The sequence below is a fragment of the Stylophora pistillata genome, chromosome 14, assembly GCF_964205215.1.
Source record: "Stylophora pistillata chromosome 14, jaStyPist1.2, whole genome shotgun sequence".
NCBI lineage: Eukaryota > Metazoa > Cnidaria > Anthozoa > Scleractinia > Pocilloporidae > Stylophora > Stylophora pistillata.
In genome coordinates, this window is record NC_142532.1 from 14,231,317 (window position 1) to 14,373,206 (window position 141,890).

At 38.6% G+C, this 141,890-nt stretch overlaps 9 protein-coding genes, 1 long non-coding RNA gene and 1 pseudogene across 27 annotated transcripts in view; 5 read left to right on the forward strand and 6 right to left on the reverse strand.

Annotated features, from left to right (window-relative positions):
* Window positions 1–4,007: 4,007 nt before the first annotated feature.
* On the reverse strand, window positions 4,008–8,408 carry LOC148716684 (uncharacterized). Of its 8 annotated transcripts, XR_015995167.1 has the most exons (9): window positions 8,016–8,408; window positions 7,757–7,837; window positions 6,784–7,152; window positions 6,410–6,520; window positions 5,875–6,113; window positions 5,281–5,459; window positions 4,838–4,935; window positions 4,241–4,332; window positions 4,010–4,150 (listed from the first exon to the last, which is right to left on the reverse strand). XR_015995167.1 is itself a non-coding variant. In XM_088744549.1 (8 exons), exons 3-7 carry the CDS (start codon window positions 6,935–6,937, stop codon window positions 4,839–4,841), a joined length of 780 nt encoding a protein of 259 aa, XP_088600675.1. In that variant the 5' UTR covers window positions 6,938–7,149; window positions 7,757–7,837; window positions 8,016–8,408; the 3' UTR covers window positions 4,008–4,332; window position 4,838. The 8 variants fall into 8 exon arrangements, 7 of the variants coding, with proteins under 7 accessions (XP_088600675.1, XP_088600673.1, XP_088600679.1 ...); XM_088744549.1 differs by having other exon boundaries at window positions 4,008–4,332; window positions 6,784–7,149; XM_088744547.1 differs by having other exon boundaries at window positions 4,008–4,332.
* A 26-nt stretch (window positions 8,409–8,434) lies between these two features.
* LOC148716685 (uncharacterized) lies at window positions 8,435–14,221 on the forward strand. Its single transcript, XM_088744554.1, has 3 exons — window positions 8,435–8,571; window positions 8,725–8,813; window positions 12,506–14,221. Exons 1-3 carry the CDS (start codon window positions 8,506–8,508, stop codon window positions 12,729–12,731), a joined length of 381 nt encoding a protein of 126 aa, XP_088600680.1. The 5' UTR covers window positions 8,435–8,505; the 3' UTR covers window positions 12,732–14,221.
* Window positions 13,009–56,294, reverse strand: LOC111334195 (uncharacterized). 6 transcript variants are annotated; one of them, XM_088744543.1, is made up of 21 exons: window positions 56,219–56,294; window positions 50,345–50,401; window positions 46,594–46,802; window positions 39,271–39,307; window positions 27,787–30,243; window positions 27,183–27,292; window positions 26,765–26,820; window positions 26,333–26,478; window positions 25,487–25,804; window positions 24,373–24,684; window positions 23,745–24,050; window positions 22,742–23,044; window positions 21,830–22,132; window positions 20,777–21,088; window positions 19,993–20,456; window positions 19,682–19,776; window positions 18,624–18,780; window positions 17,552–17,621; window positions 16,435–16,706; window positions 15,946–16,117; window positions 13,009–15,499 (listed from the first exon to the last, which is right to left on the reverse strand). In XM_088744543.1, exons 3-21 carry the CDS (start codon window positions 46,723–46,725, stop codon window positions 15,156–15,158), a joined length of 6,366 nt encoding a protein of 2,121 aa, XP_088600669.1. In that variant the 5' UTR covers window positions 46,726–46,802; window positions 50,345–50,401; window positions 56,219–56,294; the 3' UTR covers window positions 13,009–15,155. The 6 variants fall into 6 exon arrangements, with proteins under 6 accessions (XP_088600669.1, XP_088600670.1, XP_088600671.1 ...); XM_088744544.1 differs by lacking the exon at window positions 56,219–56,294 and adding an exon at window positions 55,425–55,714; XM_088744545.1 differs by lacking the exons at window positions 46,594–46,802; window positions 50,345–50,401; window positions 56,219–56,294 and adding an exon at window positions 42,514–42,804.
* Window positions 56,295–61,210: 4,916 nt separating this feature from the next.
* LOC148716686 (uncharacterized) lies at window positions 61,211–63,509 on the forward strand. The gene is made up of 3 exons (XR_015995168.1): window positions 61,211–61,421; window positions 62,306–62,477; window positions 63,376–63,509. It is a non-coding gene; the product is annotated as an uncharacterized LOC148716686 (long non-coding RNA).
* Window positions 63,390–74,976, forward strand: LOC111334205 (prolyl 4-hydroxylase subunit alpha-1). Of its 2 annotated transcripts, none has more exons than XM_022939899.2 (12): window positions 63,390–63,940; window positions 66,250–66,590; window positions 67,212–67,263; window positions 68,888–69,099; window positions 70,249–70,419; window positions 70,880–70,950; window positions 71,516–71,615; window positions 71,944–71,997; window positions 72,100–72,165; window positions 73,444–73,512; window positions 74,032–74,128; window positions 74,411–74,976. In XM_022939899.2, exons 1-12 carry the CDS (start codon window positions 63,601–63,603, stop codon window positions 74,479–74,481), a joined length of 1,644 nt encoding a protein of 547 aa, XP_022795634.2. In that variant the 5' UTR covers window positions 63,390–63,600; the 3' UTR covers window positions 74,482–74,976. The 2 variants fall into 2 exon arrangements, with proteins under 2 accessions (XP_022795634.2, XP_088600681.1); XM_088744555.1 differs by having other exon boundaries at window positions 63,405–63,940; window positions 70,369–70,419.
* A 4,872-nt stretch (window positions 74,977–79,848) lies between these two features.
* LOC111334203 (uncharacterized) lies at window positions 79,849–99,613 on the forward strand. The gene is made up of 20 exons (XM_022939898.2): window positions 79,849–80,536; window positions 80,620–80,653; window positions 82,904–83,545; window positions 84,524–85,579; window positions 86,002–86,111; window positions 86,595–86,677; window positions 87,622–87,761; window positions 88,202–88,504; window positions 89,024–89,320; window positions 90,191–90,496; window positions 91,925–92,233; window positions 92,859–93,161; window positions 93,651–93,956; window positions 94,204–94,670; window positions 95,389–95,483; window positions 95,833–95,989; window positions 96,253–96,319; window positions 96,609–96,871; window positions 97,672–97,846; window positions 98,361–99,613. Exons 1-20 carry the CDS (start codon window positions 80,480–80,482, stop codon window positions 98,651–98,653), a joined length of 5,463 nt encoding a protein of 1,820 aa, XP_022795633.2. The 5' UTR covers window positions 79,849–80,479; the 3' UTR covers window positions 98,654–99,613.
* Window positions 99,614–100,403: 790 nt separating this feature from the next.
* On the reverse strand, window positions 100,404–117,712 carry LOC111334199 (uncharacterized). Its single transcript, XM_088744992.1, has 12 exons — window positions 117,509–117,712; window positions 117,333–117,399; window positions 115,243–115,339; window positions 114,193–114,476; window positions 113,535–113,855; window positions 110,912–111,369; window positions 110,112–110,206; window positions 105,174–105,330; window positions 104,772–104,835; window positions 103,790–104,067; window positions 103,303–103,474; window positions 100,404–102,895 (listed from the first exon to the last, which is right to left on the reverse strand). The coding sequence occupies exons 1-12, from the start codon at window positions 117,548–117,550 to the stop codon at window positions 102,720–102,722; spliced, it is 2,211 nt and encodes a 736-aa protein (XP_088601118.1). The 5' UTR covers window positions 117,551–117,712; the 3' UTR covers window positions 100,404–102,719.
* On the forward strand, window positions 108,276–109,354 carry LOC148716687 (uncharacterized; annotated as a pseudogene).
* A 1,506-nt stretch (window positions 117,713–119,218) lies between the features above and the next one.
* On the reverse strand, window positions 119,219–121,370 carry LOC111334170 (uncharacterized). The gene is made up of 2 exons (XM_022939863.2): window positions 120,299–121,370; window positions 119,219–120,153 (listed from the first exon to the last, which is right to left on the reverse strand). The coding sequence occupies exons 1-2, from the start codon at window positions 121,368–121,370 to the stop codon at window positions 119,219–119,221; spliced, it is 2,007 nt and encodes a 668-aa protein (XP_022795598.2).
* A 4,563-nt stretch (window positions 121,371–125,933) lies between these two features.
* On the reverse strand, window positions 125,934–136,998 carry LOC111334188 (uncharacterized). Of its 3 annotated transcripts, none has more exons than XM_022939880.2 (12): window positions 136,691–136,998; window positions 135,975–136,035; window positions 134,853–134,943; window positions 134,062–134,357; window positions 132,999–133,307; window positions 132,311–132,771; window positions 132,123–132,217; window positions 131,588–131,744; window positions 131,062–131,125; window positions 129,462–129,739; window positions 128,525–128,696; window positions 125,934–127,809 (listed from the first exon to the last, which is right to left on the reverse strand). In XM_022939880.2, the coding sequence occupies exons 1-12, from the start codon at window positions 136,691–136,693 to the stop codon at window positions 127,577–127,579; spliced, it is 2,220 nt and encodes a 739-aa protein (XP_022795615.2). In that variant the 5' UTR covers window positions 136,694–136,998; the 3' UTR covers window positions 125,934–127,576. The 3 variants fall into 3 exon arrangements, with proteins under 3 accessions (XP_022795615.2, XP_022795614.2, XP_088600929.1); XM_022939879.2 differs by lacking the exon at window positions 136,691–136,998 and adding an exon at window positions 136,149–136,536; XM_088744803.1 differs by lacking the exons at window positions 125,934–127,809; window positions 136,691–136,998 and adding an exon at window positions 136,149–136,608 and having other exon boundaries at window positions 128,682–128,797.
* Window positions 136,999–137,130: 132 nt separating this feature from the next.
* Window positions 137,131–141,890, reverse strand: part of LOC111334171 (vacuolar protein sorting-associated protein 8 homolog) — a 54,353-nt gene continuing 49,593 nt past the window's right edge. Inside the window, exons 50-54 of one of the 3 annotated variants that reach the window (XR_015995242.1) lie at window positions 140,484–140,649; window positions 139,861–139,911; window positions 139,498–139,581; window positions 138,497–138,630; window positions 138,202–138,340 (exon numbers count right to left, since the gene is read on the reverse strand). Coding sequence is in view for 2 of the 3 variants with exons in the window: in XM_088744800.1 (XP_088600926.1) it covers window positions 138,209–138,340; window positions 139,498–139,581; window positions 139,861–139,911; window positions 140,484–140,649 (433 nt within the window). In the remaining variant the exon portion in view is untranslated. Of the gene's footprint in view, window positions 138,631–139,497; window positions 139,582–139,860; window positions 139,912–140,483; window positions 140,650–141,890 lie in introns of all 3 variants that reach the window. The other 2 variants (XM_088744800.1, XM_088744801.1) reach the window with 2 other exon arrangements.

Sequence of the window (141,890 nt, forward strand, 5' to 3'; positions counted from 1 at the left end):
GGGCCCGTAATTGTTTGGTTCAGTTTCATATCCTTAAATATGGGCGATTTTTCACATCTAATTTTGGCTATATATGTTCCAAGTGATATATACAAATTAAAGATTTCTGCTACGACACGACGTAGAACGTCACTTGCACACTTTAATATCCGAGTAGGGAAGGAGTAGAGGCTGTGTCACTTATTGTTGGGTAATATTTCCAGTCCAATTTCAACCGGAGTGATAGGTTGAAAAAATTAGTACGAGACGCGTGATTTACATTTTCCTAAGAAATCAGTTAAACATTTTGGAGTTGGAGGTAACTGATGAGCTAATTTTTGTCCAACCGTTGCGAAATGCTCATTGAGTATATTAGGCAATATTAGGCTAAAAAATTGTAATATGCAGACCTCTTCTCCCAACCGAATTCTAACAGAGAAATCGAAAACGGTTCTTTATCATCGACCTATCAACAGATCTGCAAGAGTCTTTAGAAATTTTGTCAGTTCACGTTGTAACTTAACCGCTTACAAAGGAAAACGCCAGCTTCCCTTTGGTATAATAACGGCTACACGATGAAAAGAAATGAGAGTTTACGGGGTAGATTTTTACAAAAACTAGGCTTTCCAGCATGTAGTGCCTCGGGTCACGGGCCCCTTTCTCGAAGGCCCCGAACAGTTTTCTCGTTCGGGAAAGCTGTGGCAAAATCCTAAACCTTATTATTACAAGGCTGTTTTATTCACATATTGTTAATATGAACAGAACTTGTCTTGATAAGAGGAGTTTCAGGCGTATTCCCCAGATTGCCTTAAAAACGGCTTTGCGGAACCAAAAATTATCCAGGGCCTCAGTGATCAGTATCAGGGTTCCAAAGAAAATAAAAACCTCAACATTTCGATGGTATATTACAAGGGATAACCACGAGAAACGTTCGTCGGAGACAATATCAGGCTTTGAAACACGAGTTCAATAACGGTTGAAATCTGTTGTAAAGTGCGACCAACACTTCAAGTGGCTCTCACTGTTCTTGTCAACCCCAAAGGGTTTGTCCATCTTGTTACAACAAAATAAAAGGAACGTTTTTGAAGTGGAATAGACGATTTTAATAATGCTGATATTAAAGTGAACGTGAAATTTACAGTCTACTTGGAAATTGTAGTGAGCCGGGAGGCAGATGCACTGAACAAAATATTGCAAATGTTGCTTGTTTTCCTCCTCGCTGCACCATGTCACCGTTACAGTTAGAAACATTAAAGAAAATGGGAATCAATAAAAGCATTCCGAGACAAAACTAAAAAAAAAAATAGAATTATGGTTAATAAATACAACATATACTTTATTTTCAATATTCAAGACCGATGATCAACCCAGGGAATAGATCGCCCTCAAAACAAAAGTAGGGGAGAAAACTTTCCTCAGTATTTGATACAAAATGCCAATAATTGTTGCCGCAACCCTCTCTGCATTGTTTATTATTAATAATTATATTATAATACTTAAAATGTATATAATGCGACTTTCAAACACGCTGAAATAAATAAAAATTCAATACAAGTTCCATACAGCGTACTAGGCTTGTAAATGGAGATATGATCAAGTCTGACTTCTCCTGGCCTAAAAATAAATAAACGATAGATTGCAGTAAGTATCATCATTTAAATCGAGCACTTTCTGGCACGCAACTACAAATCGCTCTAAACGACTTTGATAACCAAGTAATATTTCGGCACCAAGGTCACCATGACGATGACTGTCCACCAAGGCAATAGATTGACCAGCTAGTGGTAAGAAAAGAACGGTCTTTTCGTTGGCTATAAGTATAGCTGCATTTCCGTGGAAGCCATCACACAGTGCTGATAACTGGTGCACTGGAGTTGTGGGAGCATGGTCATCACAAACTCGTCTAGCCAAGGGCGAATGCACGGACACACTCACACATTGTTCTGCGACAGTGGCTGCCTCTGAGGGTGAAAAAAAATGCTGAGGTAGGCTGTGTCGACAGCGGTCATAAAGGCGGTTTCCCACCCTGATTGATGCACAGAGTAACATAACCCACAGAGGAGATAGTTCAAGCGTAGGTTGGAGATCGAGCCGCTCATGCCACACTCCATGAGCAAAGATCAAAGCTATTACACTACAAGCCGAACTGCCGTTTCTGCCGTCGAGCGTTGACTGGCTAATTTCGACAGGAAATTTCCATGAAAATGTATCGCAATGGGGAATTCCTTCACCAAGTACCACAACGTTAATTCCCGCACCTGGTACGTTTTTGTAACTAAAGGTGATTTCATCTTCAGAACAATCGCCAGTGCTGTCGTACGTGCCGTCGTCAACGTCATCATCATTTTCTGCACCCTCTTCCAAAGGCAGATATTCCTCGTAGTCACTACCACTTAGTGCAGCTTTGACCTTGGTAGCTGCAGAACAAATCTGACTCTTGCAAAAGGCAATTCCCTTTTAGGTACAACTCAACTTTCCTTCAGGAACCACCACACTCATTGAACTACTTCTGTACTTCATCTCCTAGACACACGAAAAGAAAGAGGGTGTCGCAGAGAGAAATATTGATGCTACGTTACTTTTACATAGTGTGTCTGAATGTTGGTATGGTATGCCATGGACGCAGAGTAGTGTAAAGCAAAGTGTAAGCACATTATTGTAAAAGAGTGCACAATGTATTGCAAAAGAGTACGAAATGTACTGCAATTGTGAAGCAAAGGATAGTGTGAAAACTAAATAAATAAATAAGTACGTACGTAGATAAATAAATAAATAAGTATATAAGTAAACACAAAGATAAAGGTAATTGCATTTTCTTCCATCTCGGGTTGCAAAGATGCTTCGTTGTTGTCGCGTGGTACGTTTGAACTGCTTTTAGGAACTTGACAGGGAAAAAGAACAAGAACGCTTTATCAAGATTATTTTCTATTAACAGCAAACTGTTAATGTTAAGAACAGGAAAGACTAATGGTTATGACATGCTCACGTGCCAACTTATCCTGTAACTCCACAACAATCCTTTCAAGCCGAGGAATAGTAACATCCATGTAGAACGCTACAATGTTTGCCATCTCATTTTTTACGAGAGTAATTTCTTCATCCCATCTCGTGATCACTTCATGTTTTTCAACGATGACTTTCTTGATTCTCATTGGTGTACCTATATGGACGAATGAAAACTGACTTGAATTACAAAAACACAATGCATTCTCAATAACTGGTACCAGTTGTTGGAATGAGATACCACGCAATCTAAGAGAGCTACTCAAAAAGTCTTTCAAAGCTAGAATTAAAAATGAATAACCAAGAATGCTGGACAAAGAAAATTCCTTTCTTATTAAATACGAGATTATTCAAGAACAGGAAACTTTAAGTAATTAAAATCAGTGTCTTCTCTCATTATTCTCCTCTCATTACTCTCCTCTCATTACTCTCCCCTCATTTTGTTTTAGCAATCTTAATATGCAGAAACTATTATAATATTACACGTAACTAAATCTTAATTGTTATTAATGTTATTTAATTGATCTAGTTTTATGCATAAGCAATCAATGGCCCGCCTAGATTAGCATTTACTATTTGCAAAATAACGTTTTAAAAGCAAAGAAAATAAGCGGCTTGTTGTTGTTGCTGTTGTTGTTGTTGTTGTTCTTGATTTTAATGTCCTGCGTGCTCAGGTTAGACAGAAGTAGGAAAAAATGCAACACCTCGGAAGAGACCTGATCTATTAGAAGTTGTGAACAGTTTACTGGTACAATTTTCTTGAGAGGGGCAGTGCTGGAGCATAGTGTCTTTCTTAAGACACCAACACAATGACCGTAGCTACTAAGCTACCCCCTATCACAAGTGTGTCATGTTGTATAAAATTAGTAAGTTGTACAATGTACAAGAAAATACTTTATCAATGATAGAATGAAAATATACTTAGAACAAAAATGACAGCTACAAGCTGAAATACTCAACAAAAGAGACAAGTTGAATTGAGTAATAAGATTCACAAAGTTTACCTGTTGTGTTTCCCCATGGGAAATTCCCCTTCATAACTTCAGAGACAGTAGCTTGCAAAGCTTCATTGCCTTCGTTCTCTTGATTGTACTTATCTATTAGGGAAGACTGCTTATTCTTGTTTGAAGAAATCTTTTGATGAGGTGTGCACGCTGTTTGAACGAGTCTAAATAAGATAAAGCGTGAGTAGAAATGGTAACATAATTTTGTCTGTTTAATAGCTATTTAGCAATAGTAATATTGCATAAATACTGACTTGTGTGTATCGTCTTGACAGACTCTGTGCCATGCCATTGATTTTTCTTTGATTCCAAGCAATAGCATGCTCAGTAATGAGCTCCTCACGATCTAAAAGATATGAATAACTTACCTTTCAGTTGAATGTCTATAACTTCAATTAACTAAAATGAAGTAACTGACTAATTAAGGTCTAGTTACAAGTCTGAATTTGATTGATTCCAATTTGTCAGTCCTCATTGTTTTGTAATTGCCTTAAGTTGAATGCCAATGGACCTCCATTGTTCATACTGTACCCCTGGATAGGAAAAAATCTACAAAATGTTTTACACCATGTTCACTGCCCACTGTGCCAAACCATGCCGGCAGTCTGCGATCTCAAGTCCTGTCTCATCTAGTTCGGCTGTCTTCCTACCCTTATTAGAAGCAGCCCACCAATGTGATACCTCCCACATATATTGTCTTGTTCCTAGTTGCAGCATTTAATAACTATTAATACTGTAACAGAAAAGTCAAAATTTCATGCAATCCTACCAATATAGAAACTTGTCACAGCTTGCTAAGAGGCTATAAACTTAGTATAAAATGATCAGAATAAAACTGCATATATACACACCTTAGATTTGGACTGCTTTGCATACTTTGTTCATGTGACTATCAACATCCCCCTTGTTGGCAATAAAAAGATCTTCATAATATGATTGCCTCCTTTGTCTGTAGAAGAAAACAATTATAACTGGCTAAAATGTATCATTTTTTTCATGATATAACTGCATATTATTAAAGACAATGGATGATAACAGTTACTATTGTGCCTAACCTAATGATTAAACCTCAACTTTATATATCTTTGCAATATAAATAAACTCAACAAAACACACCAAATTAAAATATAAGTAATGCAATAACCAACAGCCACTTGTATTCAGGCCACTAATAAAAGTAAAATTTACAAATTTGCTCCCTTCATTCTATTGTACAAGTTTTATGAGCATTGATAAAATGTTGGGTGTTTTTGACATTGTTCTGTGTAGACCTTTCCTCTAGAATAAAACCTACCCTCCAGATGAACTGTAACGATACAGTTTCATATTTCTATCAACATGGCAGGAGTGCTGAAAGATGGAACATGTAGGGCAAATAATCCAGTTGTGACCTTGCAGATGACCCAATTCAAACTGGCAGAATTTCCACCCTTTAAAAGATCTACTAAATGTGCTGTGATTGATGGTTGGTGCCTAAAAAAAAATAGAAATATCAATTTAGGTAGGTCAGTAATAGTAAATACTAGATAAAGTACAGCAGACAGCACAAAAGTAAGATTTCCACCATATTATGTACACAAAAATCTCAAAAAAACAAAAACAAACAAGGTATAAAACCTGAAAATTATATTGAAATGTTCTAGCACCAAACTTAAAAGTATGTGAAAAATCTATAGACAATCAGATTATTATGTCAGAGCCAAGAGCAAGTCTTGTAACCCCATACATTTGCTACATTGTCTCTAAAATATTACAATTCAAAGATAGGTGTTAAGCAAGAATGTGTCAGAATACAATTTTGACCATTCAATAGACTACTGTACAAAAAATTATGCAGAAACATAAGTGGAAAATTAAATAAAATTAATTCAACTAAAGAAAAGCATACCCTTCCTTTCATAACTGATACATCCTCAAGTCCATGAATAGAGGAGCTTTCTGATGTCCCAGGCATTCTTTTTTGGATTGAATCCCATAACCTGAATAATTGTTGGTCAAACACATAACTGGTGTCACTGGGACTCCCACACCAAAACCCTGCTTCTACAACATCAATCAGAGACCAGGATAGAATGATACTGTTGCAATTGGAACACTGGATTATGACTTTGTTCAAATCATATCGTCCTGAAAAAGAAATTATTCACTTCATGAATAATGATAACATTAAAGTGCAGTAAAATGGCTTCAACTAGGAATTCCCATAACTATAGGTAATAAATTAAGGTGAAATTAATTAAAATTTTAATAAAATGAGTCTCTTCTTATGATGCATTACAATCTAATTGATTACCAAAAAAGGACATATCAAAAAGTAATTTGAGATAAAGAGCAAGCCATATTACTTTTATTAATTTACTTAATAATTAGATACAGGAAATAAGTAAAAATCCAGGACAGTTTAAGCAAACAGACACTATTACCTTTTTCATTAACGCTTATTAAGAAACCACAAGATGGAACTTGTTGTATGACTCCAGCCTCTTTGCAACTTGAACATTGATCTGGTATATTAGGGACTGGAAAAGACTTATCTAAGGAAAAGAGAGAAGCACAGCTACATTAAAAATGTTGTTTTGCATTGTGATATAACATAGTCATCATCATCATAAATTTCTCTAAGAAACCACTTATGACTTTAAAGCTAATTAATACCTGTTGAATGAGTCTCCATCCACCTTTACTTGCTTATGCTAAGTTCAATTTGAATATGCTGGTTTAAAAAAAAATGTATAATTAAGCATATGAAGTGAAAATAATAATTTAAAAAAATGGACACTGTATATTGTGAGATTACCTATTATTTGGTGATAACCTTTTCCATCAACTCCAACAGTTGGTGGAATAGCATGAAAGTACCCATTTACATATGTATCTCTGTCATGAAAAGGCAAAGACTTGTGAACCTTTTCACCGCATGAATGGCACATAAACTGTCTTGGGCACGCCATAAATCGTATACAGACTTTGCCTTCCAAACAAATGCTGTAAATGTCTGGAGAGGGGAAGCCCTCACAGCTAAGGACTGCCTCTATTAGCTACTTCCTGATGTTGTCCCAACTAGAGGTCAAATTAGACATCCGTGTTTCCCAAGTTTTGGAAGATGCAATTTGAAATGTGGAAAGAACCTCTTCACATTTCACAAGTGCAGCTTAGAGGTCATCTTCTATGAAACAAAAATAATATTTAGTCACAATGTGCATCAATAGATACTGGCACATTCCAACTCTTCTATTCATGACCATAATTTTTTAAAATAATTTAGCACCCCTTCTTTTAAATGCCAGTTAGTCTGTGATTTCACCAACTTTCTTTCTAACAAAGATTGAGACCTGGCAACATGGAAAATGAAATGTACAACCCTATAAAAAATAAACTCTCTTTCTTTACACTCCCCACTTACTTCATTAAATCAAGTTGTCCCAAGAATGCCTTATTAAATAAGCTTAAGGTGATTCCTCACATTTTGTGCAACCCTTACTGCGGATAGTTGATAGCATCATTTGCGCATGCTCGTGCACGTACACATTGAAAATATAGTAGATTTGCCTTGATATTGAGATCTATAGATGGATAAAAGGCTACAGCTCACTAATGAGCACAGGGACCCCAATTTTTTCCAGCCATTATTAGCAATTTATCATTACCTTTGCATGAGAAACGATTGATTTCATTAAAGTGATTGATCTACATTAAAGTGGGATGTTGTGAAAAACAGTTGTATTGCAGGTGTTTGGATAAAAGAACATTCTTTCCCCAAAAAAACTTACGCTTGACAATTGATGGTGGTGACATCTCATGACATGTAGGTTATACATCATCATCTCCCAAATCTAAACTCGGATCGCAATCTATAAGGTTTGAGTGAATTAAAACTTGCATGAGCTTTGTTAAGACAACATGGCCAGCAGCTTGTTTGGAACATTGGATTAATCATTCTAGTAAATTTAAGGCGTTTTGACAATTAACTGTATTCGTTAATTTTAGGGGGATATCGCGTTGAAAAAGATAAAAATATTGTAAATTCACCTTCTTCTGTTGCACTGCAGAGCGACGTATTCGTCACCTTTTTTTCGCGAGGCCGATACTTGTGCTTGTATTTCCTCAAACCAGTGGTGTAGTCCCTATCAAATTCCAAATCACTCCGACCTTTTTTCCCTCTTCCGTGATATTTCTTTTTCTCCAAGCAAACTTGTTACCTCGTGTAGCTGAGCATCGAGATCATCTTTGTTCTTGGACGCCTTCTTCGCCGCCATTTTTTACTTTGTGACTTCCGCTACCTTAGTATCTCCAGTCTACCGTTGGACTCACGGTCATCTCGATGTTGAATGATTATACTTCATTTTGTCACATTTGAGAAGTTATGATAATCCTTCATTCGGGGACGAGATCGTGTTGAGTTGGCGGCGATAGTGTTCACGGGCGGAGCTTGGACAGCGCCAAGCCGAGAACACGTCATGTAAGAGCGTTGGAGGTGTCATTACTTAGCAGCCGTTCCCAAAACAAAGCAGTTGAAAACATGGCCGATGATCAAGACAGTTTAAGGCAGTTTGTTGCCGATGAATGTAAAGCTCAAGCCACAGAAGTAAGTGCATAAAATATGATCTCATGTCAGACTTAAGAGCACAAAAAGGGTGATTTTTTTCTAATCGATGAGAAGCTTACAAATAACCCATATACTGTTGTATCGTCTTTCCTATTGAATTCTTTGTGGTATTTTTCTCTTTATTTCTCTCAGCGATCTGATGCTGAAAACCCTGAGAATGTTACTTTAGATGCCGAGAGAATGAATAACTTTTATCAGCGTGCCTTGAGGGAAAGTGAGCGGTGAGTTGTTTGACAGTTAGGTAAACGATGTGACAGTTGTGGACGAACAGAAGTTAACTTAGTACAGTTTTTTCTCTTTCATTCTCGAGCTATAGTCCAAACTGAGCATGACCTCAGGTTGTTTTCTTTTGTCTGGTTTACTTTAAAACGTACTTAAAAATGAAATTAAGGTTAACAAGATGACTTTTCTTACCAAACAGCATTTGTTGTTTGGTGCCCGCCCCCGAAAGTGTAACGAGCGCTATGACAACGGACAACTACATTTTATCAAGCAGAAACCAAAGAACTAATTTAATGCCAAGATCATCAACCTATATACACAGTTATAATTATTCTATCACATATGTGATAGAAGTATTTGATAATGCACGATCATATGCACGATCATTCGCCACACCTTTCCTCTTACAAAAAAGAAACTAAGTGTCACACAAAAAAGAAATAAAACGCAGAACGTTATTATTATTATTATTATTATTATTATTAAGTTTAATTTTAAGTTTATTAGCTTTCCCAACTAAAATTACATCAATACAAAGTAACGATACGAAAACAGACAATAAACTTACTTACAACAAACATATGAAATACATATATATGAACTACCATTATGAAACGTATTTGTGCACGATCCTTCGCAGTAAAGCACTATTTAAGCAATAGTGAAAATCAGACCTGAAAAAACTTCAGGCCTGTACGGGATTCGAACCATTCAACATTATGATTACGACATTTTATGATTCGAGATTTTAAATTCGACATTTATGTCGAATTAATTTGATGGCCTGCTCCCAGTTGGCTTGTTAGCTCAATTGGTAGAGCGCTGTACTAGTATCGCAGAGGTCAGTGGTTCGAAGCCCGTACAGGCCTGAATTTTTTTCAGGTCTGATTTTCACTATTGCTTAAATAGTGCTTTACTGCGAAGGATCGTGCACATAAACTTACTTACAATGGCAGGGATTCCACAACAGCTAGAGCCAATTACTGTGGACCCAGAGCTAAACTATTAAGAACTAGACAAAGCTACATAGATATACATACATCAGTAACAGCATGTAGTTGTGGTAGCCAGGCTTCTGGTTGTGTTACAATTAGGGCAGACAGATTTCCATGTTTTGGGCATCTCTGGATCATAATATGTAGAGAGTGTGGTAAAATAGTAATCAAGTAGAGCGTTTCGAAATGAAATAAGATCAGAGTAGTGAGAACTGACTAGAAAATTTCTTAAAATGTTCCAGATGCGTGTAGATCTAATTATAAGACTTTTGAAAAGTGAATGTTTTACATTTAGGAATTACAAATTGCTCTGAAGTTGAAAAAGTAGTTGATCTGGTGGGCTGGGCTGAGCGAACTTTAGGTAAAATTGTTGGGTTACAATCCACGAGGCCATTAACTAACTTGAAAAAGAATATCATGTCAACATACTCCTACCATGTGAAGGTGTAGTCTGATCGTCTGGGTGAGTGTAGTCCTGAGAAGGACTGTTGTAGGTGGCAGTGACTGACGTTTCGACAACCTGTGCGGAAGTCATCATCAGAGTCAAGTGAATGATTGTCAACAATCAGACTACACCTTCACATGTTACCCCCGGGTTCAAACCATTTACTGCATACTCCTACCAGTATGTTAAGGGAAATAGTTTCAGTTTAATGAGTCTCTCTTTGTATGACTTATCGCAACAGAAGGGTAGTCCTAAAATAAACTTTGTGGCACGTCTCTGAATTTGTTCAACTTGTCTAATGAGTTTCTTCATTGTGGGGCCCACACCTGGGTAGCATAGCCAAGGTGAGACTGGACAAGATTTTTAGTTATTTCTTTAATGCTCTTTTAATTTAATCTTTTTAACACTCTGCAGACAGGATGATTTTTTTTCTGAAATTAAGTGTCGTAGACCAATCGCACGTGACATTCCATCACAGTTTCAATGGCTTTGAATGTTTAAGGGGGTACAGGGCTCAACAGTAACTTTTCAACTTACTGGTCAAGACTGCAAGTAATATCTTAGATGTTACGACAATTTCAGTTTGTTCACTAGCCAAACTGGCTGGTGAAAATTGAAAACCACTAGCCAAAACTGAATTTCTACAATTCTGTGACTAGCGGGTTATCATCAGTGTTGAGCCCTTGGGGCATTGCAGTTAGGGCCTCTGAGGAATGACAGTATTTGCAACAAATCAAAAAGCACAGCTTTTCCACTGGCACCCATTGCATTGGTAATCACTCTTAATTATGGTTAGATAATGTAGAAGATGATGTGGAGGCCATCTGCCAGTTTTTCCTCACAGCTCAATTGATTCTAAGAGAAATGCACAGGTTTTGCTGCAAAATCATTAGTTCAAAACCTGCTTAAACCTGATCTTTTTTTTTAATGCTTTTTTTACTCTGGACTACTGGTTCTGGAATGCCTCAATTTGGATATTTGAAATTGAGAGACTAAGGGCTGATGTCTTTAAGGGTGCAATTATTATTTTTGTAGATATTTATAAATAATGGTATTAAAGTGGCATGAGGAATTTATCCTCAATCGGCAGTATAATGTCACAATTTGATTGGCCAATTTGCCATATTTGTCAATAAGTTGATCTAGTCTTGTCAGTCTTGTTGATCTTGGTTACCTGCTGAAAGAACTGTTTTATTTGACATTGATATTGTGGTAAAAAAAACAGATCAACATTGGTTTAGCATGGTCTGTAGTATTATTTTCAACAATAATTATGTTTGTATTCTAATCACACTGAAATGATTATAAAATATTTTTTAACTAATCTAAATAATCACAAAAAACAGAGTAGGAGCGGGCATCTCACTTATTGATGCAGCAAGCATAAAGCGTTACAAAAACAGCATTACAGTTTTACAAACTCAGAGAAAATTACAACAGTAAATAAGATAAAAAACTAGGGTTGAAAGAGATGCCTTGAATGGCTCTTGCATAACTTAACAAACCTTAAATAGTGTACTAGACCCTGGAGACACCTTACAAGCACACTTAAAATACTTCTGAATCAGCAGTATTGAATTTATGCAACCTAATATACATACTCTTGTCAAACTAACAAAAAGTCACAAAATATGTGTAATCACAGTGGTCAAAATTTATTGTAAACTCACACAGCTGCGCTTTGTGAATCAATTAACAAATGGTAAACACCACAGCATACACTACTGAGTTATGGATGTATGCGTGAGGTTGCTAAGCATGAAAGAAACGTAAGAGTTGCTCTTGGCTATCGCCTCGAGCAACTCTAGCTTCCTGAGTGCTTAGCAAACCTCCTGCATGCATCCATAACTCAATAGTGTACGCTGTGGTGTTTACCATTTGTTTTGTAACATAACATTGATACATTGTAGCTAAAGAGTTCCCTTTTATTTAACAAATCTTACGCGACCAGAAAAGACAAGCGCGCGTGGAAAAATAGTCTTTGCATTTGCTCACGTCAGAAGCGTACATCCATGGGCAAATGGGGACGCTAAATTGACCAATCAGAGTGCGCGCTTTACTTTGGTTATGTTATAACTATACTTTGACCACTTTGATGACAAATATTGTGGATAAGATTACAGACCACACTAAACCACTGTCAATTTGTTAATTTGATAATTATTATTATAATACTATTCAAGATCTAAAAGTACCATTAACAATTCCTGATAGACCCCAACTAATATTTATTCATTTGTTCTTGGTTTAGAATGAGCAATGAAGTTACAAGATCTCACATACAGAGAAGTGAGTTTCATAAAGAACTAGGAGCAGACATGTTTAAGAGCTGGACTCAAGATCATGCTCAAGAGGTCCTCAGTTCTGAGAGATATGAGCTGTGGAGCAAAGAGGAAGAAAAGGCAGAAGAAGCTCTTAAACAGCTGAAGAACACATCAATCTGTGAAGATGAAAGCAGTGATGATGCATCACATTGACAAATATCTTGCTGTTACAGTAGTACCATATACTAATTATGTCTCTTTACAGTTCTTGGCATAAATTAGGAATTTATGAAATTATTGGTATTTTAAATCATGAAGAGATTGCCTATTATATTTATGGTAAATGTATTTTAGGCTCACAGCTAACAATTTAAACTCTAGCAGCGAGTTTTACCAATTTTTGCTACTACCACACCATGTAGATTCTGATAAAATTGGTTCAATCAATGGGGACATTTTCTCCCTACAAACGGAAAAAAACAATTAATCTTTAATTCATCTTCAACCAAACATAACAGTGTAAAAATAAAATAGTCATTGTGGTACTTAACTGGTTAGGAAATATGCCCTTTTTCATTTAAGGCATAAAATCAACTTGTGCATGTAATCTGCTGTGCAGTTTAAGGGCCTGAAATTACAGTTGATTCTTTTATTTTTTTTTATTAATTCTTTTTTTTTAAGCAAGATTATTGTCAAGATCAATTTCAGCTTCTGCCATATGCAATGAAATGGGTTCAGCCTGTCAGTTTGAAAATTAGTTTCAACGATCACTTGGAAACACTGCTAGATGAATGCACATAAATGTATATGAGATAATAACATACATACATACATAGGTTAATATTATAACAGGAGTCAGCTTAGAACAAAGGGACAAGCAGTGAAAGATATTTGTTTTGTTGTACACTTTCATTCTTTTAATCAGTGGACTTTAACTCTAACTCCCATGATCTGATTCTGAACTCTCCCTTCTAGCTGCTACACATTCCCTCATAAATTGGCTACAAGAATTTGGTGCTTGATCAAGGAAACAACTTCTTCGTGATAAGTTTGAGTATTCTCATTACCTGTTTAGTGGATCATGTATGGATATTTTTGGGAGAAGGTACAGGTTAGTCATTTCTGGGAGGTAAAGGGTTATTAAATTCATTTGATATAGCAATATTGTTTAAAGAATCAGTTCCAAAACATCATTTCCCCTCAAAGAAGAAAAACTATATCAAATGGCACTTCCCCGTTTTACTCCATATTTTCATGTTGAATCTTTAATCTTAAAGATCATTTTAATAATCATTCTGGTTCAATGATGGACAGAAGTTAGGAATTTAGGATTTGCCAGACATTGTTATTTGCCCTTGTGGCATTTTCCTGTTAAACAGAAAAAGACTAAAGCGCAAGTTAGTGTAGCAATGCAAAATGAAGTGAGGAAAAAAAAAACATTAGGGTGCAGTGGAGAGAAGGATGCTGGATTAAACAGTAATTCTTTCTCCTCAGAATTGGCTCCTTCAATCCAAAAGTAGAAGAATACAGTCAGCCCAATGATAAGTTGTGAAATAAAAGATAGACGTTCATTGTTTATCCAAATAACTTAATCAGTGTTTTTTTATTTTGTAAAAATATTGTTCAGCTTTAAGATAACTTAAACTTCTTTTTTTAAATTTATGTTACGAACGTGTATAAAATAAATGATTGCATCAACTGCACCTTAGTGGGTTAAACAGACTTCTGTACTATTTTACCTTAAAATTAATTGTGTTTAAAGATATTTGTCTCTTGCTTGGAATTTGCTGCTGGTGATGCAGTCCAGCCAAATTCCCCCAAAAAGTGTTGTGATGCGCATTTAATCATATCCACATGTTAATTTGTGCACTATAAATATTAAATTATTATTATTATTATTATTAGAATTTTTACTATTTCAAATTTTGATTATCTTCTTTCACCAATTCACATCATGGTATTTACACACTGTACATGGTCAGCTACTCGTAGGGAAACTTTTCAAGCTATATTTACCTAAACAAGAGGAAAGTAATTAAGTCATGTCGCATTTAGAAAGAGCAAGCTGGTATTGCTTTACACTACACCTAGAGAAAATATTTTCAATCAAGAAACTTTACATTGAGTAAGTACTATTCCTTCTTCTTTCATTTACCTTCTTCAGAGAAATAAGGTTTCTTTTTTAGATAAACAGTCTCATTTTAAATCTTGAAGTTAAGCTTTTTTTTTTTTTTTTTTTTTGCCAGAAGTAGTTTTGAGTTGAGGTAATCCAATTGAAAAGATGTTCAGGTTGCTGACCTAACTACACGGGAAACTGTTGATTTCAAATGGTATCAGCCTAACTTTTAGGGGAAATGCAAATATTTTCCCTCTTTTTTTATGGGCTTTAGCCTACTACACAGACGTTATTAGGTTCGTCAGGTCACGCAAGCATTCCTCGCCACTAACAGCAGACATCGGTGGGAAGGAACAACTGCTTGACGTGCGAGCCTAACAACGTCTGCGTTGGTTGGTTGTTTTGCTCAGAGGTTCGTTTGAATTTTACTACAATCCATGCTTGAAATTGGACAAAGACCCGACCCCCTCCCCTTCCGGCCCTTTTTCACCCTCTTCTCGGATGATGACAATAACTTCTCCCTATACGAAGGTTTCGATTTCTTCATCGTCTTGTCTCAGTGACGAGTCATATTTGGTTAGACCATTTCTTTCTGAATTATGATTTAACTCGGGCGTTTTTAGTCCAAAGGCGAAGCTAAATATACTATCCTTCCGAAAAGTTCCTTTGTGGATCAACGCAGTGTAAGCTTGTCTCTTGAGCTTAGCTAGAAGAAGCAGTTCTTTTTTGTGGCGTTGTCTCAAGTGCTGTATACGGCGCGAGCAGTTGATTTTGAATATGGCGACTATTCTGGACAAGTCAGCTTTCATTTCTTCCTTATGTCTAGACAACTCCACTCTTCTCGGAAGAGAATGACCCTCTGCACCTACAAGGAAGTAAATCAGTTTAACTCAGGTAAATTCTTCGAACAGGAAAATGATTCGAAAGAACTTTCAGAAGTAGTCTGTGGCTTTTGCCTTTGGATTTTGAGAGCTGTTAAACGTACGTGGATATCATGGACATGCTAGGAAAAACTAAGAAACTGGAGATGATAAAGTGAACTGCGGGGGAATTGTTTTAAGTAATTCATTGAGCATTCATGAGTGAAAAACAGCGCTAACCCTAAGCATCGCATGATTAGGATTACGTCAGGTAGGACTTCATGTTTTTTTCTAGATGACTACGGGAAGCCCCAATTTTTATTTCAAAGTAAAGTGTGCTATAAGGTGAACATAGAGTTTGTAAACCTTGGCAAAGCCTAATTTAGATTATATTTCAGGTGATAAACTGACATCAAATAATGATCATTTTTTTGATCAATGCTGAACATACCTTTTCTTCTGAACTTTACCCATCCCATCTTCTTGGCAAACTCAAACTTAGCACCTACTAGCAACATCACGCCAAGGATAACACCACAGACGATCAGCGCACGCACGTACGTGGGAAACCGCGGGTCAAACAGACTACTGGAGCGCTCAACAGACATGCTTTTTGGCGTTATCTAAGGAAGAAATGAGCAAATGTGTGGTAAGTGTATATACTCACCAGCTTTGTGGTGGACTGGCATCCCTTTCAGGAGGGAGGGGGGTACCTACACCTATTTACTTCATGCATCTGAGAACAGGACAAGGTCCAGCTCAATACATCTTCTGGCTTCTGGGTAATGACATTCACATTACACTGTTCGGCCGGATCCAGGAGTTTTTGATATTTTTGATATAGGGACGATGGATGGGGGGTGGGGAAGGGGGGGGGGAAGATAGCTCAAAGACACTCGATCTTCGTGAGCTAAAATCGAAAAAATGGAAACCGAAGTACCTCAATCGTTTGCACATTATTCCGCACAATCTTAGATATCTGAGAGCGCTGCTCACTGACGTATTTTTGAAGACACTTCTGTATCTTCTTGCCCTCTCCTCCCAGCACCACACCATATGCAGCCGAGTAATCCAGTAGCTTGCTGATGCGCAGATCCCGGCGATCGAAAAGATGTTTCTTACTTCCCACTGTGTATGCATCGATAAGCATACCTTTGACCTCTCGATTGGTTAAAGCTTCGTAAACTTCTTGCAGATTAGTGTACTCCTTGCCTAAGGAAAGAGGCCCCGTTAATTTGAGATATTTCGAAGAAAACTTGAGATGGACTAGAAATGAACGCCCTAGAGTGTTCCACTTGAGGTCGTCGTGATCGTAAACAAGAACCATGGGTTATGTGAAATAAGAACGACTTTTGTTTTTTTTTTCTTCACAAATTTATCGCTAACAGAATTTCAACAGCTTTATAATGATTACAAAACTTAAACGACTCAAGTGCAAAGTATCAAAGGAAGTAGAGACGGATAGTAATATAGTAATATAGTTTATATCTGACCACTTGCAGCCCAGAGGCTGAATTACGGGTGCAGTGTAAGGTTGAGAACAGACGTCAGCATATCAGGCGCCTCTGGCAGCCGCTTCAGTCTATCGATCTCACCTTCCCACCCATCCCACCCCAGGGGAGGACATCCATCACACAGTAATCTCGTGTGTGGGAAATTAACGTCTCCTACCGCAACCCTGCGGGAGACGGGACCTCCATTTATTCGTCCCTATCCGAGAAGACTAGAATATCTAACCATTTCTTGATGTTATAGAAAGGTAGCAAATTCTTCTCAATTATTTTAAGACCTTGAGTGTTGGTCTGGCCGGGGCCCGAACTCTCGACCTCCCGCACAACAGTCGAGCGCTCTATCCATTGAGCTAACCGGGAGGCGGATAGATAGAAAACGAAAACAATACAAAGTAACACGTTATCTTCTAGCCGGACAAACTTCTTGCCCCCATTTCGGGTTAACTGCTGACGGATCAGTGCCTTTTTTCAGCATAAACGTTACTTCAGATCAATACCCATGCATGTGCTTATCACAAATCTATCCATTGCAGAAAGATCCCTTACCACTGGGGTTCACTCGGGCATTTTTCCTGATAGCAATGCGATACCCGGAAGAATTCTGAATTGCAGCAATCTGCAAACAAAAGATATCTCTTATCGTAGGAGATTTCAAGGTAACTTTTAATTTAACACTAGTTGCTATTTCATATTTCATAAGGGTTGTTTGGCTAGCTGTAAACGTATGGTTTCAATGCCAAACTATCTAAACTGGTCGCGAAGTGTGACAATGTTAACTCCATTCTTGATGAATAAAGGCTGATAGTTTCCAAAGAAACTGTTTGGGGCTACGTCGGTGGGGGTAGCGAAATAATTTGGATATATCAACAAAGTTGAAATGGTAAATTGGCCACCGTAACGATTACAAAAGCTGACGTTTCGAGCGTTAGCCCTTCGTCGGAGCGAATAGAGGAATTGTGGGTTGTGTGTGCTTTTAAAGGCAGAAAATGGAGCTATGTTATTGGTGGGAACATGGCAACGAGAAAAACAAGAATAAATTAGTGGAATGAAAAGCATTCGTTGATCCCTGTGGGATTTAGACTGCCGGTTAGAAAGATGAGCTTTTGTTCAAGATTTTTACGGCTTTCCGTGCTACCTAAGTGTAAGGAAAGACCGCAGATTGCCATATTGTGGTCTTTCCTTACACTTAGGTAAAAATCTTGAACAAAAGCTCATCTGTCAAATCGGCAGTCTAAATCCCACAGGGATCAACGAATGCTTTTCATTCCACTAATTTGTTCTTGTTTTTCTCGTTGCCATGTTCCCACCAATAACGTAGCTCCATTTTCTGCCTTTAAAAGCACACACAACCCACAATTCCTCTATTCGCTCCGACGAAGGGCTAACGCTCGAAACGTCAGCTTTTGTAATCGTTACGGTGGCCAATTTACCATTTCAACTTTGTTGATATATCCAAATTAACTCCATTCTTGTTACCAATCTCTTTCGCTGCTCTTAATTTGGCATACCAATTGCGTTATCTGATGTTTTACATTAAGATTGTTCTGAAAAGGATCAGGGGTGTCAACAGTGATAAAGATTTCAAAAATCTGAGAGGAAGTCATCAATTTAGGCAAACCTTCGTTCCATATAAGTTTACTTCTTTGTCCAAAATTCTTGCGGTCAGCAGTGTTGTCATGGTAGAATTAAAGCAAGTCACCATAATAACGCCTAATACAATCCAAGTTAAACACACCAGGCGACCAAATGGAGTCCTTGGAATCCGATCACCGTACCTACAGGAAAGAATGAGAACAGTTGCGAAATTCGACTTGGACAGATCGACCAAATAGTGTAATGTTTTCAACAAACGGTACAACAACTTGTCCATTCGTTGTATATGTTATGTGCATCTGATCTGTTCACGAGTCGATCAGCCTGATCGTTCAGCGACTCTATTGGTTTGACGTTCCATCCGTCAATCGGTCAGATATTAGGGACCATAAGCAACCAAGACGGCGACGGCGACGGCGACGGCAACGAGGACGTGGAAAAACAAGAGATCTAATTGGCAGAACAATAGCTCAGCGCGTGCATTTTGAAACTTTGTACATTTCTTAGCCGTCCTATGCAAAACAACTGCGTGAAATCGCTAAAATTTGTGTCGTCTGCGAACCGAAACCGCGACGGCAAATTATTTCAATTTCTATTTGGAACTCAACGCTGCTTTTATACGTCATGCTGAAGTTGAGCTGTGGCTTCGTATGAGACGGTAAGCTCATGCAGCCATTTTTAAAATTCTAACTACGAGTAGAAATTCATTTTTTAATCGAAGTCTTCCTTGGCGTTGCCGTCCTGACTGCTGAAGGTCCCTATTCTGTTTGTCGGTCCGTCAGTCTTCCTATCAGTTTTTCTGTCCGCTAGCCAGACAGTCAATCAGTCCGTCACGCACGCGGTTGGTTAGTCAGCACGTCAATCCAACAGGCAATCAGTCCGTCACGAACGCGGGTGGTTAGTCAGCACGTCAATCCAACAGGCAATTAGTCCGTCACGCACGCGGTTGGTTAGTCGGCACGCAATTCAACAGGCAATCAGTCATTCCGGCATTCACTTGCTCACTCGTTCGCCCATTTATTGGTTGGTCCTGTCCTCTGTCGTCTATTCATTAATTAAATTCAGCAGTCATAGTCATCTTACCCAAGAGTTGTCATGGAAGCAAACGCCCACCACATTGCTTCCCAACTTCCTTGTAGAATATTGCGAGGAAAGTGGCGCTCATTGGCTGCAGTTTCCTTTGGAAGTAAAATAGAACACATTTTGTCTGGAGAAGTATGGAAAACGGTTCGTGTTGTTTCTTCTACCAAAAAATTCAAAACAAACTTTTTCATCAGGCTTTGATATATTTTATGCTTTATGCCGTTTCTTCTCCCCCAAAAGGGAGAAGAAATGACAAAGTATAAAGTTGCATTTGTACACAAATGGCACACGATGACGAAGAAATTACTCACCACAAACCACAGGGCCAGACTGGACACCCATAACATGGCAATGGACAGAAACAGTATTGGAAAACAAAAGGCAAGTGACTTGAGCAACAGAGTTGCAGCAGTTCCCTTTTCATCCCCGATGATGATTAGTGCCAAGCCTGGCGACTGGACGAAAGGAACAAAGCCGTAATTGTTGGAAAACCGAGTCTGATCCATAAAGCCATAAACTGGAAAATGAAGCTCGGTGTCTTCCTCAAAGCTGTTCTTGAATTGAACAAGCCCTAATTTCCTAGCAGGACGCCGAGAGGCCGCGTGTTCAAAGTCTATTCCTGAGGTTCCATACTCAGAGCAGTTTCCGCAGCAGGATTTCACAGATTCTTTCAGTATAGGTGTGATGATACCGCTCTTGTTGGAATCTGAGCTGTCAACGTAGGGTGGGTTGATCCACCAATTAGAGTAGATAGTGCTGTAACAGTTGCACGTTTCTGGAAGGAAAAAGGAGAGGAAAAAACTGTTTTTGAGTTGATCACCAGGAATTGAATGGGGATCGGATTTACTTCTAAACAGCTTTGAATTTCCTACGCCTCCTGACAGTATGAAAAAAAATCTGCTTTGCGAAACCCTCGAAATTACATTTTTAGAATGTGATAGATAGTATTTGGCCTGCTTATTAAATACAAGTATAGAAATGATAGTCTAAGAGTGAGTTGTAATGACAGAATTTGCGGAAAGCAAGCCTGAAATGACGTATAGATTGCATAGGCACACAGGCCTGCAGAGGAAGAATAAATCAATTGTGAAATACCTGCTCTAATAGGTTCACTCTTCACCCCGTCTCCCTTGATGGTAAATGCCAGAACCTCGATTTCATATCGAGTGTATGCATCCAAATTTTCCAGATCAGCAAACAAGCTTGAACTTGACACTGTCACTACTTTAGTTTCCAACTCCTCCTCGGGCGTCTCGTCCGCAATGGCTACTGCTCTGTACAGTACTCTGTAACCACGTAGTATACCATGGACGTAAAATGTATCCGGGATTGGTTTCCACTGTACTTGGATTTTTGTGGGACTCGTCTTGTTCATCGCTTGAACATTGACAGGAGATTGACTGGGAACTAGTGCAAGAAAGAAAGGCGTGCAATCATCACTTGAGGTGAGAGACTCGCTTAAGAGACTGGTATATCAAAAGATAATGCCAGAGACTGAAATTTTTTTCAATTAAAAGAAAATAAGACTGAAGAGAGAAGCTTCGAGAGAAACTTCGATTGTAGAAGAAAATTGTTCTGTCAAGCGTTTAAGTATCGCTTTTCGAGCGGTCAGCGAGCCAGGAGCGGTTAGCATGTGTCATTATTCATTATGCTCAATAAACTTCTAATATTTTTTCGAACACTGATCATAAATGGCTTCTTCTAAAGGCAAAGAGTAGCTAGGAAAGCAAAAAGAGAAAGAGTAATTTAGGACAGTTTTTCTCCTGTTTTAAAGATGGTTTCTCGCGGCTCTATTTCTTGGAGCCACGGGTCGGTATCAACTTATTAGGAGACTATCACCTTTTTCCATATTGCAACCTTTTGAAGGGACAGAAATCAAATCAAACTAAGTACATCACCGGAAAACCATTTTGCCAAAAGCTGTTCTTTTTTTTTGTTAGAACAAAAATGTGTGATTTTCGCTCGCCTTGGCGGGCTGAAAATCACATTCACATTAGGAGAAACTGATCACTGATACAGAATATATTAGGGGAACATCGATAAATAGACACTCATATAATATCCGTCCGTTTCACCTGTCTATGAAACCCCCAAGAAAAATGCACCTTAAAAAAGTTATGTGGATCTAAATTTGAGACAAAAACTCACTGTGTTCATCAGTTGAGACTTCAATCTCTTCGCTCACGGCGCCTTCACCAGCAGACGTGAAACCAAGAATCTGTATTTTATATTTGGTGTAAATCCACAGATCTTTCAAATAGACGGAATGTTCTTCAGGAAGAAGTTCTCTCTTCTCATACGTGTCACGTGACTCGTTGAATCGCCAGAAGAGTACTCTAAAGCCCAATAGTATACCATGAACGGAGTTAGGTGGTATGTCACTCCATTCCACGAAGAGACTTGTGTGGCTTGTGTTCCGAGCTTTCAAGGTTATTACAGGTTTGCTGGGAACTTAAATAACAAAAATGTCCTACTTTAGCTTTAGTTTATCTCGGCTGGTCAAGAAGTGAAGTAAAAAGTCTCATGCAAACCAGGCTAGATCGTGTTGTGCGCTAATTGCCAATTTCGCGATCACGCGAAATCCTCGGGACACCCGGTTTATTTACATGGAAATAAAAGGCGAATACAAGCATTGTTATAAACAGTTTTCAGAGAATAGTATCCAAACAATACCTTCAATTACTGTTACTAAAACGACAAAAGAATAAGACGAATGAAGGCTTCCAATGCCTGCACGAGTTCAGTTCAGTAAATTAACGTAGACCTACTTATCGATACTTTAATTTGATCATCATCATGTGGTCTTAGTGTTTCCAACTTTTCACTTGCTGGACAAAAAATTACTGCGCCGATGACCTACTTATTTTTATATAAGTGAACGCACGAGATAAACGTCATTGAGCAGGAAGTTCAAATGATACCTGTTAGCCTTCTATATGTTATGCAAGTGTTTTTTCGTTTAATTTGATCAGACTGATTTCTAAACATAGAAAAGAAAACACGAGGAAGAAAGGTACAACTTTGAAAATTAGCTGAGGCAAAACGAATCACGTAACTTACCATCTTCACTTGTCCGTATCACTAAGGGCTGTGGAGGTAAAGGGCCTTGTCCTTTACTGGTATACCCGGCCACTCCTATGTTGTACCACGTAAATTTCTTCAAGTTCTTGAGGGTAGTTGAAGTCCTTGAACTGTGGACTATCTGATGCGAGACTGCCTCATAAATTCCTTTAGGGAAATATGAAATATTGTAACCTAAGAGAATACCATTCCAGTGTTGTGGAGGGATATGTTTCCACTCAACAAAAAGAGAGGTGGAGCTGCTGTTGAAACCAGTGACGTTGCCAGGGAAGGCATTGGGTCCTGCAGAAATAAACATAGATATCAGAAAGTCTGCTGAAAGATTTTCAAATTCTATGATTTGCAGTTACTGTCTTTGGGTGCTTGTCTCTCTGCTGGAAATATAGACTGAGCAAAACTGCACAGAAATCTCTTATGATATTACTGTCCAATAATTGTTGTTGTAGTCAAAAACATTCAAACCCGACATGGTATGAATGAGTTTTACCTACTTGGTTCACAAAGCCATGGTCCCTTTTGGAGAAGGAAACTTGACAAAAAAAAATTTCTGCTGTTTTCCCATCTTTATCTCCGAAGACAACTTACAGACGGAAATTCATCGTGTAAAACTAGGAGCCCTTTATCTGGAACGTTCAACTGCCCTTTGCTTATGTCACGGCGTTTTCACAGACAAGTCTATTTTTAGTTTGAATTCACCGCGAACTGGGATTCCCACGGAAGCCCTTCGACCGATCACGATTAGCGCGTAGTTAATTTATAACTTGACTCGTTATTACAACGAAAGCAAAATGGCAGAGAGATGCGAGGAATCTAGTGACAGTTCCAGTGCAGATTCGTATGAAGATTTTGAAATTACTTCGAGTTCGAGTAGCCTATTTCGCAGGAAAAGATAGTGTAAAAATATACCGTTCTGTGAAAATGACCGTGACATGCCTGGTAAACTTGCTAGGCTGAATGCGGCTTAAAACAGTGATCATCTTACTATCTTCATCTGTGGTCACTGCCATGCATTTGCTCTCAATTCCGCTTCCTTTGCTGGTAAAACCTTCAACAGATACCATATAAACCGTAAACTTGCGTAAATTGGCAATAACCGCTGACGTTGCTGACTGGTTGACAACAGCTTCACTCCATGATCGATTGCTCGAGGCATCTGCTGTTACGTAAGATACTTTATAACCCTGGAGAACACCGTGCACATAGCGACGGGAGATTGGGCTCCATCGGATCACAATGCTTGTGGATGTAAGGTTGTTGCCTGTAACATTTTCTGGAGGCCGGCTGGGTACTGAAAGATAGTGAGCAAGGAACATAAAAAGACTATTGTAGAAAGTTGAAATTATACCAATGAAAACGAGACTTAATTCTCAAGAATTTTGTTCCTAATTTTCCATTTTCTGGGTTGGACCGAGAAAGTTAAAGGCCGCCCTAAGAATGACAAAGGAAGTTGAAATTGAGGAACAGGTCCTTAATTCAGCTTCGAAATGCGCCATTTGAAACACACCCTCCTATCCCGCCCTCTTGAGGAATGGGGGGGGGGGGGGGGGCGTGGTCGTATCTCCAGGATTTTGTATCTTATCTTATTAATTTACATGGTAATTTTTTCTCACCGTCCTCTTGTGTCCGTTCAAAGATTGCATCCGACAATGGCCCGTCACCCTTGATTGTAAAAGCGCTGACTTTAATCTGATATGACGTGAACTTTAGCAGGTTTGTAATCAGAATCCAGGTGCTATTTGGTCCAGTCTGGTAGATACGCGTAACGACGTCTTCGTATCCATTGGGATCCAGGTTAGTGTAATGAACGTGGTAACCCAATAGAATTCCATGGATAAACTGTTTGGGGATCGGAGACCATTCAACGTAAATGGTTGTACTGCTTTTGTTGCTGGCTTTTACATCCGACGGCGATGAACTGGGCTCTATAAAGAACATTAAATGAAGAAGATTTGACGTCGTGAGAGTCACTCGATCTGCGTGGAAAACTTAATTCATGAATATGCTATTTGTTTAGTTAACGTGGATTTTCCCCCACAAGCCATGTTACACAGAATATTCACACAGATTTAAGGTTTTCTATGTAATAATAGTCTTCATCGATCAAGTATAGGATTGCAAATCTTACAATTCGCATTGCTCTACTCACAAACACGTGGTTTTTTCTTTCGTCGTATGACGTCTATCAAATTTCCAGTCCTTTTGCCACGAGAGCGCCTAACACTTAACATAAATTCCTCGCGGAAAAAACGGAATTTCACTTCCTAACACTTTCAGGCAGGATGTGATGAATTTACTGGTAAACACCGCAAAGCACACCGCCATATCAATGGTTACTGACAAGAAGTAAAGTCAACAGCCTACCAAACCCGTCTAACGCGCAATAAAATGAAACGCATTTAACCACACAAGTAATCTGAACAGTGCTATTTAAGAAAAAGAGGAAAATTTACGCTTCATTACTATTTTTTGTCTTCTCTGAAATTTAAAATATAATCTATTTAAGACAAAAAATAGATCTTTAAATGACATAGTTAATACGTTGTTCATAAATTAAGCTGACTATGCAAGAAAGGATGACAACCAAGATAACTGATGAGCGATGGGGAGACCATCCTAGTTACTATAAGTACATGAAATTGTAGACTGTTCAACTTCTCTATAATGTTTTACAGAAATGATTTGACAAGAGGGGCACTCAAATAAGATGTGGTAATCAGTGCTTACTGTCTTGATCTGTTCTTGTTCCAATTGGTGCACTGTCCACTCCAACCCCTCGATGATTGACACCTGCCATTCTAAACTGGTACTTGGTGAACTTCTCCAGGTTAGTCACATGTGATGACAGCTTTTCCCCGCCAATTACCTTCTTCCATAGCATTGCTCCTTGTTTCTCTAACTTATCACTTCCTACCTTCCAGAAAGTAATTCTGTATTCCAGAATAGGCCCATTGGAATACTCATTTGGAATTGGTAGCCATGTTAAAAGAACTGAAGTGGAGCTTGAGTTAGTGGCGGTGATTTTGACTGGAGCAATAATTGGGACTAAAAAGATAGCGGAAACTGTTAAGGTTTATTATAGTGAGCTGATTATTATTTTGAATTCATTCATGGCAAAAATTTAAATAAAACGGCTCCCCAGGAATAGCCCTTATGCGAGCATGATTATATAAATTGCGTTTCATATTTCCCTAAAGGTCATTTTATTCAACTTTTTTTTTAAACTTTCCTCTTTCTTGTTGTTTACACGTGACGTGCTTACTGTTTTTATCTGTGTGGTTCTGTGGCAATAAAATAAGTGTTTTATTTTCGTTTTGCCTCGTTCTTAAGTTGAAGAGAGCACTGAAGCGCGGAATTAAAAGGTCTGAGGCTCGTTTCCTCATGTGGACTCAAAAAATAACAATAAAAGAAAACATCTTTTGATATTTTTCTCCTGATCTCAAACTAACCATCTTTCTTATTCTGTTTTTGGGAATAGCTTTTGAGCAAAGTTCAGCAGTCTGCAATGTGAATATTAGCTGAAGCTGAGAATAAATGTGGGTAACTGCTATTCGGAAAGTCCATAACCCTTACCATCTGGTGAAGTGAGATTTACAGGAGAGACCGTTAGGGTTTCTTCTATTTTTCCTTCAACTTGGATAGCGTCTTGAAGAGCGGCAATTCCTTGGTAGTATTGGTGAAATAAGTTGACAGAGAATTCTACAATGACGCTTCCCTTTCTGAATCAAAAAACAGTAAATGAGAAGAGACGAAGAAATGGATCGAAAGACCAATAAAACGAGGACGAAAAATACGAGAGGACAAGGAAACATATCCACGACTGACTAACCGGAAGAGATTTGAATTTCAACGAAAAGGTCAGAGTGATAAAATTGTTTTTCTGCCATCAGCTTTAACGTCATTAAATTTTGGCTTTCGAGCCTGAACATGTTTAAATGTCAGTTGAGGTATTTTCAATTTCTGGCGTTTCACAAAAGAAAGTTAAAACAACGTTGGGTTTCTTACCTGAAGTTGAAATCTCCAATATTAGATACTGCCTTTTCTCCCATAATCTCTTTAATCTAAAGGAAAGCATCGATGAAGAAGTGTTGTTTTGTTAAATTTACTTTCGTTTTTCCTTTTACCTCTTTGAAGCGTTTTTCTTGCCTTGCATCAGCCAAATGTAAAAGAAGATAAAATATGACTTCAACTAGTATAGGGAATGCGTCTTAACCTCACTCGACAGTGGCAGATCCAGACCTTGAGCGTTTTTGTTTGTGTGTGTTCACCTGCCGGCTTTTCTACCCTCTGCGTTAGTTTTTTTTTTAACCCAGAATAAGGGGGCCCCGAGCCCTCCGGATCCCTCCCCTAGATACGCCACTGCTTGAAGCTAACACAGCCAAAACTATGGAATGGTATAACGATGTGACATTCAGAAACTTACCCCAAACTGGATTTTTAGCGTCAGAAAATCAAACTTCCGGCCCTTCCCAGCAGCTAAACTTGGGTCCCATTTCTCAGACGTCAAGTTTATTGTTATCTTGAAAACAATATCTGAGGAAATAGTTTCTAGTATAATAGGTGTTTTTTTTTATATGAAATAATGGTTCTCAAGCACGAGTTATATCAGAATAAGCGTGGGGTGGATTTTTAGCTATCAACCTAATCACGTATAGGGAAGATAGTTTTCAAAGTCTTGCCACAGTCATGCGTAAAGTTTCAAAGTGAATTTGTTCAACTTTTCTGGGCAGATTGTAACTCTTAAGTGTATGATATAATAACTGAAGGTACTAGCAATCGAACCTTGGTAATGCCGTTACCCCTTGACAATATAAAATGGTCCTGCAGAAGTAACGTAACTGACAAAGTGATACTAAGTTTCCCAAAACAAGAAAGTAAAATCACATCACAGCCTTATTCGCAGTCCTTTTATAGGTAATGTAGAACGCTTTTGGAGTGACACATACTTTAATTTTTGGAATTCATATTTGAATCAGAAGTGACAATTGAGTTTTATCAAATAACACGTAGGAAAAAGGAAAACGTACCTGGACATTTTTGCGTATTACATGACTTGGACTCAATACTTGGACCCTGGCTACTGCAATTTCTTCCTCCGTGAACAGGAGACGGATTGGTGCAGGTGCGTCTCCTTATGAGCTTGCCTCCGCCGCAGGTCCGTGTACACGACTCAAATCCACTCCACTCGCTGTATCCACCATGAACAGGACAAGGGAACGTGTTACATGATTGTACGTCTATCCCAGGACCAAGAATCGAACAATTTTGCCCACCGTGTTTAGGAACAGGATTGTTACACTGCCGAGTGCGACTATGTTTTCCAACGTTACATGATTTGGTACATTTAGTGAAGTTAGACCACTCGCTATATCCGCCATCTATAGGACACGGTATCAAATAACAGCTTTCAACATCGATGTCCAAACCATACTGAGAGCAGTTTCTACCACCAAATTGTGGTGCTGGATTGGAACATTGCCTAGTTCTCCGATGAGTGCCAATGCCACAGCTCGTCGAACATTGGCTAAACGCAGACCATTGCGTGTAGCCGCCGTGTATTGGGCAAGGGTACTCGTTACATGCTCTTATTTCTACAGCTGGTCCAATTTTTGAGCAATTCTCGCCCCGATGTTGAGGTGCAGGACTGGAACAGTTTCTTGTTCTATACATGGTGCCATTACCACACGACAGCGTGCACTGCGTAAAGTTTCCCCACTGTGTGTAACCGCCGCGTACGGGACAAGGAAAAACATTACAAGGTTGAACATCTATTGGGGCCCCTAACGAAGAGCAGTTTTTTCCATTATAGCGGGGCTGCGGATTGGTACAATTTCTAAATCGTGACATTGTCCCATTTCCGCAACTCTTACTACACGCACTGAAATTGGACCACGTCGAGTAACTTCCGTGAACTGGGCAAGGGAATGCATTGCAACTTCGAACCTCTTTCGAGTGTCCTAACAATGAACAATTTTTTCCGCCATGCTTTGGCGTAGGATTTGAACAGTTTCGTGTTCGTACCATTGTTCCATGACCACAACTTTTAGAGCACCTGCTAAAATTTGACCACGAAGAGTAGTTTCCATGAACAGGACAAGGGAAGGTGTTGCAACTGCGCACTTCCTTTAGAGGTCCAAGCGCAGAACAGCTTTTACCGCCATGTTGTGGAACAGGATTTGAACATAATCTAGTTCTTGTCTTTTTCCCATTTCCACAGCTTTTGCTGCAAACGCTAAAAAGTGACCATGAAGAAAAATTGCCATGTATCGGACAAGAAAATGCGTTGCAACTTTTTGTCTCCTTTGGGGGGCCCAAGCGAGAGCAATCCATGCCTCCGTGTTTCGGCTCAGGATTTGAACAATTTCTCGTTCTTTCCACTGTACCATTACCGCAACTTTTACTACACACACTGAAGTTTGACCAAGATGAATAATTACCATCAATCGGACACGGAAAAACGTTGCAGTTTCTAATTTCTATCGCTGGACCATGCAGAGAACAATTCCCTCCATCAGATGAAGGTGGATTGGTGCACTGTCTCGTTCGTTTCATTGTACCATTAGCACAGCTTTTGCTACAAGCACTAAACCTTGACCATGGAGAATAGGGGCACAGATGAATATTACAAACTGTTATGTCGATTGTTTTTCCATCACACTCCTTTCCGCCATGCATAGGAATAGGATTAGTACAGGATCGCGTTCTGTTTTTAATTCCAACTCCGCAAGACTGACTACATTCACCCCATCTCGTCCATTGCGTATAGCCACCATTTATTGGGCAATGTTGGGTATTGCATAGCCTTGTCTCTTCATATGCTCCAAAACTCGAACAATTATGTCCTCCTCGACTCGGCTCGGGATTAGAACATGTTCTAGTTCTCTCCTGAAGGCCTTTTCCGCATGTTCTCGTACATTTACTGAATTTTGTCCACTCGCTAAAGCCCCCGTGGATGGGGCAAAACGTAATGTTGCAAATGGCAATTTCTATATTTGATCCTAAGTGTGAACAGTCCTTCCCACCATATTTAGGTTGTGGACTGGTGCAACTTCGAGTTCTCTGTCTCGTTCCATTTCCGCAAGAAACTGTGCATTGTGAAAATTCCGTCCATTTACCATACCCTCCATTTATGGGACAAGGTTGTGCATTGCACTCTTCAACTTCTATAGCCAATCCTAGACTAGTACAATTTCTACCACCGAGTTCTGGCTCCGGATTTGAACAAGTCCTATTTCGTTTCTTGATCCCGCCACCACAGGTCTTGCTACAATTTCCAAAGACCGACCATTGTGAATAGCCTCCGTTCAGCGGACATTCCTGTAGAAAGCACGACTTTGCTTCCTCAGAGTGTCCAATGGAAGAACAGTTGAGACCGCGGTTTATCGGTGATGGTTGGCTACAGTTCCTTGTCCGTTTCATCGTGCCATTACCACAAGATACTGAACAAGGGCTGAAATCAGACCACTCACTGTAATTTCCATCCACTAAAAGGAAGAGAGAATTTCGTTCATTTTGCACGAGTAAGCTTTTATATGAAGGTGTAGTCTGATCATCCGGGTGAGTGTAGTCCTGAGAAGGACTGTTGTCGGTGGTAGTGACTGACGTTTCGACAACCTGTGCGGAAGTCATCATCAGAGTCAAGTGAATGATTGTTGTCAGTAGAATGTTCTTATTCCAGTTTGTGTGAAATGATTGGTTGGTTTTGCCGTGATGTTATTGGCTGTAAGACTCAAGTGACGTAAGTCGGTCGTGATTGGTCTGTTTCGATCTGTCGGTTTATCATCTGTCGGTTTCATCTATCGGTATCATCTATCGAGCGGTCGGTTTATCAGTTATCTTCTGTTTAGTATTCTACAACCTTTTATAGATAATTTGATTTAATCAAATGGGTTGTTGATGTAAGTTCGCCACAGCTGACGTTTCGAATATTGTCGAAGGTCTAACGCTCGAAAATTTCAGCTTTGGAAACTGCTCACGGTGGCCAATTTGCATTATCAACTCGGATTGTAAAACCAATTTATCTTGCAACGAGCCCTCCACAGAAGCAGCAGCGCAGTTTCTTTAGAAACTGACCCCGTTTAAGAAAAATCTTCTACCCCGTTTGCTTTGCAAAGTGTGTAAAGGTTTTAGAGAATGGATTAATTTTAATGATGTTACTAGTTAAACTGTGTAACTTAATGAGTCTTTAACAGAAACTCAGTGTGAAACAATGTAACCATATCTAAACAATGAAAAAAAAAATCCACCAGCACATAAAAAACTCACAATTATCAGTAAAACGCAAAAACGGTTTTATACGTTTGTTCTGACCGCTCAATTCTGTCCGGTCAATCAATTATCATCTTTTTAGTATTCGTTGACATATTTTCCAACAAAGCAGATAAGAGAGATACGAGGTAGGTAAGCCGTAGTTGACAGGGTTGGTTTAGGCGAGTTTCCCAACCTAAACAAGAGACCTTCCTTACAAAGCTCACAGAACAACAGAGCGACGACAAAACAAAAATCTATAACATATGAATGAATGAAAACACATCAAATAGGTAAGAAAAAGGAACACAGTTGGTTTTATGGCGTCACACCTGTGAATCAAAGAGTAAATTTTCCAGGTTACCATGCTGCTTTTAAAGAAAAATGTACAGAACAAAACTGAGTGGAGTAAACCATTTTTTCCAAGAAATTCCAGATATATTTCTGACGGAATTGAGTTCCAGACCCTCAGTGGGATACTGTTGCGCACGGATGACCCATGAAACATGATGGTGACCAAAGCGCTAGCTCGAGAGACGGGCAAAGCTCACGCGAGTAGTTGCTCCACATTAAATCTTAATACAATATCTTCCCATACAGCAATAGCAATGTTGACCTTGGGAATGATTTCGGAATGAATATTGCACTTGATTTGCCTTCTCCATAATAATGGCTAGGTAAAGCTGTTGGATGTATTTAGGACTTTAGATGTTGATATATGATGTGATGCAACTAATCATGCTCTGAAGTGATCTTCCCCGTAGAGCGGATTACTTTCAGTCACATAATGATCTCGTTGGTGTTTTTGTTTTTTAGTCTAATCAAGGTAACTTTACTTTACTTTACTTTATATTTTTATTTAGATACGGTAAATCTATTAGATAAAATAATAATATTATTACAATCTATTATTACAATTACAATCTACTTTAATCTATATAAACATGATCTAAAATGTAAAAGTGAAATAGAAAAAATAAAGGTGATTTTGCTTGCCGCAATTCAAGGGACAAGCTATTCCAGATAACCGCACCGTTATAGCTAAAGCTATTTTTCAGGAAATTAGTGCGGGGCAATGGAACAGCTAGTTTGTTTTCAGAGTTCCTTAGATTATGAGGAGGATCATATTTAGTGAAAAGAGAACCAAGATAGTCGGCGCAAGACCCTGTATAGATTTATAGACCATGGTGGCCACTTGTATTTGTCGCTGAGTATCTAACCGTCTCCAGTTAAGTTGCCCAAAAAGAGGATCAGCACTTGTGTCATAACTGAAGAAGGTCACAATACGGGCAGCCCGGTTTTGCAACTTTTGGAGCTTATTCGAAAGACCCTTGTTACAATGCCCCCAGACCTCGCTGCAGTAATTAAAGTACGGTTGAACTAATACATTGAAAACAGACTCAAGCGTGATTCGGTTAACAAAAGGCCTACAACGTTTAAATGCTCCAATGCCCGATGCGATTTTCTTGGCTATTTTTTCAATGTGCATATTCCAAGAAAGGTTTTCGTCTATATGCACACCCAGAGATTTAACTGAGCTAACTTGTTTAATTATGTCACCACCTATGATTAGTTTAGGGGAAGTATCGTAGGTACCTATCCTTTGCCGCGATCCAATCAACATGAATTCAGTTTTAGATGAATTTAGAGTCAATTTGTTTGCAGTGAGCCATCTATTAACATTGGATAGGTCGTGATTCATAACATCATGAATCATTTCTATGTTGTTACTGGCAAAGGTCAGGTGAGTATCGTCGGCATACATACGAGCAACTGAGTTAGAAAGGCAATTAGGAAGATCATTTATGATCACGGTTAGATACTCAGCGACAAATACAAGTGGCCACCATGGTCTATAAATCTATACATGAGCAATTAGGAAAATCATTTATGATCATTTATAAAACAAAAAGCAAAGGTCCTAGAATTGTTCCTTGCGGAATTCCACAAGTGAGAACTTGACTAATTGAGAGCGAACCATTTACGAAACATTGTTGATTGCGATTATCTAGGTATGAGCTAAACCATTCATAAGCGATACCGCGGATACCATATTCGAATAATTTAGACATAAGAATTGTATGGTCAAAGGTATCAAAAGCCTTTTTCAGGTAGAGAAAAACAACTGCACTTATACTGCCTTTCTCAATGTTGAAGCCCCATGTTGTTTGTGGCCTCCAACAAGGCAGTAACAGTTGAATGGAGCGAACGAAAACCAGATTGTTGGCTGGAAATCAAATTGTTTTCGGTGAGATAACCGTAAACGTGGTCGTAAATGATACGCTCAAACACCTTAGCTACTATAGGGACGATAGAAATTGGGCGATAATTGTTTAAGTCGGAGTGATCTTCCTCTTTGAAAAGTGGAATAACCTTTGCGCATTTCCATTCCTGAGGGAAAACACCTCATCTGATGGACTGATTAAAAATAGAACACACAGGATAAGTTATCAGATCGGCGCACTCCCTTAGAAGTCGCGAAGATACCTTTCACAAGGTTATCTAAGCCAACGCTCCAGAGAATTAGAATTAAGTGTAAACGAATAAGCACATTGTCTGGCTAAAGTGTCTGAGGTATTAATAATGTATCAAGGGCTTAAGTTGTCCGTGTAAAATGTAGGACATGAAGTTATTGTCAGGTTGACCTTCTCGAAAGAACGAGTTATTTTCACTTATGTTATAGTGTTCTTGGTGTTTTTCAGTACAGTTCAATCAAAGCTTTATGCGCTAACTTTCGTGATTATTACCAACAAAAATAAAAGGGTATCTAGACTGTCTGGCTTAAGTAAATGAGGTGTTAAAAAATTTGAAGTAATATTGAGTCAATAGAGTAATAGCATTAATTTCTAAGGGAAGATGAACCATAACAAGCGCAGCGCTGATTAGAGACAGTTATAATGACCCAAGTTAAAATCAAGTTTATACTTTTTTTTTCTCCCTTTGTTTGCACAGTCTCCCCAGCATTTTCACAAATTTCCTTATTCGAGCTGAAGGTTCTCTTATATAAAAGCAGAAATTGATCTTGAAGAATACAAAAACAAAAAAAAAGCGAAAAAAAAAGAAAAAAAACTCAGCAATGGTCTATGCAGCATTTGATGAATGAAAACTTTCACAGTTATACATTCACCTGCTTACCCCACCATTTACACGTTTTAAATGCAGAAAAGCTAACTTTCATTAAATTTACATTGGTGACTTACGATTACAAACACCTTCACTGAACAACGCAAAGAGAAGGTTTTTGTAAACTAAAGAAGTTTATTTGGATAATTTTTCATTAAGATGATGAACGAAACAAAAGAACTCACCAACCTGACCGAATTTTGAACACCCTGCACAGTAGGTCGTCGGATACGGTGTGGTTCCAAATGGCAAATTCGTCAACCATCAATTTCGTGTTTTTCTTTTTCGCATGGCTTGCTCCTAAAATCTGTCGCGATGCTTTATCGTCTTCCAGAGGCATAGCCTCTTCACTTTTGTTTACGACCTTAACTAAAGAACAGTTAAAATAAATCCTCAAACTACCGGCTCTGTTGTCCCATTTGAGTGCAATGTGATTCCAGTCGTCGCTGTTCCATTCTCGCATCCAATAGAGCTTACGATTCAAAGAGTTAGCGCTGAATCCTATGTTCTTTTTGAGACTCCTTCGCGTCCAAATCGTAAAACCTCGAGAAAAACGATGCTGTCCCAACTGTAGAATTACTCTGTTGTTTTGAAAGTTTGAAATTTTGAGCCAGAAAGCGATTGTAAAGTCGGATCGACATGTCTCAGGCTCGTTAATGCACGAACCTGATGATAAAACGCCGAAGTCTACCCAGGAATTATTCCCCGAAATCTCCAGAGCAGCACCAACGATGCCAGAGATGATATTAAAACTTCCCCTTAAGCGGCCTTCGTTATAACCGGTATAATCGATGACAGTTCTGTTGGAAATTTCTTCGAAGGGCCAGTAATGTACGGTATTTTTGTACCATTCAGTGGCTTTGACGGATAACAGGGAAAATAAAAGCTTCAACGAAGATAAGATTTTCATCTTGCTCGGTCAAACAGCGCTATCAACGATACTACGCTAAGAAAAACCTTTCAACACTCAGAGCTAAATTATTTAAAGTGACTTCCGTATTGTTATGCAAATAAAAAAGATTGTCATTCTGAAAGCTCACAGACAGGTTCGGTTAAGGAGGAAATGCTTCACAGTTTTTCTGGAGCTTGCTAAAGATATTCTTCAACTCACTTCATCAATTCGCGCTTGTTCACTAAAACACTGGTTGAAACGAGATTTTGTCGTGATTTAACCTTTTCAAATATCCAAACTTTAAAATATACCTGCACCACTTCTTGTATGTGTAAACTTTTAATAACATTGTGCTTACAGGTGCAGCTATTTATGTAAACAATGCAAAAGTTATTGTATGAACCACTCATCAGCTTAGCTTACAGTCGAAAAGCGTAAAATTTTACTGAACAGTAATTCCGTCTACCTTAACCCTTAGAATAGTCTCTATGTATTACATGGCAAAAGAAGCTTAAGATCAATTTTTAAGCTCTTTAAACGGCATGAGAAAGATAACTTCAAGAGAGAGGAAATACGAAGAAAGAAATGACCCCCAACTGACCAAAACTCCGCTTTGTTTTATTATTATGCGGAAGTGTGAAGAGTTCATGGTTTTGTTTTGGCGCCCGTGTAAAATTAAACAGAACTTTTAAATTTTCATCTTCTCTTATTTAGAATTTGTTATCCGTTATTGGGTTGAAAGAGCATATGCAAACTTCAAGTTCTTCATTTTGTGATAAGATGAGATTAATTAAAGATCTCCACTCTCAGTTGATAACAGAAATAATTCCCGTGACTGAATCTTGAAAATTCCAGAAACATACTGAGCTTATCCCAAAGCGATGAATTTGATATAGTAGCTAATGAATCGAGGTTATGTGATGTTTCAGCAGGATCACATGACTTTTCTATTTTGCTACGACATGTGCTATTGAGTTTGGATAAAGCATAGCTCTATGTCGCGATTGTAAAATGATTATTCAGTGACAATGGCACTACATCTCTAGCGTGCTTGAATGAAAGCTCGCTCACAGTGGCAGTCTACAAATCATGGGGATTGATTTTGGCGAATTTTAGACAATCGTTAGACGTGTTTTACGTCTAATTGAAATAAAAAAAGACTAAACTGCATACTCCACGATTCCAAATCTATTTTTCAGAATATGTTTTTGCTATGTGAAATCAAGGAAGGAAAACGGACTGTAGGAATTAAAATCGACAAAATTCAGACAATCTTTGGACGTGCTTTGCGTCCAGAATAAAGGACTTTATAGATTCGCCAAAATTTTATGATTCATCGTGAGAATGTTGTTTTGCTATGTAAACCAAAAACAGGAAAAGTGCGCAGTTCAAGTTCAAACATTAGTGAAGCATGCTTATTTCTGGAAGCGCAAAAATGACATTTATTTGCATTCGTAACGAATTGCTTACGGATTGGGCCGGGCAAACATATATCTTTTGGTGACAACAAGAAATCAAATTTTGAGGAGGGGTGCGAATTTTAGAATTTAGAGAGCTGAATCATTAAAATAGCCGTCTGAGATAATTTTGTTGGGTAAACTCATTCACTTCAGTAAATTTGTCGAAATGTTCTTTTAAATCAAATTATTTTGCTTCTGAGACTGAGGATTTTCTTGGCAGAGAATAGCATCGAATGATCGATGGACTCAAGAAAAAAGATTTTTTATTAAGATGTTTGCAGTTTCTGTCAAAAAGGAGCATTTTAAATGTTGACAAAAGATGACAAAAATCACGAAAACTATCTTTCTTGATTAGAAAGATGAATTCAAAATTCATCCGTTCTGATGTGATATTTCTTATTTCTTATTTGTTATTTTTAAAAATGCTCGACAAGCTTATCTAAGCTACTACGTGTTCATCGGACTAAAATCCCTTCATTGAAACAATACGTACGTGCTATCGATATTCTGAAGAAATTTTCAGCATCACTATTGATCATTTTCGACACAGGTTGGAAATGGAAAAAACTGAAAGAAGGCAATGAAAAACTTTGAAAGTTTGTCTTATAGAATCAGTCCCAAAATACCCAGTAATAATACTTAGATGATTCCTCTATCTTAATCACAGCTAGATGCTGAAAACAAGATAAAAAGATAGTACATGATTTAACGGATAATAAAGTAACACCCTTGTCTGTGATATTTACTCTTATGGTGCTGAACTGAATGTTCAATATTCACCCGTTGTTGCCACGAGAAGATGAAATTTTATCATTTTCTTTATTCAATAATACAGCTTGTTATCGGACTACTGGTATGGATAACTTTATATTCGACCCTGATAATTCTCAGAGCAAATAACGGTAAGAACGAGTTTTTACTGGTAAACATAGCTATGTGAATGAAGGAGATAAGATACCATTTTATGCCTTTTTCGATAATGAGTTTTCATTGGTGTTATTCGCTCAATCTGTTATAATTTTTTTTTGTTTTTTGTCATGCGACTTTGGCCATCTTCTGGGTACAAACCTGTCTGAAATTTAATTATTTGTTTTGTTTTAATTCTTTGTTTTGTTTCAACATACAAAATGGCCACGATCAGGAGGGCGAAAACGTTTCATTTGGACACAGACCCCCTCCAAGTAACACTAATCAGATTTTTCATTTGTACGGTTGAGCCCGCCTACCGTCCACAGAGATGGGATAAATCGTCTACTGTAATCGACCGGTCACACTCATTGCGCTTTAATACGAACAAAATACCTGCGAATACACCTTTTATTTCTCTTGCTATCTTTTTTCGCTCTCTAACAGGATGATAGGGCTCCGTTGCAAGTGATCGTGGCGCTGTTGACGGATAACACTGGGTTTGTCCTATTTTCAGAATAAAAACGCCGTTGGCGAGTTTATCCGGCGGCGTGTACTAAAGTCGTTGCTATGGTTCGGTTTTTTTTTTTTTTAGGCTCCATTTGTTAATGTTCATCCTTCATTTCGGTAAATAACTTGTCCTCAGTTCTTTTTATATTTACCCAGCCTTGAGATAATTTCTGCGCATACAAATCATCTGTGGAACTTTTAATTACGAGGCATTTTGTCGCCGCCACACTGATTCAGCGCTCGTGAATATTTGCAACTTTGATGTTTAAATTTTGAATTGAATATCAGATTTAGAGTACAACCACGTATTTGTCTAAATGAGAAACGTTTGGAAACGCTTCAAAAAAAACCTGTTAACTTCCGAAAGAAAGACAACTTTGTAACGTCAGAGTTCATGAAAGGTTTCTCTGCCAATCCAGCTCACATCATCCCATTTTTACACTCAAAACTTCATTTCTAGTGACATGAATTCAAATTAGGATAAGATTGAACGTTTTACATAGGTTTTTGCGCCTAAGGTTTGGAAGTTTTGGCTTCTGTCTACTGCTAAAGGACCGCTTCTAACCATTAAATTCAGCGGCTTATTTACTTGGCTTAGAGAACGCAGACAAAAGATATTAGTAAACACACTTGTCTAGTTCTTTTTGTTCAAGTCCCTGTGGCCAACCCACATCGAAAATTTTGCATTCGCTTGATGAGATTGTTCTCACGGGAGCAGGGATGGTTATCTGTACATTCGTAATCCTGTTCGCTATACATAGTGTTTACTTAATTAACTTCTATTTACGCAAAGGCGTGTATACATGCTTTTAACGCAGCTAGGTTTACATAAAGTTTTTGAAAATTTCTTATATTGAAATGAACATTTTCGTTCTTTGGGACTCATGCAAGAAACTGATTCAAGTTTTTCAAATTATGTGCAAGCGGTTATCACTGATTCCGCAATTTTCTTCGCGCGAAATTTTCATCTCACGATATTGTGGTTTGCTTAGTATTTTCTTCATCCTTAATTTCAGTCATTCAAGTATACAGTGACATCAAAGTGCCTTCGCTTTTGCTTAAATTTTCCATTGACTTAAAAGAGAAACTACTGAGCCAGAGGACCGCTTGAATTCTAGATTAAGAGCCCATCAGTGAAATCGCTCCATGAAGACAGATGTATCACTGACCCTGCTAAAATATTTCAGATGTAGTTTGAAGTATATTATGGATATACGGTACTAGTAGTCGAGAGCAAAAAGACCCCTCCAGCTGTTTCCTACTTGTAAAAGTTAAACGGAATTCTGTTGATTTTCTCTAATTGGTCCACGCTATCTTTTGCTTAAACTTCGTTAAGTTACGTCTTTCTGTTTAAAGTAAAATTAAATTAGTACCTTGCAAGTGATGAAGCTTGCTTCCATCGCTCGCAACCTAAAAGAGAGGGAAAACAAAGATGCAACATGACTCCTTTAGCTTCCCATTGGCTATATACGATAGATATTTTCGTTATTTACCTCCAGGTTTACAAAAGCTGTTATTACTATCTTAAATTTTTAAGTTGCCAATATCTTTACCTTTTCTCGAGCGTCTACCTGTTGGACGCAAACGCTGAGGATTTGAAGAACTACAATCAGTGATGCTCGCATGGGAACCGAGGTGATAGCGTGTTCACTTCAGGGATTAAATTTTCAGCTTGTCATATAAGAATGATTGGAAAAAATATGGTTCTTCTCATAAGTACACGCGATCGGAAATAAATGTTGACAGGGTAGAATTACTGTTTTGCTGTTAACAGATACTCCAACGAAATCTCATTCCATTTGTTAAACAAACTCTACGAGAAGTAGCAAAGGAATAATTTGTCAGTCATCAGTGGATACGATTGGCTAAACCTTAGTCAGATGAGCAATATTTCTGCCACAAAAGCAGCAGCTGCCTGGTTTAAATAAAAAACGTATTATAAGGCCTTTGGGCAATTAGATAGCTAAAAAAAAATACACTCGAGGCGACCAAAGAGAAAAGTTCACGAAAATTTGCATTTAAAAAGTGCTTTGTTGGCAAATTATCATATTATCGTGGGAATAATTTCTGAAGAAGGGGGCAAAGACAATAAAATATTAAAAGCCTTGATTGCAACGGCGAGATTTTTATTCTTTGAGTTCGCCATAAACGACTGAAAATTTTGCTGAGTAATAATTTCTCCTATTAAAGTTTGAAAGAGAAAATAAACTTCCTAAAAGGATATAATCGATGAGGATATTTTTCACTAATGAATTCGTGTTTTAATGTCCTAAATCCCTAAGCGATATTAGATATTGCAAAATTGGCTTGTTAACAGTCTTAATCGTAAAGCTAAGTATTAGCTCTCGGGTTTTGACTATCCTTTAGCCATCATAAACATCGTTAATAAGGAAGTAAATTCAAAAGACAAACCTCCTGTTTTAATTGAAATTCTCGGTGGCTGCAGGAAAATGTTTCCGTGTTCAATGCAGATAGTTCTTCAAGCAGTTGGTCGAAAATAATATATTCAGTACGAACCGATTATTTGAAAAAAATCTCCCTTTGTTTTGTTTGGTTGCCTCACCAAATTAAAAATCACTCATCTTTTAACTTCAACACTCTTATCCATTTGGTAACATTCAAAACAATGCTACTTTATCATTTTGCAATCGCTTTGCTAATTTTATTTATAGGTAATTCTTTTCGTGCCATGTTCCACTCGAATCGGACTGAAAGTAAAAACTAATTGCATTCAATTTTAGCCTTAAGAGCAATTTTTTGTAAAGCTAACAACCCTTGAGCGATAAACCAACATTAGAGATTTCGGGACAAATAAACGATATTTACTCAAGACATATGATGCTGCCGATTGGGTCCGAGATTGGAACTACTGTCTATTGCTTAGACAGTCCTAATGGCTTATGCATAGTTATGCATAGTTATGAGAAATATCTCATAACTATGAAGGGGAGGTAAAAATGAATAATCATTAATAGATAAAATTAAACAATCTTACACAAGTTAGAAAAAATATACGGACAACAGACCACTTTCATAAATGGCGGCCGGATTAATATTTTTTTGTTTAAATTCAAATTAGCCCTTGTGGCTTCGTTCTCCACTGCAAAATTCAAAAGAATACAATTATCTCAAGCGAGGCCAGAAGGGCTAATTTGAATTTAAACAAAAGAATATTAATTCGGCAGCCGTTTATGAAAGTGGTCTATAACCAGTTCGCTAATGGCTTGCATCGGTCTTGAGTTAAAGGAAGTTGTGAAATACAGAAAACAAACTCCGTGCGCAAAACATGAAAGGGCGACGTAAGGGCTTAAATATTTAAATGAAATTAAAGTTGAACTAAAATAAAAGACTTTTAATATGAGAGAATCAGTCTGTCACGACACTGACAGAAGACAAGGAAAGAAAATTGGAGACAGCACTCAAGCGTTATTCTCGTGCAATTAGTCGCTAGGAGATGTTCTGCTTGCGAACACAAAGAGAATTTCCAGCGTGGGCAATATTAATTTTTTAGACGCTTCTATAATGACTTTACATATTTTTTTAAAGATTGTAAAACCGTTCTCTTTAGCTTTGTCATTTGAGGATTGAATAAAGCAGAAGGCTCGCTGAAATAAAATGCTTTTCTTTCCTGTACATATAGCTTGATCAAGTCGAATAAAAACTAAGAATTAACTGTGCGAATAGTATCTTCCGAGAGAGCTTTTAATTTTCACAGCTGTAGGTTGCCTGGTAATGAGCTGTATGGAACTTACTCCTTTAAAAAAAACCAAACTAATTATGATTTGAATAATGCTGTCAGTTCTCTTGCAAGAGATCTGTACGATAAAGCCATTGTGCTTAAACTTATTTCAGCTTTTACTTTAGGAGGGTGATGAAAGCTTCCAAATTCATAATCTTCAAAAATATTTTAAAAAATTCGACTCTTGCGCGGGATTCCTTCCTTACTCCTGCAATTTTTCTCTTATCAAAACATCGCTTTCCCTATATTAAACGTCAGACTTGTAAATAAAACCAATTTTTGAAAAGCAGCAGATATTGCAAATTGCATAATTAGATAATAAAAGAAAACTATATTTTGAGATTTCTCCAGAATAGCAAACTAAAAAGGATTCTTCATTTTGGAAACACAGATGAAAAAATTAATATTGATAGATGGCTAAAATACAACCTGATATCTTTTTAATATGGTCAACGTTGAAATAAAAAATTTCTGGAAGACTCATTTTAAACGCCGCAACATATCATGAACGTTGGAAACTAGAATAGTAATTGTTTCAATAAATAGTGCGGAGACAAAATTAAATTAAGTTTTTGAAGTTCACTCGACGATTTGAAGCTAGGTGATGCATTAAGCATCCAAGCAGAAAAGAGAAACAAAAGAGAGAGAGAAATGAACGATTATGCTAGACTTCTAGTAAGGACATCGACGAAGAGAGGACGCTAATTGGATCTCTGTGACCACGGTTGCGTTATTGATTAAAAATTTCAAGTACAATGTTAAACCAGCTGTTTAAGTTTGAAAGGCTATACAGTTTTTCTGAACGGAAAAACGGAAACATTTTGCACAAGTTCTCCGTAGACTAACACAAGATTTTCGAATTAAAGTTAACACTTACTCTTTCTGAGGAGAAGACGAAATGAGTGAAGAAGATTATATACAAAACGCAACGCTCAAATGTTGGCATCATCTTCATGGGACAACTTCCGTGGGCAGCTCGATGCTTTCTTGGGAAGGCTTTTTTTTAGATAAACGTACATGAAGCTTAATAAATTGCCAAAAATGCGCCTTCTGTCTCTTTGAAGTGCCGTTGGGAAAATCTAGCTCCTAACAATTAGGCGAGAGAACAACGTTATGCCCAAGAGGACTTTTGTTTCCATCGACGGCCTGGCTGAATTGAGTTATCAATCGTGTGAAATGCGAGAATGCGAGAATAAAACACTGTTTTTCAGTGTGCGCACTGTTTGTAGTTCTTAACATCGCGATCCAATCGCACTTAGGCATTTTTAAATTTGATACCAAAATCTGTCACCTAAATTGGTCCATGTCATCGCCTTGATGTTACGGCTTTATTATCATCAGCCTTGTGTAAATAAGATAAAACAGTTAAAATGTCTACAATGAAGAAAATGCAGCCAATGAATGTTCCAGTTATCGTCCCAGACACATAACTTACAACTTCCTCTGAGTAAACAAAATGAATAATTACTGCTAGAAGTAAATATTTACAATAAAACAACATTAGCAATAACAAAACTCTTTGAAGGAGTTTCTGTCACTAACGCTTTCAAAACTAATGTACAACACTTTCTCGAAGCCACACGAAAAAAGCGAGAAAGCACAACTCTTCCGGTAAGAAAAGATAAGTCCTGCATAAAATACACCCTGGAGCAGGTTTCCTCTTTAATTATGAATGCGCGCCAATTACGAGGTTTAATTAACCCAACTAGCAAGATGAACTTATTTCAAAGTTTGGACTATGGGAATGGCGGTGAATTTAGCTTTCAATCCCACAATTAACGGCGATACTGGTAGACGTTGTTCTTGAGGGAAACCGTATAAATATGGAATTAACATCAGTTTTGCCGGACAATTAATACCGCTTATTTTTTAACATACATGAAACTAACAATTACCTAGAAATAGTCTGTTGTCCTATCACAGTAATTAACCTTTTGGTAAATATGTCGTGGAAAAATATCGATCTGAAATTCTCTAGAAACCAAAATTTCCAGTTTGCAGAATTCTGGGAATATCTTTTTCTCCTACATTTCATTTGAAGTCTTATCTATATGAATAATTTCTTCAGACATCCGCGGCAATGATAAGGCTAAAACTCCTGTCACATTTCTGTTAATACTTGCCAAATTGTCTCTCTTTAAGAGGACATGTTTTTGAAAAGAAAATACAATCCCGAAGAGGACATATGTTTCTGAAAAAAAAAATACCATTCCGCTTGTATTGTGATAAATTGAAATTTTCTTTGAAGAAATTTTGTATTTCACCCTGTTTCCTCTAGTTTTTCAGTCCCATTACAAATATGAGAGCTTTTTTCTGGAGTGGTTTTCATTAAAACATGTCAATGGAACATTTCTGTCTCAATAAAAATTTTCAAGGACTCTTCACCCAACAATTTTTAATCAGTCTATTGCTATGGGCTATGTCTGGGCCAAATACGAGAAATAACCGAGCGGCCAGGCTCCTTGAAAGCCAAGACTAGTGAATGATACGTGACTTCCTATGTTCTTTTTTAACTCGCGCCTCTCGAGTTATACATGCAGCCCTTAAAGTGATCATGGCCTCGCCTTGGAAAAGAGTCGCTGATAGATAGCTACCTGCCGTTGACTGAGTGGGCTTCATAAAATTTTAAACGTGTAATAACGCTACTAATTTATTGTTTTGAAGTTTTTGGGCTTTATAATGTGTGGCTGATAGTTTAAAACTACTTTTGCCCCTCAAAAAAGCTATGTCAAATTGTTGTGTAAGCTACGTAAGGAACACTGTAAAATGCCATTCGTTTTTGTGAAATTCATCTGATGATAGAAACAAAACAGTAAAAAAGTGATCTTTATTATTTCCATAAAGGATTCATTTTTTTCTTTCGCTCTCCAATTAGTTTAAATGTTAACACACCTGAAAGGTGTTCATTCTTAAGTAAATATATTTCTATATCTTCGTTTTAAAGGAGACAAAGCTGCGATCAGATATCCATTTAATAATTCATTGCAAGTCATTTTTCGAAGAAACTAGAAAATTACGTGCAGGCATATTGAGTCATACGCAAAGTCTTCTACACGTGCCATTATTTCATTTCCATGACTGTCACAACATTTTGATCCGTTTATGTCGATTACAATTGTAGTCGATTCAGGTAAAAAGTGCGGTGGATTCTATAAAATGTCCGTTCTAAAAGAATTAATTAAGTGTAACGGTGCAAGTTTCACAAATTCCTATGCAAATATAACCTGTTATGCTTATTACGGTTAAAAATATATTTATATTCACATTTGGTGCGTGGCCGAAAGCGCATGTGACAAGGGTAGAGAGTACAATAAAAAAAAAATAAAACTTAAATATCAGACATGAAAATGTATGTTGTGGCCGTAATAGAGATTCAGTCGCTATTTTAAGAGCGAGATATTTTCCTCAGTTAGGGCACAGTTAGCGCAGTTAGAATAAATTAACAAAATGAATTTTCTTGAAAAAGAGGGGCCCACCTCCTTCAGTCGAGCAACTTTATTATCGAGAAGGCAGTTGTTTTTCTTGCTCTACGTCACTGCAATGATATAGCACAGCATTTGCTTCCATTTTTTCTTAGCTTCTTGAAAAAAAATATTGCAGAATGGAAAAGATTATTGTCAGCTCTCTGAGCCCATTTGCATCATTTCGTGAGAAACAAGGGTACTGAAATGGTCTCAATGAGCCAATCATAAAAAAACAGGACAGACGGCAAGGATTAGAGTGGAAGTTTCTGGGCCTTTAAAGAGATTATAACGTCTTAAAAAATGGAAAAGAATAAATCCATCTAGGTAAATGGAAAGCATGTGTGGAGCCTCAATACCCTTTCAGGACCTCATTGAATGATGTTAACGCCTTCATTAAGCCGAAGCTCTTCCAATTCTTAATTTAAGGACATCTTTTAGCTTTCTTTTAGACATACACTAATGCGTCGATCAACAAACTAGGAAAGTGTGTGAGCAAGCCACGCCGTCGACATCTAAAAACTCGATCTGCGTTTCGGCTAAACAATCCTGTCGTTTAGATATTGCCCTTGATGAATGACTCGTTTACGTTAATAATACAGTAAAAGTAATGACGTTGTTTAACATTCAAGCGTTATCTACCCTTAATTCTTGCATGCTACACAACGTCCACCAATCATATTTCTATTTTACAAAATCTGCGTAAACAAGCCAATACCGTGAAGTGTGTCATAAGCTGATATGATAAAACATCTCAAAATTTTCCTTGAAAAATTTCCAAAGATTCTGCGTAGCCTGTCTCTTGAGAAATTTTAAAAATACGAGTGACAATTTGTATTAAAATACTACAGGCTCTCGAACTTAACTTTATGCTAGCATCTTGAAGCATGGAGGCAAGCTTGGTAGCTTTATACACCCACGCTAGGGCAAAAACTTAAATTTCTAGAGGGTTTAGACATTGTGTAAAGATTTAGAGTGAAGGACAACGGTGATGAAAATGTGGTCGTAATATCGGTCAATTTTGGAAACAATAAGATATGCAATGGAAAATTAAAACATCAAACTCGCTCGAAGTAGGGGACAAATAGCCATAAGTAATAGTTACAATGTAGTAGGTAAAAAAGTGAAAAGCTCGGAGAAGTGGTTGGTTTAGAAGTTTGTAAGAGATCATATTTTGAGTCAATCAGGATCACTGAGGACATCCCAAGGTGACTGTTCTCGTCCATTTTCTTCAGGAAGCGAAATTCTGAGTGTCTTTTATTTGGAAGGAAGGTCGAAGAAGCATAAGCTAAATCCAGATATGACGCCAGGCTCAGAGATGAAATCCATGCTTTGGTGGTGGCGACTGCATTCACCGCTGCCCCGTTCCCGTTACCGTACAGTACTTTACATGCAACAGTACGCTAGATTTATTTCGGTGGTCATTCGCGAAGGACTTGACCATATAATAAATTAGAGAATTATGTTTAACTTCTAAGAACAAACAAGTCGCATACCGTATCAAAATGCCACGAAAGCACAATGAAAACTATGCCAAGGACTGCCATGTGGGTATCAGATCCAACATCAAGGTTGACAGCTGCGGGAAAGTGGTGTTCACAAGTATTAAAGGATGTCTTTCGACGCATCTTCGCACATCCTAACACCTGTATCTTGGCCCCGCTCCTTCAGTGCTGAAGGCAGAATTTACAATTCGTATAACCACCTGCAAAAAAAACTATTATTAAGCTTTTTTTAGGCTACTAATCGCTAAGTTTATGAAAGTTAGCTGTATAGGTGTCAACGAGATTACGGCGGCATTGAGTCTGTAATTAGACAAATAGAGAACTTCTGCTGTGAAGGTAAGCATGGCTAAAGGTCCTTAATATACTCAATAACCTTCAACGTAATAAAATAACTTTACGTTATATGCGATGAATGGGAGTTTACGTTAAGTAAATTGCACATTAATAAAACAAAAGAAATACCACTTAGGTAACTCAGCAAGCAGTCGCAGTCCGTTAAGTAAGATAAGACGTATATATTAAGACACTGAGCTTTCATTTAAAGCAGTAGAATCCGAAGTCTGAGCTTTTAATTACTAATTGTCTCGATAATTTCCACCATTTCTCACGGCCAATTCTTTTATTCTTTCCATTTTCTTTTATGTAATGACTGTAAACCAGCTTTAAGCTCATATACGCATATGTATGAGGGACTCAGTGGGGAAATGGGGGGAAGTATCAGGAGCCGGTAAGGCGTGAAACGACCGAGGGTCCTTCCATTGAATTTATCGGGTATCGGATCTCGCTGCACGAGCAAAAGGGTTGCACAGTCTTATTCACGAGGCATTAATCAACAAAAGTGTGTCTGGCTTTTCTGATATACTGATTGGTTGTCTAGATATCCGCATATAAAGTTAGAGTACCGTAAAATATGCGAAACAGGTTGAGTAAATGGACACTACGTGAAAAATATTTCAAAAATAAAATTTCCTGACACCCTTTCGTTCGTCATTATCCCTGGAAGGTTTTTTAGCGAAAATTGACGAAAATCGGCCAAATCTACATACCCTATAAGTTCCCTGAAAGTAAATGTATTCCCCTCGAAATCAAATGCAAGATTTTAGCTCCTAAAGGTTTGTAAACAACTAACGCCACACCAAGAGATTATCATCGCCTACTGAAACCGCGAACCAATGGGAAGACGGGACCTCTTGGCGTCAATGACATTGCATCAAGATTTTCCTGGGAAAAATATCGCATAGCAGTCACTTTTTTTTATCTCACTCTGTTGAGCGTTGAGTAATGGGAAAAATTGGCAAAGAAAATTCTCGCGGCAAAAAAGGTAAAGCTAGAGAAACTGCTGAAGAGCAAAACATCAAATCAGCAGACAGCTTAAGTAATACCCTTATCGCTGAAATGAGTTCCCTCGGGTAGGTTTGATCATGATTTCATACGATTTGAGGCGATTCCCTATGTTTTGTATCAAGGCCAGTGCTTGCTTATTGAAAGGAAACTTCGTTTCTAACCTTAGGTACAAGAAATGCAGATTTGATGGCGACTGCTTTGTTCGTAATTTGGATGCCAGTATGGAGAGGGGTGCCAGGACTGATTTTTTTTTTCCTGACAAAATGGTGCCATTTCTCTCCTCTTTGGGCCTTTTTTCCTTTTGCTTTGCTTAGGCACTCCTCTTTAATTTTGATGTCTGTTTTTCATCCACGAGAAAAAACTTTCCACTAGCAGAGAACTTTCACGCGTGAATTTTGTCAAGTGCGCGATGTAAACAAACTATGCAAATAACATGAAATTGCCGCGAATATTTCCCCCAGTGGGGTTCGCCCATTTACGAGATTATGACACCCTCCTGTTTTATTAAACTTTATTTGAAAATAATTCCTAAATATGTTGGACGCTTTTTGAGATTTTAAAATTTTTTTTTTGTAAACATTAGGTAACGGAAAAAACGAATTTTTCGGCCTCCGAAGGTGGGACGTTACCTAAATTAAGGATATCTCAAACATTTGACGGCTAACATCGGCTTGCTTATTTGACGGTTGACGATAAAAATATTGCGTTTTTGACGGTGGACGGTTAATATTTTGGCCATTTGAGAGTAACCCTATTGAGACCCTCGCTTATGAAACCCAACGTCTTTCAAATGTAATGTAATATTGCTCTTTCAGGACGTTAGTTACAACGAACGAGTCAATGCTTTGGGTTCTAAAAATATGGCCAAATCTTACGAGCAAAAAGAATTGATTTTTCCTACAAAAAAGCAAGAACCCTAAAAAATTGAGAGCTTTTCAGGATACTTTTTCTTTTAATAGAAAAAGTACGAGCGATGTCTAACTTTACCTACAATTCCTCTTTGCATGCACTGTGACGGCGAATTCTTGTATCATCTATCGGTTTTAAAAGGAGGAACCCAGGGAAGGATTTTTTTCTTGTTGTCATTCTTGGGTCCTTTGAGGCTGAACTTGTATACATTTAATCAAAATGATAATTAATCAACGAAGATGTTTACATATATAATTCCTAATTTGTAGAGTAGAAGCAGTATTGTTAAATTTTTAAGACAGAATGGTTTCCCGATAAATAATTTACTATGGGGACATGGATTCATGAGTGCAACATTGTATGCTTTCATTTACTTCTTATGTCCAGAAGGGATTCGACGAGATTTATTCAGTTCTGGACTTAAACGGCGTTGTCAGCTAAGCTGTTCATAAAATGTGTTTATAAGATAATCATTTCGTGCGAAGTCCACCAGAAATGAATTACCGGTAATAACAAATTACGACCTCCTACTACTAAATTCATCGAATCGTCTTACGTAACACTTTAACGCAGGATACCAAAAGCCTTGTTGAAACTGTAGGTATAAAGGTTCACTTGGATTCTTTAGTCCAAAAAAACATATTTCAAACATTTTTGTATTGTATAGGACCATAAATTATTTTCGGGTGGCAAGTCATCGATCTCTTTTCGCAAGTGAAGATTGCTGCATTGCATGCAGGGGGAATAGTTTTTAAATCGAGCCGGACAATTTGCTAAAAAGACGAGCTTGAAACTTTAAAACTACTATGATTACCATTTTTCGGTTCAACCTCGAACTTAGGTCAAACTGTGTTCAATACTTTGCAGTGTCTCCTTTTATTATCAGTTATGTTCAATAAATATAGTGAAGGTTTCTAGTTTACGAACACAAGTTTTATTTTGATAATGATAAAAAATAGCGACAATTGCATCTCACGAGACTTCATGACTGTAAGAGTTACAAAATTACGGTCCTATTTATCGCAATCGTGTGATACGCATTCATTCAAACGCATTCTTTATCCTTTCTCTCTGTTAACGACTTGCGCTTGGGCGAAAAGCTTGTTTAACTGTTGGAATACTGGATTAGGTACAGAATTCGATCGGGATTGCTTGGATTTTAGGGAAATTTTCAAAGACCAAACCGGCAGTTTTCTTCGATAAATTCCTCATCATGTTAACAAACGGAATAATGTTTTTTTTTTTAAATTCAATATTCTAAGCATACCTTTCAGATACTTGCTTATAATTTTGTTCGTTGAAGCGAACCAAGTTTCGTCACGAACTGGTTACTTGATACCCACACCAAACGCTTCGTACATCACAACTTGAACACATCACCATTTACTACGAGTTTGTTTTGGAGAAATCCTCTCACATCAATAGGTAGCATAGAACATAAATAAGAGTCTAGAATAAACGAAAAGCTAATTTTAATAGTTTTTCTCACCTGAATAATGATATCGAATCTCCTGTTGGTGACGTTTTCTCATTGTATTTGCATTTTCTGTAAAAATAACACGAAATTTGTTAAGCAAATACGATACACATTCTAACCCAGCATTTATTGGTATCTGGTAACTTGCACATGGGCAAGAAATTTAAAAGCGCGGCATTATCTTGAAGACAGTTTCATGCTATTCTTGCTAATTAACCCCCTTTATCGACAGATGTACATATGTAAACATGTGCCTAGGATTAAATAGAATCAAAATCGACACAGAATAGAAAGTTCATTAAAAATACATTCATTCATCGGGCCATTGAAAACGAATTTCAAGGACTGGGTTGTACTTCATATCACCGAGCTGCGTCAAATATTTCCAGCACAGATAAAAAAAAACTAAACAGAGATGCAAGTCTGTTATGAATATTGCGGTTTGTCTTCCTCTAATATTCGCACGAGACTTACTTCTTGTCACTAGGTAAATTTCGCGTCAACAAGACTCTGCATGGTTTTAAAAGTTATAAAGTATTCCATCGTATCTTTTCTTATTCCAGCAAGAGTTGAACCATGTGCGAATAGCTGTCCCCTTCTGAACGCGTTGAGAAAAAATTGCTTATAGCTCTCACGAAAAAATTCTATTTATATTTTCATCACCTTTCTCAGTAGAATTAAGTAACACAGAAAATAAATTTTAACAAGAAACCGCAGCTTAAAATTTCTCCTGTTTGTGTTATCAATTACCTTTCCAGACTTATCAAGTTCCATCGCTAAAAAAAAAAAGGTGATATGGAAATGGAGAAAAATCACTTTGATCTTTAAAAGCGAACTTACATCAGAAAAGATGTAGCATGCATGAACACCACAAAGTGATCAAGGTTTACAATAACTGAAAGTAGTTTCGTTACGCGGGAAAATGTGAGTCATCGAGCGCGACTGGGTTCCACTTTGAATCATATTAGTTGATACAGAGTGTAATACGGGGTTTACTGACCAATCACAATGCAATTTTAGGACAACTCACTATTTGTGGGATATCATGCTTGTTCAGCCTCGTAGAAGCAGACAGATTTTCGTCTCGTTTGCTACTTCAAGCAAAAACATTCTACACTTTAGACTGTTGAGTATTTAAATGGATTTCTAGTCTTCCAGAAGTCTTGACCTTGTACTTTGTTCCTTTCGCATTCACGGTATTTTGGTGACCTGAGGCTAAGGGACTGGAATCTAGATCAATGAACGAATATCGACAAGTGGACGATAAACCGCTAAAAAGTCTTCACTGGCGAACAATTGCACTACTATCGGCAATTCACAGGCTAAAGTCGAATATTATAGTAAAACTTATAAGTTTCGAACTTGAGTGGTCCTCGGCATCCTGATATGAACACCAATAGGGGCAATGTACACATCATGCTTATGATAGAGGTCTATAAGACAGATATGCAATGTGATAGAATAGCACGTATCATTTATATAAGCTGCTTTGGTGGTTTATTTTCTTACGAAAAAGATCACTCGTGAGCTATCGACTTGAACACGAGAAGACAAATTCTTTACCTTTGCGTGCCCGTATATTATTTTCTATTTAAGATGAATACGCTTGAGAAGGTAGAAATTTACAAATACACCTTGAAAACAAGCCTCCCTAAAACGGCAGGAAGGAACAAAATTTATCATTTGCGAATCATTAAAAGATCTGATTAACGAGACCAACCTATAGAGATGTTAACCGACTGTAAAGACTAACCAGTTTTGCAATAGTTCAATGTATTACAAGTAAATAAAATGTAAATTAGCCACCGTTAAGAGTGTTAACCCTTCGCTTTTACGAAGGGCTAACGCTCGAACGTTAGCTTTGGAAACTCTTTACTGCGGCCAATTTACTTTATCAACTCAGTTGATAAAACCGAATCATCAATGCATTTCAAGATTTGAATAACCCAGAAAGAGCTATCTTGGCCAACTTGGTATTCTAGATTTGTTTGGGAACTTGCATTAAAGGAATATCAAATGAAGTCTTGTCCATCCATGGTCATTTGTTTAGATATGACAGCTAAATGAAATAAACTGTATTTTACATTCCATTTTATTCCATTCAATCTCCCTCGACACTAAGTATTTAGTTCGTTTGCTTTGATCGTGGACTTGGAAACGTTAATGCTGGAAAATACACTTTTAGATTAACATAATCTAGTTTTATCAGCTGAGTTTGTAGTTTAACTTGGCCACCTTTAAAAGTTTTTAAAGCTGATGGTTCGAACGTTAGCTCTTCATTCGTCATTGGTTCTGATGAAGAGCTATCGCTCTCGAAATGTCGGCTTTAGAAACTCTTTTAGGTGGCCAACTTACATTATCAACTCAGTTGATAAAAAAACCAAATTATCTTATAACACTCCCTACCAGTGCAAACCTCAGTCTATCCAGAAACTTATTCCCTTCATCTACATATCTAGAAGAGCCAGCAAAACGTCAATTTATTTTCGGAAAATCAGGTACACTAGAAAAACAATCCAAGATATTAGCTTACAGCTACTCTTAAATTCGAGGTAAATAAAGTTTATGTATGTATGTATGTATACAAAACGGGGAACATATTTTCAATGACTCTCATCCTCAGCTTTCCCAATTATTTTTATTACGTGGTAAATATCCGTTTAAGCAGAAAATAGTTTCATACCATTCTTTCCTACTGTTGAATCACAAATATGGGGATTTTTCAATACTATATATCCAAAATAAAAGGTCCTCACTCTGATTGAAACACTCAACAAAATTTCTCGCTGTTTTAATTCGTAAAGCTCATTTTTGTCTAATATATGAAATTAATCCTACAGCCAGTACCGTTTAGTGAAACTTTGATCATAAGACAGAAATATCTTCCTCTTTCGACATTTATATAAGTTATTTTTATAGAGTTGGAATCAGGTTTTCAAACGTCTTCAAAGTTTAGGCGTCACATTGGTTTTGTTTTGTTTTGTTTTTTTTTTCAGCTTTTTTGGTTTTCATTGTTGCGACGACCCATCACTTCTGTGCGATTTGCATGCTATGATAATTGCTAACTTGCGAATCGCATAAAATTAATTCCCATAAAATTAAGAGCTTTCTCACCTGGGGTAGAGACAAACTATTGCATCGGAAAAACCAAGAAAGTGCTTTTCCTAAAAGGTGCGTGGTGTAGGATAAATTCAGAACGGAACTTTTGATTTCAAAAAGTAAGAAACGTGTAATTAGATTACATTCATTTTAAGCGGCGTAAACAAGTGAAATCACCGCAAGAACCTTCCGGAACCTCAAAGTTTATATTACTTTACTGACTCCAATATTGACCATGAAAATAGACCTATGGACTCTTTTTGGAATAATTAACCACTCGTCCAACCAGAGCGTTCGTGGTTTTCTAAAGACAAATTAAAAACTCTGCCCTAATTATCAACTATTTGTGCAGTCATTAAGGACAATTTCAATCAATACTCAAAAGCAAAGGACTTACTCGTCCATAAATATTTTCACCTATTTTAACTGGGACAAGATTGCGTCTTATTTGTCAATATTTTGGTTTTAAAAAATATTATTGTGGAAATACTTCCTTGTTTTCATCATCAATATCAACATTCTCTATCGTTGCACCAGATTATTTTCCTAATTGAATTTTGTGCTAATGAAAAATTATTTTATCTTTTGTCTTTATTCGCAGGGCGGCCTTTAAATTGTATTAGTGTGCCTAAGTACAAATTGACACAATTTGCCTGCTTATTCGGTTTGAACGAATTTAAAAAGCTGGTAATGTTTCAGGCGTTAGATGAATTTTGAATTGAACAAATGTCTTTTTGCCTTCCGACTTCTGATGCCTGATATAAATCAAAATACATTATACTAATTGGCAATCAAATTGCGGTGTACATGTGATAAGCACTGAAGAACAAAGAAAGAAGGACCGGCTTGCGTGACTGCCCTTTCACACGCTTGCAATCCCAGAGGAAGAAGATGTATGAGTGGAGCATTTTGCAATTCACTCGATTTTCGTCTTGACGGATGTTAATGGAAATGATCTTAACTTAATGGAAAATGACAAGTTCAGTTATAGATACTGATCCAACAGAAAAGGCTTCAATCAAAACGAACGTAGTCACCCAGGTACAATGTTTGCATTTTACGTTACCATCAGCGCATGTTTCGAGTAAAAGCTGCAAAAATATGCGTTATGAACTTTTTTCGGAAGTCGAAGAGTTGGTACGTGTCGTGGTTTAGTCATCACTTATTTGTCTTTCCTTCTTAATGTTCTTTTGATAACCCTCAGGGAACAAAACGTAAAGCAATATCACTGGAAGCAAACTCCACATAACATTAAAACTAAATCTGCATCTTAAGTTTATTTAAGCCTAAAATGTTGCATAAATTTCACAAAGTGATGTAAGATTTCCCCTTTTGATTACTAAACCACAACCACAGTAGTAGCTATTGTCCGCAAACAGAACGATGCTCTAAAAATGCAATACAATGAAAAAATATATCCTATTGGTCATTGATAACCCTCAGGGAACAAAACGTAAAGCAATATCACTGGAAGCAAATGATGTAAGATTTCCCCTTTTGATTACTAAACCACAACCACAGCAGTAGCTATTGTCCGCAAACAGAACGATGCTCTAAAAATGCAATACAATGAAAAAATATATCCTATTGGTCAAGATCTGTAGTAAAAAAAAATAAATAAATAAAAACTAACGGATCAGAATGAAATCTAATTGTTGGTGAACACCGCAGTAATTTTGAAAAGAAAGGAGTTCATGAGTAGACTAGTATATATAAAGAAATCAGGTTTTAAAACATTTTACGAGATGTATTCGCATTTACAGATGTCTCCGAAATCATGCTGAAAAACAAAAGCTACAAGGATCTGTCGTTAAATTTTCGTCATCTAAAGAATAGTTGTTTGTTTTCCTGTTTTCTTTTACTTTCTTTGAAAAAGCTGCGAAAAACCCTACTTTAAGTCCCTTCAAATGTGACTTATGAATGGATTTGCAATTTATCACGGAGAGCTCAGTAGACTCACTTTATACAATTTATCACGGAGAGCTAGACTCACTTTATACCAGGTTGCCTTCCGGATCCTGAAACTGCACGTATAAAATTGCAAACCTGAGAGCTCTTTGAAGATTGATGGTACAGTCAGCAGTCTCAATTTATGGAAAAGATACGAGCAATACCGAGAGATGTACAAAGAAACGCGAAGGAGAGAATTATCCTTACAATGCTAATGCCAGATAACCAAGTTTAAACCGTAAACAGCTTGGAGAGTACTACATACTGAATTGTTATGTCTAGTCTTGTCTATTGTTTTGTCAATCCAATATCATGTTTCCAAGATGTCAGAAAGTGATTCTAAAAGCTTTCTCCTCATCTCAACGCAAACAGTTGTCAAAAGATGTTTTAAAACCAATATGGGAACACAATAATACAGGAAATTATAGACTTAACAGTTTTAAAACCGCGAAAGTGCATGCAAGTGTATGTAAATAGATATTACAAATGGAAAACTGTAAAGAAAGACCATATTATTTTGCATTGCAAAGTTTTGATGCAAATTTTTTGTCAAATTATCATTGCCAGACCATAAACTTCCAAACCTTAATGACATAAATTCAGCTTACTGTTAGATAAGTGATGGAACAGTCACGTCCTGAAGTAAAAATACAGTGACGTACTTCGACCGGCATACGGTTGGAAATCCAGTTGTCTCAACTTTCGTGTCTAATACGTTAGTAGAGCAAGAGAAATGTTTGCCAATGGACAATTCTTAAAGCCAAGACTTCTACAAACGCTATTATTTGCATTAAATTGTAGCTCAACAACTAGGGGAAAAAGAAATGTACGATTCACCTCAGGCTATACTTTCCTAACGTCACGTTCTGCAGTTCAACCTTATTTGCATTTGCGCTTGGTTTACTGTCAGTTAGTTCTCAAAATGTTACTTCTTATCCAGGAAAACCTGCCTCTGCAAAGAAAATACGAAGTATCATGAAATCAGTCGGTATGCGTATCGATAACGACAAAAATGGAAAACTGAGGAAATGATACAAACTATTGCTACATATCGTTGGCATAGCAATTAAAGTGGTCCTAGCGAATCAAGATTCTCTATGAAGACAAGACGATGTAAGATCGTAAGACGGGCAACAGGCTTTAAACTTTCAGTTGGACTGATATCTCGCGTATACATCTGCCCTTGTTAGACGTCTGTTGATGTCCATGTTACGATAGCATTATATTTCCTTGGTCAGCTATGCAACATAGGGTTCTGGAATTCCAATAACTACAAGACTTTGCTACTGACTAACGCTTGCATAAAGCCCTACTGCAAAGCATTGTTTACAAGAGCAGTTGTGTTCTTCTCTCAAACTGTTCACTGCAGTTATTTCATATGTACTAATAGTCTGCACTCCTCTGAGTTCATAATTGTCACCGAGGGAGTGTATAGTCTGGAAATACTGTACTAAGCCCTGAATAGATGGTACTTCTAATAGTATACATGTACCTGAGGGATGGCTTCTAGCATGTTTGTCTCTTGCATGATAATCAAGTATATTATAACTCCCATTATCAGTAAGATACTGACACCAACACATTCTACTGTCAGAATAATTGAAGAGTAATTTTTTGACAAGGGTGATTCAAAAGCCCTGTCTATAGATATCAATAATTGATATCCCTCAATTATTGAATCACAATGATGTAGATTACCTGTGTAACTTTCACTATAATTAAGCTGGCAATTTTTCTCAGACAAAGCAATCATTGACGGTGATTCTGTTTGCATTAAATACATCTACCCTGCACATCGAGACAATGTTGAATACAATTGATTACCCTCTCCAAAAATTGTACCAGATCAGTACAGGTATGTATTCCTTTTATCTTATTATAAATCAAAGCAATCAAACTCATAACAACACATTGTTTTCCAGCATTTTTACCAAAGTACATAGTATCACCTTGACTATATGGTGCCTTGATTGTTAGAGTAGGATCACGATCGAATCGTCTTCGCACATGGTACTCGATCACCATTGTTAATATTACAACGATTAACATACATTGCATAACGAGACCTAAATTCTTTTGTAAAATTATGTTATTTCTTTTGCAACATCATTCTTTTGTACACACAATGCTGATTCGTCACACTTTTGTTGTATACATGGCGCTACTTTGTCCAATACATCATCATATCCGACACCACGTTATTTGATACCAAACAGACGCAAACTGCGCAACAATATGCGAATATAATATACGCACAAAAGGGACAAAACTAATCGAACAAATAGAAAAAATAACAGGTGATAATGTACTCTGTTTTAGCAAAAACAACAAATGTAAGCTTAACAATCCCGATAAAGGTCTTTGTTTTTGTTTCCTAGAGTTTTATCACGGAGCACCTCGGTTTTATCAGCAAATGTTCTTCTGTCACTCTGTCCACATTTAACTCATTTGATTTCTGGTTTGATTCTACTGAGACCTTCGATCATCTGATTCTTTTACGACGCGTTTCGAAAGATACGCTCATTACACACGCCATCCTTTAGAGTGGGTCTACCGCGAATGGTCTGTATGTTTGAACGTAAAAAAGATGACACCATTCGCTAAGATATTCCATATATCCGCCATGTTCGACATGGTGGAAAGAAGGTTGCGCCTTTATTACTTGTCTGCGGTATTCCCCATTGCCCGGGACTGAGCTTTGTGTAGAAACCCGAGGGTAAACCTATAGTCGGTCGCCCGACTAATGAGGATTTAAAGAAAAGAAATTCATACCATAAAATCAACTTTCACAAGGTATGCATTAACGATAAAATTTGAAATAGGAAATAATGATAATAGTTATAGTCGGATAATAGAGGTAATAATGATAATTATTATATCGCTGTGTCTCACAAGGACTGGGAACTACCGAATTTACGAATTTGATTGGCTGAAATCAATATTGAAAGCGGTCTAGATTTTCCCATCTAGACCGGCATCTAGACCGGTCTAGAAAAGAAAGTTACAAAGAATATAATGTTCCGTTGCTTTCTAGACACAGCCATATAATAAACATCTTATCAACCGAGCTAGGTCGGTCGGTCTGTATGGGAGAATCTTGACCTCGGTCGCTGGTCTGGTTCAGTCTGTACTGACAACCTCGGTCAAGATTCTCATATACAGACCTCCCACTCGGTTAATAAGAACTAATTATAATGTTAAAATTAAGAAGCGAAAATCATAAATAATTAAAAAAGCTTTACAAGGTAATATACAGCGAAGACATGGAATTATGAGTTTTTAAAAGAATGACATTCAAATAATAGATTAATCTTATTTATCTCGATTTTTACAATGGTATTTGTCAGTTTGTCAAATAATAGCGGGATATCAATATCATTGAGGGAGAGGTATGACTCAAGAACCATACAACTTCTCTGCTATTGAAAAAGGCTTAAAAAAGTGACCATCAACCGCAGTTCGGCAAACACTAACCCTCTATAACTTTTGGAAACCTCAGCGACGGTGGCCGCCATTTTGAGCATTGCCTAGCAACCTCACCTAACAAGGACTTGCTCCTCATTAGCACGTCTCTTCGAAAAAGTCCTTTTAAACAACTTCCAGGGGGCTTCACAAGAAGCCATTTTGATTTAAATAGTATTTGTTTGGCGATAACAAGAGAAGCAGCTGTTTGTTTATCTGCTCATGTCGGCTCCCACTATTCTGTTTGTTTAATATCCGCTCATGTCAGCTCTCACTATTCATTTGTTAGCTGCATTAGGCAGGCGGTCAGGTTGCTGAGTGAAGATTTGTGAAGTCCATGGTCGAATTTGCGGTTTATTTCATGAGAGATTTCTAATGGTGAGGTTACTTTTTGGAATGTTAAAAGACAGTAAGAGGTAAGACTTTAACAACCTTTTCTTCCCCAAATAGCAATGAGAACAAAAGATCATTTGTTTTCTAAAGCGTACCTCTCCTTCAACCTTTTTAGTTTAACAACGTGCAATGATATGGTGCTGATTAATAGGCGTGTTTGGCCTGTTTGTGCTTGTTTTCCTATACGTGATTTTATGTGTTTGCTAACATTTCTCCTATTCCTGAATTAAAATTAGATCGCCTTTCTATACATAACGCTACCTTCATAGTTGTTTTCGATGGCAGCAGTTCTTATTTAGACCCACATATTTCAAGTCTTTTGTTTATCAGTTTATATGTACCTGTCTGAAAAGAGAGACAATCTTACGCCTAGGGCTAAAGATAATCACTTTTTTTTAACTATTAAGGGTACATAATTTTAAATGTTGGAAAATTTTCTTGTGGGGCTGTTGATACACCGCCAACACCCGTCTATGGAATAAACAGCCCCGCTGTTCAAATTGATTACTTTTAAAACTGTTCTTTCAGTTTGGAAGAATTTCCATAACAAAAACTTTCGACCAAGCGCTGTCGTCTTTCGCCAATAAAATTTGAATAGGAGCACAAGAAAGATATCTGTAAAGATACGCGAAAAAGTTTACTGGATAATAAAAAGATCAGAAAGAGCCCAGCCAAGTAAAAAATGCAATGATTTTTGACGCTGATGGCATTCTCTTTAAAAGGAAATTAGCTTTTCCATATAGGAAGTGGCCAAAAAAAAAATGTTTTTCCTAGTGGGGCATCCTTAAGGGATCTTGTCTCAATGATAAGAATCAGGGGACCGGTTAAATCGAAGTACTAAATAAAACACAGTATAGTTCATAAATTTAGCAAAAATAAATAAACACAGGCACTGATCTTAATAATTTGAAATTGCTTCCAAACAAGGATTCGTCCCATTGCATGCAAGTTTTGGACGTTGAACTATTATGATATAGCCATTGTTACCATAAAAAATTACACTTACCATATTTTGTTTATTTGAGCTATATCTTATAGCCAACACAATTACCGCCTCGTGCAGACATTTCCAACGATACATATTAGTTTGTAGATTAATACAATCTCAGCATACTTGCCTCAAATCCTAAACGACTCAGTGTAGGTAGAGAGTTGATTTCTCGTTGCAATGCAAATTCAACTCCTGAAAAATGTTGGAAAACAGAAAACTTAAACACCTTATGCATATGAATCTAAAACTATTAGAACATTCTGTTGAAAAAAAATATTCAAAAACTCACATTTACCTGTCTGTCTCAGATGTCAATTTTGGTATAGCCATTCGGTCATTCACCACAGTATCAACATTGAAATGCAATCGACTTAACAGGTAATATAAGTGATTCTCGAGCTAGAGCTTGTCACTGTTCGAATTTTTGACAAAATTTAAAGCGCCTCCAGTCTATTTACATCTAGAAGAAGAGTTTATAAATAAATAATAACAGTGCTGTTAAATTTCCATTTGTAATTTTTCGATTTGCACGCTACGACGCTCACAAAAAAGCTAGTAAACTCTAGGCAGGAGCGAGGGGAATTTGCCAATCGAAGAGTAATACAATCTATTTCTTTGTGATAGAATTTTAATCTGCTGTCGCTCCAGGCGTAGCTGGTTAAAATTCTTAGAACGACAATCGCTATTCAGGTTCTATCATTATATTCTCCGGCAATAATTTTCGGATAATTTCAACCAATTTATTAAGATTATAGGTTAGCTGTGGGGAATTTCCGTTGGTTGTGAACTCTGCTGGTCGAAAGGAATTTTTTCCGCCAGAATTAGGCGTATATTTCGGTTTAAACTCTGCAAAAGAGGAAAAAATATAATCAGGTGTAGTTTACAGCGGCACAATAGGTGTTCAAGCCTGCCTGCCGGGTACTAGGAAAACTCTAGAAGTTTAGTGAATAAAACATGAGTTTTAGCCAATTGATTTTTAAATATTTACATGAAAATAACTTTTAATTACAGGTCATAAAGAAGACAGAAATAAGATTTTTTCTTTTTATTTATCTTCTCCGGCTCAAAGACGAACATTATCATCGCTTCGCGAGAAGCTAAACGTTTCATGCGAGATGACATTCGTTCCTGGCGAGAGGGTGCAAAGCTGCACCAATGGAATGATGGAAGACTGGCCGCACGCGTCCAGAGAAAGTAAGATAATCAATTCACAAAGATCTCTTTGTTGGCGTTCATCCATATTTTTTTAGGGCATACATAAAGCGTGCGCTGATGCCTCAGGGATATAGGTAAATTCAAGCACTACATATCAATAATATTGATAGCAATACTCAAGCAAGGCCAAGGAAATTAATACCAATGTCCAGAGGAAGAAAGGGAAAAATGAAAAACTTGCAAATGCGAAAAATGCCCATTTGTCATTTCCTCCCTCAGCGATGCTAGATCAAAATGGCATCACGCAATCATTGCGTGACAAATTGCAAGTAAAAGAATCCCTCTGCTAGCTGCTCCAAAGCGTGGGCGTTTCCTTGACAACCAGGGCTCAATGAACTCACTAGGGAATTTAAGCAAACCACGAACGCGACGGCAACGAGAACGTGGGAAAACAATAGATCTAATTGGCAGAACAATAGCCCAGCACGTGCGTTTTAAAACTTTGTACATTTCTTAGCCGTCCTTTGCAAAACAACAACGTGAAATCACCAAAATTTGCGTCGTCTGCGAACCGAAACCGCGTCGGCAAATTATTTTAATTTACATTTGGATCTTAACGCTACTTTTATGCATTATGTTGAGTTTGAGGTCTGGCGCCATATGAGACGGTAAACACATGCAGCCATTTTCGAAATTCTAGCGAAAAGTAGAAACTCATTTTTTAATCGACGTCTTCCGTGGCGTTGCCGTCCTGACTGCTTAAAGTCTCTAATGTGATCGAGGGGTGATATTGTGGGGAGAAATGAGATGTTGGGCACCAGCGCACTTAAGTTTAAAGGTTTCACCCTCGGACGTACAAGGGAGAGGGGGACTGGTACTGGATGCCACCCTTCAGTTTTAATTTTTTAAATTTTTATGAAAAGGATTTTTATCTGGGCAACTGTCCACTCCAGTAGGACTAAACTGAATGGCTGCTACCGGCTGTCAGAGAACTCTTTCGCAGAAGATAACTGGGTGAACCGCACGAGGACCTCAGTCTCTGCAGACGAGTGGAACAGAGCCAGTGAAAGACAAAGGGCGGTTGCAGTTGCTAAGGTAACGGCTGCTAAATAAGTTTTTCATTAATCGACCTCCAACGTATCCAGTGCACCGGCTCTTTGGCCAAATATTTACATCCAGTGCTAGTGAACTTTCAGTGTATGGACGGTCAATGTTCTTCCTGAAACTTGGAAAGGGAGAAAATTCACTAACGAGGAGGCTGGCCCCAATAAAAATGTAACGGTTCGGCGAATGTCTGCAACTTGAGATGATATTCGATCTCCCTGCTAAAGTCGCCTGTTTCGTGTGTATAAAGCAGATATGTGTTATCAATTCCTATCTCAATGGCTGTCTGTTAACATTTTCGGCGAACAACTAATGGACATAAAGTGCACATAAGTTATATACAAACCTTATTTGTTAATAACTACTTCAAATTCTGAGCTAAGAGTATATCCGCGAACTCCGGAATAGCCCAGCAGGGAAGGACCGTCTCTTAAAAATAAAAGCATCATCCAAAAAAATCTTTAAATATTTGTAAAGAAACGCGACGAAAGTCGATGGACAAAACATAGATCAAATAGAGATCTTAGAATTTTTATCAGTTTACTGCGTGACGAAGCACTGAATGGAGTGTAAATGAAAACCAGTTGTGAGCTGCGGAATCCGCGAACCTCGAACGCACATCCACAACTGATTTCGTTGTGAATAAAAGGGATTTTTATCGTCTGCATCTAAAAGGAAGCGACTGTAATAGTCGTTCATTGCACAACGCATGAAGTTTGGCACGTACGAACCACATCAATGGTCTTTGTCACATCTTACTCTTTAATTATTAACGAAGTGGCTTTGACTGGTCGACAGGTACCTTGACAGAGAAGAATGCGTTACCAACTACATTTGGTCTTCATTTGTTTTGAAATGTAGATTTACATGTTTTTTTTTTTTTCTGAAGTTCTGTTAGCAGAAAGAAAGAAAGAAAGAAGCGAAAAAATCTTCGGTGGATGAAAAGCATGGATATCAGATTAGAAATGACATGGAAATCCTCGATCAGTTTCAAGATCCCTCTTGATTGTCTCGAGCATGCGTGATTCGTTGTTGCGAATACACAAATGCCCATTCACGACCGCTATCCTTGTAGTTATTCATCGATAAGCTGCCGCTACGTTTCGGATACGTTATGGCAGCGAGACATTTGCTCCTCACCGCTCTAACCTATTTTATAACATCAAATACATTTGTTCAGTCGGAGATATTCACGGCCTTGTCCCATGTGGAGCGGTTGATAAACATAGAGATGGAACTCACTGACGCGCTGGAAGAATATCTCATCGAACAAGAATCACGGCTTAATAGATTGAGATCTTTCCACCAGGATCTGAAGTTGGTGATGGATCAAGCAAAGTATAATAGGGAGGCTTACATTGGCCATCCAGTGAATACGTATTTAATGATCAAACGGCTTGTGAATGAGTGGAAACCACACGTGAAGGCGATCCAAGAGGAGGGAGACGCTGAAGGTAAACCAGTTAATTTATCAAAAAATAAAACCTTTGTACGGTCAGGTCGACCGCAGTAGTGCTAATAGTCATGTAAGCCACTAAATAACTGCGAAGACGCCAGTTCAACGCGAGCGATCGAAGAGGATTCCGTGATTTAGAGAAGGCGTTAAAAGAATACCCGCGAAGAATCGCAGCTTCTGTTTGTGTTACAAGACCAATAACAACCGAGCGAGGAGAACGTGCGATATTTCGCTGCTCAGTGAAAGCAATTTTAGCTATTTGCTCTCTCGCTTTTAGCATATACTCGTCAGTAATTGAAATAAGTGATAGAAAAAGTAGTTTCTCCATAATGAATGGTGTGAATGGACTTCCATCACCGTCATACTTGGATACAACACTAATAGTCGTTGACAGAAACGCTTCTGGGGTCAAACTTGCGGATTTTTTTTTTGCAGTATTTCTCAATTTTCTTTCCTGTTTTCGTCGCCATCTAGTTGCTTATCCTAAGATTGAAGAAACTTCATCTTGGCTTATTTACCTAAATTATTAGCACACTGTATGTTTCGCTTATCTATTCACACCTTTGATTACCACCGGATCAATTCAAAACGCTACATTGAAAGGAGATCTTGAATGTTCTCTCGTTGTTCGATGCAGATGACTTTTCCGGTGATTAAATTTTTAAAAGATGTTTTGTAGTCATAATGAGTATTTTAATCGGAAAGGCAACAAAAATAACCAATTAAGTGGGAATGGCTTTTATTCATATTTGCGTGAAAATGATAATTGACTGTGATTTTCAGAAGGTCTGGCAAATAAATGTCCTAAATTGATCACAGTTTGAAATTAACTTCGTCCATTACCTCTTAATTGTATTGGGTCCGGACCTTTTTTAATGAGGGAACTTTTATTAAAAGTGAATAAATTGTCGTGATTCTTAGCGAAAAGTTATCAATCTAAGTTATTTTTAGTGCCTTTTGACACTTTGGAGACTTATTAAGACTCAACCTAATACATTATGTCTGTGTCACAAAGAACAGTTGTAAACCAAAATAAGATATTCTTTATTTTGATGAGTGTAATAAACGCACTACTTTTGCACAGTTTTTCCTCTTACCAGCAAATAAAATCAACGTGAAGAAACGTTCATTCTTTCTTGCCTTAATAATTATTGTTACTAATAAAGTAGAACTAAATCAAAGAGGCACCATTCATCTGAGACATTAGTCTTCGTGTTCAGTATAATTTAACCATATTACGTATAGCTTATTTTAAAAGACCGCCAAAGCGACTTATTTTCGAACTAGGAATATTGAATGATTTATTATTTTTTATTGTTTGACTGATCGCGCATTTGATGTTGTTATATCTCTCAAATTAAAATTTTCATGTAAAGATGAAATAAACAATTTTTAAGAATCGAGTTTCCAGATGGGATTTGAACCCACGACCCTCCGTGATCTAGTCGGACTGGAACCGCATCACGCGGCTACACAGCCAAACATCAGCTAGCGCATACAAGTTCACTAACAGCATCACGCTGTCACATTAAAGCATCACATGCTTTAAAGCATCACATGCAGCCAACCAGCCTCCAAAGTGAGCATGTAAAGATGAAATAAACAATTTTTAAAAATCGAGTTTCCAGTTTCGAGTTTGAACCCACGACCCTCTGTGATCTAGTCGGATGCTCTAACCGACTAGATCACGGAGGATCGTGGGTTCAAATCCCATCTGGAAACTCGATTATTAAAATTTTCAATTTTTTTAAAAATTTTTTTGACTTTTAATTCTTCAAGAAGCCTTTGTTCTGCGGGAAGAATGTTGAACACCGGACGTCGATTATCCGGATTTTTGATTATCCAGACTTCTTCTCTGGTCCCATTTTTTTCATGAAAATTAATGAGCTTTGATCTTCAAAACTTTAAGAGGTAAAAAATTCAGAGAACATGTTTAAAGTCAGGAAAAGTGCGTTTAAAACAGGGCACTACTTCCTCTGCTTTCAAAAGATGGGGAGCTCGGAGAGTCGTTAAAGCAGACTTTTAGAATAAAAAATGTGTTATCTTTACGTGTTATCTTTTATTCTTTTGTTTACATTATTGTCTCATTAATATTCATATTTTCGATATTTTATTTGATCTTAATTTAATCTTCTCAAGAATGAGGGTGAATAAAGTTGTTGTTGTTGTTGTTGTTGTTGTAGTATCCGGACTCTCGATTATCCGGACTATTTACCCAAGTCCCAACGAGTCCGGATAATCGAGGTTCCACTGTAATAGTGAATAATAATTGGCGTGAGTTGTTTGTAAGCTTTTTCTCTCCATTAGGTTTACTCATCGACAAGTTGGAGGGCTATCGCGAACACATTCCCGGACAAGACGACTTGGAGGGAGCCATGGCCGCCATTAAACGTCTACAAGATGTCTACAACCTTAAAGCACAAGACTTTACTAGAGGTAAATACAGTATAGTGACTGAATCGGGCTCCCTGATAACTGCTATGGACGCATTTAAATTTGGCCGCGGAGCGTATTTGTCGGAAGATATGGAGAACACTCGGCAATGGATGGTTGCTTCGTTACAAATATTGGACCTGGAACCTAATAACCCAAAAGAGAAACCAAGTCGATTCTCCGTGCTAGATCATCTAGCCTGGACCTCTTTTAAGGTGACTATGTCGACTAATCTATTCTAGAGACATTTTGATTGGCTCTCAGTTAGTAAAACGTAGCGAAATAGTAAACGGCGCGGTAGTTGCAGCACAGCGCGGGCTCGACCCGACCCAAGCCCCCCTCATGGTTATACTACTCCGCTGCGATCGCGCATTCTATTATCGCACTTCGCTTTGCTAATTGAATGTCTGGAACAGAGAAAGCACAATTGGGGACGGGGGAATGGTTACTAGCGGTGGGGTGACAAATGACTCAATATGTGATTCACTTTCATTAGCCTACTTATTCACTCGACTTAGTTTACAAAGCCACCAATTGTAAATTAGCAGTGCTTTGTTTATAGTTTTTAAGCGTTTCCAAGTGCTCAAGAAATGCTGAACAAATTTGGCTGTTTAGTGTGCGAACTGCTTTTTATTTTCATAATCTTCGCACCCTTTTATGTTAATTCTTCGTGCCAAAATGGCTTTAAATGCTGTAATTTGCATGATCTGATATATTTTTACCTATACAATGGAGTCATGACTACTCCGAAACGTCGGATTTTATCGATCGTTTTTACCGTTTTTCTGACTTAGTTTACGATTTTTATTTACAAAAGTTTTTTTTTTTTCTTATAGCTTGGGGATGTGAAAAGTGCGATAAATTACACCCTAGAGGCCCTTAAAGTCGGTAAGTGAATGTACTCTGTCAATCCTTAAGAGATCTGGGATTGCATTAGTTCTGCTTCTCTTCGTTCACTAAATGGTTTAGACAAATGTTATGCGTATTTTGCCTCATAGAGGTATTTTTCTTACACTCCTAGACAGTTGTTATTTCTTTATTCCTGGCTTTGATTTCTTAATACAATTTACTGCTATCGAGGCTAGCTCAACTCAACTTTGATTGAAAATGTTGTTCAGCAACTTATAAGGGTGTCACTAACTAAGCTGTCAATCTTCATGCATCGTCATCGTTTCCATCTTAACTAGCGAATCACGTTAAGTTACGTGAAACAGTTCCTGTCATTAACTAAGATGTCAATCTTCATGCATCGTCATCGTTTCCATCTTAACTAGCGAATCGCTTTAAGTTACGTGAAACAGTTCCTGCATACTAAGTATGTACCGCTCTTCAGGCTGTTTTCTTTAAATTGTTTTGTTTCTACTATACTCGCTGTTGTTTTAACAAGTGCTTGTCATCAATTCGCAATCGAAGGCGCTTTGAATTGGCTTGTTTTTCAAGCTCATCCAAAAAGCTCACGCTGAGACCAGTAAGATTTTAGATTTGTCATCCGTAAAGTAAAATTAAAAAAAAACGCTGAAAGTAGTTTTTTTTGTCAGTTACCATTTGTGCCCCTTTTGTGAAATTGAACGGATTAATAGATAAAAAGATTTATGAGGTAGAATAAATATATGAAAATCATATATTGAACTGCGGTATTTGATACGTATGATGCACGATCCTCGCAGTAGATAGCGCTATTTAAGCAATAGCGAAATTAAGACCTGAAAAAAATCAGGCCTGTACGGGACTCGAACCACTGACCTCTGCGATACTAGTGCAGCGCTCTAACCAATTGAGCTAACAAGCCAACTGAGAGCAGGCCGTTAAGTTGATTCGTAATGAACCCGTGAAAGTGATAAATGAGGTAGAATAAATATATGAAAATCATATATTGAACTGCGGTATTTGATACGTATGATGCACGATCCTCGCAGTAGATAGCGCTATTTAAGCAATAGCGAAATTTAGACCTGAAAAAAAATCAGGCCTGTACGGGACTCGAACCACTGACCTCTGCGATACTAGTGCAGCGCTCTAACCAATTGCCTGCTCTCAGTTGGCTTGTTAGCTCAATTGGTTAGAGCGCTGCACTAGTATCGCAGAGGTCAGTGGTTCGAGTCCCGTACAGGCCTGATTTTTTTCAGGTCTAAATTTCGCTATTGCTTAAATAGCGCTATCTACTGCGAGGATCGTGCATCATACGTATCAAATACCGCAGTTCAATATATGATTTTCATATATTTATTCTACCTCATTTATCACTTTCACGGGTTCATTACGAATCAACTTAACGGCCTGCTCTCAGTTGGCTTGTTAGCTCAATTGGTTAGAGCGCTGCACTAGTATCGCAGAGGTCAGTGGTTCGAGTCCCGTACAGGCCTGATTTTTTTCAGGTCTAAATTTCGCTATTGCTTAAATAGCGCTATCTACTGCGAGGATCGTGCATCATACGTAAAAAGATTTATATTCATGCAGATTAGTGTCGAGGCGTAAACGTTGAGCTTAAACTCTGATACTTTTCCTATTTCAGTGCCTAATCATGATCGATCTTTGACAAATCTTGGCAACTTTAAGGAATATCAAAGGCTTAATGGCGGAGATAAATCTCAGAAACCTAAAGAACAGGAACGAAAATTCAGTTATCTGGCGACGAAGATTCCTCAGTCGACACTGAAGAGCTTTGATTGGTTTGAGGAGAGACGTATTTTTAAGAAATTGTGTCGAGGAGATCCAATGCCGCGTGTAAGTAAAAGAATTAGCAATACACGACGAGTTAAGCGAGTATTGAGATATTCAGGTGGGTTTGTCTTTGAAAAAGGAAGCTGAAAAGTGCAAGGGCCGTGTCGTTGATTCGGAGGAGAATTCTGTTTAAATAGAGTAGTAGAACAAAGTAAAAAGGAATGAGAAAACTGGGACGGTGGAAGATTGTGGAGATTGGCATTGACTTAAAGTGACTAAATTGAAAAATGTTCAGAAGAAATAAGGCCGCTGTGTTAAAGGTCTCAACTTCTTTAAACATCGTGTAATATGCCTTATTTCATAATACCTTGAATTAGGAATTCAGCGGAAGCAAAGCTTCAGTCGTTAATAATTCTAGAGACCGTTTATACAAAATAATTTTCTTATCTTAAGCGTTGTACAAAGTGAGAATCTGTTCCCTAAGAGGATTCTAATCCCAGACCTTCGGTTTTCGAATTCGTGATCCTATATTCTGTTGCTGAATTACAGAAATTTCCTTTTGGTTCGCCAGGTCATTGCTAGTTTCATCATTAACCCTTTAGTTGCCCTGAATGACCAAGACAGAATTTCTCCTTACAATATTGATACAATATCAAGCAGACAAGTGATGAGAATAAAGAAAAATAACAATTATTACTTGATGCAATACCAAATTCTCTGATTGAACATCATAAGAATAGTATTGCAGACAGTTAGGAGAATTACGAATGAGATTTTGGGAGCGGAAGGGATAATGAGGAAACAACTACCTGTATTCTATTGGGATCAATACTGTTGACACTATTATGTGTGTAAGTAGAATAAGTTATGTCCTAAATATTAGTGAATAAAGGCTGATAGTCTCGAAAGAAACTGTTTGGGGCTGCGTCGGTGGGAGTAACGAAATAATTTGGATATATCAACAAAGTTGAAGTGGTAAATTGGCCACCGTAACGATTACAAAAGCTGACGTTTCGAGCGTTAGCCCTTCGTCGGAGCTTTTGTCGGAGCTTTTGTAATCGTTACGGTGGCCAATTTACCATCTCAACTTTGTTGATATATCCAAATTATTTCGCTAAATATTAAGTTCTGCTGGGAAAACAATACTTTTTTTACAACAATCGAAAAGCGCGTAAAGCCTTTCTGACATTTTGTACCTTCTGTTTTTTTCAGTCCCCTCAAAGCCCAGAGAGACTCAGATGCTATTATAAGACAGGTCACCCACTCTGCACTATCAAAAGGTGTCCTATCGAAGTTGTCTTCACTAACCCAGACATCATGATTTTCCATCAGATCATGACCGATGCTGAGATCGATAAAGTCATAACAATATCGAAACCTTTGGTAAGAACGTTACGGGCGTTACGTAACGTACTTCTACTGTCGATTGACTTTTGTTTTCCTTGCTCTCGTTCGAGGTCAAAGTTATTCATGGCAAAAAAATTACCATTTTTTTTTTTAATTTAAAACTCATTTTCATGACAAAAATTATACGTTTTGTTCACTTTTTTTTTTATCTAACTACTCGTTAATATTGCGTGTTTTATTCAAGTTCCTTCGGTAGAGTGCTGGAGCGGGCGAGACATAAATGTCAAAATTAGGATTGTCAGCGTGTGAACCTAGCATGCTTTGTGTGTAAAGGTTGGCAACTTACTTCCAAATGTGGAAAATATTCTGACCCCATACTAAATTTGCTAGGTACAAAAAAAAAAAAATAGATATTTTTCATTTCAGGGGCAATTTAAAAAGCAGTCAAGTTTTTAAATCTCTCTTTTTGCTAATCTTTCATTCATACTTTCCACAGTTAAACCGGGCGACTGTTCATAATCCAGTAACAGGAAAATTAGAGTTCGCTCATTACAGGATAAGCAAAAAGTAGGTATTCTGAATGATACATCATTCTTAAAATTCTTTCTTCCACAATCATGTTGCGTATACGCACTATGGTCTATGGGGAAATACTGTTTTTAAACATAAGTTAATTATAAATGTCAAATAATCGATTATTTCTTGTTGAATTTTGAAGCTGTGGTCGTAATTTTATTAATTCGCCCTCTTTTCAATTTAAGTCGCTTAACAAAACCATGTTATCGAAGTTGATTTGCTTTTCTTAATGCGAGATTTGCGTGAAGTCGGAAGTGACTCATCATTACCTCGGTGGCTATAAGTAAGAACTGACTTAAAAAAGAATGATTATATGGACAAAGGGTTGAGTGAGGCTTGGTTGTTGGAAACTGAATGGTCAGTTTGGCGTTATTTTGCAAGGGAGAGCTCGTTAGTCGATGTCACTCAGTTTCGATTTACCGGCTAAGGAAGTTCTGTTCAGTTCTTGTATTATTTACGTCTTGAAAACGTTCTATGCTGGATTTAGGTCGTTGTCTTCATCTGATAGTCGGAGTCGGATATTTCATTCTCACTTCTGAATCACTATCATTTCTAGTTGTTGGTTAAGCGGAAGACATGATCCACTTATTGACCGCGTCAACCGACGGATGACAGCGTTGACTGGACTTAACTTAGATACTGCTGAGGATTTCCAGGTTTTTTTCACATTTTACATCTTGTGTTACTTAGAAGAAATACTCTTTAAATGCTTTATTTTAGAGTGGAAACATGTTGCATTAAGGCAGATAAAAATGCTTTGTTAACGGACGATTTGTTCAAAACTATTGGAAACAAGGGACATAATTTTTAGAATTAAGAAAAAAATATGATTTATATATCATTATTGTCAAAGCAATGGGGAGGCGTAACAATCTTTAGTCAGGCTATGGAATCCGGGATGAACTCTAGTCCTTACGCTATTTTTTTTCCCATTTTTTCCTATTTGTGCGCCAAAGTAAATATTCAACTCATTTTGTCCTGCAGGTGCAAAATTATGGATTAGCAGGACATTACGATCCCCACTTTGACTTCTCAAGGGTAAAATGTTGTGTTGATTGATGTCTCTTGTTTTTTCCACTCTTGCGGTTCTCATGTAATCTTTTTATGCTCAATGCCTAAGATATCTTTTGCTTTGCGTAGGATCTTCAGAATTCCTCATTAGGCCAACTTGGAACAGGAAACAGAATAGCAACAGTTCTTCTTTATGTAAGTGGTTTGTTTTACGGATTATCCAATTGCTTATCTTTCAGTCACTTTCTACAAATGTTCTGAGATGAGCTAAGGTCTGTGAAGGTAGCGGCACTTAAAGGAACAGAAAGGGGCAATCAGGGTGTTGTTTTGGATCTTTCAATATCTCTGAAGCAGTTTTTACTTTTAGAAGGATACGAGAGTCTGTTATTCCAAACGTAGTCAACTGAGACAGACTAGATAACAGTTAATACCCTAAAATAAGTGTTTTTATTATATATCCCATCCGGCCTCGCCCGCGCAATCCCATAGAAAATCATGGCAAAAGCTGACGTGCACAGTGCCAAACGGTTTGACGTGAATAGGCGTAGAAAAAGTCGTCCGACCCTGCTGTCCTCACGTCACTAATAAATATTTACACTCTCTACACTGATATCTCTACTAGGCCTTTCCCGATTGCACTGAGCACCTTTTGAACACTTTTTGGAGTTTGGGGCTCTATTTTGCATTTAAGCACTTTTTCGCATTTTGGGCAACATTTGAGCACTATTTCACATTTCGAGCGAATTTCGAGCAACAGGAGAAAATGGACCTTTTCCAAGAATAGGAGATTTAAGGAGTTTATTCGCCGTGTTTTCCCTTTTTTATTTTTTAGGAAGAGTGATAGCATAGCAGCGTAAGATTCAGCGAGTGGGCTCTTAGGCTACCCTACTCTTGCGCTCTCCCGAAAACGAACGCCTGGTCATAGGTTAATTTGGGTGTTGTTACTACTGTTGTTGTTAATGATGATGATGTTTTCTTTCATTTGCTTAGCAACAAAACTCTAGTCTATCTTGCTTGTATGAGCTTTTTATATGTTTGCTGTTTGTATGTTCTGTCTCCTGCATCTATTAATTAGTTAATTTGGTCAGGCAGGGGACGTTAAAGAACCCACTCACGAGATTACTGATGTGGTCTGGCCTGTTTACTGGGAATTGGGGGGGAGGGGGCATCTTCAAATAAGTTTCCTTCGATTGTTTGTAAACTGCTGATGCAGTCCGGCCAAAGTCCCCCGCAAAGTGTTGTGATTTTCATTTGATCATATCCACATGTTAATTTGCGCAATATAAATATTAAATTATTATTATTATTATTATTATTATTATTTATAATTAATCACCAAAGTTGGAAGTAATCATTCTTCTTTCTTCAATCAATAGACCTCTGTTCATCAACATGACAGAGTTACTCAAAATTTTAAGTACAGTTTTCTATCAAACGACCTTGAACTCTTTTTTCCTTGAATTACATTTTCAGATGAGCGACGTGGAGGCTGGAGGCGCAACTGTTTTCCCCTATGTTGGAGCCAGGGTTATGCCCAGTAAGGTACGAATAGACATTTGAATTTAAAATTTGTTAAGAGTATTTCTTAGTTTTTATATGAACTATTCGAGAATTCTGATAATGCTCAAAATTGGGTAATTTCAAGGTGATCCACGAAATCTCAACTGCATGAAACTTAGATTACGAGCAGTCCTTTCTTCTAGGCGGTCTGTCGCGCGAGTAAGAAATAAAAATAAAAAAATCAGCGCGAAAAAAAAAAAACACAAAGAAATTGATGTTAGCGCGCCGCGTGAATGTCTGGGAGTGTGGCGCACGAAACTGAGTCAGAGAATTGCTGTCCGCGTTGGGGTTACAAAGCACAGCTATGATTGGCTATTGTCCGGAAATCTGTTCAAGAGGATTTTTGCTTCTTGTGCTCAACCGAGCATACAAATAATTGTTTCATCTTTTCCTCTTTCTTTATCGTTTTCTTTTTGTTTTTGTGTTTGTTTTGTTTTGTTTTTGTTACCATTAGCTGCCAAACTTTCCGTCAGGTTTTAGTTTTACCTCTTTTTTTTCCAGGGGGACGCGGTATTTTGGCACAACTTACTGCAATCGGGAGAGGGAGATTATCGAACACGTCACGCCGGCTGCCCGGTTTTAAAAGGCTGGAAATGGGGTAAGATTCAGTTGTAACTCTACACAAATAATCGTCGTAATTACCTATGCTGATTACCGAAGTTACTTGCAAATGTATTTGTTTTGTTTTTCCTGTACGAAATTGATGAAAACAAGAGCTGCCTTCTTCTTTCTTTCACCCAGTGCTTTGAATTAAATTGCCAAACTTTTCTACTTAAAATATTTGAGCAATATAAAGCAAATTTGCAGATGCCCGCTACTGAAGTATCCAGTACTGTTTCAAGGATTTTGTTGTTGTTGTTGTTGTTTTTTTTTTTTGCAGTATCGAACAAATGGATCCATGAAGCTGGAAACGAGTTCAACAGGCCCTGTGCTAAATCCCCGCACGTGTGAAAGCTTCTTTATGGGGACCTTCGAGACTATTAGAGGACATGAACTTCAATTCCTTTCAAGTTTCACGAGCTTTCCGGACTTATTTCTGCTGGTCGGGTGTAAAGGAAGCGAATTTTCGTAAATACTTTGCTTAATGAAATTGGAATATCGACTTATATTCTACTGACGTTAAGGCTATGTATATTTTTATGAGTTCTGGATTGCTTTTTCATAATGGCAAGGCATAATAAAGTATCGAACTAGTTCGAGGAGATTTTTGTAATTAAAAGAAAATATGGATTTTCAATTGTTGCCTGAGAATATGCAATTTAGCCGTAAGTCATTGCCGCGTTGCTTAATGTAAAGGAAATACAAAATGTTACTTTAGTTAGCTGGAACTTCGACTCAGGTTCTAGAACTTGGGAAAAAAAGTGAAATGGGACGAGAGTGCAGTCTCAGTACAATCTTAGCTTTAAAGTAACAACGTAACTATAGGAATTAAAGATGGAAATATAATATGAAGTCTGAATTGGACGATGTTTGCGTGAATGGCGCTTTTCCACCTCCGTTAAATTCATAGCATAATTCAGGCATAAACATCAGTAAAAATTGCGACTACCAAAATTACTTGTTATAAACGTTGGTCCTCTTGAGTTTAGCCACATAAACAGAAATCTGACAAAAAAAAAAGAGAAAAACTTGAAATACCTTGCTCAATTATGCTCAAATGAAAGCGAAGGCCAAATAGGATGTCAAAACGCGAGAACGACACTACACCCTTAATAAGGTTGGAGAAAGTATTCTCTCCAAAATCATCGGCTTGAACGTGACGAAGAAGGTTCACGTTAAACAAAGGAGGATCGTTAATTTTGCGATCCACACATGTAGACATGTTACCATGGCAAGAAATAGTTCCACGAAAGAACTCATAACTAGGTCACCATGTGATTCTTACAAAAGGTTTCGTTACACTTGAGTACAAAAAGAATTGCTTGATGTTACCAACCTAATGACTGGCCAAGGGAAGATCCCCTCATTGCCTAGCATAATCCAGGCATAAATATTCATCAAAGGATTATTAATAATCACTGAAGTATTTTCTTGAAGAACATCGGCGTGGACGCGACGAAGAAAGTTCACGTCAAACAAATGAGCGTCGTTACAAAACATTTTGCGATCGCACACTAGTAGACATCTTGCCATGGCAGGAAATAATTTCATAAAAGAACTCATAACTAGGTCACCAGGTAATTATTCCAAAATATGTTGTTGTACTTGATTACAAAAGAATTACAAAAGAATTAAAGCCACAACGGCTGGAACCGCTAAGTAACTCATCGGAAAAGGGCAAGTTTGTTGTTTAAAAAATATTCGTGAAGGCAGCAAATGTATTTTCGGCCCAAAACGATCCTAGCAACTCTACCTTTTCATCAGGAAAAGTATGAGATGGAGCGCGAATGGCTTTGATGTTGTTCAACACAGTAAACTTGGAAATTGGCGAAGTGCACTTCAAGTTGAAATACAAGAGATTATCAAAAGAACGCCAAGTAATGATACAAATGAGTAACTGTTTCGATTACATGTATATTTTAAGGGAATTCTCCTCAAAAAACACGTTTCCTCATTTTTATTATTGTAAACATCATCGTCGAACAGTAAGTATTTATGGAAACGTGATGCTATTCTCCTTCAATGACAACAACAATATAGTGTTATAAAGTTTTTCAGATCTTTTATTTCACCATTACATGTAACTATTACAATAAACCATTACTAGTCAGGTGTGACGACCGAAGTCAACTTCGGTTGTGTATCTTAATAGATCCTTAGTTGGGTTTCATATGGGGTTATAGGCTTCCCCTACCCTGTCACCTTGAAAATTTAGTTTCCCGGGAGACCACGTCTCCGATCACGTAAATCACATCTTCGATTGCCGTATTGCCAGCATGGTTGTTCTGATAGTGTAGTGGTCATCACACCTGACTAGTAACAGGGGGGACGTGGGTTCAAATCCCGCTCAGGGCTAATTTTCTTTTCAAACATTTATTCTATTTTAGTGGGATTATTTGGGTTGTATAGGGTCAGGGTTTCCCTCGTATGCAGAATATATATATATATATATATATATATGCACTGATGAGGCCCAGAAGGCCGAAACAGTACTGTCTGCAGTTAGATATAGCTCTTTGGCATACAAAGCTTTGCTTTCATGTCCAAATTGAGCACTCTAACTAGGATGAGTCATTGCTCTGCAATTGCGCATGCTCGCTAGTGTACTCTAGTTTGAGCACTCTGGCATGACTTAGACGATACCACAAAGGTTGGATCGTTTGGGGTGACCATATTGGTTCTCCTCCATCCTAGCATTAGCACTGCACTGATGAGGCCCAGAAGGCCGAAACAGTACTGTCTGCAGTTAGTTATATATATATATATATATATATATAGAGAGAGAGAGAGAGAGAGAGAGAGAGAGAGAGAGAGAGAGAGAGAGAGAGAGAGAGAGAGGGATTAAACTTGGTGTCCGTGAAACAGTGCTCGATACAAATAGTAGAGCGGGTATAATGTGTGGTAGTCGGAAAAAAACAACTACATATACATCCCTACAGACCTGTTTCGTGGTTGCCCACCGTTACATGTAACTATTACAATAAATCAGAGTGCACTTAATTCGATATGTACGCACTGCCTCTGATTCAAAAATCTATTTGACTACCCATTTTCCGGCCTCGATGTAGATGGGTCGATGTAGATGGGTCAATGCGACTTTGACTGTAATCGTTTTTCAGGCAGTTGCCTGATGATTGCTCCTGATGGAGCATGAAACTCTGAGTAGCAAAAAAATGTCTTGGACCAAATAACCTAATTCATTGCGGACAATATTATATTTTTTAATATATATTTTATTTATATTTTGCTATGCCTGAAGAGCCGCAACAGCGGTAAAATGCGTAGTGCAAAAGCAAAGAGAAAGAAAGAGAAAAAGAGGACTTTCGTTTTTCATTTATTTCAGTATATATATATATATATACACAATTATTTAGGAATAAAAATTAAAACTTGGTACTACAGATCTGTTTCGAAAGGATTAAAAGTCCTCTCTCGTCAGGTGGATAAGACACTAGTTGGCTAACGATCCTTTTAAGTAGGTGGTTTGATTAGCCTTATCAAATATTTAGTTGAGTGCCGACACGCACTCGCCGCCTGATTAATCCAACCAAATCAGAGTTAGGCAAAGTAAGCAAGCAAATCCTTGATAAGATAAACAAAGCCGTCATCGATAAGACCAACGTTCATCAATGGAAAAACACAAGAGCGACCCTCGACTGGTTCATCAATATCCCTAACAAAGACCAACACTCGTTCATTGCCTTCGATATTGTAAACTTCTACCCGTCCATTTCACACAAGCTTCTAAGCGACGCCCTATCTTTCGCCTCTTCCTATACCGACATTTCCGCGGAAGATAGAATAATTATTTTCCACACCAAGCAATCCCTTCTATTCAACGACAACACCCCATGGAACAAAAATCATTCAACAACTTCATTTGATGTTACAATGGGCTCGTACGACGGTGCGGAAACCTGTGAACTAGTGGGATCGTACTTACTAAACCAACTTTCAGAAGACATCAGAAAACAAATAGGCTTGTACAGGGATGACGGCCTGGGTGCATTCCAGCAAACACCGAGAAGGATCGAAAAAATTAAAAAAGATATTTGCAAAGTGTTCAGCACCAACGGCTTAAAAATAACTATCGAAGCAAACAAAAAAGTGGTCAACTTTCTCGATGTCACTTTGAACCTAAACAAAGGATCTTATGAGCCATATTCAAAGCCTAACAACACACCTCTGTATGTGCACCGTGATAGTAATCACCCACCTTCCATCCTAAAGAACATTCCCCTGGCGATCAATAAAAGGCTTAGCGAAATTTCATCGGACAGAGTATCCTTCGACAAAGCAGCACCTATGTATCAGCAAGCGTTAGAGGCAAGTGGCTATAATCATCAATTAAAATTTGACACAACAACTAAAGACCAGAGGAGTGCAGAAGGGAGAGGAAGACACCGAAATATAACTTGGTATAACCCACCTTTTAGAAAGAACGTTGCCACTAACTTGGGAAAAAAAATTTTTAGGCATCGTAAAAGAATCCTTTTCGCCAGGGCACTCGCTAAGAAAAATTTTTAATAGGAGCACTTTCAAAGTAAGCTATTCGTGCATGCCAAATTTAGAAAGAAAAATCGACGCCCACAACAAGTCCTCCCTCGCAAATAATTCTCAATTGCAAGAAAAATCATGCAATTGTAGAGACAAACACTCTTGCCCGTTACGTGGCAACTGCCTAATTCAAAATGTGGTCTACCAGGCCACAGTTGAATGTCCCTTGGGAACCCAAACGTACGTCGGCCCTACTGCGAACCAATTTAAAACCGGTAGTCTAAATTCCACAGGGATCAACGAACGCTTTTCATTCCACTAATTTATTCATGTTTTTCTCGTTGCCATGCTCCCACCAATAACGTAGCTTCATTTTCTGCCTTTAAAAGCACACACAACCCACAATTCCTCTATTCGCTCCGACGAAGGGCTAACGCTCGAAACGTCAGCTTTTGTAATCATTACGGTGGCTAATTTACCATTTCAACTTTGTTGATATATCCAATTTAAAACAAGATGTAGAAATCATACAGCTTCATTTAGACATGAGAACAAAAGGAACACAACAGAGTTGAGCAAATATATCTGGTCCCTAAAGGATGCTGAAACGGAGTTTTCCGTGACCTGGATAATAATAGCTCGCTCCAGGCCGTACTCAAATACCACAAAGAGATGCAATCTTTGCATAGCTGAAAAATTCTTTATCATATGCAGAACAGGGGCGGGCACCCTAAACAAAAGGAACGAACTGGCGAGTGCGTGCCGGCACTCAACTAAATATTTGATAAGGCTGCTCAAACCACCTACTTAAAAGGATCGTTAGCCAACTAGTGTCTTATCCACCTGAAGAGAGAGGACTTTTAATCCTTTCGAAACAGATCTGTAGTACCAAGTTTTAATTTTTATTTTCCTAAATAATTGTTTACAAAGCTCCGTATGACTGTGGAGCACTCTCCGATTCAAGGATAAGGTTTTTTACATTTATATATATATATATGTATATTTAGTATAATTTCAGAGCTGAACAAAGAGTTTCCAGCAATCTGATTGCTCGAGCGGTTCCTTATATGACGCTTTATAAACCGCTCCGCGCGGTTTATATAAAATGTTAAACTAAAATGTTAATAAATGTTACTAAAATGTTACTAAAATGTTACTAAAATGTTATGATATTAGAAATTTGTCTGTTGTTCAGCTCATATAACTAGATTAATAACTAGATTAAGAGATACTGTCGCGTTTTAATTTCATTTTATTAAGTTCCTAGTATGTGTTTTAAAGCGATCTTCAGATTTAATGCAGTTTCAAATGAATTCGTAGGTATCCTCACTTCTAACGAGGCTGGAGATGAATTTTGTGGACAACTTGTGGTTAAATAAACCTTTTCATACTCCCAACTAAAGCATTCACTCCGCACGAAAAATTTTTGAAGAGAGATTCTAAATTGTGTGATGGCATACTTGATAAACAAAAAAAATTTTTTCCTCAAGTATTTTACTTTGCGTCCTCGTCCAATAATACAACAGCGCGTTGATTTTACACTCTAATCACTCTAAGTCCCCTTGGCACTCATTGACAAAAAGAAAGGCTTACAGTATTACCGAACGGCGCTGTAATTATGCACCAATTATCAATTATTAACAACATGTTTCCTTGTTACTTTAAATACAGCCCCCGAGTTCAATGAAACCATTATATAACGAATGGAAGACCTTGGCTTGAAGACCTTGGAGTAGCGCCTGATTGTCATGAAAAACTCTACAGACAGTCATCTACAACAAATGCAACATGGATTGATCAAAGGCTTATGGCTAAAGTTAGGTGAAATCCATTCCGGGCTCGCAATTCCTCGATGAAGATGGTTTTGGGAAAGGCTTGTAACCTCGTAACTATTATAACACTGACCCAGGTGATATACCTAATGATCAACATTAGGATTTTAAAATTCGTCTTCCTCATCTCATCTACTAATTCTTTTATTTTTAATTTCAGTGCGTTCACCTTGTAAAGGGGCTTACTGTAGCTGGTAAGATACCTTCTTTGAAAAGTTCGTGTGTAAAATCATTACCATTATCCTAGAGTCTACATATTTGTAAATAACTATATCTCCGTGGTACACAGTAAAGTGTTTCCCTAAGAAGAGCTCTCCTTTTTGTCACATTTATAATTGTGGAAAGCTCTATTTGAAGTAAATTTCAAACACCACGTAACGCATTTTTTCAATTAACCAGCATTTGAAACAGATTCTTTCAAGATGGAGCTGTGAAATATATCACCATATTCAACCCTACGATCTAGATCGACAATGGTGGACTAAATCTACACTTAGGGCTGAGACCATACATAAACCATATAATTCAGTTCCTGTTTACTATTTCAGAGTTAGTGAATTAGAACATGCAAATGTAAATTCATTATACTACAAACTACCCTGTATGAATCCTTATGTCGTTTGCATCTGTGCATTGGTAATGAATCGATCTACTACGTTGGAAATATCCCTACAGGTGTCGAGTGAAACTTATCAAAATACTCATTAGGGGTTAGAAATGTTTGCTAAAACTAGCCTTCGTCTTTCTTTTAAAATTTTGGCATTAGCCCTAAGAAAATATATATAACTATTCCTTATGTCTTTTTTTTCTTTCCTGATTTTTGGTGATTTCTTTCCCATGCCCGAACAATTGGATTCCAGTGGAGCTCAACATATGAGACCCGCGAACAACCTGTCGTCTTGGAAAACCGCGAGAATGAAAAATAATTCAAAACTGCTATAGTTAGGGCACGAACAGATTTTTTTTTGAAGTATTTATTCCTCATCGACTCATATCAAGAAGAAAGACTATAGAGATAGGAAATGGATATCATGATTTAGAATCTGACAGGGCAGAAAGGCAAAATTAAATCCCATGAAATAGCTGCCGCGATCAGTCGCGAAGTTTCTTCGTTACGCGCTCGCTGTGAAGATATTGTATACTGTAAATAATCTTAATTCATACTGTTTCGCTTTGTCTTTGAGTGGATGTTACTTATTTCAGAAATGTGGTTTGCTTTCCGCAATATTTGGCGACGAATGCTTTCTACCCACGCTGTGGTACCTTTAGAAACTTTGAATTACAATCGTGTTCGTGGTTGCTAGTCTTTCAGTCACGATTCCTGATTTGTAAACGTAGGTCTGACTTATTTATCCAACGGAAAGAGTTCTCTGGAAGACTCAGTCCCTAGAGCAAATCCGGCGTCAGAAGAAAATGTTCCATGTCTTAAATTAATCTGATTATAGCAGGAGAAACAAAAGACCAATATAAAACAAATCCAATGTATAAAGTGAATTTTTACGCACTTTGCTTATGTGATTTGCATAGTGAAAATCAGAATACTTGTGGACCGGCAGATGTGTATATTCAGGATTTACAACATAAACAAAATCTCCGTCTTCGAATGCATGTAATCATTAAGCTAACTGAGCACAAGCAATGTCGTTTAACGGTAAATTGGTAACTGAAATACTCCGAAAATATCACGGGGGGTGGGGGGGGTTTCATTTTGTTATTATTATTATTTGCTTTTTATTTTGCAATAATTAATAAGGATGTTTAAATCCTTCAATCAATAAGGATGTTTAAATCCTTCAATCGTGATATGATTAAACTATGATCAGTATCTCGATCATTTGATACAGTGTGATGAAATACTGAGATAATAAGATAGCAAATCATAAAATAGGTACAATGAACATAAAGTCAAGTCCCGATTCCAATCAAGCAATCTATGAAAATCAGAACAGAAAACTGCTTTCTATAAAGATCAGAACAAGAATGATTACCGTAATAGTTTAATGAAGCATATGGTAATGTTGAACGGTTCAATGAAGCAATGATAGTGTTGATCGGTTCTCAAAAAACTAAAAGAGATAATTGTACCATTCTTCATTCTTTTCCACCCTGCATATTTCAAGATCGCTCAGCGCGTTTAACCAAGTCGTCTACACTTCCTTTAAAGGAAAAATACATTTGAACTTAGCATTCTCCCATTTGAGTTTTCTTGTATCATCAGTGGTCTAGATTAAATCCAACGAAAACCGGTGGACTGTCTCCTCTCCGAAAATCATTCATCATCGTCATCATTCTACCATTATTGCTACTATTTTCATCATTATCATTAATATCTTCATCATTATCATTAATATCTGCATCATTTTTGCTGTAGTAGAAATATGTATTTGTCAGCGGCAGATTATCAGTTATGTATTCAATATTAACTTTTTTGTCCATGTTCAAAGGTGATGACCCCTGGTATCAGAAGGCGAGCTATTATTGGCCGTTCAACACGCTCAAAGATCCTGGAATTTTAGACCAAAGAGGTACCACAAGTGTACAGGCCTACAGCAAGAACGGACTTCAACTGGATGGATTTCTAGGAAGCTGGGCTGACTTAGGAAATTTCTCTTATCACTGTATAAGTAATCCAGAAGCTTGTAAAACAGGGTTTACGGCAACTTTTTGGCTTCGAGTTGACGATCGTCAGAGCAAACGATTTGTCATGCAGATAGGTTCTGCCACGCAAGCTGTTGGAACAACGATGCAAGTCGACGGTGATTTTTTTGGTGTTTATGTAAATGGTCGTGTAACCCAGCGACACGTACAAGTAAACTGGACTTACGCGAGCTGGGTTTTCGTGGCTCTTTCGTGGAACAAAACAGAGAACAAAATTAATGTTTTTCTCAACTGTAGTAGCGTGCCGTACGAGAAATATAACGTTGGGAAAAATTTTAAGTTTTCGTCGGTTCCGCCAAATCATATGCTAATCCTGGGTGCGAGCAATGCTCGGTTAAATAGCATCAAGATGACCATAGACGAACTAGCTATCTGGAATGATGTTCTATCAAAACAGGATGTTTGTTATATCATGGAGTCCAAGGCAGGTAATATGGAACATTCTACATTTGTGTATCATTTCAAATCGATCATTGAAGACAAAGGGTTTTTGTGTGTTTATGTTGACAAAAGGCACCCCTTGTAGTTTATGAGTGGATCTCGGGATAAGTTTAGGATTAATGTGATATACTTGCGAGCCTTTCGAAATGTATGATTGAGCGACAATAATGCAAACCATACTCGCCGATTATCGCGAAGATCGCGATTCATCGACCATCTTCGAATGATACTTCATCCGGAACGAGTATTACGGTGATACATCGTGCAATTATTGTTATAACCGCCGCGTTATCTCGTTGAGTTCTTTGAGAAGTAGTTTTCGAATTCTGTCTTCTCATTCCTATTTCTTCTCCTTTCTTTGTTTCCGTGTGCACTTTGATAAATTGTGCTAGGGCCGAGAAGGGTAAAAAAAACCTTACCTCAGCAGAGTGGAGGAAAGTGAAATAGGCTGTAATAAGAAGGCACTCAAAAGACCATTTGAACAATGCAGAAACTGCATTAAAATTTCATAATGCACAAACTTTAAACAATTTCCTATATGTATAGGTATGGAGCATTGTAGTAACATTATTATAACAGAGGCATTCTTTAGTGAAACGTATATGTTATATGTAATTAGTCCGCATACAGATAAGTCAATGAGCAAAGGAGGTAGAAAGGAATCGAAATAAGAATAGGAAACAGACAATAAAGATTGGAAGGCCTTTTTTTCTGACTGGCCCATTCTGACTGTTTTCTTATGACACTAGAGCCTGATTAAGCAAAGAAGTATTTCAAGGTAAGCTATTTTATTTAAAACGTCAGATCGAGAACTTACATGCGATCCTGTCCTTGCAAGAATTTTTGGTGTCAAAAGAGTAATAAATAAAACGGCTCTGTACCCCCACACCCTCTCCCTGGATTCGCCACTGGGCCTTGAAAATCAGCCTTTTCCAGCAATAACGTGTCTGATATTACGTTTTTAGTGGATGGAAAATACACTGAGTGGTCTGAATTTAGTCCATGTACGGTCTCATGTGGACTGGGTGTGAAAACAAGGAATAGAACCTGCACGAACCCTCCGCCAAAACACGGAGGCAGCTCCTGTGAAGGTTCTTCAATCGATGTGGAAGATTGCTTTCTCAGAGACTGTCCTATCCATGGTAACTACTCTGCATGGTCGGAATTCAGCTCTTGCACACTCACATGCGGAGACGGTAAACAATACAGAACTAGAACTTGCACCCGTCCCAGTCCTCAATACGGTGGATTCAACTGTTCAACGTTAGGTCCTGAGCTAGAGGAAGTGGATTGTAATGAAAATCCTTGTCCAATTGATGGCCGTTACAGTGGATGGTCAGATTATAGTGAATGTTCTACAAGCTGCGGCACAGGAACAAAGACTAGGACGAGAACATGCACTGAGCCAGCTCCTCAGTATGGAGGTAGAGACTGCACAATATTTGGGCCCGCGAATGAACAGCTATCCTGCTTTATTAAGGTGTGTCCTATTGATGGTAACTATAGCAACTGGAGTGCATTCAGTCTTTGTACAAAAACTTGCGGTGTAGGAAAACAAACACGAACGAGAAAATGTGATAATCCTGTCCCTGTTGGTGATGGCAGAAATTGTTCTCACCTTGGACCAGCAATGGAAAACCAGCGGTGTAACACTGAGGCGTGTCCAGTCAACGGAGGTTACTCGAACTGGTCTGATTTCAGCCCATGTACAAAATCTTGTGCAGGTGGAACGCATTTTCGGACACGCAACTGCACAAATCCGAGACCCGAAGCAGGTGGACTGGATTGTACTCGTCTGGGACCTCCAAGGGAGGTGGAGCATTGTAACACAAAACCCTGCCCTGTAGATGGAGGTTACGGAAATTGGTCGAACTTCTCATCATGTTCTCGATCTTGTGGTGGAGGCGAGAGGGTCAGGTCACGGCAATGCAACAACCCTGCACCAAAACACGAGGGAAAGGATTGCTCGATCTTCGGACCATCAAGAGAGAGTCGTGCTTGCAACGCAAATTTGTGTCCTGGTAGGATCTATTTTGTTTTTTTTCTTGTTTCTCTTTCTTTAACTATGTGCAGCTCAAATTAGCACTGATAAAATTATGGAAGAAACGTCCTCCTTGATATACCAAAACTCATCCTTGATATACCAACGGAATACTTTAAACGTGTAAAAACCGCTGAAAGCGAAAGTTCATCAATTTCATTATTGCAGTTCATATAATTATTCAAGTCTCGGTGCGTGGTTTCATTTAAAAGGAAAAAGACTGAAACTTAATGAAAAATGCTTCACGATGATTGGTAGTTCGTATTGCGTTCAGGTGTATTTCATTCCAAGGTGACTAAACACACACCATTTCTAGTCACTTCATTTTAAGTGACTTTCTGTATGTAATAGTATATATTTACAACTGCGTTACTTACTTTTTTCTTTCTTTTTTTTATTCAGATATCAGTTTTGTTGCGCCCGTCAGTTTTCCAGACGAAACGTTTACTCCGGAACTATTGGATCCAAAAAGTGTGATCAGAGGAGCGCTTACAAACAAGATCAGGTACAATGTAAGTTTCTTTCACATTTATCCTCGTAGTATCGTGATTAAGTGTAACCTGACATTCACAGTTTATGTGATCAGCATTCTTTCAACTCAGAAGTCTTCTTATTACGATCTTTAGTATTGTTTAAGGGCTTTTTTTTTCAAATGTCACATACAGCGTTGTCTGGCTCCTCACCAAAGGAGATACCCTGTGATATTGTTAGTTTTAGATATACTTGTTGTAAGCTTGCTATACTTTGACTACTTAACAAATTGCATGTCTTCCACGGGTTAATCAGGGTTACTGGATTTTGTAATCAAAGTTGCTCAATGTTGTAAGAAATGCATGAGAGTTTAACTCGACATAAATTCCTTTTTATAATCTGTTTGATCCCTGGCCGTTCAAATACTAGTTTCCTTGTTGTTTCCCAGTTGCCTAGCTCTTTGCTCAACTTGGGACTGGTATTTTCATCCTTTTACACGTTTTATTTATTTATACGATTTTCAGTTACTGCATATTTACGACGAAGATTCTGCTCTGGACTCACTTGATGTCAAATGGTGTGGAGCTGCTGAGAGCTCGGGGAAAGGGTGAGAAGTCGTAAATAGATTGAAAATAACAGTCATCGGGAATTTTAAAAAAATTAATAGTTTGGGTGGATCTTCTTGTTCACTGTTTCCAAATCGAATTGGAATATGTAATATTGTTTTTTTTGCGGAGGGAGGAAAACCGGAGGACCCGGAGAAAAACCCTCGATGCAAGGACGAGAACCAACAACAAACTCGACCCACATATAACACCAGGTCCGGGAATCGAACTCGGGCCACAGCGGTGGGAGGCGTATGCTCACACCACTGCACTATCCCTGCTCCTTGCATCGCTCATCGGCCAACTTTTTTTAAATTTGCATTATCGCAATACGGTATCCACTCGACATAGAATCTTAACAAAATCAAAAGACCTAGTTTGAAAAAAGTAACTCGACCTGATCTAAAAATTGGGATCCCTTGCTTATCAGTATGGGTTCTTACTATGTCTTAATCTTTTGAAGGACACCTTTCTTTTATTTGTCGCCTGTTAAGAGCTATAGAAGATAACACAGTCGATGTAATTAGTTAGGGAGCTGTTGAGGTTGTGTTGAAGATTTCAAGAGTTTGCCAAAGAGCAGTGTGGTACTGAATTGGCCGAACATGTTTCCATAATTGAATTGAACTATAAAGCGTCTTTTGGAGTAAGTATTGTGAATCGAATTTTGCGTGAATAGCAGCTTGAAGTCAAATATTTTCCTACTCTTCGTGATGTCGTATCTCAAATCTTATCAACCAATGTTACAAATGTATTGAAAAGGACGTGCGATGATGGAAAATTTTCAGTCTGCGTGTAAAAAGATAAACATGGGAAAAAGTCATCGCAGTCGTCCCCAGACCTGGATGTTGCCTCAACTTGCTACGTCTTACGACCTCTTAACTCCGATACAAGGACCAACTGAAGGACAAGAATATTCTCACATGGTTTCACTTTCTGTTTTTTTCAGGGCTGTTGTACAATGCGTTCTACAGTTTAATTTCAGGGCTGCTCGGTACAGCGGAATAATTGCATTACAAGAAGCTCTGATAGTAAAGAAGATGCTGCATACAATGGAAGCTAAAGCGGAATACATCTCCAGCGGTGACGGTAAGTTTCTGATGTAATTGTGCGTTAAAGTTTTATGGTAAATGGAAGAAAATGTAAACTGTAATATGTTGCAATTAAGGGAGGTTTAGAAATTTGGCGTTCATAAAATTGAAGCAGTTGTATGAGACAAATATTGATTTTGACGACACACAATTTGTACCCGCAAAGGTGTAACTACGTAACTTAGGAAAAAAATAAGAATTTTTAAATAAACTTAGGGATGGTGACTAACACAGTGAGAGCGCATGCGCATGACCGAATCAGTTTTTTTTTTCTTAAATGTGATTTTTAAGTCACATTCGACGAAGTTAGAACATCTTCAAATGTTTATTTATCTTATTTTGCGTTCGAATTCATCGAGAGGGTAATCACTTTTTATTACTACGACTGATCATAGAATGCACGTCACGCTTCTGCTAAAACAGCACATTCTTTATTAGTTCCTAGTTACGCGCCTGAAAACGTCACAGCTCGAAACACAAGCTCTCGAAGCATCATGGTCACATGGAACAAAATTCGACCCCACACTGTTGTTGGCGGGAATATCCTTGGCTATCGTCTTGTTTACACTGCGCATGATGACGCTTCTTCGCGGAATCGTGTGATATCTGGAGAGGAAAACACAGAATCAGAGCTGAGGAACTTAAAGATCTACACCTTGTATTGTGTGCGTGTCATGGGATACAACAGGAGAGGGGATGGAATAGCTTCATTCCCAGTGTGCGCTTACACAGATAAGGATGGTAAGAAATTGTTTAGAAAGTATGAAAACTTTAGACCTTTAGCAAGGGAAATAAATGTGTATTCGACACTGTGATAATCTTACTGTTATTGTTGGCAGTCCGAGGCCGAGCTCCAGATCCAGTGATTCGGCCGAGGTTATAGTTCGGTGTTTTTAGTCTAGACACTTTATTCCTACAGTGCTTCGCCCAACGTGTCCAAAAAGGCAGACGAACTGAGCGAATTCAATCAGGGTGCGGAGTGAACTTCACGTACCGGGAAGTGTTGCAATTTTCATCAGATCATTTGGTTAAACATTTTAGAAAAGATGGTTATTGATTATTCCATTTGACGACTGGAATCTTGCTATACTCATTTTTCACACTGACAAAGGCACACGGTTAGTTCAATACGCTCGGAATAATCTTGAGGGAGGTTGGTTTTTTGGTTTTTGAGTTTGAAAATAAAAATGGTCCCTTCATTCTTAGTTACCTCAAATGACTGAATGTTTGGTCATGTGCTAATGTAAGATATGACATCAGTTCCAGATGGTGCACCTGCAATTGTGAGCGCCCGAAACCTGAGCTCCACGGAGCTTTTCGTTGAATGGGAACGGCTGCCAGAGAAGTACCTTCATGGAGTCTTGCTTGGCTACCAGATGAATCTCACAAGGGTAGAAACGAAAGTAACAGAAGTGATAAAAATCCTGCCCAGTGTCACAAGCCATCGATTTTCTGGACTAGTGATATATAATTGCTACGTAATCAGCATAGCAGCTATCAATGAGATAGGAGTGGGTGTCTTCAGCCAAGATTTTATTGCATGGACAGACGAGGGTGGTAAGGTTCTCTGTTTGTTTTAATAATTTTCTGCAAATCTTAAAGCCCTTCTGCTTTTATAGTCTGAGCTATGTAAAGTTAAGAGGTTAACTGCATGGAAAACTCGTGGGAGTCAGTAAGGCTGATTCTTAACTACCAGTTATCTAAAAGTGAGGGAGGAATCAGCGATTGTCGAATGAACATAATTCATTGCTGTATACTCACCAAGAAAATGCCGATCTAAACACGTAATAGATACCAATCACATTGCAACATCTGTAATAGAACGTTATTAGCTCTATACTAATCTTTGGTATAAGGTTAGTGAAAGAAAGTAAAAAAAAAACATGGTTTGAGATTTGTGCATTTGCACATTACTGCTAATACAATGATATTATTTTCCCTCGATTTATTTGGTCGATACGGGCGGTCATAGTCGATTCGGGCGTTGCCCTCATTAGCTCCCACTCGATATAAATTTGGAGCTCCTAAGTCAATTGTAGAGGTGTGGTCGCCTCATGGAGTGGTCCGGGCGCGAGTCCTTGCCGGGGAATCGTGTTTTGTTCTTGGGCAAGACACGTGGCTCTCACAGTGCCCCTCTTAACCCATAATGTAATACTGGGGGTAGCCCTTGGATGAACTAGCATTCCATCCAGGGGGGAGTAGAAATACTCCTACTCACTTTATGCAACGGAAACTGGATTTACCCACAGGCCTGATAGGCCACCTGGCTCGTGAACAGGCTTTACTTTTCATAGCCTAATTGGCAGGTGGATGATTATTATAGTAAATACAACACCCTTAATCACTAAACGGCTACATCAGTATATGCACTTTTTGTCTGTTTATCTGCTTGAGTCTTCAAATCAATTTTCGTTTCCAATCTCGCAGTTCCCAGCAGGGCTCCAAATATTTCACAGATATACTATACCAGTTCTACGAGCATTCGAGTGCACTGGGACCCTCTTCCCCAACGGTATGTACACGGCCGGTTGCTAGGATACCGAGTAGAATATCGTCGTGTGGAACCAGGCTTTCTTAACATCTGGAAAACAGAGGTTGTTGGTGCAAACATCCACCACGTCCCCATCTACGGTCTTAAGAAATATGGAGCGTATGTTTTCCAGGTTGGGGCGTTCACCAGGAGAGGAGAGGGATTGCTGTCTAAAGGTTACATGATCAGGACGGACGAGGATGGTAAGCAGCTGTACTCTACGCCTGATGTCGACGCAGTCGTTTCCCTTACCAGTTGTTCAGTCAAACGAACGTATTCTCTTCTTCATTGTTCCTTTTTAATTTCATGCTGCCTTATAATTTATTTAACCGTCTTTCAATGATCCGTATGTAAAGCTAACTAAACTAAAGTTTTTCGGATACATACGAAATGCTTTCTTGATATCTTTCATGACATATACGGCCCTCCACTCGATTTTAAAAGAAATGTTTGTAAAACACCCTTTGCGTGCATGAAGTGCACTTCCTGCCTGCTTATTAGCGGGTTGTGTTAAATAGTTTATCCACAAAAACAAAAGAAATGGTTGACGAGTTAAACTTCTTTGCAATCCAAAAGTGTTTAAAATGGAGCGTACTTTGAACGTTTTGTCACCTTTAGTCTCATATTCCTATAGGGGGTATCAAATGGTGAAAATATTAGGGTCAAGTGTCAGCGATGCTCTGCTTTTAATTTTTTTTAACAAAGCGTGCAAGGGCTTCTAACATTTCATTATCGATCGATTACAGTATCCCTAAATCTATATCCTTAGTTCTGCACTAGGCTATGGTAAAACTGTTCCCTATGAACAGATCTTAAGATCCGTCCAATTTTATAATCTTAGGCAACGACGTGTCTATCAGTCTACAGTATTAGTTTATAAGAATCAATATAGAGAGTATCCTGAGTACATAAAAGACCTATTTAGCTCTAAAAAAAAAACGGTTACATTCTCAGGAGAGATGGATGTAAGCTAGCTCTACCTTAGCTTAACTTATTATCAGATACTATGAAATATATGAAGTTCATATATTTTGAACTGCGGTATTAGATACATATGATACACGATCCTCGCAGTAGATAGCGCTATTTAAGCACTAGCGAAAATCAGACCTGAAAAAAATCAGGCCTGTACGGGATTCGAACCACTGACCTCTTCGATACTACTGCAGCGCTCTATCAATTGAGCTAACAAGCCAACTGGAAGCAGGCCGTTGAGTTGATTCGTAATAAACCCGTGAAAGTGATAAATCAGATACAATGAAATATATGAAGTTCATATATTTTGAACTGCGGTATTAGATACATATGATACACGATCCTTGCAGTAGATAGCGCTATTTAAGCAATAGCGAAAATCAGACCTGAAAAAAATCATATTAAGAAGGCTATTCTTGAGAGTCATAGCATCATTTCTTTTTTTAATTATCACTATTAATTTCTTGATATTTCGTTGTATACTATGTTTGTAATTTATTTAATCATTTTTTGTTGTTTACCCATGTTCGTATTTTGAACGATCAGTAATAGGTCCTGGACGATACGTGTACAAATAAAGATTTGCATAAATTTTTTTGTACTTTATCAGACCTTACTAAACCTCCAATAGTTTAAGTCTCTTTTTCTCGATACAGTGCCTTCTAAACCTCCGCAGAATTTTACTGTTGCCAAGGACAACTCCACTTCAACAAGCTTATTCATCCATTGGCGACCTGTGCCTGTAAATCATCAAAACGGCGTTATCCTTGGCTATAGAATTCTGTATAAGAAATCGCGGTCAAGTCAAGAAATGCTAAGAACAAGGAACGTGTCAGCTGAGTCAACCACAGTGGAGCTAAAGAACCTGTCCAAGTACACAGAATACGATGTCACCATCTTAGCTTACACTTCGAAGGGGAACGGCGTCAGAGCAAAGTTTTTCACTGTTTCCACAAGAGAAGACCGTAAGTCCTCCCTAGAAGTTTATAAAAGTTTTTATGACTGTAATCATTGCCATTATCATCCTGAATTTTTTTTTAAAGGACGACGATATGCCACCTAATTAACCCTTTAAACACGCATCTAGTTTCTCCCTGCAGCTATAATTTGAATCATTCAACAAGTTTACGAGAATAAAGGAAATGATCGCCAAGCTAGGAACCTTTGATTGATAAACGAATTCATCTTGTGAGCACCAATAGACGTAGAGAGGACAGTATGGGAAATATGGAGAAATAATGATATTTAGAAATAATGATTTCAGGGTGTGTATGGTTAAATTAACATCAATTAATGTAGAATCAAAGTGGTTAAAGCTGAAGTTTCGAGCATTAGCCCTTCGTCATTCACTCAGACGAAGGGCTAACGCTCGAAACGTCAGCTTTAAAACTCTTTACGGACGCCAATTTACATTATTAACTCCATTGATAAAACCAAAATTACCATGTTACTTCCACCAACGCAGCATCGCAGTTTCTTTAGAAACTTACCCGTTTTATCATATTGGGAAGATGTTTCTCCAGTTAGCAAGTTTAATATCCGATGAAAAGTCCAAACTTGAAGGATATCTTTTTTCTTCATACATCTTAGGGCCAAGCAGACCACCAACATTAACCAATGTTTTCAACACGAGTTCTACGAAAATTAAAGTGAACTGGAATCCAATAGCACGCGGCTATGTCCATGGAGTGCTATCCGGGTATGTAGTTTTATATCGTGCCATGAACGAGTCCCAGGACTTGTACAAGGATCACGAAGTGGGACCGAACAGCACCGGCGTGGAGCTGATAGGACTGTGGAAATACACCTACTACGGCATCAGAGTCTTAGGTTTTACTAGGATGGGCTGGGGTGTCATAAGCCCTGAAGTTGTCGTGCAGACCGATGAGGATGGTAATTTTGAATTTGTTTTGTTCGTTCGTTGCTTTTTTTAAGTATTAGTAAATTGGCTTCTCTTTAAATTCATCAGTAGAGACTGGTATCTATTACCTCAAGGTCGAGATATATAGACTAAAATCACGGTCATAGCTATGCTGACGTAGTCCATAGAAGCCACTACGGACAGGCCCATTAGTGGAGTTTAGGAGATAATTTACGTTTATATTTCGGATTCAAGAAAAAAACTGCATCAGCACTAGAGAAAAGAGACATGTTATCATTGAAAACTTACCGTTGGCAAAGTATATTACAAAAAATGCAATATGCCTCTTTCTGAATATGATAAATTGTCAAGGTAAAACTTGCCAAAGAAGGAATTTGCCATTGACAATGTTTTTTTTTTTTTTACCAAAGACATGTACACGTAACACATTTGCAAAGAAGAGTAGAAACACGTGTAGCCATTAAATTGTATAATCTAATACCTTTGCAATCCCTATGCAGCTCCAGGAAGGCCTCCAGAAAATATTCAAGCCATAAGCAAATTCACTCCCACGACGATCCCAGTATCATGGAAACCGATTGGGAATCCTTATTATGTTCATGGCATACTGTTGGGTTATACAGTGACTTATCGAGGGCTCAGGAACCCTAATACAGAGCTAGGCGAGCAGGAGAAAAACATCACAGTTGGACCAAAAATTTTTGCTCTTGAGCTTCGCAATTTGGAATCTTTTACAATTTACAGCATCGAGGTTCGAGCGTTTACCAGAAAAGGCAACGGCACACCTTCCTCGGTTATTTTTGCGGGTAGGTTTGCAAATTTTTACAATCTTGTTCGAAACTGCTCACATTTTGAAATGTGGGGCGATTTTTTACCGTGTTCGTATTTTGTCAGCACAATTAAAATAATCACCCCATGTGGAATGTTGCATCAAGTTTTCCAAGAAAATTGCTTCCACACAATCATTTGAGAATGATGATGACTCTTTAGCTTACATTGGTCTCTCGATTCAGTGGAAAAAATTTAAAGAACTTCATTTCTTGTTTGCTTTAGAAACCTGTAACTGCTACAGGAAGCTTCACACAAACTATTGGCTGAACCCTCCATATATGGCGGAAGGTGCGATCGGCAACGCTAGTGGTATTTTCCCGCCAATACTGCATCTTGTCGTTCGCAGCTGTTGTGGTGAATGTAAACAACATGGCTACACAGAAATTGACTTTCGTTACTCGGGGCGCAACTTTTCAGCTAAGAAAAGTTCCGAGAAAAAAGTGAGAGAAGCAATAGATGACCCGAACGAGTTAAGCTTTCCCGTTTACGGACGAATGGAGCAATCGGATTATTCTAATGAGTATGGTTTTGCGCCTTTGGTGCAGTCCGCTGGAGTGTCGTTCATAGTAGCTGGAGACGAACCTGGAGCTGCGGCCAAAATGGTGGTCAAAGCTGTGTTTAACTTGTGGCCTTTGATCGTGACTGTGTTCATTTCAGCTTTCTTCTCTGGAATTGTCATGTGGCTTATGGTGAGTGTTGTTTGATTTTTTACTCACTACTTATCAGAATTTTTTTTTGAAGAACAACCACTTTATGGTTACGTCTAGCTCATTTAATTTTCAGTAGCCTTTACCGTTTATGCCTTGCAAGGCTTAGGCTCGGTAGTAATATCTCATTAATGTCTCTATGAATGAATGAATTCCTTATTTATATTGCGCCCGTTCTATACAATATCCAAAGGCGCATTACCCCCCATCAATTTGATAGACACTACACAAAGATAGACCACAACACCGGGCACTACGTGCCCTACTCTTTTCGAACAGTGTGTGGGTTCTTTAACGTCCCACAAATTTTTTTCACATACAAGGGCTTGTGAGAGTGGACCTCCATTTATCGTCCCTATCCGAGAAGACCAGAAAAGTCTAACCATTTGCAGATATTATTGCAAAGGCAGCACTTTCTTCTCAGTTAAGTAAAGACTCTGAGTGTTGGTCCGGCCGGATTTGAACTCACGACCTCCCGCACAACAGTCCGGCGCTCTACCAATTTAGCTAACCGGGAGGCGGTTAATAATGATGCAATTCGTTTGGGGGAACTAAACCAAAACACAATTAAAACACACACAAAAAAAAACAAAATTGAGGCAGGGGATTTTTGTTCACCACATTTCACTTGAGCGGAATGGATTACAACAACGACTTTTCTCTCTGGGCTTACTTGCAGTCCATAATTTTTTTCCAACAGGATTTCTTTTTTAATGCACAAGAATTTCCTTCCTCCCTTATAAGAGGACCAATTGAAGGAATGTGGTGGGCCTTTGTCACCATGACAACTCTTGGGTAAGATAAAAATGGAACATGTGTTGTTTGCTCGCCTGGTTTCTATTCCTAATCAATTAAAGCAAGGAAGGCTTGTAAGTACATAGTCACAAAATATTAACACAAGTTACATAAAGTATGATCGAGTCGCATTTCTTAGGCAGAGCTGTTAAGGTCTTATTATCAATTACTGATCTCAAAAGGGAGCATTCCTTTCCTACAAATACCTCTCTATGGCCATACCCCTTTTATGGTCTTGATGTCGATTGAAAATATGACACCAAGAACGAAAACTTACATTCTGAGTTAAGATTGTTGCATTATCGGGTATAAAGGTTCTGTGGTACAATTTTGCATTTTTTTTTGTCAGGTATGGAGATCGTGTGCCCCGTGCTATACACTCTAAGTTCTTTGGAATCGTGTGGATCACGTGTGGCCTAGTCATCATCGCGCTGGTGATGTCGTTCATCACCACGTCGTTGACAATGGATGTCATCAAATCGGATATCGCCGTGTATGGATCAAAGGTATGATTACAGTTTGTCTTTCAAACTTAATTAGCGAAACAAGTCTGTGAATCTTACAATTTCGACCAGACCTCCTTTGAAATTCCACAATTTTAACACTGTTAACATTATGAACTTTCCTCTTCGCCCTAACTTCTTGCGAGGACTTAGCTTTAATCAAAATTTAAAGTACCTCTCTCGGTTCCTCGGTGGCTCAGTTCTAAAGGATTATGTTTCTCCATCAATATACCTTATTAATAATGTTTACTTCTTGACATTTTAAGGTTTCCGCCATTGATGATTCCCCGGAATTTCGTCTTGGAATTCGACTGAATGCTCGCATGCATGGAGGTAAGCTCGAATTAAACTCAGAGTCCAGTCAAGAAGGACTGAAAGTATATCTCTCGAGGAGGATTTTTGAAGGAAAAGTGCTCGGTTAAAGGTTTCTTTAGACTTCAGTGTGTCCAAGAACATAGTAGCTCCCTGAGATTTTTCCTCGTCGGATCGCCTTGTTCAAAGACTGAAATTATTGGACAAAGGCTCATCTCAAGGAAAAAGAAGGTAACATAGTTATGTCTTCTCTATCAATTGAACTATTATAAACATAGTGCCAAAAAGGTTCATTTTTTTTTACCCACAGTATCGACTCTTGAGGACCTATACCAGTCCTTGAAAGACAGACGTGTAGATGGCGCCCTCATAGATTCATACACTCTAGGAAGTCGAAAGGAGTTGTTCAGTGATGGAGTTCTTCGTATGACCAAGATTATCTCTTTTTCCTCAGCATATGGAGTCGTAATGGCTGGATATGCTAGAAAGTTGCAAAAATGCTTTCGTGACTTTCTAAAAGAGGAGAGAGCGTCCGTATTTCAAATTATCACCAATAACGTTCAAGGCGTCACGGTAATTATCATTGTTGCTATATGATGAGTCTTTTCTTCCTTTGTTGTATGACTGTTCGCCAGTTACTGTAGTATTTCAGGAGAAAGAAACTAAACGAAGCTTTTACAAACAACTTCCTGTCCTCGTTGGGGCATCGTTTCTTTAAACAGCAGATAGGATACTCCGATCTCAAGCAATGTTTCTCTAATGTGTCTCTTTGTTTACTCTAAAAAACGACTACCAAAGTTTCTTGCATTTGAGAATAAGCTGTTTCGAGATGTCAATAAAAATCGTAGTCACGGATTGCGTTGGCGACATAAATTTTGTATAAAGGGGGTACGTTTCTAAAGAAACTGTGGTGCTGCGTCAGGGGGGGGGGGTAACAAGGTAGTTTGGTAATATCAACTAAGTTGAAATAGTAAATTGGCCGCCGTAAAGAGTTAAAAAGCTGACGTTTCAAGCGTCAGCCCTACGTTAGAGCGAATCAACTTTGTATATGCTGTTGCATCGAAGGATGTCCACCACAACTTTTATATAGATGGGTTATATCGGGGTGTAAACTGTGGCTAAAAAAAAAACCAAAAACGTTACCAACTGACTTGTTTCATCGTCCGATCAGGGGTTGGGTGAGCGGAAAGCTACTATCGGCGTATGACATGAAACAAACAACCTGACTGGGTGTGATATATGATGTCCTAAATCGATCTCAGCCACCAGTCTGAGTGAGAGAACCTCGTTTTGAGCTCATTTTGGAAGCACAACTCACACGCAAACAAGGTTGTTATTTGATTAATGATCAGAACATTATGCTGAATTTTTAGGGACTACAGAAAGACACTACGGCCGAGAAGACAGATAGTTTGTTTGATGCAGAGTCTGTGGTGTACATCCAGACGATTACGTGGTGTGGAGGTGCACTTGGTGTGTTGACAGTTATCTTCCTGTTGTATGAGAGAGCCACCAGGAAGAATCGTAGTCCATCTCCAAAGAGACTCGGTAAGATACTCGAATTCTATGAGTTGAGGAGTAAGAATTTAGAGAAATCGTGGCACCAAAGTATGCAGGAAGTATTACAACATAATTTATATTTATCAGTTGAGCTGATGATGCAAATCGGCCACCGTAAAAAGTTTCTAAAGCTGACTTGTCGATTGGGTTTCTGAGTCGTTTGACTCCCGAGTGAGCCGTCCAGTTGTTAACTCTCACCAAGATTGTACACCCATGACTAAAATGGAAGTGAGTCTTTGATAGCTAATGTCTTCCCCACAACTCCGTTCTTTACAGAGACCCACTGATCTCCTTTGCATTTCAACGCCTCGCTACTTTGGAAATAAAAAAAAAAAAAGAAAAAAAAAACCTTGATTCATTTTAAAAGTATTCATCACTGCTCTGATTATTTATAGTATACCCGATTTCTCAGTGACAAGTGTTCAATGATGTTACATAGTTTAAGCTGACAAGAATAAGCATAAGGATATTGACATACTTTATCTCTTTTTTTCTGAACCAGAACATCGTGACTACTTGGAATCTTTAAATAAACAAAAACCAATGTACAAATATAACAACAGCAAAGAAACAATGAAAACGATTCTCACTGACTTCCACAAAAACTGTCGTCTCAGGCTGGAAAATCTCAAAGCAAAACATCGGCAGGAGTTGCGTCTTTTGACGCGATTAAAGCAAGAGCAAGCCGATAAAGGAAGAACTGAAGCCTTGAATGGGAATGTTAATAAGAGTTACTCTGCGATTCCCTTCCGAAGGAGCATTGTACGGCACCATCAGAACGGTGTGGTTCCATGATTGAATGTGCTGAGTATTAAAGTACAGCCGATATGATGAAACTGATTCTCTCTGAGGGCTATATTGCTCCTCAAATTATCATGGACTTGCGTTGCCTGAAGGTTCTCATAAAATGTTTCCATGGTGACCGTGTCTTTTGACACCAGCATTTATGTGCGAGTTCCACGTTTTTACCGAAATTACCTGTGTCTTAACATCTAAGTGATATGATGCAACTGATTCTCCCTTAAGGCAATATGGTTCCTCAAACAATTGTGGACTTGTATTGCCAGAAGGCTCTCCTGAAATGTTTCCATGGTGACCGCGTCTTTTAACACCAGCATTTATGTGCCAGTCCCACCTTGTTGCAGAAATTACTTCATCAAATGTTTAAGGATGAAATAAAATGGAAGGGGAGATTGGAAGTTGCAACAGTGGTCTTACGTAAATAGGATAGAGTTAGTATAGCTGCATTTCACAGGTTAACAGAAATACGTGATTTAGGCCAATGATTTTAATTTGTATGCATGTCTTAATAAATAGGTTTCATCGTTCCTGAAAATACAAGCGAACAATAGCGAATATATCGGCAATTTAGCAACAAATTCCCAGAAAGAGATTATAACTGAGATGTTAATAATCTTTTGCTTCCCAGTTATACCTTGTTATGGCTTTTTGACTCAGAGAATGCAACTACTCTTTGTGTCTTAAGATTTAAAATGAGTATTTTGGTGATATAACTGAAAGTATCTCTGGAAAGTGCTCAATTTACCTTGATACGTGAAATTCTTTCTGATTGACGCATTCTAGAACTGAATGCCGTTTATTCCCGAAATGTAGTGTTCCTGATATAGAACATCCGTGAAAAATGTCAAATGTCTGCTGAGTGCAGATTATTTTTAAAAACAGCAAATTTATTTCAATTTGTTAATAACGTAACTAAAAATCATTTAACCAAATAAAAGAACTGCTAGACGGAAATTCCGCCCACTCTTTTTGCTTATTGAGAATTTTCAGCTTGAATACCTTTTCCGATTTGTTTATTAAAAATTAGATCGCGACCTCGTGACAGTCGATGAGGGCGTAGTCAGACTCCAGTGCCGTGTAAAGCACGCAAAAGAATCGTGGGCGACTAATCCAGTTGTTTTAGATTACAACTGCTAGTCCTTCAAAGATGAACAACAATGCAATCTTATGTTTTATTCCATTTTGTCTACAACTACGCGCTGTTAGGCCATTAAATTTAGCCACTATCAATCACGGAATAGATAGCGAGTAGCGTAGCCAATCGGAGTGCAACATTTCTGATAGAGCGGTAGCAGAGTTAAACTGAACTAAAATGATGTAGAACCGAAAAAAAAAAATGTGTCGCATGTGCTTTGGGGTCTGTGTTTCGAAAGTCCAAGTGGTTCCGGTCCCATTCAAAAAGTGTTTCCAATTTGTAGTTTTTACATTCAACGTTGATATATTGGTTGTTCTGTAATTGAAATAAATCAAGCAATAATAAAGTCTCTAAAAGAAATGGAGTGAACTGATTTTTGAGCTAGGATCCCAAGGATTCTGGAGTTTTACCTCGGCTAAGCTAAGGTACCAAAAGAAGAGCTGTGAAATCGCTTTTAAATGCATGTTCTTCTAGGTGTCAGCATACCCTTTCTAAAGTGTTAGACAGGTCTACATGTCTCTTTTATTATTCAGGCAAAAAAAGCATTTCTCGTCTCGGTCTCATGTTTATAATGCTAGAGGGAAGGATTGTACCATATAAATGACAAAATTTCCGCGTACAGATCTCTTTATTTACAAAGCTGTGCTTATTGTTTCCAAGCGAAACTGATTTACATATTGACATTTCATAGCGTTGCTAATACGAGATAACGGTTCTATGAAATGAGGGTTTACAAGAATTAAGTTCAGCCTTTGGAATTGACGAAACTGACGAGTGGCTGTATCCTTATGCTACTCATTTACTATTATTAGAGTCATTTTCAATTGAGAGCCGACAAACCAAAACCAAAGTAATGAAAACTACCTGTAAGAACATTGCAAAGGTTAACATCATCGTCAACCAATGAGAGCTCAAAGTGAAAACAGACAACCTGCTTGAAGCGCGGGAAAACGTAAGTGAGCAGGTCGGGATTGCTTTTAGTTTTCCTTTTCAGATATTGGTTCAAGTTATATGGACCAATCACAGAGAGAAGTGAAGCAAAAAACCAAAGCAATCCAGAATCCACTTTCCAAACTCAATTGATAACTGCTCTACCCATCATATTAGAGATCGTAGGTTTGGAAACCCAACAGATTTTCGTGTAGTCTGCCCCTGTAAGAGGCAATTACATTCAGCTATTTTGAGAAACTGACCAAGTTTACATTAATTCATTCAGTCACAGTACGAGCAAATGGACGCAAATGATTGAGCTGTCAGGGTGCTTCCGACATATATAATCTACAGCGTTGTTTTTTTTTTCATCTCGGCCTTTTTCCGGCTCTCCTATCCAGACATCTTTCTTAACTACGCTTGGATGTGTGCCCATTTCTATAAAATGTATAAAGATTATCTAAATTCGTTTTTATTCGAGATGTACAGAAGGTGAAACGATTCGATGATCTATCTTCTGCCTTAATCACAACTGCTTAACGGTACTTGTAGCTAAATAAAATGAAACTGGATAACACACAAAGTATACATGGAAATATAAAGCTGTAGTATAAAAAGATACTAAAATTATTGCTCACACCATGAAAAAAATCACGCACACTGTCAGAGGACTTATTCAAAATAGTGGGTTTTTTAGTGGCTTACGGATCCAGCAAGATTCTCTTATTGTAATCGATACTCTGGTAAACAAAAAGCTAAAATTTTTGAAATTGAGGCGCAATCGAAATTTAACGCCACCGAACTGTGTTTCACACTGATTTACAACTTTTTAACAAACAGGTTTGTCTATGTTTGTTATAGCCAAATTTTAATTTGGATAGGGTCAGTACTTACATTTTAAGTAAGACTTGAATTATGTTCGGACAAAGTAAAAATGTCTTGTCTTACCTATCAGATTTTCTTGCTATTACAATAGCTTAAAATCAAGTAAGCTTATCCAGAATGTTCGAACATTCAGCACAGAGTCAAGATCAGACCATTCGTGATGAATATTGTAAGGAACAAAACCCGGTTTGTGTTGAATAGCAGCGCAAATTGAAGAGAATGTCAATAGAATGTATCTGTTGATCGAAGAGCCTGTTGCGAAGTTTTCGATTCCTCATGAACGTGGTGGTAAACTCACGTCCTCTACAACATTTCTCTGACCATGCCAATCCAAAATTTATGTGTATAATTACAATACTTTTCATCTTAATCGACCGCGATTACTCCGACTCACCTTAATAATCACATCACAACTGTAATTAGACCTGATAGTGGAAGACTGATCTTTCTGTTTCGTTAACATTTCTTTGACAAGAGGCACGGTGGGCATTAATATTCGGTGCAAGTGGATTCATGCTTGAAAGAGAATCAATGAGTGAAACCATGTCAAAAGTTTTCCTAGCAAACGATCTTCCCTTGGCGGAGAAAACGTTTTTCGTCAAATACTTGCCATGGTCACTGAGAGATCTCCGAAGAGTCAGTGATAACTCACCGGGCACTTTGGATCTATCTCTCATCTAGAGACCATTTGGTAATTGAGGTGGGTACTAAAACCAATTAAGGAGTTTTTCCATCGCTATTGCTCTCGATAGATCTTGCAAATTTCAAAATTCATCTAATATTTATATTTAACAATAGCCACCTCTCTTTAACTGCAAACTTTTTCAACGCGACCGAGTAGATTCGTCCCAGCTCACCGCTAAGGTTTTACTCTTAATGAAACAGGTATGTAACGTTCGTTCCTTATAGAAACGTGGTCTTTGAATGCAGGTTTGATCAACCAATCTTACATATTCTGCTACGTGCGATATTGATTGACGAAATTGTATACTAAGACTACTTACTGGTCTCCTATTCTTTTACTATTATTTAATTTACTACCATTTGTGCTAGACGTTTTATCAGCCCATTGAAATTACGTCGTTCTTCTACAAGAAGTGTAATTTATTTTCATTTCTTCAGTTTACTTTGCAACCTCTGTTCCTCGTCGTGTTTTTCTGTGATTTCGTCCAGTCTCTTCGTCCAGTTGTCATAAAACTCTTGAACTTCCTGCATCAATGAGTCCATCATGTCCAAGTTCCTTTTGGCCATTTCGTACCCAGGCCCCCCAAGAAGCTCAAGTTCATCTGTAAACGACAATGCAAAATAATTGAACAAAGAAAATAAATGAAATCAACACCATTGTCGTGCCTTATTCATATATGAAGTAGTCAGCAGTAGTAACAAATGAAAAAATGTAAGACGAAGGGAAGTGAGGAAAATCCCTTTTGAAACAAGACTAACTAATTTTTTTTTTATTAAAGAACTGAAAACTGGTAAAAAGAAAAGTCCTAAATGATTGCATTACCACGTATAAGGATCAGTTTCAATACAGATCCTTCTCAAAAAGGGTGCAACAGTCCACCTCTATTCCCTTTCCCTTCTGGAAGGGATTCCTTTCGACGCAAAATTAAATTTGGATCGTATTGCATCGTATTCCGTGATATTTCTATAAAGTGCTTACATAACTTGGAACAACATTCTATAGACTCACCCATCTCAGCCTTTTTCTTCCAATGTCTCATGTACCCGTAATCCCAAATGATCCCACAAGCAGTGAAAAACAGCAGCATACCAATGCATGAGTAGATGGCGTTTTGAAAGAGGGGAGATTTGGCATCAAACAAACCAGACGATCGCTCCACTGCTGCACTTTCTTTTGGTTCCTATAAGAGGGAGATACAAGTTTATAAAGGCAAGATTTTAATTCCTTAATCACTTTCTTGAGAGGCTCGTTCCAAAATACACAAAAGTCGTGCCATCGTGCAAATTAACCTCAAGAAAGATTGCGAGATTTCATACCCAGCTAAAGTTTGTTTTCATAGCTAAAACTACAGTCAATTTGACCGGATTCATTTCAGGATTGTAGCCAAAATTTTGCAAAACAGGAGGATGACCATTTGATAAATTATAGAATAAGTTTAATTAAATAAGCTAAACTACCACTGCAAATCACAAATGGTGATCATATTTCACCTCACCTTCATAGGAGTCGTATGCTTCTTTACTTCCTGAAAGATATGAGCTTGTTTGGACAGAAAATAATCCTCAAAGCAGTGTTGAAAATTCTTTTCAGATAGCCGTCCCCCTCCGAATACCACACCATAGTATGAATTGTGGTCAATGATCTTATTCACACGAAGCTCCTCACTGGAAAATTCTTTCATTTCTCCAGCGACGTACGTATCAACTAACACACCCTTCAAGCCATTCTCTCGATTCTTCAGAGGTTCCACAATCGACTGCAATGTTTCGAAAGCTGCGAGATAGTAATCGCATAACGTAGATACTCATTGGAAGCAACAATTAAATCAAATTTTCAAACGATACTCAGTTCATAAATGTTACTTACGAATGTATAGATACAGAAGATGAGAAACTTAAGAAGCCTTTATAACCTTGAGAAAGGTTTCAGAATTTCTAGAAAGGTCGCCTTATCAACTACACAGTTGTTAATTAGTTAACTGGCAGTTTGAAAGTCGACTTTGCTCTGTCAAGATAAGGATGGGTCCTCTACTGAATATGACGAATAGGTAGTCGCTTTCCGTGTTCGTACCTATAATAATGAGGATTCTGTCAAATTTTGACACTTACATGCCAACTAGCCCATAAATAAATCACGAGATAAACTATCCTTCATGTAATAATTTGGATATATCAACAAAGTTGAAATGGTAAATTGGCCACCGTAATGATTACAAAAGCTGACGTTTCGAGCGTTAGCCCTTCGTCGGAGCGAAGGGCTAACGTCATTCGCTCCGACGAAGGGCTAACGCTCGAAACGTCAGCTTTTGTAATCATTACGGTGGCCAATTTACCATTTCAACTTTGTTGATATATCCAAATTATTTCGTTACTCCCACCGACGCAGCCCCAAACAGGTTCTTTCGAAACTATCAGCCTTTATCCTTCATGTAGTTTAATCTATAACTGAGTATGCATATGGTATGATTTAACACCAACCTCGCATATTAGCATTTTTGTTCAGTCCAAGCCGGTACTCGGTTGAGTTAACCACTGCTGCAATCTGAAATGACCATAACAATAACTCAATGTAGTGTTTTTAAACGTCCATGCTGGGTGCACAATACGGTACAAAATTGTTTTGATCAGTCAGTTACGAAGGCTTTTTTAGTAAAAGATTTCCAAGTGCCCACAGTAGGAGTTCAGAGTCCATCCGACTAACTTAAGACGGTTTGTGGGGACCTGCCACTGAACTATTGGAGAAACGTACAGTACCTAAACATTCGACAAGATTCTGGATGTCAAGCACTTGATCAAGGTTTTCTTTCTTCTCTGAGAAAAATGCTTCAGGTGATATAACTTTAAGGGGAACAGTTGTCATTGAGGGCAGAATGAACCCACCTTAGTTCCATAGAGTTTGACGTCAGTACTCAGTGTGATGGCTGTAAGGGAGGTAGTCACAACACCAGTGAAAATGGACGTGATAACGAGGCCAACTAAAACCCAGACAATTGCAAAGATGCGAGCCACAAAACCCCGAGGAGATCGATCACCATAACTGAGATAAAACGAGAAATGGAAATTAGTCTAAGATTCGATTATTCATTAATTTCTTTATTTAACTTTTTTTTAAAACTTTGGTGTCCGTTATGTTGTTCAAACCCTTTTCAGGCTGTTCCATATTTTTACACCATGATAATTAAATGTGTTCGGGCCCGGACCCGCAGTGGGAGGATCTCACGCTCCCCAGTGAGACTGGACTTATGACGCGACCACCCTACTGAGGACATTTTATGTTGTGTTACTATTATGGTATATAAAAACATGTGTTTTTTCTCTTGAAGTTATTTTTAGTAGTCTGAACAAAATATTTTAGTAGTCGGAACAAAACATTTTAGTTGTCTGAACAGAACATTATGGTTCTTCGAAGCCCGATTTGAGAAACCTTTGGGGATGCAAAGCACTGAGCAGAAAAGTAAACATCGAGATAAACGGTTACAGGATTGAATATGGCAGACAACTGCATCGTCAGCGGAGGAAATTGTGAGTGAAATGTCTTTTTCCTTAGTCAAAGCTGAGTTACAAAGGAGAGGATTACCGGCAAAAGGAAGGAAACCAGCTCTCATGGCCCGACTTATCATTGCTATGAAACAAGAAGAATCTAATCCTCCATCTTTGCAAAACGAAAGTAAGGAATCGACTCATATAGGCTCTAAACAAGCCTTGCCAGCTGACAACGTGCCTGCAGCATCAATTGGTCAACTTTCGTCGTCACAGTGTGCCAATCATCAGTTAAGTAATTTTCAGTTGTTAAGAAGGAAATAAATGATCCTTGAGATGGACGGTAATGCTGTGATACAAGTAATACTTGAAACAAGCAAAAGTCCCAGCAACAACGTCATAAGAATGGAAAATCGTGTTCAAAAGTTGAATGGTTACATGGAGAGTTTCAGTGAGGTAAGAGAGGAAATCATTGCTTTTATTTGTGATGATGAAGTTGCTGAGGAAGCTCAAAAGTGGATTGAGGCTGATAGTTTCGAAAGAAAAAGTTTGGGGCTGCATCGGTGGGAGTAACGAAATAATTTGGATATATCAACAAAGTTGAAGTGGTAAATTGATTGTCTAGCAACGAGTGATTGATAATGCTTTAGACATAGCTCAAGAGTATATATCTAAACAAGCAATTTCCAAAGCAGACGAAACTACTTCAGGTTCAGCGGAGCACAAACAGTCACATTTAAAATTACTAAAACTTGAGTTACCCAAATTTGATGGAGATGTTTTAAAATTTCAAAATTTTTGGGACCAATTCGAGGTTGCTATTCGTGATAATGACAATGTACCTGCTGTTCAAAAGTTCACCTATCTGCGTTCAGTACTTGAAGGGATTGCTTATCACACAATCGAGGGATTTTAAGTCACTAGTGGTAGTTATCAGCATGCTGTTGATGCTCTGAAACATCGCTTTGGTAGGAAGAGATTAATTATTTCATCTCTAGTCAAGTCAATTATCCAGTTACCAAGGTCAAACGAAGGGGTAGAGTTTTTGCGAGATCTCCATGACACGCTAAAGAATCGGATTAGAGCACTGGAGGCCCTAGGCGAAAAGCCAACGACTCATTCTTGTATCCTCCTTCGAATATTGGAAACCAAACTTCCACCTGAGTTATCCGAGAAATGGGAATTAGAACTAACTGACACAAAGGAAGAAAGTGTTGATCTTGAGCTTTTCTTCAAGTTCCTGAATAAACAAGTGATTTCCAAGGAGGCCGGAAAAAGGAATGCTAGAATGATTGGTGAGAATGGTGGAACAGCCAGAGGAGGTGGGGGATGGAACAAAGATGGAACTGGGGTAATAAGGAACACCTGGGAGAAAGTGTTTTCAGCAGCTGCTCTACTAGCAAGTGAGACGAATTGGAGAAGTTATGCAGCTTGCCATTTGTGTGAGCAGGGACATGAAACCCTTAAATGTCCAGAGCTTGAGCGAAAGTCAGTTGAAAAACGTTGACAGTTAGTAAGGGAGAGCCGGCTGTATTTTAACTGTTAAAAGCCTGCAAATACTTTCCACTATTCTTCAGTCTGCCGCCAACACAAGTGCAAGGTTGAAAGATGTGGCAGGCGTCATCACACTATACTTCATGGTGACTGGGATCCTACCACGGAGCAAAAGGGACATACAAAATTAAGGGGATTTGTGGCCTCGTGCGACTCCAAGATGCAACAAACCTTATTACAGACTGGGACAGTCATGCTGGTTTCAGACGGGTTCGAGAGAGCACCTGTAAGGGTTTGCCGAATCATTCGCCCTTGATGGACCTTCTGAGGTCCTTAGTGTATCCATGTTGGGGGGAGAAACCAGTCAAACGAAGAGAATGAGGAAAGTCAGGTTCTCGCTCGCCCCTGTTCAAGAAAACATTTCAACGCCAGTTAGCACGGAGGCCCTCACCATTGACAATATCTGCACACCACTAGAACCAGTGGAGATCAGGTTAGAAGATTACCCCCACCTGCAGAACTTGATACTTGCCCACTCGTACTCTCGTGGACCAGTTAACGTCGATATTTTGATAGGAGCAGACTTTTACTTTTCATTTATGAGTGGTAAATGCAAGAAAGGGGAAAACACTCATGCTCCCACAGCAGTAGAGTCAACACTTGGATGGATTGTAGGAGGACCCATCGAGGGTCTTTCTTCCAAAAGCACTCAATCCATGCTGTCTACTGTGTGCATTGATCCAGTCACGGACAGTCTTAAGCAGTTTTGGGAGCTGGAATCTATTGGAATTGTAAATAAAATGAATGCACCTATGTCCTTAGAGGAAGAAGAGTCTGTTAGACAGTTCAACGAGGGACTGAAGTTTGATGGTAAGCGTTATGAAGTACCGCTATTATGGAAAAGCAATGGTCTGCCATTGAATTCAAACTACCTCCAGGTAGTCAAGAGACTAGAGAGTGTCGAAGGACAGCTTAGAAGAAACCCAGGGAGAGCCAATGCTTACAGAGGACGCCATCCATCGAGGAACAGACGGAACACCAAAAGACCTTTGTGGGAAACACCACCTAGTAGCAGAGCCTTACGAGGCTGTAACATGAGCAACATGACCACGACTGAAGAGCCTCAAGTTGAAGAAAAACAGCCGGTTGAGAAGAAAGTTGTTGCCAGTAAAGTGAGCGGTACAGTGAAGTGGTTTAACGTGAAGAACGGTTATCGCTTTATCAACAGAGATGACAACTAGGAGGATATATTTGTTCATCAGACTGTTATCAAGAAGAACAATCCCAAGAAGTACTTGCGCAGTGTTGGAGATGGGGAGACAGTGGAGTTTGATGTTGTATCAGGAGCGAAGGGTCTAGAAGCAACCAACGTGACAGGACCAGATGGAAGCTCTGTGCAAGGAAGCAAATATGCTTCGGGCCGCCGAAGAAACTACTACCGCAACTATCGAGATTTCCGTTGTGGGAGACGCCGCCCCCGTGGCGGGCTTAACTCCGCTACCAACGGAGAGGTTAAACCGGAGGAGGATGATATGGAGAAGAGGCGACTCTGCCGAAGGTGACGTCCCAGATATAGGCGCAGGTCTAATGAAGAACGCCCTGAAGGCGATGAACAAGAAGAACGAGATGGTGATCAGCGTCCGGAACAGAATCGTCGCCGTCATCGTCCTTACCGCAGATCCTACAGGTACTCTTGTAGAGAGGACGGAGTGAGAGGAAAGTGGCCGATGGGAAGAGTTGAAAGATTGCTTCCTGGAAAAGACGGCTTGATTCGTACTGTTGTTTTGAAGACAAAGAAAGGGCTTCTAAGGAGACCTGTACAGAGGCTACCTCGTCTGGAAGCAAGCAGTACTCAATTTGGAAGTGGTGAATTAGGTGAAAGCGGTGCTTACGGTGGGGAGTCGTTACTCAAAAGGTCAAGAAAAGGGCGAAGAAGAAACAAGTTACACAAAAATCAGTGGCAAGTCTCCAAAGTAAGGGAGAGGTGGGGAGGATGTTCGGGCCCGGACCCACAGTGGGAGGATCTCACGCCCCCCAGTGAGACTGGACTTATGACACGACCACCCTACTGACGACATTTTTTGTTGCTTTACTATTATGGTATATAAAAGCATGTGCTTTTCGCTTGAAGTTATTTTTAGTAGTCTGAACAAAATATTTTAGTAGTCGGAACAAAAAATTTTAGTAGTCTGAACAGAACAAAAGGCACACTCGTCAGTAGCAGATGAAATATGAAAGCGGTCCCAATGTCTTGTCTGTTATGGATGGTAGACAGATATATAGATATACAGCATCACAATGACAACCTGTCTCGTGTCTTTGTGTAACATTTAGCCGTCGAAGCGATCCAGTAAAACCATAGAGACATGATCGTATTTTGGAAGATCAAAATGATTCTGGCGACAACATCTTTTAAAAGCTGTGGCTCATGAAAGTTAGTCGTATATTTTACGTATGTGCTCATCAGATTTGCTCATCTTATCATGTGATTCAGGAAAACGTCATCGATAAAGGGTACCCGATGCTGCAAATGACCTTCTGGATTTAAGTTTTTAAAGCAATTTCGAACGACTATTCAAGTAGAATTAATTTGATTTCATGAATTTGACTGTGATGACTGACTGCGATAAAGTATAAGCCTAAACGTCAAATTTTATCGGTTTCTAAAGAAATTTTAATGTAATAAAACAGATTATTACCCGAAGCTCTGTAAAGGAAAGGTGATTCATTTTCAGAAGCCCAAAGTGGTGTCATTTATTTCACTCTGAAGTCTGGATTTTTAATGTTGAGGAACTGAGTATAAAGACTCGATCACGTCAAAAGTCTATATCTTACTACACTCACCCTACGGTCGTCATGGTTACAAAAGCCCACCAAAAACCTTCTCCGCTTCCTTTGATAAATGACCTTGGAAATTCATCGGGATTATACCACGTGTCCTTTAAAAAAAATGGGACCGTAAGTGGAACGGAGATCATTACAATAAACTCGGTCAGGAAAGATACGGGAAGGAACCGGCAGTAACTAAAATTTAGTCTCCATTATATTCTTCCAAGAATTAGAACTAAAGCGTTGAACATGCAGACATCAATAGATGTGCCGATCTTAGCATTATACAAGACGCGTGTCTTATATGAACTTCGTAATGGGCCTTGCTCACCATAGAGTCCATATGACTCAGTGATAGAGCATCGGAGCGCGGAATCCGAAAGTCTGAGAATGGTTTTCTTTGTCCCACGCTCATTAGTAGACAACAAAACATCTTTATATAAATAGATATCGTCCTCAGTTTTTGTAATTTTAAAATAGATGTACCTAGGTCTACTGATTTGGGGTTATACGATATCGTTTTAATTGATTTTCACTTCCTCGATCATTTTTGACTCACACGTCTGCTGTAAGTATTGTATCTTAATAGGAGAGACTCGTTTTCATTGTCATCATCGTCATTATTATCATTATCATTATTACTATACCTTGGCGAGAGAGAAATTAGCTTCTGCACATTTCAGACCGTCTGAGATCTCGCAATATATACTCTTACGAATAACAACCGTAGAAACTCCTTCAAAATATCTAAATGGACCGAGGCAATAAATATGGCGTCCAAGCGAAATGAAATGATCGAAATAACTTTTACTTACTAGTCCCCACATGATTATACCAGACAGTAAGGCCATTAACATGGTGAGAAGGAGCACAGGCCAGCCAGATAGCACAGAGTTGAACACGGCGTTGGCAGAAGTACCTGGCGGTTCGTCAACAACAATGAAAGCTACTCCAGGTGAACTAATCAAGGGCATGAACTTAAAGTCACTCTGATACGTTCGGTCATCCTTCTTCCCGCTGATAGGAAACGTTATTGTATCGCTCTTGTCCAGATTTGCAAGTGATTTTATTTCCTCAAGGTTTGGTTGACGTTTTTGGTAATCGATCTCTGATGGTCCATCACCATCGGAACAATTCCCACAGCAAAGCGAGACAATTTCTTTAAGAAGCTCCGGAAATAGCCGAGAAGGTTCATGAGTCGGTCCATTGTATTGTATGTAGGGTGGGATGTTGTACCAATTAGCGATGATACGCTTGGGGCATTTGCATTTTTCTGTGAGATAAACAAACAAACAGATAAGATGACAAAGTTAGAGGAAAGGTAGAGGATGAAAAACAAGCCAATTGGATTCTTAGGCGATTAAGCATAAGAAAGCTTTCATTAATACTAATAGTCTAGGTAATAATTCTACTTTACAGCAAAGTTAGAGTAGACATGAGTATTATAGAGTTTCCATAGTAACTGTGGAGGTTACGTTGATATTTGGGGAGGAACAGCATGCTAAAGTTTCACTTAGTTGAGTAGAAACCTTAGTTATGGAAAATTTCAGGGCCAAAGGTTTCCCTTAACAGAGTGGTCAACGTCTTCGGAAGGAAAAACTAATTGGAAAACTGGGTCCAATCCCTGGTTAGGTTTAATATATGGAGTTTCACTTAGTTGAGTAGAAACCTTAGTTATGGAAAATTTCAGGGCCAAAGGTTTCCCTTAACAGAGTGGTCAACGTCTTCGGAAGGAAAAACTAATTGGAAAACTGGGTCCAATCCCTGGTTAGGTTTAATATATGGATTTAGCCAAGCCTAAAAGCGGAGCTCCCAATAAATGAAAATTTTGCAATAAAATTTCTTTACATATATTAAAATTTTTTAGCCAAAAATTCATTCATTATGGAATAAACCCATTGACACTTACGTGTAACACGTGCCTGTGAAAAGTCAAGATTTTGGAGAAACCAAGAAGGCAAACACAATGCGCAGCAAATTTTTAAAAATCATCTTTTCCAAAAAACAAGCTCCAGTGAAAGAAGACTAATTAGAGAACTTATTTCCGACGAAAAAAGCGATAGGTGCATATTACGTTTTAACTAAAAGATCAAGATGAAAGATAAAAATCGCTAAATGTTTTGGCATGTGTGCAAATGGGCATGTGGATCATATTTCGAATTGGAATATGCGAATTTGTCCGTGAGTGAAGAGATCTCAAGTTCCATGAAATCTGTCAATAGGAAGCAGGACTAAAATGGCCAAGAAATATTTCGGGACGACAGATTTATCCAAAACAGTTTTTGATATGCCGTTCTAAGCGAAAAACCTTCGAGTTTATTACGTGTACAAAGCCCACGCGGTAAAATTCATCATGCTTAGATCGTTAGTTACTTGCCTTCAAGGCCAGAAATTGCGCAGCGTTATGTTGAAAATTCTGAAAAAACTTCGATTTGACGCAAAATCTTCAATTGAAAAAAAATTTGAACAAATTCTTACTCGAACACAATATTTACCGGGCCATCGAATCGTCAAATTGTCGCTAGGCCCTGCTTGAAGTCCGAAAGTTCGGTTTTCACTTTACGTCCATAATTCGCATCGCTTTAGAGAATCGTAGTGTCGTTCACTCGAGAGGTTGTTCTGTCACCTTTGGTTGTTCTTTCACCTGTCAACTTTGATATCCATTCTTTTCCGAGCAGAACATTCTACAGTAAATTAACGGCGAAATTTTTGGTTTGTAATAATTAATCTGAAGGTGTTGTGTACTGTATCACACAACAGCCATATTAAATTCCAAACCTCGTGGTTTATTGCATCCATGATGCTTTTAGTACTTTCGTGATAGCATACATGACAGAGGGCACGTACGTACGTACGTCGTTCAGTCACGTGACAACCAAACGAAAAGAGGTTGACCATATTCCACGGGTATGGGACTCTGCCCCACGCTCGCGAAGCGCGTGTGGGAGCCCCGCTATCACTCTATAGAATCACAGCTGAAAAGACCCGCGCAATGTTTCGATAACGTACTTTCGATGATTGGCGGGTCCAACAAAGTAGAATTTGGGAAAGAGATTTTCTGTTACACTTTAATTCTTTGTTATTATTATTATTTTTTTCAGTGCTGTGGATGCAGTTTAATTGAGCTAAAGTAAATTAGTAATAGAAATGAATAAAAAATTATGTGGTAAGCCCTTCTACTCCCAAGTTCTATTTACAGTTCTTCTTACTGTCTGCCATAGAATTCTTATGAAGTTAGTGGGGTTTAGGGTTAGGATCTCGTCACTTTTGTGCTTGATATCAGTGTCCTAATATTCTAAGGAGAAATCATGTCCTGGTCACTGATAGTAGTTAAAGAGTTGAGCACTATTAATTTGGCAAGTAGCAAGAGCTGTCAATTTTCGAACTCAAAGAAAATCGATGATCTTTTTTGGGAAGAATCGATGTTTTATGTCTCACCTTTCACGCGAAGATACATTACCGCACTGTTTGGTGGTTTAACATTGTTATCAGCGTGGCATTTATAGTAACCAGTGTCATTTCTATTCAAGTTGCTGATCTTTAGAGTTCCGTTACGAAAGTCCTCAATACGCCTCCCGGCTTTGTCTAGAGTTTGCTCGGGATTCGATTCGTTTAGACCGAGGTACGTCCAGTTAAAGACCGGCTGAGGAGACGCAGAAGCTCGACAAGTCAAAAACACGGTATCAAACTCTTCTTTCTCTTTCTTTGTTGAGCATTTTCTCTCTCCCTCAGGGCAGAACGGTAACATTTCCGGTGCCTCTATGATTTAAAATAACAAAAGGACCAATGATATCACTGCAATTGGAATCTTGTAGAATCCCATAGCCAACTTAGCATGTAAAATGTCATTGAGTGCTCGAAAGAACACTGAAACTACTCTCTGAGGAGTTTCCTTGGTCGTATGAGAAGTGAAGGGAGAAATGAAAGACAAAGGAGGGAAGAGGGAGAAAGGCAAGGTTGGCAAGGAAAATGAGAAGAAAATAGGGAAAAATATGAAGGAAACGCAGAGGCCAGAGGGCCAAAGAAGAAGGAATATTGTTGTTTTGTGTATTAGAACCTCCTAGAATTGGTTTCGGGATTTGTTGTTTAGACTTACTTGGTTTTGGTTGAATCACATAGGTGGCATTGAATCCTCTCCCTGTTATAGAATCATCAGACTTGAAATCTATTTTCATTCTTTCACATCGTGATGTGATATTAAACGTAGTCCTGTTTCCGCAGTATCCTTCGACGTCTTCGATCATTTTCCAATTTTCTGACTTATTGCATTTGTCTGATACGCTGACAAAATCATAGGGTTTACATCTTTTACTCAACTCCAAGTCAAAGTCATGGAACGTGACCGTAACTGTCGCGATGTAATCTGCTTCTATGATCCAACTGAAACAAAAAGCGCAATGACTTGAAACAACGACGAATTTCTATCCAGAAATGATAATAGTTGTAGAAATAATAATAATAATAATAATAATAGTGATAATAATAATAATGATTGTGATAATAATGATGTTAAAAACGATAATATACAGATAAGGATGTCAAAAAAAGGATTTTCTCATATATCATTCGTTTTCCCGCCCTTTTGCGGTTTTGCCGCCGAGGACCGCAAGTCACGGTGCCCTTATTTTCCTGTAGCGGCCATCTTGGTTTTGTTATGTTTTGAGCTCGAAATAAATTCTTTTATTTGACGACTTATTCCTGCTTATTCAACTGTTCTGGTATCGTGAACAAACGATAATGACGATCAAGAGGGTGAAAATGATAGAAATTAAACAATGGATGATGAAGCATTTTACAAATAGTACACCCACGTAAAACTACTTGTACTGTACTGATATTCACAGTTATAGCATAAAATATGGACGCCCATGCTAATGCAAAAGTAAATATTTGCTCTCTTTTTTTTTTTTTTTTTTTTACTTTTTCATTTTTTCTAAAAGTTGAGAGCAATTTTTAAAAAAGAGCAAGTTGCAGGCAACAATTTTTTCTTTGATGGTACAACTCGCATGATTAGCAATGGAGGAACTTAGGCATAGTGAAGAAAGAGGTGGAGAAAAAAGAATGAATAAAATACTTGATTAAATATCATATTCATAGATATGACTAGATAGATTTTAAAAGATAAAAGTGCATCAGATTAATTTACCTGCATTCCGATTCGTTGGGATAACCCCCGTATCCTCCGGGGTTAGTGAAGTTCCCTTTTTCCCCATCAAATTTGATAACGCCCTTTTCACATTGGGCTGGAAAATAAAATGCCAGCATCTTTTAGGTATCAGTTATCAAATTCTCTTTCATAGTGGTTTGAGGGCAGCACAATGTAGTTTAAAATAACGGACACGAAAGAGACAGAACCTGACGCTAGAGACTTACAGAAAATCACGGACGACAGTAACGAAAACTAGGGCGTGTTTGAATTTATAATAATATTAAGGGGTAAAGCTTTAGCTCTACGTGTGTGTTTCAAATTTGGTACAGTTTTCTGGCCTTTTAAAACGTCATCTACGAAAAAAAAATGTGAAATCAGCACATTTTGGGCACTATTTGAGAGAGGGAAAGCCAAAAGTGAATGATCCACTTTTAAACTTGCAGCTTTATCCCGGTACCTTATTTAATACAAAGAGCTTTCACATCCTTAGGAGCCATTTTATGAAATTCTTAGGAGAAATTTCGCTTAAATTTTTTGTGATCGAGATTTTCTAAAGCTTTGCCATCGTTAGTTCTAAGTTCCCTGCATGCTATTTAGATTAAACGCTGAACTCCCGGCCTATGATCTCAAAGAAACACAAAACAGCCAACTGTGAATGTCGTTACGATTTCGCGATTTTAATGCCTTATCATGCAAGTTAAGTTTTGTTGCGAAGATCATAACTTTGCAATCCTTGAGCAAAATTTTATAATAAACGTCTTGATATACGTTAGTTTTTCGTCCAAATTCCCCTAAAATAATGCAGAAAAGATCGAGATGAAGACTTTTGCGAAAGTTATCGATGAATTTTGTTTGTTCGCTTTTCATTTCGTTATGGTTTAGACTTTTCCAGCACATCGCCACCCTTACTTATCGATCAAGAGTTATAAGGATTATTACATGCAACGGTTCGAGAGAATGTCAGACGAAAAGAATTCTAACTATTTTCTACCAGTGTCGAGACCATAAGATATATTGTGGTCCAATTTCAACGTCATTCCCGCTATATCTTCCATCAGGACTTTACCGATAAAGATCGAACAGCAAAAAAGTTCTAATTCACAACTTCTAAAATAAATTACTCTGGCTATTTTTGTTCGCATATTATACTCAGCTTTCAACACCTGCTGCAACATTTGAACCAATCGCTGAGCACTGGAAACAAACAGATGTCATCCATAACGGACTCTTCAATGAGTTCTTGTTACAAGACGAGAAAATAATTCATCTATTTCATATAGATGTTTGTATTTCCTCAAGATAACTCATCCTTCGTTTTTACCTCCTAGTTTTAGGTAACATATGACAAATTTCCACTCAGATAATGTAGATCGAAGTGATCACAGTAGTTGATTTTGTTTGGGGAACAAATCTATAATTCATCCATTACAGAATTTCATCTTCTCTCTTTCCAGGCTAAATAAATATTGAATGTTGCAAAGTTTTGTTTCATAACAAGTCGCACAATCTGCCCAATTCCGTTTATTTTTTTCATACATTCCAATAGGACATTTTTTTCCTTTTCACAGATTAGTAAAACCACTGCAAAATTTTGAAATCTTTTTTGAATGTCTGTCAAACTTTTACGAGTGCAATTTTAGTAGCAAAGAGGACGTCATTCTTCTTAAAGAAGGCAAAAAATATCCGGAATTATTATTCATTCCTTGCTCACGAAATATAGCCTCAGTTATGGCGACGATAATTAAAAGGAATTATCGAGGGCCTTTAAGCTGTTTTGAGTAGTGCTTATAGCATTGTGAATAATTTGACTTGTTTAGGCAGGCCAATAATGGCTTCTGCGTAACGTTTCGAAACATATTCATCCCCTTCCAAATAAAAAATAACTAACGTATAAACTGCGAAACAAGCCATATCGCTTTGCAAAATGATCATTTTCGCTCTGACTAAAAAAAAATATCTTTAAAACGCAACACTACTAAATTATAATAGATTCACTAATACGTCTTGACGTTTCGTTACCACAGAATATGACTCTAACTCCAATAGCGACATTAAAATGATTCAAAGAACTGATGAAAGAGCCTTACTTATTGAGGTTTGCTTGTACTTTTCCGCTTCTGTGCTCAGCGACAACGCCAATAGTAGCTTCAAAAGCTGAAAAAAAGATCAAGAAGGAATTGGTTAGCTAAAGGCAAAGGTGATTCGCCAACTTAAGTTAACTGCATACAGCGCTAGAGTATAATGTCGAAACCATACAACTCACCAAAACGAATTTCATCCTGGCGAAGAAAATCTCGCATCTCATGATTAACTTGTCGGCGTAGAGGCTCGACTCTTTTGGTTTTTTTTTTCTGTTTTTTTGTTTTTGTTTTTCGCGAACCGTAGAATTTGAGAAATACCTGGAGAATTAAAGGCTACATTCACTTTAAATATAGGTTTGTATTTTCGCTCTCGATTCGAGGAAATTCTGTGGAAATGTAAATTGCGAGCATGAATAATTAATTACCACCCGACAGGATGTCATTTGCACTAGCCAATCATACCGTGCCTAAGCGAACTTCAAATTAAACATCGACGGGTTTATACAGAATTTGAATAAAGTGTTGTCAAGGATGTCTTTGGTCCTACGTGCCCAAAATATCAACTAAATTATAAACAAACGGACGACTTCGACAACACAAATTGGTACGGAAAATTCTTCTTATAAAGCCGGTCGTCGAACTCAAATAAACACGACGGGAAATATGAAATTTAATGAATTAAAGGCAACATTTTCGGCCAACAGCAACTTATGAAAATAAATTTTTTAATATATTTCAAACATTGAAACTTAATCTCGTTTGGAGGACATTATGACTTTTGGAAAAAAGCTTAACATACGAGAACAAAATTGAAGTAACAGAACGCCTATAACATATACATATGTTGATTTTTCGTCTCAAAGAAAAAGTAATTGTTGTACCTAAATTTTTAGTTTTTGTTAAGTCAATTCTCAATTCATCCAAACGCTGCTAGAAAATGGAGGGGCAAAAGTTCACTTGCAGTTTCAGCTGTTCGAAACAAGAGCTTCTTGATATGACCAATCCCGTTTATTTTCACGTTTTCTACCAGTTCTTCAATAAAACCCATCTCCAGTAAAAAAACCATAAGAAACCAAGGAAACCTGGTCTACCTCTTTTTTTTTTTTCTTTTATCTCTCTTTTGACATTTGCCTCAAAATCGAAAGCAAGTATAACAATAATTGTTCGCTGGAATAAAAGATGTTGAAAACGTGAACACGTGCATGACGTCAGCATTTTTGGAAAATTTCGAGCTTTCCTGATCAAAGGGTTGCGTAAATTCACCAGATGTTTTCGATCCTGTTTAACTTAGAAAACGCCATGTGATTTCGTCTAAAATTGCCTTTAGTTTCGTTGGCATGGGTTCTTCGATGTTTAAAATTGAGGAGCCGATAGTGTTACTGCCAAAAGGCGTGTCTTTACGTGGCCGCTTACAGCAATGATTTCAAACACTCGATCGGAGGGAGAGGTTTGAACTAATGAAGAACCAACAAAAATACAAGTTTACAAAATGCAGAAATATAAAACTGAAAGGCGGCTAAGGCGAACGCGATGAACATAATAACTAGGAAATTACATTGCATCGGCGCTGTCGGCCGCGAAAAAAGGCAACTCTAAACCAGATGTTCTCTCGGTGAAATCAATGATGAAACTAAAAAGCTAGTATATTAACAACATGTAAATTATACCAAACGCGGAAAAGAAAAACAAAAAGTATTCCCTAGGGAATGCTAAAAAACTGAAATAAAATGCAAAGAATGCTAAATTCTACATCCCGGCCCCTAAGTGCGAGATTGTACTAAGCGAGTCACTTACATGTAATGAATTACAATAAACATCTGCTTGATCTTAAGTATTAGTGCACCCCAAGAAGTCTACTTAGCAAACAAGGCTAATTGAAGGCTAAGTACAAATTAACTAAATGTTTCTCGGTTTTTAGTGTTCTCGGGACATTCGTTTTCAACCAAAAGACAGCTTGTCGACGGGTCTTTCGTAGACAGCTGCCGGCGAACAAAGCCTCTTTTGTCGGGGAAGGTTTCAAGAACTCCGCCAAGCGGCCAGGAATTGCGATGCGACTCAGATGCGACCAGAACGATATCACCAACGGCCAAGTTCCTCTTTGGGTGCACCCACCTTTGTTTAAGTTGCAAAAGGGGAAGGTATTCCCTACTCCATCTCTTCCAGAAGATGTCCGCTAAATATTGTAATTGCTTCCATCGACGACGCGACAGGGAATTTTCTCTCTTGAATAGACCGGGGGGTAAGGAGACTTCCGATTTGAGCAACAACAAGTGGTTAGGCGTCAAGGGCTCATTGTCGTTCGGATCGCTGGATACGCTGGTAATGGGTCGGCTGTTCATGATACTCTCCACTTCACACATTAAAGTGGCCAGGCTCTCGTCGTCCGTAGTTTGCTCTCGTAGCAGCGCTTGTAGAATCTTCCGAACGGTTCGGATGCATCTCTCCCAAATATCTCCAAAGTGGGAACCATAGAGAGGGTTGAAGTACCATTTGATGTCCTTTTGTAACAGGGAATTGTGTATCTTTTCCTGATTCCGATCTGAAATAGCGTCAAGCAGCTCCTTCTCACCACCAATTAAGTTTGACCCCTTATCCGAGTAGATCTGCTTCACTTGGCCTCTTCTTGCAATGAAACGTCGCAAAGCCAATACGAACGAGTCCGTACCTAGGCCATGTGAAATTTCGAGGTGCACGGCACGGATTGCTAGACATGTGAAGATCACGCCATACCTCTTTACGAGACTCCGCCCACGACGGACTTGGAATGGACCAAAATAATCTACGCCCACTGATGCAAAAGGTGGTTTCTCAGCCAGCACGCGATTTTCTGGTAAAATTGGCCATCTTCTGTTGGCAAAGTGGTGCCTGGCGGCGACGGCAACTGACAAACTTCCCCAGATCACTTTTCACGGCTGAACTTCCCTGGGTGATCCAGAATTTCTACCTAATGGAAGCTAGAACGCGCTCTCTACCGGAATGGCCGCATGCCCTGTGGTAATCGTCGATAATAACTCTGGTAACTTGATCTTCTTTCGGAAGAATAATCTGGTGCTTTGATTCTGCGGGTAATGTTGCTTTACGCAGCCGGCCACCAACGCGCAAAAGCCCATCCATAACGATTGAGTCAAGCTTGTAGAGGCGACTACTCTTCCTAACTGGTTTTGGGGGATGGTTGAACTCCTCGGGGAAGGCTCTTCTCTGTACATGCCTCAGAATTTCTTCCTCTGCCCTCTCGATCTCTTCAAGGGTGATGTAATTCGGAATATCACGGTCTAAACCTTTGTTTTTACTCTCATTCAGAAGTCTTTCCCGGTAGCGCAGGAGCCAGGCAACAACTTTCTTTAGGCGGAACCAGGAAGAACATTTCTGGAAATAACTCAACAGTGGACAGCTTTGCTTGGCTAGTGAGGACATGCACACCTTAACATCCGTCTTTACTTCAGGATCTCCATCGAGGACGTTGTTAAATGCTTCGGTCTGCATTGGCCACATGTGTTCGGGCCTCCAGAGGTATTCTGGCCCCATTAACCAACGCCGCTGAGCAAGGAAGACGTCAGCTGTCAATCCTCGAGAGACGTCGTCGGCGGGATTCATGTCGCCATTCGCATGGTTCCACTGATGGGGTTCAGAGCCATCACGAATAAGCGTGACACGATGGGCTACAAAAGCGTGGAGTCGCCTTGTTTCGTTCTTCACGTAATGTAATACTGCAGTGCTATCTGTCCAGAAGAAGGACTGGGAACTAATCGGTATCTTTAATTCTCTCTTCAAGACCTTGTCCTGTTTGACGGAGATTGCTGCGGTAGACAACTCAAAGCGCTCGATCATAATCGTCTTTAGGGGCGCCACACGTGACTTGGCACACAGAAAAGAACAGTGAACAGCACCCTCGCCATTAACAAGACGCAGGTAGGACACCGATCCGAAACCGCTCTCTGAGGCATCAGAAAAATAGTGCAGCTGGCTTGAAGAGATGTAGTCGAAACTGGCTGGCTTAACACAGCGATCGACGGAAAACTGCGATAGTTTAGGAAGATCGGCCATCCATCGCTCCCAGCGTGCCTTGTGCTCTTGAGGAATAGGATTATCCTAATATAGCTTGACTCGACATAGGTCCTGAAGCAACCGTTTGGCCGGCAACATGAAGGGCGCGGCAAGTCGAGGGGGTCGTAAACAGAACCGACAATCGAAAGAATTCCTCGCCATGTGGGCGGTTTGAGCTTAATATCCACTTTGAAGCCAAAGGCGTCTGTCTCCACGCACCATTTAACACAGAGAGCTCTGTCGACTGAGAGGTCATCCTTACTAAGGTCAAGACTTTTCACTTATTTGGCGCGCTCGGCTTCGGGGATGGTTTCGAGAACCCTGCGACTATTGCTGATCCACTTTGTCAGCCTAAACCCCCCATTTGAGAGTAGTAACCATAGGTCCCTCGCGTGGTGTGAAGCCTCTTCGACTGAAGGTAGGGCCTTGAGACAATCATCTACGTAAAAATTGTTTTTGACCGTGTTCAGAACTGCCTCTGGGAAATATTGGCGGTTGTCTTCAGCTGTCTTGCGCAAGGCAAAGTTCGAACATGATGGAGACGAGGCTGCATCGAACAGGTGTACAACCATTTGGTACACCTCGAGGCTACTCTCCAAGTTGCCATCGGGCCACCAGAGGAAGCGAAGATAGTAACAGTCCGCCTCAGATACCCTGACTTGGTAAAACATCGATTCGATGTCCGCCATGAGCGCGATCCTCTCCTGTCGAAATCTCGTTAGGACTCCAAATAGATTGTTTGTCAAATCTGGACCCTTGAGCAGCAGGTCGTTAAGAGACGTGCCTTGATATTTAGCCGAGCAGTCGAAGACAACGCGTATTTTTCCGGGCTTGTGCTGGTGGTAAACACCATGATGCAGAATGTACCATTTCATGCCACTGGGGTCCTTGAGATCCGCCGGGACCTTTCGGACGTAACCCTTGTCAATAATGTCTACCATGAAACACTAGTAGTCGTTGTACAAGTCCTTGTTACGCTGAAGTTTCCTCCTTAGCCAGTGAGCGCGTTGTTCGACCTGCGGTTTATTGTTCGGGGCTGGTGCTTCGCGATCTTTCAAAGGTAGCGCCATTTCATAGTGACCATCTCTCAAGACTATGGTACGCTCCAACTCGCTGAGGAAACAAAGCTCTTCTTGTGACATTTCAGGTTTGTCATCAGCGCTGGATTCACTGAAACCACTGTCGTAAAAATTCTTCACCACCTGATGAAATTCAGGGTCAGCCTTGATAAGGAAACTGGCAGCGCGAAAACGCCCTTGCGAAAACTCCTTAAAGGACCGTTAACCACTCATCCCATACATGTTCGGGAAGCATAGGGACCGCCGATTTGACTGTGCTTCACTTCCAAAGGATCAAAGACCGTAGGAACATCACAGGCTACGAGGAGGCACAAGTGTGGCCACTGGTCAATGTCACCCCGAGTGGGTATGTCCTCCTTTGAAACGGGTATTTCTGGTCTCGTATAAAGTGCTGGCAGCTCGATAAACACATTTTCCTCCAGATCCGAGATGACACGACCTTTCACAACGAAGCTGTCAATAAGACTGTCTTTCTTTTCCAAAGTTGTTAGGGAAATCTGAGTTCGGGTACCATTGACCCCCAGCTGTCTCATCAAGGACTCTGTGCAAAATGAGGAGGAGCTACCGCTGTCCAAAAATGCGTAGGTAATCACAGGAGGACCTGTGGATTTAAACCAAACTTTGACTGGAACCGCAGCCATGCCTATTCTCGAGCGGTCTAGATTAACCATTCCGTCACGAACTCGGGGGGACTCCTCCTGCAGCGAGGTACTAGCGGAAGGAATGCCAGATGGTCGAATCCTTGCCGCAGTGTTCGTATGAAGAATTGTTGGAAGTTTCTTCGTGCAGTTGGCAACCGTACATGTTTTCTTTTCCGGGCATTCCTTCAATATATGATTGGAGGACAAAAAAACCAAAACAGAGGCGCCTTAATTTCAAGAATCGAATTCGTTCTGGATACGGGAGGCGTCTAAGAGCCTCGCAGGCGTCTAGGGCGTGCCAAGAATTGCAGACGGAATATAAGACGTCCTTAATGGAAGGAGTTGATCCAGAGGGTGGCGCACGAGGAGGTGGGCTCTTGAGATCGCCTATTTGCGTAGAAAGACTTGTTTTACCTCTACCGGATCCATTCTGCTTATTCATCAGTTCATTCTTGGGATTTGTGTCTTCAGTAATCTTTCTGAAAACGGGATTGGCGATTACCGTTGCTTCATTGTCTACGAATTCGGCAAGGTCGCTGAACGTAACAGATCTTCTCTCAGTTTCTATTACGTTGTCGGCTAAACGGCGCCACGTTGTTCGTAAATTGAATGGCAACTTCATGACGAGCTTTTGTATGGTGTCAGGCTGCTCGAGCTTGGTCCGGTATTTGCTACATTTCATAGCGTTTTTGCATCTCATGAGAAAGATGGAGAACCTGTCCAGAGAAGCACTGTCCTCAGCTCTCCCTTCGGGCCAGTTTAACGCTTTGGTTTCATAGGCAGTCACAATGCGATAATCGTCACCAAATTTCTTTTCTATCAGCCATCGAGCTTCCCGATAACCCCTTTCAGGTGGAATGTGATGGCACGAACGAACTAGTTTTTTAACATCAGCACTAGTAAACTGTTCAAGGTAATACAACCTGTCAGTACCACTCGAGGTTCTAGACTCAATGAGGTTTTCAAAGGCTCTCACAAAGGCGCCATAGTCTATTGGATCACCATCGAAGATAGGAACCCTTTGCTGGAGAAGACTGCTTTTCTTCTGCTGAGTCGCAAGCATTTCCACGATGTTGTTCTGCTGTTGTTGCAGCGCGTTTTGAGGGTGATGTAGCCCTGGCATTTCGTGAAAGGCCCTCTCAATTGGTGATGTCGACGCACCAGAGTATTCAGACTCGTTAGCACGTTCATTCCTGTTAATTCCTAGCGAAGGCTGATGCCATTCTGCTGCTTCGGGATTTAGGGTAGAACAACCAACGGCGACTGATAAATGACCATTTTATCCAACTGGCTTTGCTTCAAATCCGATAATAGGTGCTTGAACCTCTCCCTCACCCTTCTTGGATTCTAGGTTTATCAGATTCGGCACAAATGGACGCGGAACAGCTTCCATAACTGAAGACAAAACTCTTTCTTTAGCTTTAGACTTAGCGAGTCCGGTTTCAAGTGTAAGACGTTCCTGTTCTTGCTGCAAACGTAACCTTTGCTCCTCTAACAATCGTCGTTTCTCTAGTGCAGCCGCCTCCGCCTCGAGCTCAGCAATACGCGCCGCTTCCTTTGCTCGTGCGAACGCTAAGGATGACGGACCACTCCTGTTTGAAACGCTATGACTCGAACGTCGGGATTTCTTTGACGAAGACTTAGTTGTGGCCCGAGAACCGATCTGACGCGCTGAATCTTCAGGATTGACCTGAGATTTCAACCTGAGAAGCTGCTCTGATCCTTTTATCGACTGTTGAGTTATTTGATAAAAGAGGTCGGCCCGCGAAGACTCTGAATTTAACTGCTCTTGACATCTGGCTACGCTAACGTCATCCTGAAGATTCGACGAATAGGCTAGATGAGCTTCTTTCAACCTTTCAACAGCAGTTAGGAAGCCGCGCAACTTTTCCTTTACGGGATGAACGTTTTCCTCGCTAGATAACAAGGCATCAATTTCGTTTCTCCTAGCGCTAACTGTAGAAAGATAGCCTGATCTCTCATTCTTGAGTCGGCGAAGCCTTTCGAGGAGAACGCCTTCTTGATCCAGTTGTTTACTAGGCGTCCTAGGTCGAACGCCATCCACAACACCAGAATCTAAAGCTTTATCAGCGCCAATATCCATCATCTCCTCATACCAACTCGACAATTTAGTGAAGCTCCTTTGTTATTTGCTTCTCATTTCTTTTTTACATGATGGAGATCTTTGCAGCCGTGGAGATGCACAAGGTTAGCTGCATGATGCAAGAGATACAATAGATGCAAGAGATGCTTTTGGCTCTTGGCCAAAAGAGAGGCGAAAAGGACTACCACGAACGTTGCTCCATTTTAAAGTGGTCACCATTAAAGAATCGAAGAAGTTATTTTTCTCTGATTGATTGTTATAAATGTATATTTTCTCTCGGTAATCTCGAATTCCAAGACTTTTTCCAGTTAGCGTCAAATCGAACGAGAAGTAATCATAATTACAAGCTGAGGTTTCAAGCATCCAGTTGTCACTGTTACAAATATTCATTGTTTGTGAGAATTGTAAAAGAATGGAACGATTTACCAGAGTGGGTTGTAGGGGCGGGAAGTCTTGCATGTTTTAAGCGTTCTTTAGGTTCATTTTTAAATATTTCGTAGTATTAGAATCTTGATATAAGGATATTTTTAAGATTTTTCTATTTGGAGTTTTTTACATAGGGCCAACCTTCTAAACTCCCTTTGTACATTTGTCTAACCATTCTTTATACATTTATCTTTGTTTTCAATTGCTTTGAATAAACCTATGTATTATGTATGTATGTATAAGAAAAATATGTACGCAATGATTGTAAGAGCGGTATATAGGCAATGGGAGAAAAAAATCATCTTCATCTTGATGGCAGAGAACAATTTCCTTTTATTCACCAAGAAGCTTTCAAATTGTACCTACAAGAACCTTAAAGTAGCAACGAACAAAGGTTAGAAACTTCAAGGAACAATGAATTATTATGGATACATATATATTGTCGGAAAGGACAATAAAGAGCTTAAGGAACGACGACGGCGACGTAGTGGACAGTTAAAAAGTGAACTCACATATTTGCAGCGAGTCTCGCGATACTCTAAAGTCATTTATTTTTACTCACACTATCCGGCGAAATTCAATATGGAAGACGGTGGTAAATTAGAAGTAGAAATTTCAAAAAGTAGCCGTCGTCGTTCACATTGTCCAAAAAAATCAAAATTTTATCGTTTCACGTTGTTGCTTTGCAGCAGAGGACTAAAAGAAATTTAGAAAGATAACGCTCATGCACAGCCATTGTTTCTGCTCATTTCAGCCGAACAGTGGCTGTGCATGTGAGTTAAAAGTTTTAAAAAACTTTTGTTTAGTGACGTTCCAGTCTCTCTTGCCATCGTGGTTTTCTTAAACTCCCTAATATGGTAAACAAGGTAAATTAAAATTTAGGACGCATTCTGCGAAGCTCAAACCTGTCCATATCTTTACTTTCCAACGAGAATGTAGACAATGAGAAAATTCTGACGGTTTAGAATGTCGTTGAATACGGTAGGGCATGAGTAGTCTTAGACACCCCATTACATCGCTCTTATCACTCCAAGACGATTTTGTTATTTAACATTGGGCGACTCTTCGGTCACAAATTGTAAAATATTAAAACTACTGTTGAGAGTGTACGAATACGTGTAACCTTCTTCATGCTACTAGGGACCTTAAGCAAACCACGACGGCGACGGCAGCGAGGACGTGGAAAAACAAAAGATTTAATTGGCAGAAAAATAGCTCAGCGTGTGCATTCTAAAGCTTAGTACATTTCTTAGCCATCCTTTGCAAAACAACACTTGAACGTGAAATCACCAAAATTTGCGTCGTCTGCGAACCGAAACCGCGAAGGCAAATTATTTTCAGGGCTGTAGCCAGACATCAGAACTGTAGCCAGACTTCAGAACAAGACGAGGCAAGTTTCGAGCATCGAAGGCGCGAGCCAATTGGGGGGTCTGGGGGAATGCCCCCTCAGAAAATTGCGAAATCTAGAGGCTCAGTAATGCTCTTTTAAGCATTTTCTGTGACAGTTTTCTTCACAAAAGTCAATCTTCAAAAAAAAAAAAAAAGGCCAAAATCAAAACGAGGCAATTGCCTCCTTTTGCCTTATGCTAGCTACGGCTCTGATTTTAATTTCCATTTGGAACTCAACGCTACTTTTATACGTAATGTTGAGGTTGAGTTGTTGCGCCGTATGAAATGCTAAACACATGTCGCCATTTTCGAAATCTAATTAAAAGTAGAAAATCTTTTTTTAATCGAAGTCTTCCTTGGCGCTGCCGTCCTGACTGCTTAAGATCCCTATTTTTTTCCGAGGAATCAGTCTACTGTTTAATGGGCTGAGCAATCATGCGTAAATCGCAAAGCTAAAAATACTTCATTTACTTTTAGTATGATTTATCAGCTACATGGGTGAGGTTAAGTGTAACAGTGCGAAAACATAGAAACAGTGATAATGGAGGAATGGGACAGTGTAATAATTCATCTATTCATGTAAAGTTCATTTTCGTAAGAGGATTTCCCAGTCGCATTTCCATCCAAGTTCTTCATTTTTGCCTGTAACCTTAGCTGCATTTCGTGTTTATCCACGATCTCGTCCATTCTCTTTTCCCAGTTGTCGTAGAAGTCTTGAACTTCTTCCATCATGGCATCCAGCATGTCCAGGTTCTTTTTGGCCATTTCATAGGCAGGAATACCAAGGAGCTCGAGCTCTTCTGCAGAACGAAGCAAAATGTCAAGTGATTTGAATTGGCGGGAAATAAGGGATACACGCTGCACCATGTCGCATGCAAGTTTCAATTTTCTCCTCTAGTGGTAGAACAATAACAAGGAAAGAATCCTTACATCCCCAAATGTTCTCACTTATTAAGCTACCTGTAAGTGGTAGATGATTAATAATAATCGGGATATTTCAAGTGAATTTGAATAAAAAGAAAATTGGGTGAAAAGCTGTAAATTTTTGCGAAATTTTTTAACAGGAATACATCAACAAATCAAGGGTTATACCCAGGCTCGGCAAAAATAAAAAAATTGAACGAAAAAGCAAAATTGCCGCATTAATTTCATCCGTGTAGTCGTACCACCAGGCGAAAAGGTACTTTTAGGAGCTTTCGTGTGACTTCCAAGTAGAAACAAAAAGTTCTACTTTTGAATGCGCAGTAAATGTCCGTGTTGCTGCGCCCAACCCCATTTTTATGATATAAAATTTCCGTTCTTGTGACCAACTGACACAACATTTTTCAGCTGAGAAACGATTACGTTTTAAAATCTTAGTTTCCAATGCTGAGACTACACATGAGACAGGAGACGCCAGTCTCTATATATACAGTAGGTTTCACAGATGTATCCGGCCAAGTAAGACAATTATCTTTATGACAATACTCTTCCTTTAGAAATCAAGACATGAAAAACTTTAACAAATTTTCGTACCCTTTTCAGCCTTCTTCTTCCAATACCTCATGTAACCGTAGTCCCAGATAATCCCACAAGTCGCGAAAAGCAGTAACAGACCAATGCACGTGTACATGGAGCGTTGAAACAAGGGAGAAGTAGCATCAAACAGACCAGACGATCGTTCCAAAGCCTCGTTCCCATCAGGCTCCTAATAGTAGTGATTAAAGCTACTCATTTGGGTGCCTTTTGTTTACGCTAACGGACAAGTAAGGCTTTAGGTATCTTGTGTCCAATCTAGACAGGAACAAGCTACATAGAAATAGGGGGCCGTCGATGAGGTACAGAAAAGAAGATTGTTAGAGGATGAGTAGTAAACTGGAACATAGAGGCTCATTTAACACGCGAGAGGCGCATTCTACACGTGAAAGGCTCATTCTACAAGCGAGAAGCTTATTCTACACGCGAGAGGCTTATTCTACACGCAGGTCAACAGATTTCTGAAATGTTAGTGGCTGCGACAAAACGCAACTGCTCTATTAGAATTACGATGGACTTCATAACATACAATGCTATATATGGATAATCCCGTGATTGCTGTCAAGAGTGTGCTAACCAAAAGAATAAAGATTATTTCATAGCTGAGGTATTTGTCCAAACAGGATCAAACACTACAAAACAATTGTTAGGTACCTTAAATCTCAATGCAAATAATTGAGTAAGCGTTAACGAATCTTCTCAATTGCGTCGTGTAATCTGATCAGATGACCGTTCAAAAGTAGCAATTGACTGTTAATGGAGATTACCGGAGAAAATTATGCAAAAGGTCCTATCAAGTATGACTAAGGTACATATAAAAGCAACTCAAACAGAAAACGTTCAGAGAAATGAGATTAAGAATATAGCGAGTCAACTCTATTAGATTCATATGAGATAGACTAACTAGCCTTTTATGTTGAATGGCTTCATTACTCACACTCATGGGTTGGGTGCCTTGCTTCACAATCTCGAAGATTTCCGCCTTATGAGAAAGCACGTAAGAAGAGAAGCAGTTCTGGATCGAAATATTTGTCAACTGCCCTTCTCCAAATACAATTCCATAGTACGAATCATCGTCGATGATCTTGTTGACTCGCAACTCATCGCTGACAAACTCCCGAATTTCCCCAGCCACGTATGTGTCTACTAACACGCCCTTCAAATTGTCTTCGCGATTTTTCAGAGGTTCAACAATCGATTGTAGGTCATTAAATTCTATCAATAAAAGTAATAATTATATAATCTGAATTATTAAAAACTGGATCATTAGATAATGCAATTCAAGACTTTTATTGGCTTAGCCATTATGGCATATGAGCCAATATACCATAATCTAATTTCTGTACATTGTAACATCCGGTTTCTTCTTAAAAATAAAGTCGAGAAGATTTGTCTTGGGGGCGTTTTCTTTAATAAAACAATTATACCACTCGCGCTTGTTGGATATGACATGATTATAGCCAACTCGGCGCTACGCGCCTCGTTGGCTATCTATCATCTAATATCCAACGCGCGCTCGTGGAATAATTGTTAATTACACGAATTTTGATTGGTTCTTGCTCATGATCTATTAAAGGAAAGACGAATAGATGACGTCACGATCGTCAAAATTTTGCTTTTTTACAATATAAACGATTATATCATAAATCACGTAAAACGCGCGCTGTAATTGGTCAATTCAGTGTCTGCTTCAGTATTGCCCACGGGTGTACGCTGCTGGCGTGAGCAAATGTTCCCGAGTCAGCGAATGTTTTGCAAGAAACTAAAGAAGCTAGAAATCGCCTCGTGCGACTCTTTCGCTTCTTTCGTGCTTAGCAAGCTCCCGCGTGCACCCATTACTCAATAGTGTACACTATGGTGTTTACCCCTTGTTCAATAAATGTAATGTTGCTGTGAGTTTTGAGAATAAGAGATCGGGGAGGACGTTGAAATGTGGCAGGAACATCAATGACTCACTCGGCTGTGCCTCGAGTGACACCTTTTTTTCTTTACCATGTGGTAGGAGCATCAATGGCTCACTCGGCTGTGTCTCGAGTGACACCTTTTTTTCCTTACCACATTTTGACGTCATCTATGGTGTATTAGAGAGATTTAGCACCGCGTTTATGTAAAACGGCAAACGTCAGCTTGTCCTTTTACGTTTCAAGTAAAAATATCACGTAACATAGGCACCCTTGTATGACTCACAAGGAATAGTTTTGGTGCTCTTTTTCCGACAATGACATTCTACTCTGTGAGAGAAAAAGTGAAGAAAATATTACGTACACGGCAGAAACGAAACACGTAGAAACGGCAAAGCGCAACCGGCAAACGTGAAAAAATGGCGGGAAAAACAAGGTCACGTGGTCACTCTTGCCCCTCACGTTTCACGTACACGCGGTGCAATATCTCTCTATTAAATGAGCAAACGTCCGTTTACGTGGAATTAATTTGATCCAAAGGATAAAAAGGAATCATCATGATCGTTATCAACTGATCGTCACTGTTATTTTTTCAATACTTAGTGAGTCAGTTTAGATGCATTCATAAGAAATCACCTTTCAAAACTGCATTTTTGCTCATACCCAGCTTGTACTCGGTAGAATTGGCCACTGCTGCAATCTATAAAAGAAAATTCATTTTCAATCTATAAAATAATGTTCATTTTCAATACTACCAAAGAAAACAATAAGGTACTGTTTAGGATCTAAGCCACGTTTGAAATAAGCTGTCTTATCTGACGAGTTCAGTCAAAGCCTTGTTTAGAATGAAACATGTCACAATACAAACAAATGTTAGAAACAAATTCTTAATCTGACTAACCATTTTTGCCTTTCTATTTAATGCTCCTCGTAAGGCTAAGATTCCTGGATGAGGTACAAAAACACTTGTGAAAAATGTATGTGGCCACAGTGTCGTTTGTGAAAGTTTTTTTTTCGGAATTGTTATTCACTACGAGTTGCCATTTCTTTTTAAACTGGTTGCTTCCCATAACAAATAACAATTTCCTTAACAATTTTCTACGAAGAAAAAGACTTCAAAGGCCTTTGGGAAATGTGTGCTTGAGATTTAGCTAAAACCAACCTTGGTACCATAAAGTTTGACGTCAGTGCTCAATGTGATCGCTGTTAGAGAAGTGGTCACCACACCGGTGAAAATTGAAGTGATGACGAGGCCAACTAGAACCCAGACTATCGCAAATATACGAGCAAGAAATCCCCGCGGAGATCGATCACCATAACTGAGAGAAAAAAATGTCAAAAATTATGTAACGGGAATGAGATAGAGGGAACAGAGCAAAATAGAAAAAGAAAAGCAATGTTAATTAAAACAGCAACGAGTAAAAAGCTTTGGTGAATTCCATCAAGGTTGATTTTCCAAAGGCACAATTACTGAGTTAAAAGTTGTTCATAGTCATTCCCGAAGTGCCTTTCCACCCCAAGAGAATTTATATGCGCCACTAATCTCTGAGAATTTGGGTTCACATTTAATTCTAGTCGTTTGTACAATTTGTTTGCTCACCGCTTCACAAAAAATGTGGAACTTGTACGGAAACTGAACTTTTGCCTACTATCGAAGCACAAGAAGGTGCTCAAACAAATTGTGAAAAGGTGCTTACCCCACAGTTGTCATAGTGACAAAAGCCCACCAGAAACCTTCACCACTCCCCTTGATAAACGACCTCGGAAATTCTTCAGGATTGTACCAAGTGTCCTTTATAATAGAATGAAAAACAAAAAGGTTACAAAAGTCAGTCTACATATACGTAACATGGTACTACGATATTTTCCAGAACAAAATACTCACCAGTCCCCACATAACTATCCCAGACAACAAGGCCATCAAAACAGTGAGTACAAGAACAGGCCACCCAGACACGACTGAGTCAAACACAGCTTTGGCAGACGTACCAGGCTCGTCTTCGACAACAATAAAAGCCACTCCTGGTGAGCTTATGAGCGGCAAGAAGTAAAACTCATTTTTATAAAGGTCGTCATCCTTCTTCCCACTGATAGGGAAGGTGATGGTATCATTGCTCCCAAGGTTGATGACATCTTTAATGTCCATCAAGGTTTCTTGGAATTTAGCATCATAGATGATCTCTGATGGTCCGTTACCTTCCGAGCAGTTTCCACAGCAATGCGAAAACAGTTGTGGGAGGAATTGTGGAAATAATCCCGTTGGATTCTGTCCTGGTCCATTATATTTGACGTATGGCGGAATGTTGTACCAATTTGCAAAGATATTCTTAGGACAGTTGCATTTCTCTGTTAAAAAACAAAAAAAAAGGAAAAAATAATCAGGAAAAAAACAAATCAGACCTAAAAGTGCGGTGATTACAAATTATTTTCTTTATATCAAAAAATAAAAGCTGCAAAACTTTTTGCTTCACCTTTTAATGAATCGAGTAAAACAATAGCGAGGTTAGGGTTTACAGGAATTCAAGAAATAAGGTTTTGTTGATAGCAAAAAACAAATCGTTAGCATCATTTACCCTTCACACGTAGGTACATCACAGCGCTGTCATTTCCTAAAGAATTCTCCACAAAGCACTTATAAAACCCTGTATCACTTCGCTTAAGTTCCCGGATGAAGAGCCCTCCTTCGTCGGTGATGAACATGCGAAGTCCGTCGAATGATCCGTTGAGATTTTCGTTGTCAGAACCGAGATAAGACCAAGTTTGCAGGTCCACAGATCCTGCAACTTGGCAAGGGATGTTTCCTTCCTCATATTCTGTGAATACTATTGTTGGTGAACAATTACTAGTTCCATCTTGACAAAGCGATATAATTTTAGGTTTTTCTGAAAAAGTAAATAAACAAATTCATAAATCAAAAATTAATTGAAAAAACCGAAATGGAGAAGATAGAGCAAGAAAACAAGAAAAGAAGAAACAAACGAACAAAGGAAGCTAGGATAAGATGAATGAATAATACTTGATTGAGTACGTGAAAGACTTTTCCAATCGATGGAAATTTCTGAGCTAGAATGCTTTAAGATGAGAATCCTAAAATCCTCGACACAAAAGCCATACAGATTTGTAACATTTGAACTCGAAAAAGCCCCGCACCTTCCCCTTCCTCCCTCCTCGTTACCTCAACCCTAGATCACTTCCCAACATTGTTAGTAGGGACCTTAAGCAATCAGGACGGCAACGCCAAGGAAGACTTCGATTAAAAAAATGAATTTCTACTCTTAGTTAGAATTTCAAACATGGCTGCATGAGCGTACTGTCTCCTACGTGGCCACAGCTCAACTTCACCATGACGTATAGAGGTAGCGTTGAGTTCCAAATGGAAATTAAATTAAATTGCCGTCGCGCTTTCGGTTTGCAGACGACGCAAATTTTGGCGATTTCACGTTGTTGTTTTGCATAGGACGGCTAAGAAATGTACAAAGTTTCAAAACGCATGAGCTGAGCTATTATTCTGCCGATTAGATCTTTTGTTTTTCCACGTCCTCGTTGCCGTGGCCGTCGTGGTTGCTTAAGGTGCTGGGGGAAAGCGATTGGAAGTGACGGGGGGGGGGGGAGGGGGGGTGAAGGAATCCCACTTACTTGGATCTGGGATAACTTCATAGGTAGCATTGAATCCTTTCCCTGTTATAGAATCATCAGATTTAAACTCTATCAACACTTTTTCGCAGCGTGACTCAACACTGAATGTTGTCATGTTTCCACAAAATCCATCCACGTTGTCCCCAGACCCTAGGTTGCTCGACCAGGCATTAGAGGAAAGACACTTTTCGGACACCGTGACGTAATCATACGGGATGCACGTCTTGCTCCATTCCAGGTCAAAGTCGTGGAAGGTTATTCGAATCTCGGCATCGTATGCTGCTGTAATAGACCAACTGAATGTAAACAGTGAATTAGGTTTGTCACAGAATTCATCTCCACCGTTTGACTCCCAGAAATAATTAATAAGTAACTTGTCCCTGCGGTATCCATTGGGTATAAGTTGTTATCTTGATTTAACACCAAATTCCCGTAACTAATCAGGAAATGTGTACGAACGGCTGGCTGAGACATTTTAACGTCAGATCTTGGGAATTAAAGAATTACAAAAAAAAGGAAACGCTTACACATATCAGATTCACAGGTTCATCTTGTTCGTTGATCTTACATGGGATTTGGGTGAAAGATCCCTCATAGGCAGAGTATAGCTTGACGATTATGTATTTTAACATTTTATTAGCTTTTCTCAAGGAATATTAAATGAAATCGTTTATTTTCTTGATTAAAAAAATTATACACAAGTTGCACAAACCAACACTTAGAGCTGCTTCTTGGCGAGTTGCGTTTCGAGCCGTTTTTTTTTTCTCATTAAACTGAACGAGAGATTTCACCTGCAGACAGTGTTGTTGGGGTAACCTTTGTAGCCACCTGGACTGGTAAAGCTTCCGTTCTTATCGGTAAGTGGAAGTACTCCTCTACATTCTAACGAAGGAAACAAAAAGACAAAAAAATTAAAGGAATGCTACTGTCATTCTAATAAACAAATCAGTTTAATAAAAATGATGATCGCAGCCATTGTTGTTTTACGGCAAGTAGTCTCAGAAACTCAGAAAAAAGATAAACAAAATATCTTGATAATAAGACGCAAAATATACGTAGAAAGACTTCAGATGTTAATAAACAGGATTCAAACCATTTTGTTATGTCAGACGAGCGGTAAAATACAGCAGTGAGGTCCAGATTACAGAAAAGCATTGTATTCATTCTGCAAATACGCGATAAGGAAAATTGCAAAAATATGTAATATCGTTCTCAGTTTTTAGACGCATAGAGGACAATGATAAGAAATTACCTCTCAAACAAAGACAGCATTGTTAGATGATGAATTAGTAATTTCTAACAAGAATCTTTTTACCACATTTAGGAAAACCTCATTTATAATTCCTTGATCTTAACGCTATCAAATTACAACATTGGAACCGTTAGTTGAAGGCTATACGGACTAAAATAAACTGTCGTCTCGATTTTCGCGTGAAGAGCTTTCCATTCAATTTTCACAGTTTAAATTAACTAGATAGAGCACGTACCCAGCGCGACCAAAAATGGATAGGTTTAAAAATTTCTAAATTATTATTTAACCACAACATTGCAAATAATTCAAGTTATAAGTACTTTCCCTGTATCCAGGGAAGTTCGTCTTCCTCAAGAACGATACCTCATTTATTGAACTGTTAACAAACTCATGGCGAGGCATTGAGTAACTAACTGTATGTGAAGTGTTTCAAAGAAGATAAGTAAATAACACTTACAACCAACCCTCAGCTTTGGGCAAAATAGCTCTAAAATGTTAATTTAAAGTCACAATAGATTCACGAAAACGTAGTCACATTTTAAAAAAACACTGCTGGTGTAAAGTGAAATGAAATTTAATTCAAACAGTTGTCTTCGCACTTTGACTCTGAAAAGCAACAAACTGTAGTTCTCTATATATAATTTCGGCAGAGTAAAATTACCTTTGGGTGTTTGTTTGTACTCTTGGGCTCCGGCTCTGAGTAAAACCACCAGTTTCAAGAGCTGGAGAAAAGATCGCATAAAAAGTAACTTACCTCTGAATTTCAATAAGTTAAAAAACTTCATGTCAACATTATGTGGTGTTTAATTCAAAACTCGGAAATTTGTAATCTTACCAAAATTATTTTCGCATCTTTGGCGGGTCTTTCACACACCATGATTAACACTTAGATACGACAGCCACACACCCCAACTAATACCCGGGAGCAAAAGAGAAGATGGCTGAGTTTGACTCACAATCCGTTTGTATTTTCCTCGAGAAATGTTTGCAAACTAACTGTGAATTATTGAACATTCTCCTGCGGCATATCATTCTTGCCAGCCAATCATAAAGCGCTCAAACCTGCGCTAAATTTGAGAGAATATTTGAATATTTGTTCACCTGCCGTTTATTTGCAGGTGTCAAGGATACTACGAACGACCTATGCGTGAGAATTAACTACTGCGATGAATTGTATTCTTCCAGGTATCAAATTTAACATTTAATATTATTACCCAAAAGCTAAGAAGGATGTTTTTTGCTAAATGAAAGCAACAGTAATAATTATGATAATAAATTCTAATTATGATAATTGAGATAATGATCATAATTACAATGATAACAATAATGATAGAGATAATATTCACAATGACAAGGATTTGAAAGCAGCCGTCAAACCATTATTTTTCTTCCGGCGCACTACCAATCCATCTCCTTCCATATATCATCGTTCCAACCTCTTCTCGCCAAAGGTTCTCACTCCACATTACGAAAGCCATGAGAATCCTGAAATAACTCGACTTTGCTACCCTTCCAGGCACACTTCTTAGGATTCACATGCGTAGGAACGAAGTAGAGGAGTATCTTGTGATTGCCGATATATCAAATTTCAATGTTTTAGTTTATCACTCCCTAGAAAACGAAATTTTTGCAACGAGCCTCTCTCCTTCCAATAACGAAGTGTTACAGTATCATTCGCTCTAAGCTCTCGCACAATATCAGGAGGGAAATTTTTGCAACGAGCCTTTCTCCTTGCAATAAGGAAGTGTTACAATATCATTCGCTCAAAGCTCTCGCACAATATCAGGGGGGAAAAAACAGTGGCTCACAAACAAATATCTAAGGTAACCATGCATTCATTTTATTATAAATAATTTGATACAATCTGCTTCTTGAAAGCAACATCAATGTGAAATTCTCGTGAATTATGTAAAAAGTGTACCCACGAAGAAAGTTCCCTTTCCGCTGTGTTTTCTAATTTTCAAAATATTTTTCAGCATCAACAATTTTATTTGACAAAAAGATATTTTTGTTACTTGCATAAGTGCTTTTCTTAACAAATAATAATATAATTTTTGACGTGTTTTTTCAAAGACTTTTCGAAACTATCGATTTAAAAGCGTTTGAAAAAGGCCTTGTGCTAATCTAAATTTTGAAAATTTCCTTGCTCGCGTTAGAGGACACTTTAGGCCAAGTTCGTGTCATAAATCCAGAGTATAGGTGGTTTGCAACCAATCTCTAGAGACACAGGAAACAATAGTGAAAGGAACAAATGCTGGTGGACGAACAAAAGGAGTTAATGAGATATCTATTGTCTACGTCCACCAACATGGCGGCAATGACGTACGTGAAAACCACCTACTACAGTCGTTTCGTACCCACGGTCGTTGCGTACGCAAATTCAGACGATTTGTACCTTGTACGAGTCGGTTCGTACCCGAATCGCTGGTCGATTCGTACCCGTCATATAAAACTTTCATTTAAAATACCTCACACGCGAGTGAGTGAATAGAGTCGAGCGAGCAAGATACAGGTAAAATTTTATTGGAAAATTCCTTACCTGACGGGGGAGTTCCGAGTTATATTACACACGAAAACCCACATCGCACCAATCGCGAAGGGATGAGTGCGGTATAAGTTTTAAAGTGCAATTTAACGCGGAATTTACTAGTCAAGTAATGGATTCTCCTTGAATCGAGGATAGCTTGATAAATAAAATTTTCGATTAATTTCTAAAGGTCAAAGGAAAACCATTCTCCAGCATAAAGTTTTCAACGAGGGTGGTGATGTTGACTTAACTCATAGTGCCAACAATCATTTTTTTAACTGACAAGTCCACGTGCCGAGGGAAATAAGGGAGTGAAATTCTGGCTCTACAACTATGACACCCAACTTTCTCAGCTCATCCCACTTAGTCTAATCTCGTGGCGGGGCAAGATGCAGTCTGAAGCGTTCGTCTTCAAAGATATTGCTTGAGCCGGTCGATCGACTGCCATAGGCATAACTAATAGCATCACTTGACCTTGACAACTCTGATAAAATGGCAAACTGAAATAAAAGGAAATAAAGAGGAGAAAGCAGTCATAACTACTCCCTTCCTTGTAGAAGCCAAGAAAGCTAAATGCATGCCGGCATATGTTGATGAGACGCACAATCTAGCGCTAGGTGAATTTCGATAGCCACCATATTTGTCTTACTCTCTACCTCTCATTTGGTACGCATTTACTGCTCCTACTTGGTTTCCTCCATCCTTGTAATCTGATCAATCTTTAAGCGAACGCGAAGTATTCTGATCGAGTGCAATGAATCTGACTCCGTCAGAATACCACACCGCTCACCTAGGAAAGTTATTGAAAATGTAGCAACTCATCACACGATGAACAAAGCTATAACTCAACTAGTCGTGGAATTCAAAGCGCAGTGAAGTTCATGCCTATTCTCCTCACAGCTTTGTGCTTTATTTTTACGAACCCTCTTCTAAAAATGAAAAAGCAATCATAGCTACAGCTATCCCATAGAATCCCAGAGATCTAAATGCATGCCGGTATACACTGATAAGACACACAATTCAGCGCTGAGTGGGTTTTGATGGCCGCCATATCTGTCTTGCTCTCAACCTCTCTTCAGGTAATTCTCCTGGATTTTCTCCAGCTTTCCAATCTGATCAAACTTAAAGTGAGCGCGAAATATTCTGATGGAATGCATTGAAACTGACTCCGTCAGAGTATTTCACCGCTCACTTAAGAAACAGAGAGTGTATCGACCAATCTCACAATGAAAAAAGCTGTACCTTAGCCAATCCTGGAATTCTAAGCGCTGTATGCTCATGCCCAGTCCCCTTAAAGCGTTGTGCTACGGTATTTTTACCAAAGATTCCCGAACCCCCTTCTTATCTAAGGATATTTGAGTATCAAGATCGACAATGAATAAATAAAAATGTCTACAATTCAACGTCTAAAGTAGCGTTACCTTCTAAACCAGTCAAAAGAGTCAGAAACAAACAAACACAAGAAACAAAAGCGAATTTAAAAAAAGGGAAAAAGTATATCCTTTGCATCCAAAGAACCTAAACGACTGAACACACCATCATCGTAGAATTCATATTTCAATTTTTGACACAGACCAATATGATCAAAGAGGCCTTTCTTATTTTTGGTGGTTAAGATCTAAGATCATCTGAATACATTGATAGTCACTATAATTACCCGCGATACACCTTTGTTTTGTGCTTTCAGCCTAGACACTGCCTCGAACTGTTGCTGCGTAAGGGAAGATGCTGTTCTTTCAGTCTGTCAAAAAAAAAAAAAACTAGACATTCGATGGATAAATGTTAATTTTGAAACAAAAAATATAAAGAAAAAATTGAGCACAACAGAATTGAAATTAAATATTTGAAATTGGAATTGGGCTATTTAATTGGAACTCTCAGCTGGTGTTACAAGTGACAACTGGCAACGCGTACATGTAACTCCTTGAAAGATTCACCTGGCAGTTCCAGTCTCTTCACACATGCCTATGGTGGCTAAAACAAGTTTATATGCCTTGACAACAATACAAGCCCTCTTTACCTTAGATAAATCTTCTTTCTTTGCCGCTCCAGAACGGTCATTCTTTAACTTCTGTTAGAGGAAATCATAAAAACGTTACATTACTTTGACCTAATGTTGCCTACCAGTGGAAAAACATCGTGCTTGGAAGATGAAAACTGAATAAGCTTGGTTGAAAAGTTTTCGCAAAATACTGTTGAACAAAGCCGGTAGAGGGTAATTTGGTTATATCAACTTAGCTGAAATTGTAAATTGGCTACCGTAAAGAGTTAAAAGCTGACGTTTCGAGCATTATCCGTTCGTCAAAGCGAATGGAAAGCCAGCAGAAGTTTGTCGATGATGGAAAAAAGAGGTACTCACACCACAGGAAATGCTTCGGTTGTGAAGCTTCAAAGTCACACAATCACATAAGGCCAACAAAGTGTAATACGCACAGCCTTTTCTTTCCTTAGCTTTCGCTTCGCGAATCAAACAAAATTTCCCAATTTACTGAAAAGGTAAATGTCTGGTTACGTCTTCAACTTCAAGTCCGGGTTCCATGCCAGAACAAAGCGGTAACTTTTATCTGATAATTCCTGAATTCTCCTCAACTGTGTGCTGCGAATAATATCAGACAAAAAGGAGAATTCAGATATGAATCTTACCTGTGCAGATTCGGGCGACAATGGCTTCACAGACTTCCCCAGAACTCTCTTGCCTTTCCACGAAGAAAGACGGGAAAGCCCCGTTTTATTACAGAGCATACAGATCCAGTTTCCTTCAGTTCCAGTGGTCCCTGCCATACATTCTGTATGATATACATGTCCACACCTGAAGAAATGACAAGAGAAAAATGACTTAATATTTTTATTATTTAACGATCTCAAAGTCGCTTGTACGTTGATGAATTTCATCACGTTATGTAAGTTCTACAGTACACCAGTCATAAACAGACAAAAACTGGCCTTTCGAACCACACTTAAATGATAACCAGACATCTAAAGACCCCAAATAATTGAGGATTACTACTTTATTGGATGGATAACAGCATATTGCATTGATATCATTGTAATTTTAGGCAAAGTTTGACGATTGTTTCTTTCGTTGCAAGAATCTGACCGATCAGAATATCCTTTCCCAACCCTCTCTACCCTTGGAACCACAAACACCAGTTCATCCTTCCTCGTTTCTATGGAAGGTTGAAATTTTAGTTTCGATACTTACATCAAGACACTTAATGGCACAGGTATTTTCCTTTTTTTCTAATTCTGGCGCTTTAAACAGCAGTTCTATCAAGCGCGACAATAAGAAAAAAAAGGTTCAAGGGGATGGTATTCAAGCATTTGTTATATTGTGAATGTCACTGTCGGCTTAAAGATGAAATGTCTAGAAGTACTATTTATATCGAAGTTCCACTGTAGCTACTGAAGCAGAGCCACCTTGGACCCGTCACGGTTTCCTCGTTTGAGTGATAAGTCCTAGTAAGGCTCTTTGTGCGCGAAGGAGGGTATGTATCTTTAATAAATTTTCTAAAGTATGTTTATAACATGAAAATGTCCCGTTTTCTGGTGAATAACTAAGGTTCCTTCAGTTTTCGTGAGACGCTACACAACCATGGCGAGCCTACAAAATTAAGTTGAGACAGCTCTTGACCTGATGTCTCTGCTCTGTTGATTTAAATCAGGACAAAAACAACTGAAAGGAAGACGTTTGAGTATAAAATTCTGTCGGAAATTTTCCTGCCGAAAAAAATAGATTTCCTGATACCCAAGGCTAACATTAACGTTACAGGATGAATTTAGAAACACTCTAAGAGGCAGGAAAACACGGAGATGCTCCAAAACGTTGCACCTAAACCTTAACAAATATTCTTTCGTCATCTAGATCCTTCCCGTGTGTTTTACCTCAATCAATCCCTGTCAGCGTTATCAATGTTTCACAAAAGCGAGCGCGCAAACTACGAGGTATTTCAATCTTCTACCCCCCTTTTCTATCTAATTAACCTTGAACCCCCCGCTAAATGAGTGACATATAAATGATGAAATTGTTTACCTTTTTATCTAGATAACAAC

Coding starts and splice junctions, on each gene's coding strand:
- LOC111334195 (XM_088744541.1), bottom strand. CDS start 35,039: ATGAAAATCTTATCTTCGTTGAAGCTTTTATTTTCCCTGTTATCCGTC. Junction 26,479..26,764: donor ATTGGAGATTTCAACTTCAG/GTAAGAAACCCA, acceptor TTTTTGATTCAG/AAAGGGAAGCGTCATTGTAG. Junction 22,133..22,741: donor GATACGGACAAGTGAAGATG/GTAAGTTACGTG, acceptor TTGTTATTTAAG/TTCCCAGCAAACCTGTAATA.
- LOC111334170 (XM_022939863.2), bottom strand. CDS start 121,370: ATGGCCGATCTTCCTAAACTATCGCAGTTTTCCGTCGATCGCTGTGTT. Junction 120,154..120,298: donor CAGGGCATGCGGCCATTCCG/GTAGAGAGCGCG, acceptor CAATTTTACCAG/AAAATCGCGTGCTGGCTGAG.
- LOC111334199 (XM_088744992.1), bottom strand. CDS start 117,550: ATGAGATGCGAGATTTTCTTCGCCAGGATGAAATTCGTTTTG. Junction 104,836..105,173: donor TCAAACTCTATGGAACTAAG/GTGGGTTCATTC, acceptor TGGTCATTTCAG/ATTGCAGCAGTGGTTAACTC. Junction 103,475..103,789: donor AGCATACGACTCCTATGAAG/GTGAGGTGAAAT, acceptor TCCCTCTTATAG/GAACCAAAAGAAAGTGCAGC.
- LOC148716684 (XM_088744551.1), bottom strand. CDS start 6,937: ATGGCGTGCCCAAGACAGTTTATGTGCCATTCATGCGGTGAAAAGGTT. Junction 6,521..6,783: donor AGGTTATCACCAAATAATAG/GTAATCTCACAA, acceptor TCTTTTCCTTAG/ATAAGTCTTTTCCAGTCCCT. Junction 4,936..5,280: donor CGTTACAGTTCATCTGGAGG/GTAGGTTTTATT, acceptor TTTCTTCTACAG/ACAAAGGAGGCAATCATATT.
- LOC111334203 (XM_022939898.2), top strand. CDS start 80,480: ATGAAGATGGTTTTGGGAAAGGCTTGTAACCTCGTAACTATTATAACA. Junction 93,957..94,203: donor TTCCTCGGTTATTTTTGCGG/GTAGGTTTGCAA, acceptor TGTTTGCTTTAG/AAACCTGTAACTGCTACAGG. Junction 96,320..96,608: donor GAATGCTCGCATGCATGGAG/GTAAGCTCGAAT, acceptor TTTTACCCACAG/TATCGACTCTTGAGGACCTA.
- LOC111334205 (XM_022939899.2), top strand. CDS start 63,601: ATGGCAGCGAGACATTTGCTCCTCACCGCTCTAACCTATTTTATAACA. Junction 71,998..72,099: donor CCCACTTTGACTTCTCAAGG/GTAAAATGTTGT, acceptor TGCTTTGCGTAG/GATCTTCAGAATTCCTCATT. Junction 72,166..73,443: donor TAGCAACAGTTCTTCTTTAT/GTAAGTGGTTTG, acceptor TTACATTTTCAG/ATGAGCGACGTGGAGGCTGG.
- LOC148716685 (XM_088744554.1), top strand. CDS start 8,506: ATGGCCGATGATCAAGACAGTTTAAGGCAGTTTGTTGCCGATGAATGT. Junction 8,572..8,724: donor GTAAAGCTCAAGCCACAGAA/GTAAGTGCATAA, acceptor TATTTCTCTCAG/CGATCTGATGCTGAAAACCC. Junction 8,814..12,505: donor GCCTTGAGGGAAAGTGAGCG/GTGAGTTGTTTG, acceptor TTCTTGGTTTAG/AATGAGCAATGAAGTTACAA.
- LOC111334188 (XM_022939879.2), bottom strand. CDS start 136,190: ATGGTGTGTGAAAGACCCGCCAAAGATGCGAAAATAATTTTG. Junction 133,308..134,061: donor TGAAGTTATCCCAGATCCAA/GTAAGTGGGATT, acceptor TTACTTTTTCAG/AAAAACCTAAAATTATATCG. Junction 131,126..131,587: donor TCAAACTTTATGGTACCAAG/GTTGGTTTTAGC, acceptor TTTCTTTTATAG/ATTGCAGCAGTGGCCAATTC.